Source organism: Quercus robur, chromosome 5, assembly GCF_932294415.1.
Source record: "Quercus robur chromosome 5, dhQueRobu3.1, whole genome shotgun sequence".
Lineage (NCBI taxonomy): Eukaryota > Viridiplantae > Streptophyta > Magnoliopsida > Fagales > Fagaceae > Quercus > Quercus robur.
Window position 1 is genome coordinate 14,699,895 of NC_065538.1, and position 144,179 is coordinate 14,844,073.

At 34.8% G+C, this 144,179-nt stretch overlaps 11 protein-coding genes and 1 long non-coding RNA gene across 16 annotated transcripts; 2 read left to right on the forward strand and 10 right to left on the reverse strand.

Annotated features, from left to right (window-relative positions):
• The first annotated feature begins 605 nt into the window (after positions 1–605).
• On the forward strand, positions 606–1,656 carry LOC126725235 (uncharacterized). Of its 2 annotated transcripts, XR_007655369.1 has the most exons (3): positions 615–944; positions 1,010–1,331; positions 1,492–1,656. It is a non-coding gene; the product is annotated as an uncharacterized LOC126725235 (long non-coding RNA). The 2 variants fall into 2 exon arrangements; XR_007655368.1 differs by having other exon boundaries at positions 606–1,331.
• A 2,449-nt stretch (positions 1,657–4,105) lies between these two features.
• On the forward strand, positions 4,106–6,471 carry LOC126725231 (putative UDP-rhamnose:rhamnosyltransferase 1). The gene has a single exon (XM_050429799.1). It carries the CDS (start codon positions 4,541–4,543, stop codon positions 5,957–5,959), a length of 1,419 nt encoding a protein of 472 aa, XP_050285756.1. The 5' UTR covers positions 4,106–4,540; the 3' UTR covers positions 5,960–6,471.
• A 13,547-nt stretch (positions 6,472–20,018) lies between these two features.
• LOC126727858 (uncharacterized) lies at positions 20,019–22,904 on the reverse strand. Its single transcript, XM_050433765.1, has 4 exons — positions 20,940–22,904; positions 20,651–20,779; positions 20,355–20,546; positions 20,019–20,156 (listed from the first exon to the last, which is right to left on the reverse strand). The coding sequence occupies exons 1-4, from the start codon at positions 22,902–22,904 to the stop codon at positions 20,019–20,021; spliced, it is 2,424 nt and encodes an 807-aa protein (XP_050289722.1).
• A 6,059-nt stretch (positions 22,905–28,963) lies between these two features.
• On the reverse strand, positions 28,964–32,460 carry LOC126729019 (uncharacterized). Its single transcript, XM_050434781.1, has 4 exons — positions 32,361–32,460; positions 29,877–29,918; positions 29,534–29,577; positions 28,964–29,388 (listed from the first exon to the last, which is right to left on the reverse strand). The coding sequence occupies exons 2-4, from the start codon at positions 29,901–29,903 to the stop codon at positions 29,091–29,093; spliced, it is 369 nt and encodes a 122-aa protein (XP_050290738.1). The 5' UTR covers positions 29,904–29,918; positions 32,361–32,460; the 3' UTR covers positions 28,964–29,090.
• Positions 32,461–33,053: 593 nt separating this feature from the next.
• On the reverse strand, positions 33,054–36,714 carry LOC126727859 (uncharacterized). Its single transcript, XM_050433766.1, has 5 exons — positions 34,678–36,714; positions 34,393–34,521; positions 34,097–34,291; positions 33,510–33,553; positions 33,054–33,369 (listed from the first exon to the last, which is right to left on the reverse strand). Exons 1-5 carry the CDS (start codon positions 36,712–36,714, stop codon positions 33,054–33,056), a joined length of 2,721 nt encoding a protein of 906 aa, XP_050289723.1.
• A 5,178-nt stretch (positions 36,715–41,892) lies between these two features.
• Positions 41,893–70,052, reverse strand: LOC126727860 (uncharacterized). The gene is made up of 5 exons (XM_050433767.1): positions 68,010–70,052; positions 67,767–67,895; positions 67,545–67,662; positions 56,269–56,447; positions 41,893–42,057 (listed from the first exon to the last, which is right to left on the reverse strand). The coding sequence occupies exons 1-5, from the start codon at positions 70,050–70,052 to the stop codon at positions 41,893–41,895; spliced, it is 2,634 nt and encodes an 877-aa protein (XP_050289724.1).
• Positions 70,053–85,751: 15,699 nt separating this feature from the next.
• Positions 85,752–87,101, reverse strand: LOC126727861 (uncharacterized). Its single transcript, XM_050433768.1, has one exon. It carries the CDS (start codon positions 87,099–87,101, stop codon positions 85,752–85,754), a length of 1,350 nt encoding a protein of 449 aa, XP_050289725.1.
• Positions 87,102–89,503: 2,402 nt separating this feature from the next.
• On the reverse strand, positions 89,504–93,654 carry LOC126727862 (uncharacterized). Its single transcript, XM_050433769.1, has 5 exons — positions 91,630–93,654; positions 91,444–91,515; positions 90,389–90,506; positions 89,732–89,741; positions 89,504–89,642 (listed from the first exon to the last, which is right to left on the reverse strand). The coding sequence occupies exons 1-5, from the start codon at positions 93,652–93,654 to the stop codon at positions 89,504–89,506; spliced, it is 2,364 nt and encodes a 787-aa protein (XP_050289726.1).
• Positions 93,655–108,260: 14,606 nt separating this feature from the next.
• On the reverse strand, positions 108,261–109,871 carry LOC126727863 (uncharacterized). The gene has a single exon (XM_050433770.1). It carries the CDS (start codon positions 109,869–109,871, stop codon positions 108,261–108,263), a length of 1,611 nt encoding a protein of 536 aa, XP_050289727.1.
• An 8,730-nt stretch (positions 109,872–118,601) lies between these two features.
• Positions 118,602–120,212, reverse strand: LOC126727864 (uncharacterized). The gene has a single exon (XM_050433771.1). It carries the CDS (start codon positions 120,210–120,212, stop codon positions 118,602–118,604), a length of 1,611 nt encoding a protein of 536 aa, XP_050289728.1.
• Positions 120,213–122,645: 2,433 nt separating this feature from the next.
• On the reverse strand, positions 122,646–126,823 carry LOC126727865 (uncharacterized). The gene is made up of 5 exons (XM_050433772.1): positions 124,775–126,823; positions 124,589–124,660; positions 123,531–123,648; positions 122,874–122,883; positions 122,646–122,784 (listed from the first exon to the last, which is right to left on the reverse strand). The coding sequence occupies exons 1-5, from the start codon at positions 126,821–126,823 to the stop codon at positions 122,646–122,648; spliced, it is 2,388 nt and encodes a 795-aa protein (XP_050289729.1).
• Positions 126,824–133,710: 6,887 nt separating this feature from the next.
• Positions 133,711–140,149, reverse strand: LOC126725239 (uncharacterized). Of its 4 annotated transcripts, XM_050429807.1 has the most exons (7): positions 139,862–140,091; positions 139,205–139,256; positions 135,657–137,759; positions 135,401–135,529; positions 135,096–135,287; positions 134,400–134,443; positions 133,711–134,278 (listed from the first exon to the last, which is right to left on the reverse strand). In XM_050429807.1, exons 3-7 carry the CDS (start codon positions 137,217–137,219, stop codon positions 133,963–133,965), a joined length of 2,244 nt encoding a protein of 747 aa, XP_050285764.1. In that variant the 5' UTR covers positions 137,220–137,759; positions 139,205–139,256; positions 139,862–140,091; the 3' UTR covers positions 133,711–133,962. The 4 variants fall into 4 exon arrangements, 2 of the variants coding, with proteins under 2 accessions (XP_050285764.1, XP_050285765.1); XM_050429808.1 differs by lacking the exon at positions 139,205–139,256 and having other exon boundaries at positions 139,862–140,092; XR_007655373.1 differs by lacking the exons at positions 133,711–134,278; positions 134,400–134,443; positions 135,096–135,287; positions 135,401–135,529; positions 135,657–137,759 and adding an exon at positions 138,275–138,760 and having other exon boundaries at positions 139,862–140,069.
• Between the last annotated feature and the right edge of the window lie 4,030 nt (positions 140,150–144,179).

Sequence of the window (144,179 nt, forward strand, 5' to 3'; positions counted from 1 at the left end):
GTAGCCAGAACAGTGTACTACAGCTAAAAGATATATATAAATAAATATGTTCATAGGACCACCTAAAAGATGAAGTGCGCACTACAGCTATAAAAAAAATATAGTTATGCATTGTGAAAATCCACCTACATATCCTTTAACCAATAGTGATAAGCAATTTCAATGGCTCTTGGTACTGTTCTTTTGTTTAATAAACATAAAGCATAGATACCAATATGCTCCTTTGTGCCATGGTAATCTTTGTGGGGGCACAACATATCATTTACAATAATATTGTTGCCCAGAACTTTGTGAAGCTCAATCACACATTGGATGATTGAGATCATTAGAGGGAGAGAAAAATTAGTATGTTTTTCTCTATTGTAAGCTACTTTGTTAAGCACACTTTGCATTAATGTTTCTTTCTCCTTCTAAAAAGATAGCCACAATTGAAACTATATTCCTAATTCCCATGGCCTATGATTCAAAGAGGGCAAGTCCAATAATGTTACACACGTATTGAAACTCTTATTGGCTCAGTTAGATTGACCAACTTATTTATATGCATCAGCACTAGCATATGCAATCATCTATTCTGATTCTCATTATGGGGAGTGATGAACTATAATAATAATCCACTAACATGCGCTTTACATAATAAGGTTATGTTATTCTCATGTTAAGAGGAAAGGTAATAATGTTCTGCCACAAAGCTTTTTTGTCATCCTTGCTGATTTAGCTGGATTTTCATAATATAAATTCATGGCCTTCCTTGATGAGGGAGCAAGGTAGATAAAGGCAATTGTATTTTATGCATTGTGATTGTTTGATTAATTAAAAGTTAAACTTTCTTTTATCTCCAACTCTCTTTCTCTTTGGTGGCTAAAGAAATTGTGAGGAACAAGATGAAGATCACAAGTTAACTTTGGATTTTTTCTGAAAATTGTAAACTTAGCTTAAGCAAAGTAAGTATATTTTAGTTAAAAACTTATAAGCATTATAGTTGTGATGTTGAAAATTTGTTTTGTAGTGGGTTGTTGTGTTACAATACCGGACTTGGTGTTTAAGAAGAAGTTCGGTATTGTAAAAGGACTTGGCATGAGACCTTCCTCTTCTCTAATAACCACCGCCTCCTCTAATTCATCGGTGGAATATATCCAACGGTTAGAAAATGAGATAATTGAGCTCAAAGGGGCAAGAGTTAGAGATCAAGAGGAGCGAGCTAAGGACCAAGATGCACGAACTAAGCAAGATGAGGTCCAAAAGAATATTCTTAACTTTTTGAGGAGCAAGGGTTATGATGATGCTCTTACTTATGGGGTTGGTTCAACTTCAAGTTAAAACACTTTTTGGTTAGTACTTTATTTGCTTTCAACAATTTATACATTAGAAGTTGTGATTTTAATTTATTGGTGTGGTTACTCTTAATGCATTATTAGAAATATTTTTTATAACATAGTTAATGTTTTTACTTTACGGTTTTAACGAATTATTGTTTTTATATTTGTACAGATTTCTTATTGGTGGCTTTTAGGGGATTTACTTTTGGCATTACTTGAAGACATATGAGAACATCTTCCGTTAGTTCTAAAATAGGGTTTAGGTAGAGTTATTGTATGTATTGCAAACAATTATTGTATGGAAGGAGTTTGAATTAGATACTTGTTTTATTTTTTACTTGTGGAATATATGGATCTTCTTTTATAAATGTGTTATTGAAATAAATATGTTATTCAAATGTGAGGTTTTAATAATGTAATGACAGGTTACAGGTTAATATCAAAACCATGAAAAAAATAAAAACAGAAAATAAGCTTTAGTGTCGAATTTTTTCGTCACAAATATAGCAACAAAAAAATTTTTTAGTGACGAAAATTTCGTCACTAAATATAGCAAAATTTTGTAAGAAATGGTTTTAGTGATGAAAATTTTCGTCACTATATGTGCCTGGATTTTCTTAAAAATAGTTTTAGTGACGAATTTTTTCGTCACTATATGTACCTGAACATAGTTTTAGTGACAAAATTATTTGTCACTAAATATGATTTAGTAAACTAAAGTGTTTTTAGTGACGAAATATTTTCGTCACTGAATAGTATTTTTAGTGAGGAAAACATTTAGTGACGAAATGTTTTCGTCACTAAAAGTTTTTTTTTTTTTTTTTTTTTAAATCAAATCAAACTTTTAGTGACGAAATTTTTTGTCACCAGGACTTTTAGTGACGGGGCTACAGTGACGAAATGAGTTTCGTCACTAAAGGTCCTTAGTGACGAAAAACTGGACTTTTAGTGACGAATTTTTTCGTCATTGAAAATACATTTTGTTGTAGTGTGTTTTGGACTTGCTCAAAGCATGTATTTTATGTAAAGTTGGAATCGAGCTGCTGCAGAATTTATTGTGCAATTCGGTCTAGCTCGATCGATCGAGAATTAGACTCGACCGATCGAAAGTCGAGCAGAATGATTTTTCTGCAGAATTTCCAACTTAGCCCTAAGCCCATATGATGTGTAGGGTTTTATGTTTTGCCCTAGGTATAAAAAGAAAAACCCTAGCCACATTTTTGAGGTTGCTCTATTTTGCTTTGTTTGTGAATCTCTTGTGAGATCTGAGAGGTAGTTGTCTTCACACATACGTAGGATTATGACAAATAGTATGAGAAAACTTCTTATCTTAGACACTCTTATTGATTTTCCCTCCCTTCAATTTTCTTTTGAATTTTAGAAAGTTTAACCTGTAGACAGTGATTTGTTTTGGCTTAGATACACTATTAGTTCCTAAAGTTTAGCTCGTGAGTGATTTTAGTCCCTAAAATTTAAAGTAATTGCTATTAGTCCTGAGATAACGTGGCCAAACTATAAACTGACATGTCATCACTCTAAAAGGACTAAAATTGATTATTTCAAGATTCTTTTAAGAACTAAAAGAGATCACTTTAAGTTTGTTAAGTACTAAAAGTGATTGCCTTAAACTCTAGGGACTAAAATCACTCATAGGCTATTGTTAGGGACCACCAGAGTATTTTGGGTCAAAAAAATCAAATTTCTGGGATAAATAAACTTGTCACAAATCTTCAAGTCAAATTTAAATTAATAAACAAAATTAAAACTTGAGCAACACCGACGAATTTATTTTAGTAATGAATGATAAACATTCCAAGACTCCAAAATATTATATCACTCTTATTTCCCTCTCTTCTAGTCAAATATTAGATAAAGCCTTAAAATTAGAACGCCATTGGTGCAAAAAAAATACTGTGTAATCAGGAAAAAAAGAAAGATAAAACAAATTAATAGATAGTGATGCCCCTGTAGATGAAGACGGTAAAGCAAATAAACCAACAAGACAAGCTGTGCAAAAAGTAAAGCTTTAACAAAACAAAAAAAGTTGTCATATCACTATATCAGAATCCATGAAATGAAAGCACAACAATAACAAGGTTGGAATTAAAAGATCAATCATATATACCACACATCCATCGAGGTAAAATTTTGGCAATCCCAGACGCAAAAAGAAAAAAAAAAAAGAGTAACTTTAAGACAAACCCAGATGCAGAAACACATAAATTAGAAAACTTTTTAACTATGTAAACAAAAAACTTTTTAAACTAGGATGTTTTCTTCACCAAAAATATCCTAGTTTAAGTACCATCCATGCTGTGCCTTACTTGACCACCGTCAGATCATGTCCACCTTCAACATCAAATCTCAGCCGTTGATTCTATTATCTCATATCTCCAAGAAAAAAAAAATGATACCCATTTTTTCTTCTTCTTTTAAGATAAGCCACAGCCGTTGATGCCAACTTTCTTTGAATATGTATTTGGACGGTCGTGATGTGGGTAGGTCTTTCTATAGAGTGCCACTATCCTAATCCAACGGCTGTGGTTTCCTCAACGCAATAACTCTCTCTTCGTAGTTTCTTTCTGTGTAATTCAATTTGGGACTGTGTGAGCCAACATTCGGGGTTGTTGTCCTTGTAAATTTCAAAGCTATAGTAGAACCAAACTAAAACCAACCAATATATATTAATATAGTTAAATTATGTTCCATAAAAGTAAGTTGCCTCAGTGGTTACTTTTTTAAGTTACTGTTATCAAAACTAAACATAAACATAAAAAAGCCCTGCACGTCTCTTTTTCATTCAGCCGCCCTCCCCATTCCCCATTTCCCCTCAATCCTTTTCCTTTTCCTTCTCTCATCCTCTCTTTTCAGTCGCCCCATCCCCTCTTTCCCTCTTCACTCATTCCTTATCTATTTCTTTAGCCACCATCTACATCTCTTAGATGAGAAGCCATTGGATTTTTGCTTGAATTTAGTTTGTTGGGTTTGTATTTCTAGTTTGTTCTTTGTTTCTTTTCTCTGGATCAATTTCCTTTTTTCTTTTTCTTTTTTCTTTGTTTGCCTTCTTAGAAAATAGATGTGATAAGGAAACCCTCTTTTTGCTTGGATTTAGTTTGCTGGGTTTTTATTTCTAGTAACCTTTTCCCGTGGCCTCGATATATGTTTGTGTGCGAATTCCTCCACACCATAGGCCCTAACTGAAAAAAAAAAAAAAAAAAAAAATGGCCAGAGATCATCTCCACGTAGTTATGCTGCCTTGGTCAGCCTTTGGCCATCTTATACCGTTTTTTCAGCTCTCCATTGCCTTAGCTAAATCCGGAATTCACGTTTCCTTTGTATCAACCCCAAGAAACATCCAAAGACTCCCCAAAGTTCCTCCAAGTTTGGCAACTCTCATAACTCTGGTGGAGTTTCCATTGCCCAAACTAGACAATGATCTCTTGCCCGAAGGTTCTGAGGCCACTGTAGACGTTCCAGTTGACAAAGTTGAGTACTTAAAGCTTGCATATGATCGCCTCCAATGCCCTGTTAACCAGTTCGTCGCTGAGCAATTACCGGACTGGATTATAGCTGATTTTTCTGCTCATTGGGCTGTTGAAATTTCCCAAAATCATAATGTCGGGTTGGTGTACTTCTCTGTCTTCTCTGCTGCTACCATTGTTTTCTTTGGGAAGCCACCAAATTATTTTTACGTAGGTGACCAAAAGCAAGCTTGGCCATCACCAGAGAGTCTTACAACTCCGCCAGAGTGGCTTAGTTTTCCGTCCTCTGTTGCATTCCGAGGGTATGAAGCGGTTGGGTTTCATGTGGGTCTATATACAGAAAATGTTTCGGGGATAAGTGATGCTGCGAGGGTGACGAAAGTTCTCCGTGCATGTAAAGCAGTGGCTATTCGTAGTTGCAGGGAGTTTGAAGGTGAGTTCTTGAGTTTACACGAAAAATTGATGGGAAAGCCTGTGATTCCCATAGGTTTACTTCCTCCAGAAAGACATGTAAAGACCGAAGCGAATGATAGCTCATGGAAAATGATATTTGAATGGCTTGATAAACAAGAACCCAAGTCAGTTTTGTTTGTAGGGTTTGGCAGTGAGTGTCAGCTGAGCAAAGAACAGGTTTATGAGATTGCTTATGGACTACAGCTTTCTCAAGTGCCATTTTTGTGGGCGTTGAGGAAACCTATTTGGGCTATTGACGATGAAGACTCTTTGCCATCGGGTTTTATTGACAACACGTCTGGCAGAGGAATGGTATGTATGGGATGGGTGCCTCAGAAGGAAATTCTAGCGCACCCATCAATTGGGGGATCATTGTTCCACTCTGGGTGGGGATCTGCAATTGAGATGTTACAATTTGGTCATTGCCTTGTTGTGTTGCCATTTATCTATGACCAGCCTGTGAATGCAAGGGTTTTGGTAGAAAAGGATCTAGCTGTAGAAGTTGAACGAGAAGAGGACGGATCGTTTAGCAGGGATGGGATAGCCAAGGCTGTGAGACTGGCCATGGTGTTAGAAGAAGGAGATAAATTAAGAGTTCGTGCAAGAGATGCCGCTGCGATATTTGGAGATGAGAATTTGCATCAAGTATACTACATTGGTCACTTTGTTGAGTATTTAAATCTTGGGGACAGTGACAAAATATGAGTGATTATGGATTACCACATTCATGGAAAGGAGGAGGTTTTTTTTTTTTTTTTTTTTTTTGGGAATAAAAAATGAGGTCTTCAATGAGGACTTATCAGTCTCATGCCACATGACAGTATTAGAAATACCACGTGTATAGCCAAAGTCTTGATGAAGTTATCGTTATGTATGCAACACATTCATTAAAACGCAACCATTCGAACCACACAACTCTTGTCAAAGTAGCATGTGAAGTCTTATCACCAAGTCACATCTATGGTGGAGTGTTATTCTTGTTTATTTGGAGGGTGGAGTGTTTTACCAAATTGATGTTCTAGATTTGGTAAAATATTATCCGTCTAGATCGAAACGAAACCTTGGCAGTTTCCATTGTCAATCATGTCCAGTTCTGCAATTTGAGATTTATGTATTGATTTCAAATTTTTCATGTTTTTTTTAAATGTTGTTGTACTACTCTTCCAATAGTCATGACTGCTTACAATTGTAATAGTGCTAAGAGGGATTTGGTGTTTTGAGATGCACACAAGGTTAGAATCACCCCCACCCCCCCCCCCCCCCCCCCCCCCCCCGCCCCCTTCTCTTTTCCCTCAAACATAGGTATGGGATTTTTAAAGCACCTGATTAGGGCTTGTGCAATGAAAAATCTTGTAAGTTGTAACCCATTGGTGTTGTTAAAATTAAATTGACAAGATAGTTTATTTCAAGATTAAGACTTTATTTTTGTAATTAATAGCATATAGAATGTCATGTCATTTAATATATTATATAACGTAACACTAAATACACTTTTAATTTCTTATTTTTAATTAGTCATTCTTTTTAATTAAATAAAAAATAATTTTGAATAAATAGTAATAATTAATACTAACTAATAGATAAGAAAGAGAAATATTCTTTTGTTTTGTGTCAAAAGGTCATGTGAGTGTTTGAGTAAAACCAGATATAAGAAAAGAGAAGTCTTTCCAGAGAGAGAGACAGACAAAGAAATATGTTAAATCATAAATGTTCTTCTAGAAGGTCGACTGCTGAACTGTTGTGGATTTTTTTTATTGTAATAATCAATTATAAACTAACTGTACTGTATTAGTATTTTGAATTGCTGTTAAGAGGGGTCTGACTTTGACCGAGATTATGTAATGAAATGAAGATCTTTTTGAACAAATTGAATTGAAATTCTCAAAATCTTTCTGAGCAGTAGAAGTGCTTCCCATGCTCTTTTCTTTCTTTTTTTTCTTTTTCTTTTTCTTTTTTTCATTATGATTTTTCTTGCTTTAATTCAATAACACACCTACGGTCTAGCACGCCTGCTTTGATGGCTTCTAGTCGTTGGACTAATTTGACATTTTTTTTTTTTTTAAGTGATAGGACCATTTTATAATGAGTCCTAAGGCCTAGTTCTTTAGCCGGCCTGTGTGTCTATCAATATGATCAGAAGCAGTATTATTAGTAGCCCGTTTGGTTCCACTTTTTCAGCCCAAAACGGGCGTTTTCAAAAAAGCCAGGCCTGTCTCTGCGTTTGGTAAGTTCAAAACGCAACTTTTTTATAAAAGTTGCGTTTTGAACTTTTAGAAAAGCTGAAGACAAAACGCGCATAGAAAATGGACCTTCAGCGGTCCATAATCCAAAACGCGCTATGCGCGTTTTGTATATTACCGTTGCAATAACCAAAAAGACCGAAATACCCATCAGTTCTCTCACGCCCTCATCTCTCATCTGTGTCTTTTTTCTTCGTCTTCTTCCTCTTCGTCTTCCTCTGCTTCTTCACCGGTCTACCCCCACAATCAACAAAACCCATTTCAACCTTTGATATTCCGAACACAGAATGAACAAAACCAAACCAAAAATAACTCAAAATCAACACAAAAACAACTGAAAATCAACTCAAATCCGGAAAACCCATCCCAAACCCAACTCAAAATCAACCCAAAATCCATAGAAAAAAAAAACCCAAAATCCCAAAATCCTTAAATCCTTATGTTTCAATCATCTTCATCTTCATCTTCATCTTCATCATCATCATCATCATCATCTTCTTCTCTGGAGTGTGAAAAAAAAAGAATAAAGGATGAGTTCTGGCGATGGTTCCGATGTGTTCCAATTTGAAGTGCTAAGAGGAAAAAAAAAAAAAGAAAAAAAGAAGAAGAAGCAAAGCTGTGTTCTGGACCGAACTGCTAAGAGGAAAAAAAAAAAAAAAAAAGAAGAAGAAGAAGAAGCAGAGCTGTGTTCTGGACCGAACTGCTAAGAGGAAAAAAAAAAGAAGAAGAAGAAGAAGAAGAAGAAGTAGAGCTGTGTTATGGACCGAACTGCTAAGAGGGAAAAAAAAAAATGAAAAAAAGAAGAAGAAGCAGAGCAGCTCTGGGCCGAAGTGCTAAGAGGCAAAAGAAAAAAAAGAAAAGAAAGAGAGATGGGAATGTTCTGGACTGATAGAGAAAAGAAGGAAAAAGGAAAAGAAAAGAGTGTGAAAAGAGTGTGGTTACGTGGGTGGATGAGAAAAAAAGAGGAGAAAAAAAAAAAAAAAAAGGAAGTAGAGCCACGTGTGTGGAGAGAAAAAAAAGAGAGAAAAAAGAAATTATATCATAATATTTTCACAATATTTTTACAATAAATTTTAAGGTAGGCTATTATTAGCTAATATTGGTGAGAAAAAAATAATTTTTTTAGAAAGAGAAAAAAATAATTTTAATAGTATGTTAAAATTAAAATTACTATCAATTTTTATTACAATATTTTTACAATACTTTCACAATAAATCTTAAGTGGTAGGTTATTATTAGCTAATATTGGTAAGAAAAAAATAATTTTTTTAGAAAGAGAAAAATTGATTTAAGTATGATGAAGTAATTGATTTAAGTATGAAACAAACTCACATAAAAAAAAAAAAAGTATGAAATAAATTCCCTTATATATACATTGTCATTTTTGGTCATTTACTCCTCAAAAAGCCATTTTTATAAGTGCTAGCCAAACACTCAGCTTTTTCATTATGCACTTTTTAACAGCTTTTACCAAACACTCAGCTTTTTGAAACTCCACTTTTTCATTATGCACTTTTACAAAACTCCACTTTTTCATTATGCACTTTTTCAAAAAGCTGAACCAAACTCACCCTAGCTCTTGTATATAGGATTTAATAGAACACTCGACAAGGATATGAGCACTACATAATTAGCCCAAAAAACAAAATCCATCAAACAGAAAGAGAGATATTCTTTCTTTTTATGGTAAGATCCGTCTTTTTATTAATAGCCAATAAAAAAACAATACACACACCCGAAAGAAATTTACAGAGAAAAACTTGAGGCTGTTAAGTAGTGATCTGTGGTGGATTTTTATTTTTTATTTTTTATTTATTTTTAATATAAAAATAATTTTGGTCTACATTGATCAATTTTGGTCATGTTCGGGCTATTTCGGTCTTAGAGTAATGTTTTAGAATTCTTATGAATGTTTAAAGACTCTATAACAATCTCATGTATAATTGCAAATCACATAAAGGAATATGATGCTTGAGGGTATCTAGATTCATATTCAACCCCAATTTTGTAGTAATATGAATTCCTTTCAAAACAGGTGGGCATCTACATTCCTATCTTTGGAAAAAGTTGCATTTTTTTATTTATTATAAATTAATAATTTTACCTATTCCTCCTAACATTTACAAAGTAGAAATTTAAAAAAAAAAAAAATTGTCCTTATCTCTTTTTAGAAATATGATTAAGAATTATTTGTGTGTGTATGTGTGTGGTGTTTCTCTTTTTTAGAATCTCCTTTTTGGGATTAAGTTAGATGCTAAAAGAAAATAAATTATTTTTATTAACAAAGATGATGTTTTGATTGCCATGAAGAACAAGAGTTTAAAAAATTATTTATGTATTATACATGTCATTGAAGAATGTTAGAATTTAATTTTAGTGAATTTTCTGTGATTTATGGTTATATATATATATATATATATATATATATATCTATATATATATATATATTATTTATGAGAAGATTAAAATACAGACTTGATATTGTGTTTATAAGAATGTCATATTTTTTAGATTCTTAGTAGATTCCGAATTAAACCAAACATTGGAATATTTATATTCTCAAGCATCTAGATTACTAGGCATTATATTTTGAGGAATTTGGATGCAGAGTAATGTAGATTCCGCCAAACCAAAGGTCCCTTTGATTTTTTTCCTCTTTTTATTAATTTCATTTACTCTCTTTCATGTTAATGAGAGTTTATATTTGTAGGTTAAAAAAAAGAGAGAAAGTTTGAGAACACAATAAGCCTTGACTCGTGTAGTCAACGTGTCTACAACATTGGACGCATATTTTTTGTACTTTCTTTTATCATCTCTTCTGCTCATTTTTGGAGGGAAATTGAGAGAATAGATGAAAAAAAAAGCGTTTTGAATTGAAGAATATTATGGAGTAGTGAAAACAACAACTTATGAGTTTGTCCAAAAAAAAAAAAAAAAGGTGAATAAAAGAAAATGCAAATGAAGAGATCCTAACTACTTACGAGTTATGAGCTTGCCTCTAGACAAAAAATAAAATTAAAAATTAAACTATGAAAAAAAGAATTAATCCAGATTCTTATGTGAGGGAGCTAATTGACCCAAATTCACAATGTTGGAGAGTGGATTTAATTGATCAAATTTTCATTCCTTTGAAGCTAGTCAAATTAAAAGCATCCCTTTGAGTTCAAATTGAAGGAAAAATAGCCTTTTATGAGAAGATTGTTGAGGACTCTTTTTTCGGCCCACATGGCATTACTTCATTGGCAACCCATGCCACATCAACATATTATGATGTTTTGGGGTAAATCTCTTTAAAGTCCAAAATAAGCTCATATCTCATTCAACTACATGGATTGGGCTCACATGGCCCTTGAGATCCTTACTTCAAGAGGCGGATTTATGGTCCAATTTCCTTTTCTTCAATTGGGATCATAACCCATGATACCATTGACATCAATATATAGATGGGGCTTAAGCAATGAATCAAAGCTCATGGCCCATATTACCTCTCTTACACTCATGGCAAGTGGCTTTTTCAACAAGAGCCCATATTTACACAAAATGACAACAAAACCCGAGGTACGTCATCTCATCTTCGGCTTATGATCCAAACTCATAAGTCTCTTTGGGGAAACTTTGGGAGTCGTGATTTGGAGGGCTAAGAGGTGTGTTCAGTAAAGCTCCAGCAGTTTAAAGTTGATAAAAAGAGACATGTTGCTTGGCGTGTCTTCTCCAACTCCCTAAACTCTGATGAGTCCGTGTGTAACGGGTAACATATGGTAAGCATCTCTTATCACATAGCACTTTAGATGATAAAATTCTCTATTGCTCTTTTCCTAAAACTTAATATTCATCATGTGATAAATACTCAATATCTTCAGCCATCTAACTGCTGAGAAAATAACTGTTCATTCAATCCCTAGCTGTTGCTATCCAAATTTAGAAACTTCATCATATTATTCTACATAATCCCATTACTACTTTCAACTAAAATCCAACTCAAACACATGGCCCAATCTGATTGGCTATCTTTAATCTCCAACTATATACAAAATATTCATGATACCTCTAATACTCAGTTGCTGTCTGCCACAATTAGACTATATATTTCTCTGTCAGCTGCTAGAGCAAAGCATTAAATACTCTTCTTGCTCACCAAGATTAAGTCATAACACAATGAGACCTTAACTAGATCTCTAAAACTTTATTAACTTTCAACCAATCCTTCTATTACTTACTAAAAACATGTTGTAATGGAACCTTGGACCAAAAACACGAACACTCGAAAAAGGAAACATTTCCACCAAAGCCCCAGCAGTGTATTCAGCACTTGACACCTGGCTAGAAGTGATATCATCAGCATTTTAATGCTCAAATCCCATCAACCTAACATCTGACCCCATCTGCTTCTGCCCCAAACAACAGCTGTCTTATGACAATTGTGACAACTGTCTCATGAATACCTTAAAGCTAAACATACCATTTCTGCTACATTTTTGTCTGATATTATTTACTAAAATAACCCCTTAAACTTAGCTCCAAAGAGGACCCTTCATCAACACCTCAAGGTGGGGGGACACCAATGGAGAAGAACAACTCTCTCATAAAAATTCTCTATTCTCTCTCCCTCTAATAATCTTCTAAAACTCTTAATGAAGTTTTAATCTTCTGAGTTTTTTAGTTTCCAAATTAGGAACTAAACTCTTTAGCCCTTAGCTCATAAATTCCCTTCGTAAGCCCTCATACATCCTCCAGCAGAAAATCCCAGCAGCTTTGCCAAACACACTACAACACTATTACCCCTCTTATACTCATTCTCTCACTCTCCATATTCAGAAAATACACCTATCTTACTACTTCTATCTCCAAATACCTAAACACATCTCCATACTCTTCTCTTACAAGATCTTTCCTCTTGGAAAGCCATCTTTACAACTTCTCCAGTGGTTATAATCTCACATTTTTACTATCTTTAACCTCTATATCTCTCATACTTCCATATATCATACATATCACAAATACTATATCCCACAAAACATCTATATCTTTTACCATCTCCACACTTCTCAAGAGATATCAAACACTCATACTAAAAGCCCTTCTCATGGAAGGCATGAACTTCTATTATTAAAACCCTTCTCCTAGAAGGCACCAAGATCTTTTATCAAAGCCCTTCTCTCAGAAAGCACAACTACTTCTTACAAAAGCCCTTCCCTCAGAAGGCATAAATTACATCTTACAAAAGCCCTTCCCAGTGAAGGCAACACTATTCATTACTTCACAACAATCAAAAGAGTATTGTCAAAGGGGAAACACATTTAAGTGCATGATATGAGGGTCAAGTTTAAGCAGCCCCTACACACAACTAGACATACTCTCTCTCCCTCTAGTTGCACCCATTTTTCCCTTTCAATAACGAAATTATCATGGCAAACTTTCTCTCTACCGCTGGAGTCATTTTGCTGGAATCCTATCAGCTCACTGTTGTTGCACGACTGGGGCTATAAACCATCAGAGATAAGTGACTCTGCTTCCATATTTTTAAATTTACATCTTTGAGTACATGATTACTTTACCTCTAAATAAATACTACTTTATTTCAATTGTTATTACAACTACTAATTAAATTTATCATATCAAATGCATATTGTATATTTATTCAACCATTATCGTGATTCTTAGACTTTGGCTTTAACGGTTTTGTAGGCTTAAAAATATGCCGGTAGCCATTGGACCTTGTGGCCCAATGTTGAGTTCCGGAGGCTACTCCCCAAAAAATCCCAGGCCTACTAAGGTCATCCCTCCAATGAACCACACATGGCTGGGCAACTAAAAAAAGCCCCGAACAAAGATTAACCTTTTCATTTATAACCAATAAAAATAAACATTACAACAATCCAACTTTAAAGAGAAAATCCCGTAGCCATTTGTGGCAGATGTGTTTAGAAAAAAAAAAAAAAATTGAGCCTTTTATGTCCATTTCGGTCTATTTCCGTCTACAACAATCTATTCGGTCCATTTCAATATATTTTGGTCTATTCAGTGTACTTTGGTCTATTTCGATCCAATTTGGTCCATTCAGTCTATTTTAGTCGACTTCAATCCATTTGGTCTACTTTGGTCTATTTAGTTCACCTCCGTCCAATTCTGTCCACTTTCGTACATTCAATCTACTTCAGTCCATTTTGGTCTATTGCGGTCCATTTAGTCCACTTTAGTATATTAAAAAAAAAAATACTAAAAAAGTATTTGCAAATGACCAAACATAGCTGTCAAAAAAGTATTTAAATTTAAAATTAATCGTGTTACATTGGCAAATTATAACTAGACTATGATTTTCTAAAGATTTTTTAAGAAAATATCTTTTCTACAAAATTATTGTTTAATTGATTAACATACGACATATCAATCAGTATTTGGTTTAGTTCGGTCACTTGTTTTGGCTATTAAGAAATCAAATTTAGTTGTTTCCATCATTTGAGAAGGCTATTTATTCACTACAAGAAACTTGGCTATTTTCAACGGTTAAAACCGTCGAAAAAAGTATTAAAAACTGTTGAAAAAAATATTTTCAATGGTTGGAATGACTGTAGAGAACCATTATTAAAAACCATGTTGAGAACATTTTTCTACGGCCTATGCAACCGTTGAAAAAAGTATTACACATTTATTATCAGTTAATAACCGTCGAAATATATACACATAAATGTAGATTAAAGTATGCTTATTACTTTTATCTACAGGCACCCAACCATTGAAATAAGTATTTTCTTGTTAAAAAAAAAAAAAATTGGATGCACTCTTTAACATTAATCAAAATTTAATAACTTGAAACAAACTGTAAAAATCAATACAACTCAACTACTCTGCCGACTACCCTTTACTCTCTTAAATTTACATTGTTCGTCTACCTTTCAAAATAGAAGATTCTTATAACCTTTAACCTTCAAGACCAATTCATTGAAAATTTTAAAAACATAGTGACTCACATCTGCCATCCAAACATCTATAGCCGGGTCCTCTTCAATGCGCATGAGATCCCATTAATCACTAAGTTCTTTTGATGCCTGCAAAAAGTGTCGTCCATTAGTCATTGTTATAAGTGCCAAACCTAAATAAAAAGCCAAATAAGGGTAGTTCATTTTAGGAAGAAAATGCACCTACCTAAAAAATTAAATAAATAAAACCAGCACAAAAAAAAGTCACATATTAGCAATTTACAAATGTATAGATGCAAACTTGGTAAGTGAAAGTGAATCATTGGACTGAACTATCAACATTTTAAAGGAGGTAATTTATTCTATTAACATTTCCAAAATTCAAATTCAAATTCAAATAAGAAAACACTTAAAATTGAATAAACTCATTTCTTAAAATTAAAACTGACCATATCAGAACTAGCTAAAACTAAAAGAAATGCAATAAACAAAAACAAATAACTGTGCACATGCTATAAATAGAAACTGAACGTAACTAATTTGGAACAAAGTGATGTAAGCCATGGGAACATAAATCTGAAACCAATTTCCTGTTTGGATAAAAGAGGTTATTTATGTCGTATGCTGTTTTAAGAGGCATGAAGTAGAATCATCCTGCATTTCATCTGAAAATTGCAAGATAGTAATTGCTTACAAGAATTTGCCTTCTCTTGGTTAAGTCTGTAGGTGGCCATCGCTGAAAAGTGAGGGAATTAATAAGTATGCCGTGATTGTTTTGTCTCACATTTAGCAATTAGTTAGAAATTGCATATTCTATAAGATGAAGTAGATACAAAAACATGTGTTAGCAAAATTCATCGCCAACCTAATTGCTTCCAAGAAGAGAGTATCATGCAACTTTATTAGATTGAAATAATATGAAATAGGACCAACAAGGACTCTTCCTGCATACATTGCAAAATTCCCTGAACACAGGAAAAATTATGTCATCACCCATGACAATTTCTGCATGTCTTCTGACCAAAGCAATCCACTGAGATCAACATAAAGAAAGTTCATAATAGGAAATTATAGGAATCAATAACTAGAAAAATAAATTGTTTGTCCAATTGAAAATTAAAAACAATTATGATGATATATGGTCTGCCTTGTCTTGTTCTAGAAAACAAGCATTGCTTGGAAGTAATATTAGGACTCAATTTCTAGTTTTTGGCTGTTGATAGTGCAAGACTATAAGGGAGGGAAAAGAAAAGTGCCTTTGTCTTACTTTGGTGAGGGCAATTTTTTGAGTAGCATCCAGACAACACCTAAGCTAGTGTATTGGACAAGGTCAGGCCATTCATTTTAAAAGAGGACGTCCATAACTGAATCAGAAATTTAGTAAATGATTGAGAAAGTATTTGAATCAACAATGTGACCTAAATGGGGTAGCATTTCTGAGGCACAACTTTGATACAAAATGTACACTTTCATCTAACAAATTTGCATCTAGAAATTAAGTTATGGGGGTGGGGGTGGGGGTGGGGAGAAGAGGGATGAATAACATTCCATGCAATTTTCCTATGTCTTTATTGTCACAAGTGGTAAGAACTATGAACTATTTTTTTTTTGGATGGGAAGAACTATAAACTAAATTGAAAGCAAAGATATAAATAACTAAATTTTAGGGGAAGATATAAAACCTGGGATCCTTTTTGCCATTTCTCCTCTGGTATTGCAGGTGACATCTTTGGATCCTAGCGATCTTCATTGATGTTAATAAAGCTAACACAGTCACACAGAGTACATAAAACTCACTAACTCAGCTTAATTTTATTCTTTCTTCCATATTTGCAAAAGACATCAAAGTATTGGTTTACGAATTGATATAAGAAAGGCAACTATTTATTCTAGTTTTCATGGACCCAAAACTGCTCTTATGACTACCTGTCCACAAAACTTTTTTGGAGAAGACATCACAGCGTTGTAGATGTAACTGAAGCCGTACAATGGTATACAATTGTAACACGAGATTAATAAAAATAAAAAATCACTAATGAAAAATGTCAATTAATTTTTGTTGTGAAAATTGGTTGTTAACACAAGGTTAAATAAGAGAGAGAAGAAAATATGACATAAGGAATTTACGTGGTTCAGCAATATGCATACGTTTATCGGAGGTGATAGAATAAAATTTCACTATAACTGTGGAGATTACAACAATGACTTGAACACATTCTCACACAAACCCAAACCCCAAATTTACCCTTGGTTCTCTCACATAAATAGAGAACACCCCATTGTATTTAAACAAAAGTTGCAAGACACTAACTTCCTACACTCTGGTGCACACACACAGAAGAAGTTCTAATTGCTATCTCCGTAGCTCACATGCATTGCTCTCATTTGCTCCACCTCTATTTATAGCCAAACCTTTAGCCGAAGTATCACCTACATGAAACATATCAAGTCAACAAAAATGGCCAGCATTTATTGCCAATGAAGTCATACATTTCGGCTAGCATGTATTTGGCAACTTCAGGTGTAGTTCCTTGCCCTTTCTTAACAATTCAGGAATGCCAATGGAGTCATACATTTTGGACAAAAGGTGAAGTATGTATGCATGTCAATAATGCAAGACTTCTATCAACAAAGAAGTCAATAAATTTGGCCATGAGTCCATGCAACATTTAATGTAACTTCTTGCATTTCTTCAGGTAAGAAATCATAGAAATCATGCAACTTCCTGATGGTTTGTTGACTAATGTCAAGCCATCAATTTTGACAATTCAAGCCATTCCAACAATTTTGCATCAAGTAAATGCAATAATAGTCAACAAGGAAAACTTATAAGCTGGTCAATCATTTCAAAAGAAAAAATCAATAAATTATTGGATAGAAACTACATGAAGAGCATAGCACAAACAGAATCATTAGCAATGTAGCATCCAACACGCAGCAGTTCATAAAATTGGAATTAATCTATCAGAGAGAAGAATAAATCTCTGATTGGCTGGATCTTCAAGTGCTTTTTCAAGTAATAACCACTCTGCCATTATCATACTTGATTCTCCTCGGACTACCTGCCATATCCATATCAATTAAAGTATGAGCATATTAATTTTGGAACCAAATCATTGCATGCAACTAATCTGTTTGGATGACAAGAAAATACAGGGGAAAAAAAGAAAGAATTTATGTTCAACTTAGGCTGATAAAGATAAAATTTTTCAAGTTAGAGTCATAAGATTCAAACCTTGTTTTCTAAAATTTTCCATCATTTTCTTGGCAGACAAATTGAGGGTAAGCGAAAATCAAATATAAATATGAACTAGTTCTAGTCGTTTATCAAAGTAAATTAGCTAGAGGCATATATACCTGAATGCTATTGATTAACTGTCGGCATATATAGTCCTTTATATGGTACATGATAACGATTTGTATAAGGTTTAAATGGTTTAGGTTCACCCTGCAACAAAATCACCATTATTTCATAAACCAAATTATTACAACTCTTTGCAAAAGCATCTGTCACCACACTAAGGATATTATAACCAAGTACTGTATGCTTTTGAACAAAAAAATTAGTTAGTTATATTAAAGAGAAATAGCAAGCACCAAGCTTTGCACACAAAATACAAGCAGTCAAGAATGATCAAACCAGAGATATACAAGTCTGTCAAGAAGAATCCAAAGCTGGCATAGATGCATACCAATTCAGGAACAAAATCGATCTCATGATTCCCCGCAGTCCATATCCAAGGTTGATAAGCAGCATCTCTCTCTATGAACCTTCCCCATGTATCCCACCTGTTGTTTTCATGTAATGGATAATCATCTGCATAAGAGAGGTCTCCAACAAACAATACTGTTTGCCCTTTTGTTGGGTTTAATTATTACAACATGATTATCATCGCATACATTTGGTGCAATGGTCACTCCACAAGTAAAGGTTGAAGTTCAAGTTTCCAAGGAGTTTTATACGCATATAAATAACTACTACTACCCACTGTTATCTAAACTCCCTTTAGCCACTATAAGAGCATCTCTAGTAGATTAGACAAATTTTTGTACTGTTTGAAGAATGAACAGTGATTTTTACATTTTAGCTACCCACTTTTTCAAATACACTTTCCAACAAATTCTCTATCCCATTCTTTATCTTATTTAAATATTATTTCTTCATTCATTATTTATTCTTTTTTTAACAACTACATATCTTCCAACATTTTTTTCTTCAATACTTGATTATTATAATAGAAAAAAAAAAAAAAAAAAACATTTGAAGAATGAACAATAGCTGATCAGACTTGATGAGCTACTGTTCATGAGCCAAAAAAAATTTCCGGGTATAAAGAGTCCATTGGATACATATTTTGTGGATTTACTCTTTACTATAGAGAGGATTTTATGTTTAACTCTCCTATTGAAGATGCTCTAAAGCATATGAAGTGCAAAAAAAAAAAAAAAAAAAAAAAACTTACAACCTATGAAAGATTTCCAACCTCCATTACTAGGTTCTTTTTAATGTCAGATGCCAGTCGCATGGGAGTTAGAGAACCGAACACAGTGCAAACTAAGATTGAAAGGAGAAAATTCCAAGACTAAGATTAATCACATGCATCAAGATCCTTTGTACAAATATTGATGGTGTTTCATTCAAGACAATTTATTACTTCTAATTGGGTCTAGTCAGATTTCAAGTTCTGCTCTGGGGTACTACTCTTCAAATTTCCTTCATTTCTCATCCAATTTGACACCCTGAGCTTGATAAAAATACTTCCATTTAAAGTCATCAAAGTTGATGCGTCTAAGGGACATTTTTTCCATATTTCCCGCACTGCTTCCAGCTTTATTTAGCTCAGCAAGGCGCTTTTGTTTGGCCTCATTCTCAATCTGCCTCTGATACTCCAAATGCTCTTCAAGCATTCTTTGCTCTTTCTCCTCCTCAGGTGTAAGTTTCCGTTCCTCTTGCTCCAATTCATCAGTGGTTACAGGACCAACAATCTCAGGATAAATAGGATCATTTCCATCATGCGCAGCTGGAGAAGAACTGAGGCACAGCACATGTGAAAACACATTGAAATTTATTTAAGCCTAAGGGAGTGGGAGCACATACGGCCACAAATTTACATGTGTTTTAATCATGCAAAAGTTGAAGTATGAACCAAAAAAAAAAAAAAAAACAAAAACAAAAACTTACATTTGCTCCACATTTTCCTGTTGCTCCTCGCTACCTCCAGTTGCCTACAATAAGCGAATTGTATAGTTTTAGGACATTAGTTTGCATAATCGATTCTCTTTGTTTTGTGGGAACTGGCAACTCTCTGCAGATCTTATATTTTTATTTCTTTCTTTCTGTTTCAAAAAGGTTTGTGTTTTATCAATTTTAATTAAACTCGATCTTAGCTGCTTTCTTGTATTTGGATTCTTAATGTATTGGTCATATCCAATTATTGCATTCCTTACTAAAAAAAATATGTATTAAATTTAGTTCCATTGCTGTGCAAATGTAAAGTTTATATCCAATTAATAGCTGCTGTGTTAATCTATTTCAGTATGAGAGTGTGCTCAATGTGCGCTGTATGTCATATGTATTAGATTGCTCAATTTATTGTCATTCATAGTTCAGATCCTTACATACTTCTGTTCTACTAAACTTGATCTACTTTTTCCTAACTTGGCTACCTCAGAAATACCCACTTCATTTACACTATCTTTTGGTTTTGTTTCACCTTTTAACTCTATCTCCTCCATATCCAAAGTCTGTTAGCATCCAATTCAACTACATTTGTCCAATTTTTTCCATCTTATTTTAATATTTAACATGTTTAGATGCTCTTATTTTCCCACTTTTAGTTCCTGCCCCTTCTGCATTTTTTTCTGGAGAATTTATACATGTGTAGCTTTAGACAACTGAAACTACCATAAAAAAGAAACAAAACAATAACCATCATACAAGACCTTTAATTCCTTGGGCCTTCTTTTATCCTTTTTCTTCTTTTTATCCTTTGATTTTCTCTGTCCTTGTCTTGCATTACCACCTCCTTTGTCAGTCTTTTTCTTGTCATCAAGTTCAAATTCTGATAAGAATGCTTCTTCAACAGCCTCATACTTCTTTTTTGCATCTTTGTTGGCCGGATCTTCCAGTCGTACCTACAAAAGGGGAATAGTACACCGAAAACATCAAATCATAGACGGGTAGGAAGGTAACTACATGAATACCTTCAACAAAACAGCACAGAGAATTCAACACAAACCCGCATGAATGACTTCAGCAGGGGCACCAAAATTGATCGGTAATCACAAGCAGTTACCGTATCAATTTTCTTAGCTGTCTGCTGCATAGCAATAGTAGTTGTCCTGATTATAGCATCACATTTGCAAATCTGCAACAACAAACATACTGAGATTCAATCAACCTGTGGAATATAGCAGTTCATCAAGCAACATCTTTAATATTTCTCACCCCACTACACTGAGAGACATTCGATTTCACATCAAACAATTTGAAAATTTGACATGTTTATAAATTTGGCTATACCATACCTTTGCTGCCGTCTCACCAATCAGCCTTTTAATCTCCAATTTTATTTCATTGTCCACATGATGTCCTACCAAAATTTTCCATATGATGTCTGACTCAAAATTCTCATCATTTGTGTTCTTAATCTGTCTCTCCCGCTTTGACAAGAGAGGCTCATAACTCAATGGTTCATTCCCAAACTCTTCCCTTCTCTTATCTTCTTCAGCACATATACTATCCAAATTCTGACATTCCTTAAAGTCTCTAAAGCACTCTATTTTTTTCTCACAAATATTCTGCATCTGGTGAAATTCAGCCTCGTAGATCTTGAAAAACTCTTTCCCTTGACTTCTACAAGTTTCTATCAAATTTTTCCACTGCTTCAATTGCTCCCCAATATTAGTACCTCCCTTCAATAACCAATCCACAATAGCATCTTTATGTTCATCATCATTTAGTTCGATTTCATCAACAGCACTAGAAGTAACAGCAGCTCCATCATTTGGCACAACAAGCTGTCCACTCAACATTCTCTTGTCAAATTCAACAAAAGAGAAGTCCTCATTAAAAACAAGCTTCTCACATGGCTCACCTCTAACCTCATCATTCACAAGACTCTTGCAGAGCCCGTGTAACCCACAAATATTGCCAAGATTATCCAAGAACTCAAACACACGATTAAGCTCTGAGATGTCAAGAAAGCACGCCGAGAGCAGAGTGCGGTTCATACAATGTTCCTTAAGCAACTGTTCTGGGATTCGCTTCTTCAGCATATCCATTATCACGAACATTAACCCTTGAAGATGGCTCCGAACGAAACATCTAATGCTCAAGAACTGGTCTAATAGTGCTCGGATTTTATTAATGATCGCTTCACGTTCTATATCGATGCAATAAGGCCATTTTTGTTTCAAGAAAACTTCATCTCCACCCTCTTTTCTTGACAAATCTTCCATCATTTTCACAGCGGCGACCACATCCACGGGTCTCCATTTTATTGATTTAACGGAGTCATGGATTGAATCAGATACAATTTTCGGCTCTACAGACCGTAACTCATCAGATAAAGTCCCTAAATGCACACTCTTCAGATGCTCTGCATTCAATTTTACGTCAAAAAACCTCTCGCCACAACAACAACACGTCCAAAACTTCCAATTCTTCGCCGCCTTCACGTGCTCCACCGCCTGCATCACCACCGCCACAGCCTGCGGTGATTTTTTCTTATCAAAATGCAGTTTAAGGCTTTTGATTCGAATCCTCAACAAATCCTTCTTTAGCTCCATACTCATCGTGTCATTCCAGTAATCCTTGACACGGGTCACCACAGTTTCATCGTTCAACACTTTCTTGAGGTTCTTCCTCAACGCAATAGCTTTCTCTTCGATCTCTTCCTTTCTTCCTTGTAGTTCTTGAATCTCATTCTTTATGATTTCCAAAAATTTAGTGTCAATGAAATACTTGCTTTTCAATCTGAGGAGCCTGAGTTTCATTCTGTGTAATTCACTTTGGGACTGTGTGAGCCAACTTTCGGGGTTGTTGTCCTTGTATTGGATGGCTAAACCGGTATCAGATGCTTCAATCACGGCTTCTAAGCCGGCATTGGCGTCGTTTCTGGCTAATGCCATTAGTGCGGAAGCGTGGAAGAACCAGAAAGAGAGGGAGTCTTGACATAACTGCACCGCTCGCTTAGATGAGTTGACGGATCTCTTGATATGTTCGAGCATCTCGGGGCGGTAATTGTCGATGATGGTGGCTAAATGCGAGATTTTTAAGTGGATGAAGCTGAGGGTGCCGTGTGCAAGAGCGGAGTTTGGGTGGCGGGATAGGGTGGACTTGACAAGTTTGAGGGCTTCGGTTGGGTGCCCATTGTAAAGTTCATCAATGGCGCCATTGACTTCTTTGGTGATGGTGAGTGATCGATCATCAACATCAGACGGTGGAGGGTGAGAAGGAGAGGCAGTTGCATTGCGTTTCTTGCTTCTCATTTTGGAGGGAAAAAGAGAATAGTGAGAATGGTTTGAATGTAAATGGAAAATAAGGAATTAATAACTAATAAGCAATCACAAAATGGGCCTCATGCACTCACATTTGTTTCCACAATGTCAAGGAAAATAGGTGCCCGTTGGTTACATGTGTTTAAACATTTGTTTTTAGTTTTTAAATAACATTACACATATTTTCATATATTTTTTCACTCACACATACTTTCATAAAATATAAACAACGTTATTAGAACAATGTTATTGAACGGTTAGTAGATGTCTTTAGCCATTAAGGAATATTAATCGTCATTGATTCAATAGATTTATAACATTTTTTTTTTCAAACATTTTAATGTTCTAATTGGATTGAGTTCTTATCGATCATTTGATTGAATATCTTGGAAGGCTTTTTAAAATTGATAAAAATAATACATAGTTTTTTCTATTTTTAAACATTAATTATTATAAAATTTTGGGTTATTATTATTATTATTATTTTTATAATAGGGATGGAGTCTTTTTATAAATGTGGTAGGACCATTTTGTAATGAGTTCTAAGAGAATTAGTACCTGACATGCTATATGCCATATGTTGCCTTATTTTAGCATCCAAGCACAAAAAATGTCATTACCCAGTCTTCTACTCCTAAAATAATTTGCAATTATGCTATAGTACCATTGTAAATTTACAATGGTACTGTAGCAATGTTCTAAAACCGAATAATATTTTTTTATTCTCACCTACAAATATCTGCCTCTTTCTTTCTCTTTATTGTCTCATCTTCTCTTTCTCTTGACAAAACATAGCTTCTTGGTCTCACATCTCTCTTACGGTGGTTCATTATTTTCTGGTGTGGTCGTGGGTCCAGTGTTATCTGGTGGTTTGGCGGCATGGTCTTGGTGGTGTGGGTTGCTTTTTGATTTGCTTTTAGTGGGTTTTTGTTTTGGATTATTCTGGTTTGTTGATGGGTTGATAGGTGGTTGATTGGGTGGGTAGAGATCGGCGTGGTCGAGATTGGCGTGGGTTTTGATCGAGTGGTTCGTGCAACGGTGGAGATCGGCGTGGGTCATGGCGAGGTTGTGCACAAGGTTGTCAGACCCAAACCAGACCGGGTGGTCCGACTGGTTAACTAAAAATTGGACTGAAATCTAGCTTTTTAAACATAGAGAACCGTATTTTTTTAAAAATTCTATGAACCCTTTAACACCGCAGTGCACCGGTTCTGCATGAACTGGGTGGTCCAACTGCGATTCAAGCATGTTTGTTAATTAAGAAAAATCAGAGAAGTGTGCTTACCATGTTTAGAACCTAGGCATGGTTAGAGTTGGAGCTAGAGTCTAACCACTCAGCTAAGCTTGCAAGTTGATGCTCAACAATTTTATTGTTTTTTAAAAAAAATACTTGAAATAAACTTAACACAATTTTTTTTTTTTTTTTTAAATAAAGACAACTTAACACAATTCTATTCTATTCAATTAAATTATCCATCTCTTAAAAGGAATATAAAAAAAAAATTATAATTAAAATCCTTCAAAGATATTCAACTTTGCTTTAAAAATTAATCATAAATTTTAATGTTTTCATGGTTATTATTTTATTTTATTAACTTTCTTATTTAATTTGTGAATATATGCTTGAAAATCATTAAATTTCCCTCACATATATAGATATATTAGTCAATTTTGCTAGTTTTATAAATTTAATATCTATATTTGGGTTTTAATTAATTATTAAAGTAATTATGACGTCATCGCGGTTCAACCTTAGTCAAACCTTGGTCCGACCTTGAAAACCTTGAACTTCTCCTTCTACCAGTTCTTTGAACGGTCCAGGTCTAAAAATTATGGTCGTGCGTGGTTGAGATGAGCATGGTCACGGCGTGGCGAGATCGGGTGGGTCATGGCAAAGGTGAATGGGTTTTGATTGTGCATGGGTTCCAATGGGGGTTTGAGGTGGATTCTGATTCTAATGGGGTTTTGATTTTAATTTTTTGCTATAAATTTTGGGTGGGTTTTGATTTTTTGCTATGGATTTCTGATGTATTGGATTCCAATTTTGGATTCCGCTTTGTTGGACTTTGGTTAGATTTTGGACTCCGCTTGGTTAGACTTTGGATTTTGGATTCACATTTGTTGGTTTGGGTTGGTGTGGTGGTGATTGTGGTGGATGGTGTTTGGTCACTATGGGTTTGTTATTGTTATGTTCATCTTTGCTTACTGTGTTGGTTTGATTTGAAATGATTCTTGGTAGTGGGTGGTGTGACTATGTTGCTTAACAAAGTTGGGTGGTGTGACTGGGAAGCTGAACGGTAGTGGTGGTGGTGGGTGGTTGAGAGAGAGAGAGAGAGAAACAGAGATTAGAGAGAGAAGTGAGAATATTTGTTATATTATTTTACATTATTTTAATGTGTAGTATGCTAAAATAAAAGTTAGGATGTTAAATGTGTTGGAAAAGGGTATGGTATATATGATAAAGTAGCTTTTGAGATGGTAAAATGGATTTTTTTGTAGAAATCAGATGTGAATGCTCTAAAGCCTAGTTCTTTAGCCAGCCTATGTGTCTATCAAAATAATAAGAAGCAATGTATTATTAGGATTTAATAGGACACTTGAAAAGGATATGAGCACTACATAATTAGCCCAAAAAACAAAATCCATCAAATAGAAAGAGAGATTCTTTCTTTTTATGGGAAGAACCATCTTTTCGTTAATAGCCAATAAAAAACAATACAACACCAGAAATTTAAAGAGAAAAACTTGTGGCTATTAAGTAGTGATCTGTGGCAGTTTTTTTAAATTTTTATTTTTTATAAGTAATTTTGGTCCATTTTGGTTTACATTGATCAATTTTGGTCAAGTTCGGGCTATATCTGGTCTTGGGTAATGTTTTAGAATTCCTAAGAATGTTTAAAGACTCCATAAGAATCTCATGTATGATTGCAAATTGCATAAAGGAATATGATGCTTGAGGGTATCTAGATTCATATTCAACCTCAATTTTGTAGTAACATGAATTACTTTCGAAACAGGTGGGTATTTATATTTCTATGCTCAGAAAAAGTTGCATTTTATTTTTAAACCATTTACAAAGTCGAAATAAATAATTAAAAAAAAAATTTGTCCTTATCTCTTTTTAGCAATATGATTAAGAAATAGTTTATATGTGTGTGTGTATGTAGTGTTTCTCTTTTTTAGAATCTCCTATTTGGTATTAAGTTAGATGCTAAAAGAAAAGAAATTATTTTTATTAACAAAGATGATGTTGTGCTTGCCATGAAGAGCAAGAATTTTAAAAAATTATTTATGTATTATACATGTCATTAAAGAATGTTAGAATTTAATTTTAGTGAATTTTCCATGATTTATAGTTATATATATATATTATTTATGAGAAGATTGAAAAAAAGACTAGATATTGTGTTTACAAATCTAATTTGATATTGTGTTTATAAGAATGTCATATTTTTTAGATTCTTAGTAGATTCCGAACTAACCCAAACTTTGGAATGTTTATATTCTCAAGCATCTAGATTACTAGGCATCATATTTTGAGGAATTTGGATGCAAATTTATGTAGATTCCGCCAAACCAAAAGTCCCTTTGATTTTTTCCTCTTTTTATTACTCTCATTTACTCTCTTTCATGTTAATGAGAGTTTATATTTGTAGGTTAAAAATAAGAGAAAGTCTAAAAACACAATAAGCCTTGTCTTGTGTAGTTAACGTGTGTACAACATTGGACGCGTATTTCTTGAACTTTCTTTTATCATCTCTTCTGCTCATTTTTGGAGGGAAATTGAGAGAATAGAGGGAAAAAAATGTTTTGAATTGAATAATATTATGGAGTAGTGAAAACATCTACTTATAAGTTTGCCTCAAAAAAAAAAAAAGGTGAATAAATGAAAATGGAAATGAAGAGATCCTAACTACTTACGAGTTATGAGTTTGCCTCTAGACAAAAAATAAAATTAAAAATTAAAAATTAAACTGTAAAAAAAAGAATTAATCCAGATTCTTATGTGAGGGAGCTAATTGACCCAAATTCACAATGTTGGAGAGCGGATTTAATTGATCAAATTTTCATTCCTTTGAAGCTAGTCAGATTAAAAGCATCCCTTTGAGTTCAAATTGAAGGAAACATAGCCTTTTATGAGAAGATCAACCTTCTCATTTATAACCAATTAAAAAAAAAACATTACTACAACCCAACTTTAAAGAGAAAACCCCGTAGCCATTTGTGGCAGATTTGTTTCTAAAAAAAAAAAAGGCGAAACTACATTATTGGTCCCTGAAGTTTACCCTGTGTACGCAATTGGTCCCTCAAGTTTGAAGCGAGCACAATTAGTCCCTTAAGTTTTAAAACTGAGTTGTATTGGTTCTTTTACTAACTGCTGCTAATGGTGTTACTTACGTGGCTAATGAAACAATAACTTGACTTTTTTTTAATGACATAGCATGTTTTTAATTAAAAATTAAAAAAAAAAAAGTTTCCACGTTAGATGAAATTTAAAATCATATTAACTGGCTCACATTTCTCATAAATTAATTAAATTTTTAAAATTACACTTTAATATTTAGGTAACACTAGTTTACACTAAGCCATTACCATTCCATCACTCTTTCTCACTCTCTCATTCAATTCTGGCTCACATTTCTGAAGAACAATATAGTGCGCATTATGCACCCCCCCTCCCTTTTCTCTTGTCTTCATTCCAATTCTCTCTAGCTATTTCCTCAGAGAATCCCAAACCTTAGATCTCAACCTCAACCTCAAAACCTTCTTTATTTCTGTGAGCTCGAGTGGTTATGGCAGCTCAGTTGGCTCGGCTTCTGGTTTATTTCTTGATCGCGACGTGGCTTGCAGTCGAGAACGAGTATATTGCTTTGGCTTTGACGATGCTGTTGTTGAGGCTAATTCACCGCTTCTCAGACGAAGCAGCGAAGGCGCTCAAGTTTTTGCCGTCGGAGACAAACGACAGTGCCGGAGTGTCACCACTTCTCCTTTCTCTCTCGTTGTGGGTTTTTACAATAGGTAGAAAATAAAATTTTTAATTCAGTACTGGTGAATATTTTTTCTCTAAATTTAGTTTCTAATTTTTTAATTAAAAACATTCCACATCATTAAAAAAAATGTCAAGTCATTGTTCCGTTAGCCACGTAAGTAACACCTTTAACAATAGTTAGTAAAAGGACTAATACAACTCAGTTTTAAAACTTAAGGGACTAATTGTACTCGCTTCAAACTTGAGAGATCAATTATGCACACAAGGTAAATTTCAAGGATCAATAGTGTAGTTTCGCCAAAAAAAAAACCCTTTTAGGTCCATTTCGGTCTACAATGGTCCATTTGGTCCATTTTAGTCAATTCAGTTCACTTTAGTCTATTTTGATTCCATTTGGTCCATTCAGTCTATTCCAGCCCATGCCAGTTCAGTCGACCTCGGTTTATTTGGTCTATTTAGTTCACTTCGGTCCACTTTAGTCCATTTTGATCTATTGCAGTCCATTCAGTCCACTTTAGTACATTTAAAAAAATAGTAGGAACTAATTGTCATACAAAAATTTGCAGATGACCAAACATAGTTGTCAAAAAATTATTTAAATTTAAAACTAACCTTGTTACATTGGAAAATTATAACTAGACTATGATTTTCTAAAGATTTTTTTTAAAAAATATATTTTTCTACAACATTATTGATTAATCAATTATCATATGACATATCAATCAGTATTTGGTTTAGTTCGGTCACTTGTTTTGGCTATTAGGAAATAAAATTTAGTTGTTTCCATCGTTTGAGAAGGCTATTTATTGCAAGAATGTAAGCCTGAGGATTTTTCATGCCAAGATTACTATGATATGTTTTATAGCACACAAGCTGGTAGATTAAGGTGTACCAGTAGTAATACCAAGTCATTCATTGATTGAGCTAGGATAAACTGTGTTCTTAATTTTGGGATGGCTATTGGTAGAGTGGCAGATGAAGTAGGGATATTGAAGGGGTTGTGTACGTGGTGGCAGCTACGAACTCATTGTTTGGAAAGTCTATTTTTTCATTTCCAGCTAAGATTAATCACATGCATTAAAATCCTTTCTACAAACATTGATGGTGTTTCATTCAAGACAATTTATTACTTCTAATTGGGTCTAGTCAGATTCAAGTTCTCTGGGGTGCTACTCTTCAAATTTGCTTCATTTCTCTTCCGATTTGGCACCCTGAGCTTGATGAAAATATTTCCAGTTAAAGTTATTAAAGCTGATGTGACGAAGGGACGTTTGTTCCATATTTCCTTCACTGCTTCCAGCTTTATTTAGCTCAGCAAGGCGCTTTTGTTCGGCCTTATTTTCAATCTGCCTCTGATACTCCAAAGGCTCTTTCTCCTCCTCAGGCCTAAGTTTCTGTTTTTCTTGTCCCAGTTCATCAGTGATTACAGGGCCAACAATCTCTGGATTAGGAGGATTATCTCCGCCATGTTCAGCTGGAAGGGAACTGAAGCACAAAACAGGTGAAAAATCATTGTAGCTTTATTTAAGTCTAGGTATTGGGGGCACATATGGCCAAAAAATTGACAGATTTTCGCATATTTTAGTCAATGGAAATGTTTAAGTAGGAACAAAAACAATTAATGACTTACATTTGCTCCGCATTTTCCTGTCGCTCTTTGCTACTTCCGGTTGCCTACAATAAGCAATAATTGAAATACCTTAATAGAAAAATAGAATGTAATTAAAAAAAAAAAAAGAAAAAAAAAAAGATAGTTCTTCTCACATAAATCTCTTAATTTAATTAATGGTAATTGAATTTCTTGTATATAAAACCAAAAAAAAAAAAAAAAATCCATAAATTAAAAGTATATAGACCTGCTAGGCTACCACAATCAAGGTAATATAAAAAATAATTAAATAAATGTACATCAAGATAAAGAGGAAGCGAAAATTATATTGCAATGTAAATGTAAAAATTTACATATTAATTACCTGATGTACGCATTTTAATGTTGCCATAAATGAGAAAATAATCTGCACAATCAATTAAGAACACTTCAATAAATTATATAAAAAATTAAGATGAATTGAATTATCTAAAAAAAATTAAAAACCATAGAATTCAGGTAATAATTCAACTACATTAATAGTAAAATGGAAACACAATAAAATAAAATAAAAACCTACTTCTTCTCACCGAAAAGCTGAAATTTTCCTTATGTAGTACTTCACCTAATTTTAGTATTTTTATTGATTGAAATAGAGTTGTAGTTGAGTTTTATTTCAACTCAATTTCTATTAGATTCAAACTTAGATGCTTATTTAATTCTAATCTATGTTTTCTTATGTGGATTATCATAACAAAAAGGTTGTTTTTGTTTGTGATACAAAGATGTTTAAAAAAACTTCAATCTTATTTTATTTGCACTCCTAAAAAGTTGTTAAGGATAAAAAGAGTGATGGTATCAAAAAATTATTTATAAAATGAATAGATGAAGAATTTGAATTGCAATCAAATTAATATTTTTATTTCCTTAAAAATAATAAGAGAAGAAGATAAGAACAAAAATAATATTTATTTATTTAAAATCTGTCTCTATATAGATAGAGAGAGGGATGTATATATATATATATATATATATAGCCTTTGAATGACTATTAAATTATCGTTAAAGATGTCCTTCTTATGCTCAAGTTTAAAGTAATTGATGTCAGATCTACGCATATTGTACATAGTTTATTCACAGACCAGTAAGGCAATAACATATTATATATAGCAAGCTCATTGTACCTCTCTTGATGAAAAATAAAAAGTTAAATGAAATAAAAGAAAGAAGAAGAAGAACTTCAATGCCTAGGAGTAGAGCCAGAAATTTTTGTTTGGAAGGTCAAGTTGTGATACTAATATATTTATCAAGACAACTTCACACACGTATGTACACACATTTTTGTTTTGTTTTGTTGTTTTTTATTATATACACACATATACATACTTTTTTTTTTCCGATAATTTATATATATGCACACTCCAAAAAAAAAAAAAGCTTAGTATTTTCTTTGAAAATTATGTTTGATGGTGATCTTTCATAAAATAAAATTTATTTTTACCTTTTTTTATAGTGAAATTATTAAAAAGTTTCATTTTCAATACAAGTTATCAAATTTTACACTAAAGTAAGAAAAAAAATTATAATTGAACTAATGAAATTTCTAAAAACATGAATGATTCAAAATTGGAGAAATAAGTTATGCTCCAAACATATTTGAATTTTGCTCTAACCTATTATGTGGCATTTAAAGAGACATTTTATGTGTAGTTTTGACAAGATTTTTTTTATGAGTTAATGACTTGACACCGCAACATAACAAGTTAAAAAAGATATATCCAAATATGTTTGGTACCAAACTAGTAGGAGTCTCGTGCTTGCACGGTTTTGGTCATAAATTTTTCTATATAGTAATTTTTTGAGAAACAATAACTAAATGAATCATTATTCCTTAATTTTAGTATTCTCATATATATACACACACATATAACCAAATGAATGATTATTGTTATAATAACTTGTAATGAACTGCTTCTAAAATGCTTAATTCTATATATTATTCATTTTATTTTATATCTCTAATTAAAATGATTAGTAAAAGGTTCCTATTTTTATATATATTTATAATACCATATAATTACAATTGAAAACAGTAAGCAAAGAGAGACTCACATTAAAATCGAACAGGAATTGAAAATAAAGCTAATAGTAAAATCCAAAAGTTAAAAATAATATTATTATAAAAAAAAGTACATGTGTTATATAAACAAACCAAAACATCAAAATAATATTAACATATAACAAAAGAAGAGATCAAAAGTAGATTAATATCTAAGCAGTAAATTAGTATCAACATAAAATTACCAAAGCAATCACCATAGCATATAAAGAGCACCAAATTTACAAATTATAAGCTATCCAAATTTCTAAGCATTTAAAAATAAATATTGTTGTCAATTTTTCTTGTTTATTAATAATTATATATACTTTTGGATCTTTATCAAATATTCTAAATTTTTAGCATTGAAATTTGCGGGGAAAAAAAACCCTCCAAACCACTCATTGGTGCACCCGTACCCACCAATATGCCAATATGAATCAACAGAAAAATCAAAGCTGACACATTCTAAATTTGCAAGACATTGAAGTTTAAGATTCTAACTTAATGAGGAATTCAAATCCATGTGAGTTTGAATGCTTATTAAAAAAAATTGGTGCACTCTTAATAAACTATATATATAGTAGAACATATAATTTTTTTAATCAAACGTGAATCATTCAGGATATTCATTGTTAGGAATGCTCAATTAAATTGATCAGATTCCATTGAAGATAACAGTACTGTGAATTTGACATACATTAAATTTCTTTTCTGACCAATAAGCAAATCAAAGAAAAAAAAAAAATGAAGGGAAGGAGAAATATATACCTTACTTTGGGGATTAAGGGAGCAACAATATCAATGAGAAGTATTTTTAGTGCCTAACCGAAAGTCTATAATTCAATTTTATAAATGTTAGAGGAAAGCGCCTCACAAATAAAAAAAATTTAGAGAAAACCTTTATATAACCTGCTATGAATACTAGTCCGAAAGCAATTAGGAGATAGTGTTGCAATTGAAATAGGAAATAGATTTCCAGGACTTGCACGCCACACCAAAACAAAATCATGGCTTAGGATAAGTTAAAGCCACGACTTTCACAATATAAATTACTATTAAATAAAATTGTTTCAAACACAGATTGCTTTTGTTACACGGTGTTTATCTAAAAACTTATATTGATAAGTTTTTAGATAAACACGGTTCAAAGGACTTATCATTATCCATTGAATTGCAAGAGTTTATCATTATCTTGTATCTGTCCCATTCTGTCAAAGATTCCCAACCTCCATTACAAGGTTCTCTTTAATGTCAGATGCCAGTCGCATGGGTGTTAGAAAACCGAACACAGTGCAAACTGAGATTGAAAGGAGAAAATTCCAACTAAGACTAAGATTAATCACATGCATCAAGATCTTTTGTACAAATATTGATGGTGTTTCATTCAAGACAATTTATTACTTCTAATTGGGTCTAGTCAGATTCAAGTTCTACTCTGGGGTACTACTCTTCAAATTTGCTTCATTTCTCATCCAATTTGACACCCTGAGCTTGATAAAAATACTTCCAGTTAAAGTCATCAAAGTTAATGCGCCTAAGGCACTTTTTTTCCATATTTCCTGCACTGCTTCCAGCTTTATTTAGCTCCGCAAGGCGCTTTTGTTTGGCCTCATTCTCAACGTGCCTCTGGTCCTCCAAATGCTCTTCAAGCATTCTTTGCTCTTTCTCCTCCTCAGGCATAAGTTTCGGTTTGTCTTGCCCCAGTTCATCAATGATTACAGGACCAAAAATCTCTGGATTAGGAGGGTTATCTCCGCCATGCTCAGCAGGAAAGGATCTGAAGCACAAAACAGGTGAAAAATCATTGTAGCTTTATTTAAGTCTAGGTAATGGGAGCACATATGGCAAAAAAATTTACAGATTTTCACATATTTAGTCAATGGAAATGTTAAAGGAGTAACAAAAACAAAGACTTACATTTGCTCCACATTTTCCTGATGCTCTTTGCTACCTCCAGTTGCCTAAAATAAACAAATTGTATATTTTTGGGACATTAGATTGCATAATAGATTCTCCAAATTTTTTGTGAACTAGGATCTCTATGCAGACTTTATATCTTTCTTTCTTTCTGAGAAATTGCAAAGTTTATATCCAATTAGCTAGCTTCTGTGATAATCTGTTTCAGTAAGTGCGAGTGTTTAATATCTTTTATATGTCATATGTATTAGATTGCTCATATATTTTTTGTTTCTTTCAGAGTTCAGATCCTTAAATACTACTATTCTAGTAAACTTGAGCCACATTTTCCTAAATTGGATACCTCTGAAATACCTCATTTACACTAACTTGGCACCTCTATATCTTAAGCCTTTGGCATCCAATTCAAGTATATTTGTCCAAAATTCGGCTATCTTATGTTAATATTTAACTTGTTAGATGCTCTTATTGTCACACATTTAGTTCCTCCCCCTTCTCCATTTTTTCTGGTGAATTTATACATGTGTAGCTTTAGACAACTGTAACAACCATACAAAATAAACAAAACAATAACTAGTATACAAGACCTGTAATTCCTTTGGCTTTCTTTTATTCTTTTTCTTCATTTTTTCCTTTGATTTTCCCTTCCCTTGTCTTGCATCACCACATCCTTTGTCAGTGGTGATCTTCTTGTCATCAAGATCAGGTTCTGATAACAATGCTTTTGCTGCAGCCTTAGACTTCTCTTCCGCATCTTTTTTAGCCAGTTCATCCAGGCGTTCCTATAAAAGGGGAATAGTTTACCATAAACATCAGATCATAGACGGGCAAGATAACTATATGAGAACCTTCAATAAAACAGCACGGAGAATCCAACACAAACCAGAATGAATGACTTCAGCAGGGGCACCATAATTGATCGGTAGTCATAAGCAGTTACCGCTTCAATTTTCTTTCCCGTCTGCTGCATAGCAATAGTAGTTGTCCTGATTATACCATCAAATTTGTAAAGCTGCAACAATAAACATACTGAAATTCAATCATCCTATGGAACGAAACAGTTCATCAAGCAACATATCTAATATCAAACACAACACTACACCTATGGACATTGGATTTCACTTCAAGCATGAAATTTATCATGTTCATAAATTTGACTATATCATACCTTTTCATTTATCTCACTAATATGCTTCTTGATCTCTAATTTTATTTCATTGTCCTCGTGATTTTCTTCCAAAATATACCATATGATATCCGACTCAAAATTCTCATCGTTTGTGTTCTTAGTCTGCCTCTCCCGTTCTGACAAGAGAGACTCGCAACTCAATGGTTTGTGCCTAAACTCTTCCCTTCTTTTATCTTCTTCAACGCATATACTATCCAAATTCTGAAATACCTTAATGTATCTCAAATACAGTATTTTTTTCTCAAGAATGTTCTGCATCCGGTGAAATTCAGCCTCATAGATCTTGAAAAAATCTTTCCCTTGACTTCTACTTGTTTCTCTCAAATTTGCCCACTGCTTCAATTGCTCCCCAATATTAATATTAGTACTTCCCTTCAATAACCAATCCACAATAGCATCTTTACACTCATCATCATTTAATACGATTTCAGCATTAGCACTAGAAGTAACAGCGGCTCCATCATTCGGCACAAGAAGCTCTCCATGCAACATTCTCTTGTCAAAAACTACACAAGAGAAGTCCTCATTGAATACAATCTTCTCATGACAAGCAACACAAGACTCACCTCTAATCTTATCCTTTGCAAGACTCGAGCAGAGCCCGTATAACCCACAAATATGAGCGAGATCATCCAAGAACTTGAACACACGATTAAGCTCTGAGATGTCAAGAAAGCATGCTGAGAGCAGAGTGCGGTTCATCCAATGTTCCTTAAGCAGCTTTTCCGGGATTCGCTTCTTAAGCATTTCCATTATCAAGTCCATGAACACTAAAAGATGACTTGAAACAAAAAATCTAACCCTCAAGAACAGGCGTAACCTTGCTCGAATTTCATTAATGACCTTGTCACGCCTGCTATCTTTGCAATAAGGCCATTCTTTCTGGTTCATGAAAACTGTAGACTCATTTAGGCCTTCATCTCCACGCCTGTTTCTTGACAAATCTTCCATCATTTTCTTAGCGGCGATCACGTCCACAGGTCCCCACTTTCTTGATTCAACGGTGTCATGGACTGAATCAAATTCAATTTCCGGCATGAATGATTGTGATTCATCGGAGAAAGTCCCTAAATGCACACTCTTGATATGCTCCCTATTCAATTCGACGTCAAAAGACCTCTCATTGCAACAACAACACTTCCAAAACTTCCAATTCTTCACCACCTTCACATACTCCACTGCCTGCATCAACACTGCCATTGCCGCCGGTGAGTTATTCTTAGCAAAATGCAGTTTAAGGTCTTCGATTCGAATCCTCAACAAATCCTTCTTTTGCTCCATACTCATCCCGTGGTTCCAATAGTCCTTGACTCGTGTCGCCACCACCGTGTCAACATCAGCCGCAACTTTCTTTACGTTCTTGAGCTTTCTTTTGTTATCTGACGAGGCCAATTCTTGCGTTTTGAAGTTCTTCCTCGCCGAAACAGCTCTCAGTTCGATCTCTTCCTTTCTGTCTTGTAGTTCTTGAATCTCATTCGTTATGCTTCCCAAATATTTAGTGTCTATGAGATACACGCTTCTCAATTTGAAGAGTCTGAGGTTCTTTCTGATTAAATCAATTTCGTCCTCCCCGTGAACAGTGGGGTTTTCGATGGATAAACTGGTATCACACGCTTGGATCACAGCTTCGAAGCCAGCATTGGCGTCGTTGTAGGCTAATTTGACGAGTGCAATGACGTATGAGTACCAGAAGGAGAGAGAGATGGGGCATAACTCGACTGCTCGCTTGGAAGAGTTGACGGAACTCTTGGCAATTTTGAGCTTTTTGTGGTCGGGAGTGGCAGTAGAGTTGAGGCTTTTGTCGAGAAGGTAGCTGAGTGTGTTATGAGCAAGCGCAGAGTTTGGGTGGCGAGATAGGATGTCCTTGACAAGACTCAAGGCTTCGGTGGGGTTCCCATTGTAGAATTCGTTCATGGCGTGATCAACTTCTTCGGTGATGTTGGGTGATTGATCATCAACATCGGACGGTGGAGGTTGAGAGGGAGATGGGGTTGCGTTGCGTTTCATGCTGCTCATTTTGGAGGGAAATGGAGAACAGAGAAAAGGGTGGCTTGAATTTAATTGCTTTTATGAAGAAAACTTGAAATGGGTGAGAAACCAAAAAAGGGAAAAAGGGAGTTAAGCAAATACAGAAATATTATTAGCCAATATTTATGCCTGCCTCAATTTAAGCGTGTTGTATAACTAAGCATTTTTTTTTTTTGAGAATCTATAACTAAGCATTTTGTTCGATTAAGCATACGGAATTATTGAGTAATACCTCAATAAGATAATGGTTCTTGTACTAATATAAAGTATAAACTCTAAATTTTGGACAATGGATAACCTCTTACTTCAACTATTGGTTTTTTATCTACAACAATCAAGTTTTAGTCCCAAATTTTTGAAGTTAACTATGGGTCCCCAACAAACTAATCAAGGTCAATCACGTGTATGTATTCATTTCCATTTTAGTCTATTTGGAGTCATATTCTCCGTTATTTTCTTAATTGACCCATTCAGTTTTACTACTACTACGAACAAAACTATCTTGTCCTTCATTCTTGTAGAGCATTTCAAGATCTTGTTTCATAATGAACATAGGTTCTGTGGTGCCCAAACCCAGTGGTGTTTCTTTCAAGGACGAAGAATTTGAGCTCCTAATTTATTTGTTGGTGGGTTTCCTTGTGTTCCTACTGGTTATTGCCTCAAACGTTGCCTTGACAGCATAAACCCCTCGCCTTTGTGGTCATTAGCCCAATTCTCACCTACCCTCTCATTTTCCCTCTACTCCAAGTATTGCAATCTCTTTCAACTCTCTCCCTTTCTATGTGTTTGCCAACCCCCTCTCCATTCGTCCCATCTTCTCTCCCTTAGTGGGGATCCAAATTATTACTTTTGCACCAGTTCCCACGTAATTCCATTTCTGCCTAAAATCCCAAGAAAAATTATTTATTCTAAGGATTCTCTTGAAATTTATTCCTGATGCCAAATAGCATTCTGTAGTGAACTTCCCAAAAGCACTAATTGTGCTTGAGGAACTGACCTTAATTTGACCATCCCCTCATCGGCCTCCCCTGTAGGTGTGCTAGTTGAAATTGGACCTACCCGACCTAGATATAGTAAGTTTCACCCGAGCACCAACCTTGCACTCTTGCACTTATGTCATTGGGCTTGGCCTATCCCTATAGTGTTGGGCTAGTTTCAATTTCCTGGGACAACCTTGGGCTTTGGTTACCTAGGCCAATCTTGGTTATTTGGGCCCAAGTCCCTACAGGTTCTATGCTTGTTTTATCCAAAATCGGCAAATATTTGGGCGTCCTATTGTTAAGATGGTATGGGTTCTGGAGTTAATTAGCTCTAGACTAAATAGCACTTTCTTCTCTTACAAGAGCATGGTGAGTTCATGGGTTTCTATTCATAAATAAAGTAAGTAAAAAATATGCCACCATAGCCAGATTTGTCTTGTTTTATGAACAAAAGGGAGCTAAAGGACTTTGGGAGGCTTTGAACACTGTGGTGGTGGTCAGTTTTAACAAGAAGATGTAAAAATGTCTTGTGCTTAAGCTAAATTAAAATTTAAAAAAAAAAAATATATATATATATATATATATGTTATGCTGAAAATGGGCTATAGGATTCTGAAGGCTACATTCCGATTTTCTTTATAGAATGGAAGAATTGCATGGTTATTGTTCTCTAGATTAACTTATGGGGCTCTATTGTGGTTTTCTTTTTAAATTTTTACTAACATAGCTAATTTATTTTTTATTTTTAACTGGTTGTATCAACTGTTAGTTGAATTATTTGTCAACGAGATGTATAGGGCTATGGAATTATGTAACATTGTAAACATTGATGAATAAAAGAGAGGGTTTATGAGCCCTAACCCTGTAAGTCCACACGTGTAGAGTAAATTGTTTAACACTTATAGCACAAACCCATTTTTGACATATTGGTCCTAGTATCTAGGGATGGCCTTGGGTAGGGTATGGATCGGGTATACCCATATCCGACCCGAAAAGTTTACCCATGGATGATACCCGATTATCAATACCCGTTAATATCCATACCCGAATCTTATCTGAATATATTATCCATGGATATCCATACCCTACCCGGAACCCATTTAATTTTTTTTTTTTTTTAATTCAAAACATTTTAACATAAAAACTAACCAATCTTGAAAAAGAAAAAACTAATCAATAAAAAAATTTTATTGATTAGTTTGTATCTGCTTCTTTCTTCTTCTTCTTCTTTTTTTTTTTTTTTTTGGAGATAAAGATAGAAATTTTATTAGATAAAAAATAAAATAAAGAAGCAACATTTTCCTCTGCCTCTTCAGTTGTTTGTCAAGCAAATGGCAACTCCTAAAATAAATTTTACAAAATCAAGGTCAATGTAACAGTAACGAAAGTCACTTTCAGGCTTTTTAATGTAAAATATTTCCATTGGATGAAGCCTCCTTGGAACTTTCATAAGTGGTGCATCAAAATAACTTTGAAAATTTCCAGCCTCAAGAGTAGCACTCATTACAACTAGCTTCAGATCAGGTCTATTTGTCAAAATAACTCTGAAAATCTTCAGTTGTTTGTCAAGCAAATGCCAACTCCTAAAATAAATCACAAAATACTACTATTTCCATGGTAGTGAAGATCAGTATGTAACATTGTATTCCCATCATGAACTCTAACAATGCAGGACCTGTTAAAACAAACATAAATAATATTAAAACATGTTATTTATGAAGCAGCACGGAGGCAAAAATAAGCACAGTAAGAATCTTTGTTGGCATCCTTTAAGACCACAGAGAGGCATAGGAGCTTAATGCTTGTCGTACAACATGTTAAATAAGATTGATCCACTTGGGGGACAATGCAGAGCTATGTTTAAAATATAATTTTATATGTAACTTTAGTTCTTCAACACAATTGATTACAATAAATTACATTTGTTAAAATTGATAGAGTCAAGCTTTAACAGAGAAAAGAAAATCAGCACAATTACGCTTGAGTTACAATAATTGCCCCAGATTCTTCTTCTAGTGACTAGGCAGAATTATTTTAGGTGAGATTTTATGCTTAGCTAGACAAGCATCTGGTCTGGTCTTTTTAAAGCCTTTAAAGGTGTAGCCTATTTTTAAATCCTAATCAAATTAAAGAAAAAAGCACTTCATAGTGTCCAATTTAAAGAAGTTTATTGAAAAAAGAAATAGAAAAGTTTACGAAATTTTCCAGTGGCAATTGTAGCTCATCGTAATAATATGAGGCAAACCTAACACTTCCTATCATTGCTTGTCTTATTTTGTACATAATCAGGTATTTGATTTTTTAATCAAATGCCTAAACCATCAAAAACTTCAGCTTTTGAATGAACTCTAACATACATCTCCAATATTCATCTATTGCCCCAATTCATAAGTTTGGCCTGAATATTTAATGGCAATATCAACAATATAAAGTAGTTAAACATGGGGTAAAATTGAATCCTAATACAACTATATCAATAGGACAACATAATGGAATTCTTACTATTTAGATGAGCTAAAAAAAAAATTGAATCCTAACATCGATCTATCTATATTCAAGTGGTAGTTCAAAGCTCCATACCAAAACTCATCACAAATAAACTGCCATTCACGTGCTACACTGCCCTCGCAATCAGTTACCTCTAGCTAAACACTATCTAGCTACTTTTTCATGATGGGAACACGGATCAAGTTTTGCCTAGAAGCAGCTTACAAGGATGAAAGAAGAACCTGGCCTAGAACTGAACTCATCAGGTGTGCAGAAGCAAGAGCTTGGATTATACTTAATCTCTTAGACAAGGACGAACTATTCAAGCTGTCAAAGGAGGAAATTGAGACCATTTGCAGTTTGACTGAAGGTATCTACTGTACATGCTGTACAGGCTAAGTTTATTAGCATCTCTACAGTACTACTATAACTTTGAAGTTCTATTTGGATTCTGTATGTAAATTTCCTTTCTTGATAATTTTCTTTTACAGGGTATTCAGGATCAGACATGAAAAACCTAGTGAAGGATTCTTCTATGGGTCCACTTAGAGAGGCTCTTAGACAAGGCATAGTGAAGGATGCTTCTATGAAAAACCTAGTGAAGGATGCTTCTATGGGTCCACTCAGGATGCTTCTATAATATTCAACCCCAAAAAGTTTACCATTATGGCATTCCACTCAGACTTTCATTACTAGAAAGAACTCTTAAAAAAAAAAGCAGCAAAGAATACACAAACACACACAGTGATACAACACAATCAACATATAAACAGAAAATTCACAATACCCAAATATTGTTTCATATTCACACACACAAACACAAATCATTTCATGAAAATCTTACAATTACACCTCTCTCTACTTAGCATATCATTCTAACTCTACCTAAACTAAAGTACCAGTTTCCAAACATAGACCAAAATCAAGGATAATCAAGGATAATAATACCTATCCATTAGTCTGAAAGCTCCATGGCATGACTTTCCTCCAGTTCATCTTCTTCATAATCATCAAGAACGTTTTGAATGGTAGCATCTTTTAGTACACTTTTAAGTTCGCTCCATAACCAATTCTGCCCACACATCAATGCTTCTAAGGTATCATGATGAAGACGGCTACGATGTGGACTCAACAATCTCCCACTAGTGCTAAAAGCCGACTCCGAGGCAATTGTTGTCATAGAAATAGCCAAAATATCCCTTCCAATGCGCTGCAAGGTAGGATACTTACTAGCATTACGCTTCCACCAACCCAAAACATCAAATTGTTCAGTTCTAGGTGCCACTTTCTCACTAGTATAAAGTTCAAAATCTGATATAATATCCCTACTCCTTTGGCCTATGTTAGTAGTCGCATTACTAACAAACAAATCATAGTCCCTCATTGTATCATCATGTTCATGTGCAGCACTTGATGTAGATGTAGAAGATGAAGTTTGAGAATAAATGACTCCTCTATCATTGTTTTCTAAGTCATACTCCACAAACAACTCAAAAAGAAGGTTCTTAATCTTGTCAATTTCTTCATTAGCCTTACTACCGTACATTTTATTAAAATAAAAGGTCAATAACATCAATTTATATCTTGGATCTAAAACAATAGCCAAACTCATGATATCATGAACGTCACTCCAATATTTATCAAACTTAGCTAACATCTTTGCTGCCATTTTCTTAACCAACTTATCTTCACTTGAAAGCTACTGATTTAATTCCAACTTCAACCGGAAGACTGAAGGAAAATAATGATTAGCTGTAGGGTAGGCAGTACCAGAAAGCAACTCAGTAACTTTATGAAAGTAACCCAACTTCTCGCAAACAATTTGTGCTACCTCCCAATCCCTATTAGTTGGAGCAAACTGATACTGAGGCTCACAACACAGTAAATGTGGAAAAACATCTTTATAAATCAAGGCAGTTGAAAGCATCAAATATGTAGAGTTCCAACGAGTCCTACAATCAAGTACTAATTCCTTAGTACTTGCACTATGTGATTGGCGAGATATTTTTTCAAAAATTTCTGTTCTTTTTGGTGATTGTGTCCAAAAATATATACTACTTCGAACCTTTTCAATACCATCACCAATTACATTCAAGCCCTCTTGAACAACCAAATTCAGAATATGTGATGCACAATGCACATGCAACAATTTTCCACCTAAAATAATTGTGATAGTTTTTAGACCCCTTAAACAATTGATTTAACCTAGGTAATTAGCCAAGTTGTTACTTAGTCCAATTAAACAAGTCTACGTTATCACAATAATAAAGATCAAATCATGCAAAGCAGCAAAAAAAAAATAACACACGATATGATCACCTAGGAAAACAAACCGGTAAAAACCTGGGAAGAATTTGACCTAGCTATCCTCAAGGTAAACTTGAATCCACTATCTTGAAAGAATCGAAGTTCATACAATAAGACTTACAAGCCCCCACGCTTGACTTCTTATTGCTACCAACCAGTAGAACTTACTGACACGACCACGTGCAAGCTCCGAATCCACGGACTCCTTCTTTCTTGGATTCACCACCAGATACAAGCACACCCGCTTGTGTTTTCTTTAAACTTCAATGGCAGCAACTGAATTGATCATCAAGGTGTAGATAAATCTTCTCCTTGAAAACCCTAAGTTTGTGTAAAGGAAAACTCGTCTAGATCTCACAAGAGATTTACACAAACCGCAATTATGAGCAACACTAAAATGTGGTTAGGGTTTGCCTTTTATACTTATGACAAATAAGAAACCCTAAAAACGTTTTAAAACACTTAGGGCTGAGTTGGACGAATCTGCAGAAAATCATTCTGCCCGAGTTTCGATCAATCGAGCCTGTCTTTCGATCGATCGAGCCAGGCCGAAAGGCACAATGCTTCCTGCTTTAACTCGATTCCAACTTTACATAAAATCACAACTTTGAGCTAGACTAAAACACTTCTAAACAAATTTTTTTTATCATGGTTTGCCAACAATACAAATTAGAGTTCTAAATACATAAAATCCTAAAACTTTAAAACTTGACAAACTCCCCCTTTGGCAATCTGTGACAAAACACAACTAGAAGCTCAAAGTTTACAAAATAAAAAGCCCTTTTCAAACTAATGCTCATAAAACAAATTCAATCCTAACTACTATCCATCAGTTGCAAGTGTAGACAGCAGAACAATTGAATCAACCTGTATTTTTCCTGAAACATTAAACAAAATGCATAACCGCATGTGTGGAAACAATACAAGTAAACAAAATAACTTCTTAATTTCAAACAACACACAATAGAGACACATATCAATGAATAACTCATAAATATAAATCAATAAGCAGTTTGAAACAAGAAACATATAAAGTACCAACAAAACATAAAACTCCCCCTAACATGAATATCACATCAAAAACATGGCAAGAGCTAAAAATGTAAAGTACAAAGTAAAGCACCTAGATATAATCTAAACTCCACAAGCTCCAACCAAAAACATATACTCCCCCTAAAAGCAAAAATTCTACAAAGTACTCCCCCTTTTTGTGACGGAATGCCAAAGGGCAAACAGAATCCATCATCAAAAGGGAGGTGGTCTAAACTGCGCCAACTCCGCACGCAAGGCACGAATCTGATCAAGCATGTCCACCAAAATCTGTCCATGAGCCGCCTGAACGGTCAAGACATGATCCAACGTGCGACGAATGTCTGAATCATCCGAAGCAGTCGGTGGAGGAACATCATCATCTGTAGCAGCACCTGATGTCTCAGCAGCATCAACACCTGTAGAAGAGGGAGGAGGGGGAACACCACTAGATGACGCACCTCTAGGATAAGAAGGAGCAACTGTCAAGTAAGCAGCCCTCTGACGAAGAAAGGTGGCACCAATGGGAGCAACAACATGAACAGGCTCACCAGATGGAAAACCATCTAAACCTAAAAAGAGCAAAATCCTATGAATTAAAATAGGATGAATTAGCGCACGCCCTACAGCAGAACTCCTATGAACCTCGTTCAAAGAATGAAGGAACAAGTGAGGAAAACTGATAGACGCTCTAGAAACAAAGGCATACAAAAACACACATCGCTCTGAAGGAATGGTGTGGAAGTGAGAAATAGGCCATAACGAATAACACGCTATCCTAAAGAAGAGATAGGCAGTCTCGGTAAGCTCAGCGGACGTGATCCGAGGATCAGAACCCCACTGGATCGATGACCCAGTGATGTATGACATGACAACATCTAATGAGGGTAACTCATCATAGGGATAGTCAGGCTCCCGAACAACCGGAACCCCAAGAGCCTCAGCCACTACCCGAGGGGTAATGGTGAACTCAACACCTCGTATCCAACTCCTAACAAGAGTGTTGGAATCATAGACGTGGCAAGAGAGGTTCGAGAAGAACTCTCTAATCAGGACGGTCGGGGGTGAATGATCTATCTCTAAGAGAGGCAGCCAACCTCTAGACTTAAAATTGGCCCTAATGGCCGGATCAAGCTCATCTAAGACCACAGCTCGCTCAGCCCAAATCTTACGCTTATGGTTCAAATTCTCAAAGGCCTCTCGACACTTATCATTCCTAAACTCCTCAACGCTAGAGGGAGACACAGAAGAAGTGGAAGGGGTCCTATTGGCTCTAGTTTTCCTAGGCATGGTGCTAAGATAAAGACCAAAATACAAAGCAAAAGAACAAAACACAAAACTAAGGGCAGACTGCAAGTTAGCACAAAAAAAATAGAATAAAAATCTATATGATGCATGAACAAATTAAATGGTATGATGCATGTTCTAATGCACTGAATTAAGTCCAAAAAGTTCAAATTCACAAAATTGGCTTGAACATAGAGGTATTAACACAAGAACCCCAAAAATTTGGAAAACCACTTGATCAATTTGACAAATATTGACGAATTGATCATTACACATGATAGAATTAAAAAATTAATGACCAAATACATCAATTTGACAAGCCAATTTCATCAATTTAACCCAATTAGACAAAAATCCCCAATTCGGATCAAATTCAAACCCTAGAATTTCCAATTTTTCAAAAACCACAAAATTGATCAAATTAAACTACAAGAATCATCATTATAGCATCCTTGAACAAAAACCCATTGATCAATTTCACCAAAACCGGTTTGAATCATCAAAAACCCCAATATAATGAAAGTGCCAAAAATACCCATAATAATGCATGAAAAATGCATGAAAACATGAAATAAAATGCAAAAGGAAGGGCAAAAGAGACTTACCGGCCTTCAAGGACAAAAACCTTGCAAAAATCTTGGAGGAAAACGACAAAAAATTGATGGTGGAGCCTTAGCCAAGTCGGAGAGGGAGAAAAGTTGAAAAACTTTTTGAAAAAGTCCGTTTGAAAAAGACAATCTGATCTTTTAAAAAAACATGTTTCACGAGTTTCGATCGATCAAAAAACAGCCTCGATTGATCGAAACAGACAGAGACTCTATAAAAACAATTTGAAACAAGTTCGATCGATCAAAAATCAGTTTCGATCGATCGAAACAGACAGAGACTCTCTCTAACAAATTTCAAAATTTTCGATCGATCGAAAAACAGAATGGATCGATCGAAATGGGCAGAGGCTCACCAAATTTGAGGAAAAACACAGATTTTTGGAAAAAGTTAGAATCAACTCAAAGCATTGAAATTGAAGAACAAAATGCATAAGTATGAGATGATATGATTTTCAAAACAAGAATTTTAAGCCCAAATTCCCCAAAACAAAATTTCTTGCATTCTCCACAAATTTTCAAGCAAGAAATTAATTTTGCACAAAATTCAAAGTATTTGCAAAACTTGGTTGGTCAGACCATAAACACACACAATAACATGTACAAAGTTTAGCAAAGAGTAACTTGTGTAATGTGTGCAACTAGCAAAAACTTGAGATACATGTGAGGTGATATGTGAATAACAATCAATCATAAAGTCTACAAAATTCATCACAAAGAATTTAAAAGAGACTATCACCTAAAGAGTTACATCATATAACTCCCACATCTCCTAGATCATAAGCTTGCAATCATGTAAGTTTCTTGTATTTATGCCTCATAATATACATACCAATTTTAAGTCATGTGAGTTTGGCATCAAGCCTAATAGTACACACCAATTTTAAGTATAAAGCAATTTAAACCGAGGCTTCACCTTATGTTCTTTTTGTGCATGTGCTACACTTTCTCGAGCACAAAATCTTATGATATGCACTAAGGTGTTCATGATTGGCTAGTGAACAGTGGTGAGATGGTTATTTATGCCTTTCTCCAAAAGTTCGAGTCCAACATTTAAAAACAAGTGACTTCAAGATTAAGACATAATAATCAAAAACCATAAACATCTTTCCCACACAACATGCACTACAAAGCTTCAACTAGTAAAGTGTAATAAAGAAGCTCATCAAAGCTAAATAAGGTACAAAAGACATGTTATGTGAAAATAAATTGACCAACCTTGTTCTTAAAAACAAAGAAGAATAGTACAAAACAAAATTTGCTTCCTTTTTCTTATATTAAAAAAAACACCTAGAATGAAATGCATGAATGTTATGCAATGCAAATCCTAGAAAAATAAGAAAAACAAAAACACAACCAAAGAACAATGGTCACCAAGGGTAGAGCAATGAAGCACAAGGACCATGTCAGAAAGACTCAGTTAGTTCGAGTCTTTTGCATCCAAAACCTTTTAGATGCACCATGAGCATTGGAGTTCTTATTCACATGAGAATGATTACCAACTCTAGAATTGGAATAAAGGTTTAAAGCCTTTACCAAATCACCAATAAGTACCATAGGATCAAGTGCTTGAGGCACAGGTACTTTTGGTTTATTTGCTCTCTTAGCAGCTTGCAGCTTGTAACAGTTTGGACGGATGTGTCCAGACTTTCCACAAAAGTGACAAACCCATGCAGGCTTATCATGTGTCTTGTCCTTAGATAGGGTAGGCTTCTTAGACTTAGACTCTTTCAGATCAACCCTAATTTTCCTAGATGATGAACCTTCTAAGGGTTTAACAACCTCACTCACAGGGGGTTTGACAGTTTCACTCACTATCTCACTCATGGAAGGTTCAGAAGAAGAAGATAAAGGAACAAACTTTGTGGAATGGGGAGCAAACACAGAGATGCTTTCAACATAACCTAAACCAGTTTTGTTAGAATAAGACTTTTGAACACTCAGCATTTGATCAAGTTTAGAACTAGCAGATCTAGCAACAGATAAATCAAGTTCCAAAGATTTAACTTTATCAAGCAAAAGCATATTTTCAGTTTTCACATTGTTCAAAAGTTCATTAGCATCAAACAGATTAACAAACAAATTCTTCTTTTCAAGCTCAAGAGATTCAATTTTCTTCAGGCCAAGTTCAACATTCATAGCATCCTTTGCAGCAACTTTGCAAAGTTTATTATAGGCCTCTTGAAGATCTGCATCTTCAGAGAGTTCCCCATCAGAAGGGTTCTCTTCAACAGATATGCTCTCATCGACTACAGCAGTAGCGGTAAAAGCAATGAAGTTTCCATCCTCATCACAATCAGAATCATTATCAGAAACTTCACCATCACTAAGGGTTACAGCCATAGCCTTACCCTTAGACTTCAAATAGGTTGGACATTCAAATTTCATGTATCCACACCCTTGGCATCCAAAACACTGAGAGCCCAAAGAATTATTGGAAGATTGACCTACTTTTTCTCTAGGTTTATCATTATTGTTAACCTTAGTGGAATCATGCTTCCTAAAATTTATAGGTTCAACAGTGTTTGTGCCTCTTGCCTTTCTGTTACTATTCCTCAGAAAGTTTCTAAAGTTCTTGGCAAGATATGCAATCTCTGTAGCAGAGAGCTCATCATCAAATCGACCACCTTCAACATCATCAACTGACTTAAGAGCGATTGATTTGAATTTGGTAGTTTTGGGTAGATCCAACTCATAAGATTGAAGAGATCCTACAAGTCCATCAACAGGGATGGAGTCCACATCCTTGCTTTCAGTAATGGCAGTCACCTTGGGTCTAAAGTCTTCAGTCAAAGATCTAAAAATCTTCCTAACAATTTTAGGTTGATCATAGATTTCACCCAAGTTAAAAGCAGAATTAACAATATCATTCAATTTAGCATAGAATTCATCAAAAGATTCATCATCAGACATCCTAATGCTTCCAAATTTAGAAGTTAATTGCTGCAATTTGTTGATTTTGACAATCTTTGTGCCTTCATGCACAGTCTGGAGGATATTCCAAGCAGTATGAGCAACCTCAACATTAGAGATTCTCTTAAATTCCTCCATAGAAACAGCGTTAAAGATCGCATTCATAGCCTTGCTATTAAACGCAGCTGCTTCTTTTTGAGAAGTTTCCCACTCACTAACAGGAGTAGTAGGTTTCTCCCATCCGTATTCAACAGAGTTCCACACCCTCTCATCAATGGATTTCAGGAATACTTTCATCCTTACTTTCCAATAAGCATAATTATTCCCATCAAAGTGAGGAGGAATAACTATAGAGTGTCCGTGTTCCATGACAACAGGGGTCAAGGACCAGTTCAGTGATCAAAGGATCAACAACAAAAGAGCTACCCGCTCTGATACCACTGATAGTTTTTAGACCCCTTAAACAATTAATTTAACCTAGGTAATTAGCCAAGTTGTTACTTAGTCCAACTAAACAAGTCTAGGTTATGACAATAATAAAGATCAAATTATGCAAAGTAGTGGAAAATAAATAACACAAGATATGATTACCCAGGAAACCAAACCGGTAAAAACCTGGGGAGGATTTGACCTAGCTATCCTCAAGGTAAACTCGAATCCACTATCTTGAAAGAATCGAAATTCATACAATAAGACTTACAAGACCCCACGCTCGACTTCTTATTGCTACCAACCAGTAGAACTTACTGACACGACCACGTGCAAGCTCCGAATCTACGGACTCCTTTTTTCTTGGATTCACCACCAGATACAAGCACACCTACTTGTGTTTTCTTTAAGGTTCAATGGCAGCAACTAAATTGATCATCAAGGCGTAGATAAATCTTCTCCTTAAAAACCTTAAGTTTGTGTAAAGGAAAACTCCTCTAGATCTCACAAGAGATTTACACAAACTGCAATTATGAGCAACACTAAAACGTGGCTAGGGTTTGCCTTTTATACTTAGGACAAATAAGAAACCCTAAAAACGTTCTAAAACACTTAGGGCTGAGTTGGACGAATCTGCAGAAAATCATTCTGCCCGAGCTTCGATTGATCGAGCCTGTCTTTCGATCGATCGAGCCAGGCCGAAAGGCACAATGCTTCCTGCTTTAACTCGATTCTAACTTTACATAAAATCACAACTTTGAGCTAGACTAAAACACTTCTAAACACATTGTTTTGATCATGGTTTGCCAACAATACAAATTAGAGTTCTAAATACATAAAATCCTAAAACTTTAGAACCTAAAAAATTGAACTAGCTTGAAGCTTATCCGAAACAAGTTTCATCATGCCATCATTGTTGCTAGCATTATCTACAGTTATGGCAGATAACTTCAAATCAATGTTCCAATCAGAAAGACACTCCAAAAGGATTTTAGAAAGAGAATACTTATCATGTGGAGATGGCATACGAATAAACCTAAAAAAAATAAACACAAATATGATTAACTAAAGAAAGAAAAAAGTTAATAAGCTTGCCTAAGAATCTAAAAACTAGTACAACAAAATGACTCAAATAAAAAAAATACTTTATAACTTGGCTTTCCAAAGTCCAAGAGTCACTTATATAATGCGCTATGATTACCATGAATGACCTCTTACTGTTGTTTGTAGTCCACAAGTCCGTTGTGATTGCAACTTTACTTGCATTCTTGTCAATTTATACCATAGTCTTCTGCTTCTTTTCATTATAAATTTTTTTGACATCTCGCTTCAATGTGTTTCTTCCTACTATCTTAAAATTTGACCGAAGAACACCAACAAAATCCCGAAACCCAACATGATCAACAATTGCAAGAGGGTACTCATGCAAAATTACCATTCACACAAGGTCCCTCCTCAAAGCCTTTTGATCCTCTTCATTAAAAACACTAGGACTTGAGATCCCTTTACTTCTTGCCTTATTGTGTTGTTTGACAAGAACTTGCTTCCTAATATCTGTTCCTTCCCTCGGAGGACTTGATTCCTTCGGAGCACTTGGAAAACTTTTTGCTATGTGCAATTTTAGATGAGTCGTCCCTGATGTACTTGCTCCAGCCATAAGTCTTCCACAGTAGTTGCATTAGGCCTTAACTTTCCCATCAATATTCTTCTTCTTAAAATGATTCCATACACCTGAAGTTTTTCTTCTTTTAGTGCCTTGTTGTTGTGGATTCTCAACCGGAATGGACTCAACTTCCTCTCCAAACAACGATTGTGATTCTGATGTCGTGCTAGTTGGGGGCCTTGGGGTTGGGGTTGAGGCAGAGGATGTGGTAGACATGTAGGCAACTGCAAAGAGAGAGAGAAAGATTAGTTAAATATACATGGGTCCTTCAATCATTTCATTATTAAATATACTATGAATGTAAGGTTAATTTGTGGTTTATCGAAAATTGCACAATAGCATTAAAGTGGTCCAATTTGATTTCTTTTCAAATGTGTACAGAGTACAGACTATTAGTGTTTAAAGAAAGGTTCAGCCATGAAACAAGAAATTGAGAACACCTTAATGCAGTCAAAAACCAAGTCTTACATGCTCCGTTTGTGCAAAAACTTGGACAGATTCACTCCTCTCTATAAATAGACATATACCATATAGAATCAAACACCTTAATGCAATCAAAAACCAAATCTAGCACATACCCAGTTGATAAAATTCAATCAAAAACCAAATTTGAAACATACCCAGCTGAATTCAAACACACACCCAGACGATAAATTCAACAAGACAACACAAGTAAACAACATGCAAAGAACAAAAAACTCACCAGTTGACAAATTTAGTCTAGAAAAGGAAACAAAAGCTAATTATCAACTGAATCCTCCCAAAACGTCAAACCCAGATACCCACAGAAAAGAATTTTCTTTTGAAGCCAAACTAGCAAAAGAGGGAAAAAGAATGAGTCATTTACCTGAGAAAAGAAAGTGGTAGGAAGACCCAGTTGATTCGCATAGAACAAGGAATGAGAATCAAGCAAAAAATCGATGCCAAAACCAATAACTGTGGGTATATGCAAGAGACAGAACCTTCCCAAAACGTCAAACCCAGAAACCAATAGAGCAGAAGTGGTGAGGAGAGACAAAGAGAGAGAGTGACGGTGAGGACTGAGGAGAGGCAAAGAGAGTGTGAGACTGAGTGACGATGAGAAAGGTTTAGGGTTTTTTTTTTTTTTTTACGGGTCGGGTTTGGATAATATCCATACCCTGCCCGAAAAATTCGGGTAATATCCATACCCTACCCGATTAAGCTCTACCCATTAAGAACCGAGTATTACTCGAAACATTTGGATCGGGTAGGGTTGGAATCCATTACTCAATGGGTGTGGCCATCCCTACTAGTATCATAGGCGACCAAAGGGCAGCCTCCTAGTTACTAGATCAACATGCTACAATAATTCCATAAACACTTAGCAAAGATATGGCAAACAAATAAAGTAGCCCTATATTCGGATTTGATAATACCATTACTTTGACTACTAATGTTTCTACAAAACAATCTAATAAGAGTGGGGGAAGGGACCGCTTTTAAGACTACTAAGGTCTTTCTTTCCTCCTTTTATTAGAGTTTAGGTCTTTCCCTCTTCTCTTCCACGTGTGTATCAAATGATGGAATTTATGTGTAAACTATGAAAGGAACAAATGCATAAGGTCATCTAAAATTTAAAGTGTGTTTGACATCAGTTTTTAACTTTTATATACAATTTTTTTAAGAGGGATGCTACGTCCATAATATTTTTATAACATTTTCACAACAAATCATAGGTGGTTAGTATTATTGGTTCAAATTTGAATCTAACACTAAGATTACTTTTTTGCCCTAACAATAGTAACCAGTAACAATCTACCACTTAAGATTTGTTGTAAAAATGTTGTGAAAATGTTGTGGACATATCATTTATCTTTTTTAAAACTTTGCTTTTTCCCATTTTTTTCTCACTTTTTTCAAGATATAAGTATATTTTAGCATATTTCCAGCAAAAAAAATTTCAAGAAAAAGTTAGATAAACTGTTCACAAAATGACATTTAATGTAGCATACATAGTTAAGAAATAGGAATTCATTTACACAATTTATTATTTTTATTATTTTTTTTAAGAAAGAATTCATATACACAATTTAAATTTGATGTCCGGTGATTGTCACATGATACACTTCGTAGATTCCAAACTTCTACTTTTTGTGTGGGATTGGAATTCAATGCCAACGTACTCCAAACTTACGAGACAACTAAACAATGAATTATTGATCAAGAATAAGGTTGGTAGTGTTTTCCAAGATTTCTTTTCAAGCTACGTGCATGATTTATTCTTGCAAATTTTGATGCAAAATATAATTTTTTTTTATAGTACATGCTGACAAATAAAATTTGACCTTATCAAAAGTTTGTAAATGGTGACCTAATCAAAAGTTCACTGATTTTTTTTCTTGATTGCTGATATGCTAAGATCTAAGGCATTTTGAACTCATAACTTTCTTTTGAATCCCATATCATTTGGCCAGTAAGCTTTATTATTATTTTTTTTAATGTTAAATTTCAGCCAATAAGCATTTGATTCTTATTTTCGTCTGATAAGTAATAACATGGGCGGAGCCAGGGAATCGAGAGGAGGCAACTGCCCCCCTGACTAATCCTAAAATGTCCTTTGCCACTTAAGAATGACCGGTAGTTTTAAAACTTGCTCCTTCTGAAAAAAAATAAAAAAAACGCTTTGGTACTTGAAAAATAAGCACCAATCTCACTTTAAGAGGGGGTTTGGATCCACGTTCATGTCTCACGTCCGCATTTTAGTTTCTTTTTTTTTTTTTGGTTGGCACGCGTTTCAGGAGGTTTGTGGTTACTGTTTATGAACTGTAGCCACAAATGTTGACTTTTCAATCATGAATGGTGCATCCGTGCACTGTTTACAGACCCACAAATATCACTTTTTAATAATTTTTTCATTAAAAATGGGTCCCATGGTACTATTCACACATTTAAAAATTATTTTGCTACAGTATTTTCAGTTTTCAGTTTCAGCAAAATAAGTTCTATCCCAACATACCCTAAATAGACTTTAGCCACTGTCACGCGTTTTACCACGCCACTGGTACTACTCTCACGGTAGTTTTTCACCATTGAGAACATAGAAAGAAATGCTTTCTCCTACAGATTTGTTAAAAGCTTTCAAGCTAGGCACTGAGATATATATAGTTATACTCTAAAATCTGAATACTTTTAGTTTGATTTATTTCTCAAATTTATTTGAAGGAATCAAATTATATGAAAAGTATATTTTTAGTTAATTAAGATTATTGAGTAGATTTTATAATTCTTTAAAAAGTATCTAATTAGTATATGTGTGTGAAGTTCATTTCTAGAAACTTGAACCTTGATTCTTATCTTCTATACCCCACAAGCACTTATACTGTGGAGTGGTCATCACAATAATGGTGTATGGTGATGATAGAAATTAAGTTTGAAGATGGAGTTGTTTACCATTGTTTATTTATTATTACATTAATATCAATATATATAGAGGCTTTTTCTTAAATATTTTCTTTTAATCTTGCCTCTGAATATATATATATATATATATATATTTTTTTTTTTTATAATGTTCACAATGGCTACTGTGAATCTCCAAGACTATCTGACTCTATATCCTTTATATTCAGGAAAGAAAATAGCTTGACGTGATTTTAACAGGTTCTATAGGCTATACTCTTCTGTCTAGGAGTTTCATAACGTGACAAGAAAAATTGCCCATTTTTCTGTGTGTTTATATAATGTCTTCTTATTATTATATCACTTTTTTATTTTGTGTTAGGGTACAAATTAAATGATTCTTTAATATTGAGCCATGGGATATTTTGTATACTGGGCATTTTGCTTTTATATATGAGTAAAGATTGTTGCTTTTATATTGATAGGAGGTTATTAACAATACTTTTAGAAGTTTGAAGAATAGACAAGGGGGAGGGGTGCAAGTTGCAGAGTTAGCAATATATTAATATATATATTTTTAACTATTTCAAAACAAAATGAGACAATAGTTAGACCTTCAATACAATGCAGTTGTTTGTATTGTCAAGATAGTCACATGATTGGATCAATAACCTTAATTTCTTCCTCTTTTTATTGCTCCATCCTCTTTCCTTTGTGTTAATGTGAGCTTATGTTAGTAGGTTAAAAACTAGAGAAAGTCTAAGAACACAATTTTTTATCACAACTATGAGGTAGTCGATTAGCCCATTACTTGCCCCACACACATAGAGGAAGAGTTGATTAGTACTACCAGGGGAGAATCAAACACCTTAGGATGGACTATGAGAAAGCTCAATGGCTTTGGAAAATTTTTGGGCACTTCTTATAATGATAGGTAATGGGCTTACTTAAGGCCATAGAAACTAAAAGGCATAGAGGGCAACTGAAGAGAGTGATCATAAGAAAATGATGAAGTCAAGGATGAAGGGTAGCAAGAAATGATGAGCATTACAATCTCCAAATGGAAATTGATAGTTTTTAGACCCCTTAAAAACACAATTGGATTAACCTAGGTAATTAGCCAAGTTGTTACTTAGTCTAAATTCCAAATCTAGGTTATCACAATCAAACAATCATATCAAGCAAAGCAGCGGAAAGATAAATAACACAATGATATGATCACCCAGGAAACCAAACCGATAAAAACTTGGGGAGGATTTAACTTAGCTATCCTCAAAGTAAACCTGAATCCACTATGAAAGAATCGAAGTTGTTCAACAGGACTTAGACCACTAACATCCTATTGCTACCCACCAGTAGAAACTTACTGACATGACCACGTGCAAACTCCGAAACCACGGACTCCTTCTTTCTTGGATTCTCCAGCAAGTACAAGCACACCCGCTTGTGCTTCTTTAAGTTCTTATGGCAGCAACTGAATGATCATCAAGTTCTTGAATGAATCTCCTTCTTGATAATCCTAAGCTTTTATAAAGGAAAGCTCCTCTCAGATCTCACAAGAGATTTACACAAACAGCAATATGAGTCACACTAAAACATGGCCAAGGTTTGCCTTATATACCTAGGGCAAAAATAGAAAACCCTAAACGTTTTAAATAAACTAAGGCTGAGTTGGAATTCTATAGAAAACACATTCTGCCCGAATTTCGATTGATCGAGCCTAAGCTTCAATCGATCGAACCAGGCCGAAATGCTTTAATAAATTTGCATCAACTTAAATCCAACTTTACATAAATGAACCAACTTTGAGCAAGTCTAAACATGACTAAACATCTTGTTTTGATCATGGTTTGCCAATGATACACATTAGAGTTCTAAATACATAAGATCCTAAGTCTTTAGAACCTAACAAACTCCTCCTTTGGCAATCTGTGACAAAACACAGCTAAAAGCTCAAAGTTTACAAAGAAAAGCCCTTTACAGAAAAATATGCTCATAAAACAAATCCAATCCTAATTACTATCCATTAGTTACAAGTGTAGACAACAACTCAATTGAATCAACCTGTATATTTCCTAAAACACTAAATAAAATGCATAACCGCATGTGTGGAAAATACAGGTAAACAAAATAAATTCTTGATTTCAACCAACATACAATAAAGACATATATCAACGAATAACTCATAAATATAAATCAATAAGAAGTTGAAACAAGAAACATATAAAACAATAAAAGTATCTCCCCCTAACATGAATTGCCCAAACAAAACAAAAAAGGAGCTAAAAAGGTAAATACAAAATGAAGCACCTAGATACAATCTAAACTCCACACGCTCCAACCAACAAAAATGCTCCCCCCCTGAAAACAAAAACTCTACAAGTGCTCAAATATGTACTCCCCTTTTTTGTGGCGGAATTCCAAAGGGCAATCAAAATCCATCATCAAAAGGAGGTGGCGGTGAGGATTGTCAAAACTGTACCAACTCTGTGCATAAAGCACGGATCTCGTCAAGCACGTCCACCAAAATCTGTCCATGAGTCGCCTGAACAGTCAAGACATGATCCAACGTACATCGAATGTCGGAATCATCCGAAGTAGTCGGTGGAGGAACATCAACATCAGCAGAAGCAGCACCAGATGCCTCAGCCGTATCAGCACCTATAGAAGAGGGAGGAGGGGGAACAACACCAGATTACGCACCTCTAGGACGCGTAGGACCAACTCTCAAGTGAGCAGCCCTCTGCCTAAGGAAGGTGGCACCTATGGGATCTATGACATGAACGGGCTCACCTGGCAGGAATATCAGCTAGACCAAGAAACAACAAAATCCGATGAATGAAAATAGGATGGATAAGAGCATGAGTAATGGCAAAACTCCTATGAACTTCGTTCAAAGAACGAAGAAATAAATGAGGAAAGCTGATAGACCCACCAGAAACAAAAGCGTACAAAAACACATATCACTCAAGAGGGATGGTGTGGAGATGAGAAATAGGCCACAAAGAATGACACACTTTCCTAAAGAAAAGATAGGCAGTCTCAGTAAGCTCAGCAAACGTGATCCGAGGATCAGAACCCCACTGGATAGAAGACCCAGTGATGTATGACATAACGTCATCTAAGGGTGGAGACTCCTCATAGGGATAGATAGGCTCCCTAACGACCGAAACCCCAAGAGCATTAGCCATTATCCGAGGAGTAATGGTGAACTCAACACCTCATATCCAACTCCGAACAAGGGTGTTAGAATCATAGACGTGGCAAGAGAGGTTCGAGAAGAACTCTCTAATCAGGGCGGTCGGGTGTTGATGATCTACCTCTAGCAAGGACAGCCAAACTCTACTCTCAAGGTTTGCCCTAGTGGTAGGATCTACCTCATCTAACACAACAGAACACTCAGCCCAAATCTTACGCTTACAGTTCAATTTCTCATAGACCTCTCTGCTTTTGTCATTCCTAAACAACTCACTCCTAGAGGGAGACTTAGAGGAAGTGGAGGGAGTCTTATGGGCTCTAGTCTTCCTAGGCATGGTGCTAGGATAAGGACCAAGACAAAAAAAAAAAAAAAAAAAAAAAAAAAAAAAAAAAAAAAAAAAAAAAAAAACCAAGGGCAGACTGCAAGTTAGCACAAAAAAATATAGACCAAAAATCTATATGATGCATTAACAGTTTAAATGTCATGATGCATGCTCTAATGCAGTGCAATTAAGTTTAAATTTAAATCAAGTTCACAAAATTGGCTTGAGCATAGAGTTTCTAACAAAAACCCCAAAAATTGAAAAACCACTTGTTCATTTTGTAAAAAATTTGACCAATTGATCATTACACAAATTAGATTACATAAAATAATGATCAATTACATCAATTCAACAAGCCAATTGAAATCAATTTGAACAAAATCCCCAAATTCGGATAAAAAACAAGCCCTAGAATTTTCAATTTCTCACAAAACACCAAATTGATCAAATTAATCATTATAGATCATGATTATAACATTATAGGAACAAAACCCAATGATCAATTTCAGAAAAAGAAGCTTGAATCAACAAAAATCCCAATTTGAAAAGTTCCGAAAATACCCATGAAATTCATGTAAAAATGCATGAAAACTTGAACTAAAATGCAAAAGGAAGGGCAAAATAGACTTACCGGCTTAGAGAGAGGAAAACCTTGCAAAATATCTGGAGGAAAACGACAAAAAATTGGTAGGTGAGCTTTGTCCAATTCGGAGAGAGAGAAAAGTTTGAAAAGAACTTTTGAAAAGTAAGTCTGAATAAGTCAAATCTGTTTTTTTTTTAAAAACGTGATTCACGACTTTCGATCGATCGAAAATCAGTTTCAATTGATTGAAACAAACAGAGGCTTCTTTAAAATTTTTAAAACAATTTCGTTTGATCGAAAAACAGATTGGATCAATCGAAGCAGACAAAGGCTTCCTTAAGACTTTTAAAACAATTTCGATTAATCAAAAAACAGATTGGATCAATCAAATTAGACATAGCCTCACAAAAGTTTTGAGAAAAAAACACAGTTTTTGAAAATAACAAAGACACATTTTAGAAGCACCTCAAAGCATTGAAATTGATGAACAAAATGCATGAGTATGTGATGTAATGTTTTTCAAAAACAAAGTTTTAAGCCCAGTTTTCCCAAAATTAAGATTTTCAAGCATTAAAATTGTTTTGCATAAAAACTCAAAGTATTTGCAAACTTGGTTGGTCAGACCAAAGACACACACAATAACATGTACAATGTTTAGCAAAGAGTAACTTGTGTAGTGTATGCAACTAGCAAAAACTTGAGATACGTGTGAGGTGATATGTGCATAGCAATTAAACACAAAGTCTACAAAATTCATCACTTAGAATTTGAAAGAGATTATTACCAAAAGAGTTACATCATATAACTCTCACATCTCCTAGATCATAAGCTTGCAATCATGTAAGTTTCTTGATTTTGCCCCATATAGTACACACAAATTTTAATTATTTAGAAACTTATTAAAATAGCCGGGATAATGTACATACCAATTTTAGCAATTATTTGATTTAACTTTAAGTCCAATAATGTACACACCAATTTTAGTATTTAAACCGAGGCTACACCTTATGATCTTTTTGTGCATGTGCTACACTTTCTCGATCACAAAATCTTACGATATGCACTAAGGTGTTCATGATTGGCTAGTGAACAATGGTGAGATGGTTATTTATACCTTTCTCAAAAGGTTTAAGTCCGACAGTCAAAGACAACTGGCTTCAAGATCAAGACAAAGTAATCAAAGCCATAAACATCTTTCCCACACAACATGTACTACAAAGCTTTAACTAGTAAAGTGCAATAAGTAAGTTAATCAAAGCTAAACAAGGTACAAAAGACATGTTTTGTGAAAATAAATTGACCAACCTTGTTTTCAAAAACCAAGAAAATAGTGCAAAACACAATTTGCTTCATTTTTCTTTCTTTCTTTCTTTCTTTTTTTTCTTTCTTTTTTTTTTTTTTTTTTTTGGTTGAAAAAGATAAACAAAAACAACTTAGAATGAAATACATGAATGTTATGCAATGCAAATCCTAGAAATAAAGAAAACAAAAACCAAAGAACGATGATCACAAAGAATAGCAATGAAGCACAAGGGCCATGTCAAAAGGACTCAATTAGATTGAGCCTTTTGCATTCAAAACTTTTTAGATGCACCACGAGCATTGGAGTTCTTATTCACATGGGAATGATTTCTAACTCCAGGATTGGAATAAAGGTTTAGAGCATTTACCAATTCACCAATGAGTACCATAGGATCTTGTGCTTGAGGCACAGGTACTTTTGGTTTGTTTGCTCTCTTAGCAGCTTGCAGCTTGTAATAGTTTGGACGAATGTGTCCAGACTTTCCACAAAAATGACAAACTCATGCAGGCTTATCATGTGACTTGTCCTTAGAAAGGGTAGGCTGCTTAAGTTTAGACTCTTTCAATTTAACCCTAATCTTCCTAAGAGATGTAACTTCTAAGGGTTTGACAACCTCACTCACAAGGGGTTCAGAAGAAGATGAAGGAACAAAGATAGTGGAATTGGGTGCAGACACATTAATGCTTTCTACAAAACCTAACCTAGTTTTGTTCGAAGGAGACTTTTGAACACTAAGCATATGATCAAGTTTAGAACTAGCAAACCTATTAGATTGTTCTCTAGCAACAGAAAGCTCATGTTCCAAATTCTTAACTTTATCAAGTAAAATCATATTCTCAGTCTTCACATTATTCAAAAGTTCAGTAGCATCAAACAGTTTAATAAGAAAATTTTTCTTATCAAGCTCAAGAGAAGCAATTTTCTTCAAACCTAATTCAACATTCATAGTATCCTTTGCAGCAACTTTGCAAAGTTTATTGTAGGCTTCTTGAAGATCTGCGTCCTCAGAGAGTTTCCCATCAAAAGGGTTCTCTTCAGCAGATACACTTTCATTGACTACAGTAGTAGCAGTGAAAGCAATGAAGTTTCCATCCTCGTCACAACCAGACTCATCATTAAAAACTTCACCATCACTAAGGGTTACAGCCATAGCCTTACCCTTAGATTTCAAGTAAGTAGGACATTCAGATTTTATGTGACCATACCCTTGACATCCAAAACACTGAGGACCCATAGAATTATTAGAAGATTGACCTACTTTTTCTCTAGGTTTATCAGTGTTGTTAACCTTAGTGGGATCATTCTTCCTAAAGTTTCTAGGTTTAGCAGTGTTCTTATCTCTTGCCCTTCTGTTGTTGTTTCTAAGCAAATTCCTAAAGTTCTTGGCAAGGTAAGCAATCTCTATAGCAAAGAGCTCATCATCAAATCCACCAACATCAACATCATCAACTGACTTAAGAGCCATTGATTTGGATTTGCTAATCTTAGATAGGTCCAACTCATAGGATTGAAGAGATCCTACAAGTTCATCAATAGGGATGGAGTCCATATCCTTGCTCTCAGTGATGGCAGTCACCTTGGGTCTAAAATCTTCAGTCAAAGATCTAAGAATCTTCCTAACAATTTTAGGTTGATCATAGATTTCATCCAAGTTATATGTAGAATTAACAATATCATTAAGTTTATCATAGAATTCATCAAGTTTATCATAGAATTCATCAAAAGATTCATCATCAGACATCTTAATGCTTTCAAATTTAGAAGTTAACTGCTGCAATTTGTTGATTTTGACAGCCTTTGTGCCTTCATGCACAGTCTGGAGGATATTTCAAGCAGTATGAGCAACCTCAACATTAGAGATTCTCTTAAATTCCTTCATAGAAACAGCGTTAAAGATGACATTCATAACTTTGCTATTGAACACGGTTGCTTCTTTTTGAGAAATTTGCCACTCACTAACAGGAGTAATGGGCTTCTCCCATCCGTATTCAACAGAGTTCCAGACTCTCTCATCAATTGATTTTGGGAATGTTTTCATTCTTACTTTCCAATAAGCATAGTTATTCCCATCAAAGTGAGGAGGAATAACAAGAGAATGTCCGTGTTCCATGACAACAGGGGTCAAGGATCAGCTCAGTGATCAAAAGATCAACAATAAGAGAGCAACCTGCTTTGATACCACTTGATAGTTTTTAGACCCCTTAAAACACAATTGGATTAACCTAGGTAATTAGCCAAGTTGTTACTTAGTCCAAATTCAAAATCTAGGTTATCACAATTAAACAATCATATCATGCAGAGCAGTAGAAAGATAAATAATACAATGATATGATCATCCAATAAACCAAACTGGTAAAAACTTGGGGAGGATTTAACCTAGTTATCCTTAAAGTAAACCTGAATCCACTATGAAAGAATCGAAGTTGTTCAATAGGACTTAGATCACTAACATCCTATTGCTACCTACCAGTAGAAACTTACTGACATGACCACATGCAAGCTCTGAAACCACGGACTCCTTCTTTCTTGGATTCTCCAGCAAGTACAAGCACACCCGCTTGTGTTTCTTTAAGTTCTTATGGTAGCAACTGAATGATCATCAAGTTCTTGAACGAATCTCCTTCTTAAATGAATCTCCTTCTTGATAATCCTAAGCCTGTGTAAAGGAAAGCTCCTCTCAGATCTCACAAGAGATTTACACAAATAGCAATATGAACTACACTAAAACGTGGTGAGGGTTTGCCTTATATACCTAGGGCAAAAATACAAAACCCTAAATATTTTAAATAAACTAGGGCTGAGTTGGAATTCTGCAGAAAACGTATTTTGCTCGAATTTCGATTGATCGAGCCTAAGCTTCGATCGATCGAACTAGGCCGAAATGCTTTAATAAATCTACATCAACTTAAATCCAACTTTACATAAATGAACTAACTTTGAGCAAGTCTAAACACGACTAAACATTTTGTTTTGATCATGGTTTGCCAACAATACACATTTGAGTTCTAAATACATAAGATCCTAAGTCTTTAGGACCTAACAGAAATTGTAATAAGTATAAGTATATAACTTATGAATTGGGTTTTTTAATTGCTCCAACCCAATTTGAAAATAGCTCATTAGGAATCTGTAGAAGCGCATTCCTATAAAGCATCATACAAGGTCCATAAAGCAGGCTCATTTCGTTGACCCACCAAGTACAAGTAGCAATCAGCTCATAAACTTAAGTATCAAAAAGGGTGTGTGTGTGTTTATGGTTAATTGCAAAAGAGTTCTGCAATCAGTACAAGTAGCAATCAGCTCATAAACTTAAGTATCAAAAAGGGTGTGTGTGTGTGTTTATGGTTAATTGCAAAAGAGTTCTGCAATCATTTGCACCAGTATAAAATGGCATTTTACAGTTCACCATCAAATCTAGAATGCAGTACTATTTCCTGGGAAGGAGCAATTAATAATAAACGGCAGTATGATCTGGTGCAATTCATTCTCATTTTAAGGATGAGCAGATCACTTGCAAGATAGGAAGTAAAGTAAGCATGGAATACGAATGGGGAACATCTCATCATTAAGTATGCCATTGAAGTGTCAATAAAAGATATCTTGGGACCTTAAAAGTGGCTTCCGTTAATTGTTAGATTGATAAAAAAGATAAGAAAATTGTAGAAAATGATCCAACCTGCCTAATGTTCCAACTTATGCTTATATCAAACAAAGATTCATAAAAAATTTATCCACACATGCACATGTAAGCACAAACAACCCCAAAAACTAAAACTCACAAAATTGCATACAAAAAAGAGATTCTTATGCAAAATTGCAATCTATTTTTGTAAGAACTTATTCTCTGCTGTATTTAGAGTGCACTTATATATTTCACTTTGTTTACTTCTATAGTTCCCACTATAATGCTTGATGATGTTGAAAAATCAACAGTGAGCTATACGGTCCTCATGTGCTCAAAACAACGCTTGCACAACACAAAAAGAGAAGACCTTACAGAGAGCACTGGTGTGGTGCCGGCCAAGTGCCCTCCGAAGGTCAAGTTAGAATTTCTCACAACTCTAGAGTGTTAGAGCAGGTAAATTATCAATTTATTAATTTAGCAGTTTTGCACTCAGCCAAAAGAGGTGGTGAAGTGAATTTTTGTGTTTACTTCTAATCAAATATATCTTAATTTGAATTAGCAAGGTTTAAAATCTTTGTAAAGAATCAAATTAATAGCAAACCAAGTATACAACTATATAAAATCAATATTTCAAGGATTCCAGTCTTTAAGTACTTACAAGTGAGCAACTTTTGTAGTCTTCTTCTTACCAAACACAGCTTGCCAGAACATCCTCCATTCCTACATCACAGCATTCACATTACAAATATTCAAAACTGTATGGGCCACCACAATTTGGCTCCCTATGACTGCTCTAAAAATGGGTCTGCAAGGTGCAATATTAATTGCCATAAAAGACCTAGGAGTGTTTTTCTCATCACTAATTGGTTTTGAGATAGAGTGGCATAGCTCACGGTCCAACTAGAGATATCAAAGCCAACGTCATGGATTTGAGTTGTGGGACCATCATCATGGGGGATTGTTGAAAGAACCACAATTCCGCTCTCAATGACCACTCTAAAAACAGGCCACAAGACACAATGTCAAATACCAAATTAAGATTAAATAAATTAACCTTCAAGTTTAAAGCAATTAAGCTTCATTTTACAAAAAGTTATCAAATTTACAACAAAAACCCAAATTTTTCTATGTTTAGTTTTCATGAAGCAAAAAATTAAATTTTTAGCATAAAACCCAAATGGCCAACCACTACTGATACTTTGTTTTGTTAGGTAGGACAAAGAAAATGAAAATAGAGTAATTTTTATCATATGGGACACTTCAAAAATTAACGATTCCAATTAATTAGACTCCAAAAACTTCATTGCCTATTTGAAATTCTTCTTCACTACCATTAAATTATCTTATACATAATGATTCTCCAAAAAAAAAAAATCTTATGCATAACAAACACGCACGCAAATGTATAGGAAGTGAAAGAGGGAAAAGGGGTACCAGAAAGAGGAGAATCTCATGGGATATGATTTTCAGAAGTAGTGAAGTCCATTCGGTTCATTGGGCTTCACGAAATTACAAACAAATGTGAACAAAAAAAAAAAAAAAAAATCTAAGCGATAACCTATTCGAGAAAATAGAGGGAAAAAAGGCATTGTAAATCCATAACACTTGAAATAAATAACACCACAATCCTCAATATCCCACGTCGATAAAATACAGGTAAATTATTTTATTTATAAAGTGTTGCGATAACATAACTTAGTGCCGAGCTTAGTAATGTAAGCTTGTAACCAAATTGGGGCATTAAAATGGTTGAATGTATATTGGGATTGGCTATGTGGGATGTGGCTAATATGTAGATTTGTCCACCATGGAGTCAATATTCAACATGCTCCTTGCCTTTGGGTTAAAGGGCACCCCCACCCACAACAGATGGGTAGCCAACTTCTCAAATTGATAAGGATTTGGGGTATCCCCACAAATCAACACACAACAGACCCTTCCCAGCATGCTATCTAGTTCTTCTACATACAAACTACCTCTTTTTTTTTTTTTTTTTTTTCTTCTTCTTTTCTTTTTTTTTTTTAATTAAAAAAAAAAAAAAAAAACACACACACACACACACATTGTCAATCTTGGTAATTTTTTTTTTTCAATTACCTTTATCAATCTTATACCTTTCCTCACATGGGCCATTGGATAAAAAAATTTAAAGAACTCATAAGGTAGGGCATCTAAAAAATTTAACTAATTAAATTTTATTTCTGTATTGATAACAAAACCATACAAACTACATGTTTACTTGGAAGTTCAATCTCCAAATGGACCTCTGTCTCATATTCTAAATCACAACAATAGTAGCTAGTATCCACTAATCAATACTTTAAAGTATAACCACCCCCCCCCCCTCCCCCCCATGAAGTACAGGTACAGATTCAGATTCAGGTACGGGTGCAGATATGGGACTCGGGAGTGCGACGATTAAAAAATTATTTTTATTTATATTTTCTATATATTGCTAATTTACTAAGCATTTTTTTTATATATATAATGGTAAACATATACCAATTTAAGATTAATGGTAAACATATATTAATAAATTTAAAAGCATATATATATATATATATTATAATGTTTACACAACTTCAATTTTAGCCCAATAACATATTTATAATATTAAATTATTTTCCTTAAAAGAAAAAGAGTAATGAGGTGATAAAATCAAAGTATTAAAGAATAATAAAAACTGATGGATAAAGGTGATAAAATCAAAAAATCAAAACTTGTATTTTTACTGTTTTCACAAGTTCCAACATTTTTTATCTTTTTGACTTTTCAAGTTCTTATCTCTTATACCAATACACCTATTCAAAAAACTATCCACAATCCACAACTTTCTACCATGCTCTCTTTGTCACAATTTCAAGTAAGCGCACATGAAGCAATCGTCCTTATCTCTTCTTTCTTCTCTCTCTCTCTCTCTCTCTCTCTCTCTCTCTCTCTCTCTCTCTCTCTCTCTCTCTCTCTCTCTCTCTCTCTCTCTCTCTCTCAAGACCACATGAAGCAGAAGAATGGAGGCTGGCAACATGGTGGCAGCCCGTTTTGGCTAGAATCAAGCCGTATCAGCCATTTCCGCCAGAATCGGCATGAAACGGCGTGAATCGACATGAATCCAAAAAAAGAAAAAAAAAAAAAAAAAGACGTGGCATGGATGTGCGGTCAACGGCGTTGCACACTGCACACTGCGTCAGTGTGCATTGGGTGCTGATGTGGCAGTCCTGGAGCTGCACCCGTGCTTTCTAGTAGCCCCCACAACAATTCTCCATAATAAGCCCTTCAACCTTTTATGAATTTTGCTTTTCCATGGCATTTCCCACAACACAGTACTCTGATAGGAAATCTTTGAGCTTCATCAAGCGAGGATTACGACAGTGAGCATGTTGAGAAAAAAGAGAAGATGGCATCAGTGCCTACTGCCTACTAAAAGTTTCAGATATAAATTTTGATCACTTAAAATCTTTAAGTGAAAAATCATTATAAACAACAGAAAATTAAATATTACACCACCTATAACTTATTTACAAAATATAATCATGGCCGGTGCAAACAATGTGCTTGAAAAAAAAAAAAAAAAAAAAAAAAACACTGCCACCTAGATTTTGGTTAAATGCAATTATCAGCGTACATAGTAATAACATCAAATTTTCAAACCAAAATTAAAACTGATCTTCTCTGGGAATGCAAATTGAGAGCTCTGACACGGAAGTATATACCATTAGCTTTTGTAATATGAGGATCATTTTCCAGTTTTGATTACTGCATTTGCATTGAATGTTTGAAAGTATACAAATGCCGAAGGTTTGTTTGTTCTCATTCTCAATCTGCCTCTGGTACTCCAAATACTCATCAAGCATTCTTTGATCTTTCTCCTCCACACTCCACTGGCAAAAGTTTCCATTTGTCTTGCCCCAATTCATCAATGGCTACAGGACCAACAATCTCAAGATTAGGAGGAACATCTCCACCATGTGCTTCAGGGAGGGAACTGAAGCACAGCACAGGTGAAAACACATTGAGCTTTATTTAACCCTGAGACTTATTTTTGCTAAACATTTTCCTGCTGCTCCTAGTTACCTCCAGTTGCCTACAATAAGCAAATTGTGTATTTTTGGGACATTATTTTGCATGATAGATTTTCTATATATTGTGGAAACTAGGACCACTCTACAGATCTTATATCTTTCTTTCTTTCTGAGAAAATGCAAAGTTTATATCCAATTAACTAGCTGCTGTGATAATCTGTTTCAGTAAGTGCGAGTGTTCAATATCTGTTGTACATCATATGTATTAGATTGCCCAATTTATTATTCTTTCAGAGTCCGGATCCTTAAAAACTATTATTCTAGTAAATTTGATCCACATTTTCCTAACTTGGCTACCTTTAAAATACCCATTTCATTTATCTATCTTCCAGTTTTGTTTCACCTTTAATGATCTCTAGCTCCTCAATATCTTAAGTCTTTAGCATCTAATTCAAGTAAATTTGTCCAAATTCTTCATCTTATGCTAATATTTAACATGTTAGATGCTCTTATTTTCCCACTTTTAGTTCATGCCCGTCTTCATTTTTTCTGGTGAATTTATAAATGTGTAGCTTTAGACAACAGTAACTACCATAAATAGAAAACAGAACAATGATCAGAATACAAGGCCTTTTATTTCTTTGACTTTCTTTTATCCCTTTTCTTATTTTTTTCCTTGGAATTTCCCTGTCCTTGTCTTGCATTACCACCTCCTTTGTCAGTCTTTTTTTTTTTATCAAGATCATCAAATTCTGATATCAATGCTTCTTCTACAGCCTCATACTTCTTTTCTGCATCTTTGTTGGCCTGTTCTTCCAGTTGTGCCTATAAAAGGAGAATAGTACACCGAAAACATCAAATCATAGATGGGTAAGAAGGTAAGTATATGAAATACTTCAACCAAACAGGAAGGAGAATCCAACACAAACCCGCATGAATGACTTCAGCAGGGGCACCAAAATTGATCGGTAGTCATAATTAGTTACTGCTTTAATTTTCTTCCCTGTCTGCTGCATATTTATAGTAGTTGTCCTGATTATAGCATCCAATTTGTAAAGCTGCAACAACAAACATACTAAGATTCAATCCTATAGAAGTTCATCAAGCATCATCTTTAATATCACACACAACAATGAAAATTTGACAGGTTCATAAATTTGGCTATATCATACCTTTGCATCCATCTCATCAATCTGCTTCTCAATCAACAATCTTATTTCATTGTCCACATGATCTTCTCTCAAAATATTCCATAAGATATCCAACTCGAAAATATTACCATTTGTGCTTGCAATCTGTCTCTGATTTGACAAGAGATACTTGTAGCTCACTGGTTCGTACCCAAACTCTTCTCTTCTCTTATCTTCTTTAACACATATACTCTCCAAATTCTGCCATACCTTAATGTCTCTCAAATATTGTACTTTTTTCTTACAAATGCTCAGCAACCGGTTAAATTCAACCCCATAGATCTTGTAAAGCTCTTTCCCTTGACTTCTACTAGCTTCTCTCAAATTTGTCCACTGCTTTAATTGCTCCCCAATATTAGTACCTCCCTTCAATAACCAATCCAAAATATCATCTTTATATTCATCATCATTTAATTCGATTTCATCATCAGTACTAGAAGTAACAGCAGCTCCATCATTCGGCACCATAAGCTCTCCACGCAGCATTCTCATGTCAAAAACTACACAAGAGAAGTCCTCATTGAAAACAATCTTCTCATAATTAGCAACACTATGCTCACCTATAGCCGTCTCCATTCCAAGACTCAAGACGAGCCTCCGTAACCCACAAACATTGGCAAGATCATCCAAGAACTCGAACACAAGATTAAGCTCAGAGATGCCAAGAAAGCACACTGAAAGCAGGGTCCGGTTTATCCCATATTCCATAAGCAGCTGTTCCGGGACTTGCTTCTTCAGCATTTCCAATATCAAGTTCATCAACGCCGAAAGATGACTAGAACAAAAACATTTTATACCCACGAACTGGCGTAACACTGCTCGAATTTTGTTAATGATCTCTTCGCGCCGTCTATCGTCGCAATAAGGCCACTTTTGTTTCATGAAATCTTTATCTCCACCCTCGTTTCTTGACAAATCTTCCAATATTTTATTAGCTTCGACCACGTTCACGGGTTTCCATTTTCCTGATTCAACAGTGTCCCAGAGTGAATCAAATAAAAATTCTGGAAGGACTGAATCTAACTCAACGGAAAAAGTCCCTAAATGCACCCTCTTCATATGCTCCCCAGTCAATTTGGCATCGAAAAACCTCTCTCCGCACCAACGACACTCTGTGTTACTTGAAAACTTCCAATTCTTCGCCCCCGTCGCGTACTCCACCGCCTGTTTCATCACCTCCATGGCCAATTTGTTCTTAGCAAAATGCAGTTTAAGGTCTTCGATTTGAATCCTCAACAAATCCTTCTTTTGCTCCATAGTCATCGTGTCATTCCAGTAAGTCTTGACTCGTCTCTCCACCGTGTCGACATCCAACACGACTACTTTCTTGAGGTTCTTGATCTTTCTTTTGTTTTCTGGCAAAGGCATCAATTCCGGCGTTTCGAAGTTCTTACTCGCTGTTATAGCTCTCTCTTCGATCTCTTCCTTTCGTTCTTGTAGTTCTTGAATCTCATTCTTTAAATTTTCCAAGTATTTAGTGTCTATGAGATACTTGCTTTGTAGTTTGATGAGTCTGAGACACGTTCTGAATTCTTCAATTCGGGGCTCTGTGGCCAAATCTTCTGGGGCAAATTCGATGGCTAAACCAGCATCGCAAGCTTCTATCACAGGTTCATGGCCGGCATTGGCGTCATATTCAGTTAACTTGAAGAGTGCGTTGACATGGAAGAACCAGCAGGCGAGGGAGTTGGGGCACAAGCGCACGGCTCGCTTGGATAAGTCCACGGCTTCTTTGACGTGATTGAAAGTTTCGGCGAGTTGGAGGAGACCGTCGTCAGATGAAACGGGAGTGGTGGAGTGTTCGGCAGAAAACACGAATTTTAAGTGACAGAAGCCGAGGACAGCGAGAGCAAGAGCGGAGCTTGGGTGTTGGGACAGAGTGGCCTCGACAAGAATCAAGGCTTTGGTGTAGTTCCCATTTTGGTGTTCTTTCATGGCGTCTTCCACTTCTTTGGTGATGGTGGGGGATTGATCATCGGAGAGTGATGGGGGTGCACGTGCATTGCATTTCTTCTTGATCTTCATTTTGGAGGGAAATCGAGAATAGGGGAGGAGTGGTTTGAATCTAGCTAATTGGTTTTACGAAGGAAGTTAAAGTGGGTGAGCCGAATCTATATATATGACACGAAGAGCAAAGGCCCAAATGCGGAAAAAAGGATTTTAACCAATCTCAATGAGGGTGTTTTTTTTTTTTTTTTTTTTTTTTTTTTTTTGATAAGAAATAGTTTCAATCTAGATGATTACTTTTTATCATCAGACTAATCGAACTTTAGATCTTTATTTAATGAGAGACTTTATCAAATAAGTTAATTGAAACCACGAAAGCCAAATAGAGGAATAAACTAATGCAATATGTTTAGTTTAACTTTTATATTTTGTGTTTTAAGGATATTCATATAAATAGTAAATTAAACTATATAGTTTCAAAAATACTAACTAAATCCTAACTTAATCTAATGGTACATTTCAAAAAAATAAAAAAAAAACTCTGAGAAAGAGTGATGTAGAATGGACAGCACATGCATTCCTGGAGCAGCAGGGGCGTAGGAAGTCACAACGCAAGATCAAAAGGGGGTGCCAGTAGGGGCCATCGGGGTAACAGTGTCGGAATTGCATGAAATTTGGCAGGTTGAAGGGAAACGGCATTCTGATCCAGAATCATGTCATGAACGTCGCTGAAATTTAGGCGAATTCCTTCATTAAGGCCCCGAAAACAATGTTTTTGCTATTTATAGTAATATTTGTTTTTCCTTAATAACTTTTAATTTAAAAGTCAGAATAAGGTCCCGTCTATTTTGGGATGACCCTTAAGGTCAGTAGTTTATGATTTTGCATTTAACTCAATTTTGCCCTTTTTGGCAAAATTCGGTATTTTTGTGACCTAATCGCGTAATTAGGGCGAATTAGGGTTTTTAGGCGTTTTTCTCAATATTTATATGTTTTGTAGCCGTCAGTGGCAAATTAGACTATTATCAATAAACACAGACGTTTTGTCAAATTTTCTTCTAGTAGATTCCAATTTATTTCTCCTTGTGGATTCAGGGAAATCCCTCGTGGATTCGAGGTTTACTATCAGGAACTAACAGTTTAGTTTCTGTTCCATCAAGAGAGCATCGTGTGTGCTTTCTCTAGGCTTCCGCGACATCAATTGGTATCAGAGCCTTGACTTACCCTGGTCTGATGGCTGACCGACGAGACGGTAACCACCACAACAATGACAGCGGTGACGACGTCAACAACCCAGTCCTCACTAGGGCTGAGTTCCTTGATTTTCGTGATGAAAATCAACAATTTCGTGATTCAACCCAGCAGACTCTGGACCAAATTCAAGAAGCGCTTGCCACCTTGCTTAATCGAAACCATAATCGCGATGACGAAGAGCGACGTGATAACCAAGCGCGTGGCCCAAACCGGAACAGGCGGCAAGACTACCATGAAGAAGACAGTGAAGACGAGGAGTATACAGAGAAAGTCCTTGGAAATCATCATGTTCCCGCGAGGGATAATGGTCGAGATTATCAGGAGCAGAGGGACTATCGGATGAAAGTAGAGTTACCATCCTTTAATGGTAATGTCTCCATTGAAGAGTATCTAGATTGGGTCAGTAAAGTGGAAAAGTTTTTCGATTATATGGGTACAGCAGATGACAAACAGGTGTGTTTGGTGGCCTACAAATTGAAGGAAGGAGCATCTGTCTGGTGGATCGTGTTCAATTAAACCATACCCACGAACGAAAGCTTCCAATACGATCATGGAGGAGAATGAAAAGATTAATGGTAGATCAGTTCTTACCACCAGATTACCAGCAAGAGTTGTTCAGACAATACCAGGATTGCAGGCAGGGAACCCGGACAGCTAATGAGTACATGGAGGAGTTTGACAGGTTGGCGAATCGTAATGATTTGGAGGAAACTGAAAATCAACGAATATCCAGATTTGTACACGGGTTGCGAGTTTCCATCCGAGATCAGGTATCCCTACAAACTTTATATACTTTGAATGAGGCTGTAACCTTATCCAAGAAAATAGAATATCAGCATCTTAGGGCAGGTTCAAAGTTTTCCAACCGCAATTCAGAGTCCTCTGGTTCAACTACCAATAAAGGTAAACAGCCTATGTTTACACCACGATCACAACCCATGGTTAGGGAGAATAATGGTGTCAACCAATCCATAGTGGCATCAACAGGTTCCGCAGTCCAACCGATAGCAAATGCCAACCCTTATGCTAGGCCAACTGGGAATAAGTGTTATAGGTGCGGAGAACCTGGACATCAATCTAGTACTTGCCCTAAGCGAACCGTAGTGAATCTGGTGGTGGCAGAAGAGGGCGAGGTAGAAGGTGAACATGAGGGTGAAGAGGTGTATAATGATGCTGATCCGTATGCTTATGATCCCAATGAGGTCCAAGAGGACGAGGAAGGCGTGCCATTAGGGCAGTCTTTGGTGATTCAGAGGTTGTTGCTCACACCAAGGGTGTAATATGGTGATCAGCGGAATGAGATCTTCCGAGCACGATGCACCATCAGTAAGAGGGTCTGTGATTTGATCATTGACAGTGGCAGTGTAGAGAACATTGCGTCGAAGAGTTTGGTTACCAAGCTGGAACTGAAAACAGAAAAGCATCCCTCTCTGTACAAAATAGGTTGGATCAAGAAAGGTACGGAAACTCTTGTTACTCAACGATGTCGTATTACTTTTTCTATAGGTAAATTTTATGTAGATTAAGTAGTTTGTGATGTTGTTGAAATGGATGCATGTCATTTAATACTGGGTAGACCTTGGTAGTATGATGTAGATGCTACTCAAAGGTGTAAGGATAGAGTGTATGTGTTTTTTAAGAATGGTAGAAAAATTGTCCTTGGTCCTATTATGGAAGGCAGTATACCCAAAACTTCTAAAGTGGAGAGGAAGCCAGCACTCCTCATAGTGAACAATGAAGATGAGTTTGATAGGAAGTGTAAGGAGTTGAAATAGGTATATGCTGTAGTGGTGACGGATGGCGAGCCAAAGAAGGTTGCTGTAATACCAGAGACAATCCAACCATTAATCAAGGAGTTTGAAGTGTTTTTTCCAAAAGAGTTGCCTGCAGGTTTACCACCAATGCGCGACATCTAGCATTGCATTGATTTAGCTCCTAGGGCTAGTCTACCAAATCTGCCACATTACAAAATGAACCCTCAAGAAGGTCAGATTCTACAAGGGTAGGTGGATGAGCTTCTGAGCAAGGGGCAGATCAGGGAGAGTATGAGTCCATGTGTAGTACCGGCCTTGTTAACACCGAAGAAGGATGGGAGCTGGCGTATGTGTGTGGATAGTTGAGCCATCAACAAGATCACAGTCAGGTATCGATTTCCCATTCCTCGAATAGATGACATGTTTGATATGCTGAGTGGGTCCAAGTGTTACACCAAGTTGGATCTCAAGAGTGGGTATCATCAGATTCGAATCCGACCTGGAGATGAGAGGAAGATAGCTTTTAAGACAAAGGAGGGGTTGTATGAGTGGATGGTAATGCCTTTCAAGTTGTCCAATGCTCCCAGCACTTTCATGAGACTTATGAATCAAGTATTGAAACCATTTATTGGAAAGTTTGTGGTAGTTTATTTTGACGATATCCTAATTTACAGTAAGACAGAAGCAGCCCACTATAATCATGTGCAGAAGTATTAGCGGTGTTGCAGGCCAATGAGTTGTATATCAACTTGAAGAAGTGCAGCTTCTTGACTGATAAGTTGCTGTTCTTAAGGTATGTGGTTAGTGCAGATGGGATTCATGTTGATGAGGACAAGGTCTGTGCAATCAGAGAATGGCCAACCCTAAAGACAGTGAGTGATGTGTGAAGCTTCCATGGGCTAGCAACCTTCTATCGGAGGTTTGTTCGAGATTTCAGTAGCATAGTAGCCCCTATCACTGAGTGTTTGAAGAAGGGGAAGTTCTTATGGTGAAAGGAGGCAGAACAAAGCTTTGCCTTGATCAAGGAAAAGTTGAGCACAGCCCCGGTTTTGGCATTACCCAACTTCGATAAGGTGTTTCAGGTGGAGTGTGATGCATCTGTGATCGGGATAGGCGCTGTCCTTTTACAAGACAACAGACCAGTAGCATTCTTTAGTGAGAAAGTTTGTGAAGCTCGAAGTAAATGGTCGGCCTATGAGCTGGAGTTCTTTGCTGTAGTACAGACTCTTAAGCATTGTGAGCACTACCTGATTCAGAGGGAGTTTGTATTATACACGAATCATCAGGCATTGAAGCACATCAATAGTCAAGTTAATATTAACAGGATGCATGCTCGGTGGTTAGCTTATATACAATGCTTCCATTTCACATTGAAGCACAAGTCTGGTGTCACTAATAAGGTGGCTGACGCACTCAGTAGGCGAGCATCTTTGTTGATCACCCTATGTACTGAAGTTGTCGGGTTTGATTGCCTCAAGGAGCTGTACGAGAATGATGAGGATTTTGGTGATATTTGGGGTAAGTATCAACAAACTCATACTACTGTTAATAGTATGTACATCCAGGATGGTTTCCTCTTTCGGGGTAACCAATTATGCATCCCTAAAAGTTCATTGAGTGAGCAAACTATTAGGGAGCTGCATGGTGGAGGTTTAGGTGGACATATGGGCAGAGATAAGACTATAGCACTGGTGGAAGAGAGGTATTAATGGCCGCAACTCAAGAGGGATGTTGGCAATCATGTGAGGAAGTGTCCAATTTGCCAAACTGCTAAGGGTCAATCTCAGAATACTGGTTTATACATGCCTTTGCCAATTCCACAAGCACCATGGGAGGATCTGTCTATGGACTTTATACTGGGTCTTCCTCGAACCCAGCAAGGTATGGATTCTGTTTTTATTGTGGTTGACAGGTACTCGAAGATGTCCCATTTCATAGCATGCAAGAAGACTTTAGATGCTACTCGAGTGGCCAATCTGTTTTTTAAGGAAGTTGTGCGTTTGCATGGACTGCCAAAGTCCATCACCTCTGATCGGGATACCAAGTTCGTTAGTCACTTCTGGTGGACTTTGTGGAAGCATTTTGACACTTCCTTGAATTACAGCAGCACTAGTCATCCTCAGACTGATGCCCAGACAGAAGTGGTTAATCGCACTTTGGGGAATCTAATCCGATGTATCTCAGGCGAGAAGCCCAAGCAGTGGGATCTTGCATTGTCCTAAGCAGAGTTTGCGTACAATAGCTCAGTCAATAGAAGTACTGGTAAGTCTCCATTTGCCATTGTCTACTGCGTGCCCCCAAAACACGCTTTGGACTTGGTACCTTTACCTGAACTTCCAGGAGTGAGTCAAGCAGTAGAAAATATGGCTGAACGTATTCAGGCCATGCAAGAGGAGGTGAGGCAAAAACTTGAAGCTACAAATGCCAAGTACAAGGAGTTGCTGATAAGGAGGCGTGAGAAGATATTCAATGTTGGAGATTTAGTGCTGGTCTATCTTAGAAATGAGAGATTTCCTGTTGGTACCTACAACAAATTGAAAGACAAGAAGTATGGGCCGTTTCAGATTACTAAGAAGATCAACAACAATGCTTATGTGGTTGCTCTTCTTCTAGACATGAGCATTTCTTCTATCTTCAATGTTGCTGACTTGTATGATTATCATCCTCCTGATGAACCAAATGGTGGGAACTCAGGGTCGAGTTCTTTTCAAATGGGGGGGACTGATGTAGAACAGACAGCACATGCATTCCTGGAACAGGGGCGTAGGAAGTCACAACACAAGATCAAAGGGGGGTGCTAGTAGGGGCCATCGGGGTAACAGTGTCGGAATTACATGAAATTTGGCAGGTTGAAGGGAAACAACATTCTGATCCAGACTCGTGTAATGAACGTCGCCGAAATTTAGGCGAATTCCTTCATTAAGGCCCCGAAAACAATGTTTTTGCTATTTATAGTAATATTTGTTTTTCCTTAATAACTTTTAATTTAAAAGTCAGAATAAGGTCCCGTCTGTTTTGGGACGACCCTTTAGGTCAGTAGTTTATGATTTTGCATTTAACTCAATTTTGCCATTTTTGGTAAAATTTGGTATTTTTGTGACCTAATCGCGTAATTAGGGTGAATTAGGGTTTTTAGGTGTTTTTCTCAGTATTTATATGTTTTGTAGCCATCAGTGGCAAATTAGACTATTATCAATAAACATAGACGTTTTGTCAAATTTTCTTCTAGTGGATTTCAGTTTATTTCTCCTTGTGGATTTAGGGAAACCCCTCGTGGATTCGAGGTTTACTATCAGGAACTAACACTTTAGTTTCTGTTCCATCAAGAGAGCATTGTGTGTGCTTTCTCTAGGCTTCCGCGACATCAAAGAGGGATGAGAAGAAAAATATGTGATGTCAAACCAACATTCTTGATATGGGTTTTATTTTTTAGTAATGCTAATACCACAACTTTTGACACAACTTTACCACAACTTGTTCACATAGCATATAGTCATGTCATGTTGTGCAATTGCATTTTTTTTCTTAGTTGCACCTTAACTGAATTGATCAAAGTAGCAAGATCACTTTATTTCTATTAGATTTGTGGTATTTTCATTTTGAGGATTCTGAAAGGGCAATTTCTGATCTTAAACTCTGTCTTCAAAACCTTATTGGATTGGTTGTCTGTAATAGGCAGTCATTCTATTTTTTCGGATTTTTCTTTGATGGATGCTTGTAGTTTGTGTGTTTGATTGTTTCTCGTTCCTACTATATACTTCCTGCATACTTGGGCAAAACCTTTTTTGATATTCTAATAAAGTTTTCTCATTACTTATATATATATATATATATATATATATATATATAAATTGATTTGATTTCAATTGGATCCTGCTAGTTCTGAATAAATTTGGTAATTTTACATATCGGCATTTGATTCATTGAATCATATATCTATACTCAGATGAAATAAAATAAATAAATAAAAAATATGAGTCAGTGACCAATTTGTTCTCACTTGCTCTCATTTTTGTTGCAACAACAATACTTACGTTTGTTTTTTCATAGTGGCAGAGGATCCAAATAGAGGCAACAATACTGTATAAAATCTTTTCTGCCTTTATTCTATACATCATTGCATGTACACATCATTGTTAGATGTATTGGATCTATCTATTATGTGCGGATTTTTTTGAAGTTCATAGTTGTCATGCGTATTAGTAGTGCCATTGGATCAATCTTTTATGTACTGTCCATTCGGGGCCTGGAATAATAATCTTCACCTTTGAAGAGCCAAATCTTGTTATATATTCTCAGATTTCCCCCCTTTTTTTATTCTTTTTTTCTTCTTTGAGGATTAGCATGATATTGATTTTGGGATTGGAGAAGGAGATATAGTCTTTCCCTTTTGTTTCATGTTTTTATACTTTAAATATATATATAGCTTTGAAGTACTTGAATCTAATCCAGATATTATAAAGATTCGTGATTCTTGTGTTCTATATTGGCATTGCAGGAGAAACTAATTGAAAAGCTTAACTGTTAGCTTCTTCAATCAAGTAAGTGTTTACTAAGGTTTGTCCCCCCCCCTAAAAAAAAAAAAAAAAAAAAAAAAAATTGGATCTTAAACGTAATAGTATGATTACAAATACTTTGTGATATATATGGTATGATGAACATGGGTGGTTGTCTGAATTGGAGCAAGCAAGTGGTTTGCATGGAGATGGGAGTATAAGGGTGGTTTATTATAATATTGGGGGTGTTTCTTGGTTTTTTGTATTTTTTGATCATTTGTTGCTTGATGTGTATGTTGTACTATATCATAATAATGAATCCTTTTGTTTGATTTGAGATATAGTTGGGGGGTTGTTTGAATTGGAGCAAGGTGGCTTAGATGGAGTATAATGTTTGTCCACTATGACATGATGTAATATATCATTACACTTAATAGGAAAGGGTCATCTTCCTATGAACTAAAAGAAAGTGAGAATGAAAATTGCAATGACAGTTATGTTTTATTTTTACAATGGCATGTTGTAGATTTAATTTAATTTACTGTACATTCAGATGGACAAGAGCTGGATGAATAAAAAAAAGGTTCTCAAGAGAGTACGTACAAGGGGTTAAGGATTTTATCCAGTTTGTTACAAAAAGTAAATCTAGTGATAGGAAAATTCCATGTACATGTAAAAGGTGTTCGAATTTATATTTACTAGCCGCGAACCTGCGCGTTGCGCATGATAACTGTATTTATGGTAGTTTTATTAAAAAATTTTATACAATTTAAACTAATTTAATAAAGAGTAATGTATTTTGTAATTATATATTTATTTATTATAAGAATAATCATAAATGTAATATAAGAAAAATCATAAATCATAAATTTAATCATTTTTGTCATACTAAAATGAAAAAAAAAAAAAACACAATTTTTCTCAGAAATTCAAAAGGCAAGTTAATGAAAATATTTATTTTTTAATAAAAGTTATTTATAACATTTTGTGAATCATTAAAAAGAGTATAAAATTTGGAAATTATTCTTTTAGTTTTAAACAAACTTTCTCAAACTTATTTTTTCTACCTACAATCCAAAACACTGAAAAAAGTAACTAAAAAAATTAATAAAACTTAACTATGATTAATTGGACTAATTAGGAAAACAATTTGTTGTTTATAATCTACTAAGGTTATTTTCTTTGCAGAAATTGTAATTTCGTCCACCCAAAACATATTATCAAATAAACAATTATTAGAAAAATCTAAGAATTAGCTTTCTATATATGCATTGTTATAAAATAATAATAATAATAATAATAATAATATTAAAATTAAAATTGTGAAAGATAAAATTTGTCTCTCATCCAATAATTTTTGGTTAGCCAACCTTTGCTTTTCTCTAAATAAATGGCATTATAAAGTACTTCTAATACTATTAAGAGTACTTTGTCCACCACAAAGGATTAAAAAATAAACAAAATTTATTAAAGTTTTATAGTTTAACATCAAAATTGAGCACTATAAAAATCATGTTATCAAATTATAATAACTACCAAATTAAATTATCCAAATCATATATAGTAGAATAATATTATATTTTTATATTTGATCCTTCATAACGCAATAGGATAACATTTAACAATAAAAAAAAAAAAAAACAAAACAAAAATTGAATCACATTAACCTAAAGTAGATTAAAGAATATAAAAAATTATCAACCTAAAGCGAAGATGCAAGAAAAATAAAAAATAAAAATCCACTCAAAATTTTTTTTTTTTTGTGTGTGAGAGAGAGAGAGAGGGAGAGAGAACCCTTTTTTTTTTTTTTTTTTTTTTTTTTTTTTTTGTAAGGGAAAACTATGCACAAAATGAAATAGATAGTGGCAAATTTATAGTAAGAGAGTGTGAATAAGAAAAGACAAAAATAGAGGAAGATGAAAGGAAAGATGAAGAATGATATTAATGTAGAGGGTAGTGGGGAGATGAGAAGGTGAGGGAAGGAGAAAAGTTAGAGAAGTAGTGGAAAGATGAAAAGGTAAGGGAGGGAGAAAGGTTGGAGAAATGCAAATATGAAATAAAAAAATATATATATCAAAAAAAATTATAAGAAAATGGAAAGAAAAAAGATTATGACATGGACGCTGACGTAGCTTAACGTGAGCGCAGCAGTATTAAACACTACGCTTCAGCTTTTAGTAATATATAGATTATTTGTCGCCGAGATGTATAGGGCTATGGAATTATGTAACATTTTAAACATTGATGAATGAGAGAGAGGGTTTATAAGCCCTAACCCTGTAAGTCCACACATGTGTAGAGTAAATCGTTCAACATTTATGGCACAAACCCATTTTTGACATATTGGTCCTAGTATCATAGGCGACCAAAGGGCCGCCTCCTAGTTACTAGATCAACATGCTACAATAATTCCATAAACACTTAGCAAAAATATGACAAACAAATAAAGTAGCCATTTGTTCAGATTTGATAATACCATTACCTTGACTACTAATGTTTCTACAAAACAAGCTAATAAGAGTGGGGGAAGGGACCGCTTTTAAGACTACTAAGGTCTTTCTTTCCTCCTTTTATTAGAGTATAGGTCTTTCCCTCTTCTCTTCCACGTGTGTATTGAATGATGGAATTTATGTGTAAACCATGAAAGGAACAAATGCATAAGGTCATCTAAAATTTAAAGTGTGTTTGACATTAGTTTTTAACTTTCATAGACAATTTTTTTAAACTTTACTTTTTCTACTTTTTCTCACTTATTTCAAGATACAAGTATACTTTAGTATATTTTCAAAAAAAAAAATTTTAAGAAAAATTTAGGTAAACTGTTTCCAAAACGACATTTAGTGTAGCATACATAGTTAAGAAATTGGAATTCATATACACAATTTATTTATTATTATTATTATTATTTTTTTTTTTTTTTGAGAAAGAATTCATATACACAATTTAAACTTGATGTCCGGTGATTGTCACATGATACACTGTCGTAGATTCCAAACTTTTACTTTTTGTGTGGGATTGGAATTCAATGCCGACTCCAAACTTACTAGACAATTAAACAATGAATTATTGATCAAGAATAAGGTTGGTAGTGTTTTCCAAGCTTTCTTTTCAAGCTACGTGCATGATTTATTCTTGCAAATTTTGATGCAAAATATAATTTTTTTCATAGTACACGCTGGCAAATAAAATTTGACCTTATCAAATGTGTGTAAATGGTGACCTAATTAAAAGTTTGACCTTATCAAAAGTGTGTAAATGGTGACCTAATCAAAAGTTCACTGATTTTTTTTCCTGATTGCTGATATGCTAAGATCTAAGGCATTTTGAACTCCTAACTTTCTTTTGAATCCCATATCATTTGGCCAGTAAGCTTTATATATTTATATATATATATATATATATATATATTTTAATGTTAAATTTCAACCAATAAGCACTTGATTCCTATTTTGGTCCGATAAGTAATGACATGGGCGGAGCCAGGGAATCGAGAGGGGGCAACTAACTAATCCTAAAATGTCTTTTGCTACTTAAGAATGACCAGTAGTTTTAAAACTTGCCCCTTCTGGCACAAGAAAAAAATAAAAATAAAAACCATTGTCACTATAACTACTCCTGACTTCAGTTACGTTGGAAACAAAGTTTATCCCATTTAAAACCAGTGTGGCAATTCTTCTATAAAAAAAATTATTGAAAGAAAAAAGCTTTGGTAACTGAAAAATAAGCACCAAACTCACTTTATTAGACTTTAGCCACTGTCACAGGTTTTTTCCACGCCACTGTCACAGGTTTTTTCCACACCACTGGTACTACTCTCACTGTAGTTTTTCACCATTGAGAAGAACATAGAAAGAAATGCTGACTCCCACAGATTTGTTAAAAGCTTTCAAGGCACTGAGATTATACAACTTTACATGTATATTGTTATACTCTGAAATCTGAATACTTTTAGTTTGATTTATTTCTCAAATTTATTTGAAGGAATCAAATTAGATATATAAATTTTATGCATTTAGATTAAAATTTTACTTTGATTGTTAGTAGCTATAAATTGGTTAATTTAGAATTTTTTTTTTTTTTAACTAAATGAAAAGTATATTTTTAGTTAATTGAGATTATTGAGTAGATTTTATAATTCTTTAAAAAGTATCTAATTATTATATGTGTGTGAAGTTTCCTCCTAGAGACTTGAACCTCGGCCCTTATTCTCTATACCCCACAAGCACTTATACTTATGGAGTGACCATCGTACTAATGGTGTGCGGTGATGATAGAAATTAAGTTTGAAGATGGAGTTGTTTACAATGGTTCATTTATTATAACATTAATATCAATATATATATATATATATATATATTTATTTTATAATGTTCACAATGGCTACTGTGAATCTCCAAGACTATCTGACTCTATATCCTTTATATTCAGGTAAGAAAATAGCTTAACTTGATTTTAACGGGTTCTATAGGCTATGCTCTTCTGTCTAGTTGTTTCATAACGTGACAAGAAAAATTGCCGATTTTTCTGTGTGTTTATATAATGTCTTCTTATTATTATATCACTTTTTTTTTTCTTTTTTTCTTTTTTTCTTTTTTTGTGTTAAGGTACAAATTAAATGATTCTTTAATATTGAGCCATGGGATATTTTGTATACTGGGCATTCTGCTTTTATATATGAGTAAAGATTGTTGCTTTTATATTGATAGGAGGTTATTAACAATACTTTTAGAAGCTTGAAGAATAGACAAGGGGGAAGGGTGCAAGTTGTAGGGTTAGCAACATATTAATATATATATTTTTAACTATTTGAAAACAAAATGAGACAATAGTTAGATCTTCAATACAATACAGTTGTTTGCAGTGGCGGAGCCAGGATTTTAGGTTAGGGGGGGCAAGATCAAAAGAGAGTAAAATTAATTCGAAAAAATTTTAATTGATATTAATAAAAAAAATAAATAAACAACTATATGCAAATGTAATTGTCATATACAATTAAAATTTGGGTTTGTAAAAAATATTTGGGTCTGAGACTGAAAAATGCTAGTGAGGAAAGAAAAAATTGCTATATGTAACAAAGGTGCTATGAGTAGTTCTAGACCATAAATTATTTCACAATATTTTTGCCAAAACTTTGATATGGCAAACTGTGAGTGATTAACAAATACTAACACATAAACTCACAATTTTTTTTTTTAACAATCATACTCTGCCATGCAACAGTTATGATAAAAAGTTGTGAAAAATTTTGTGGTCCTCAATTTTTTTGAGGTGCTATAATGACTAGTGAGTGAGAGTAGTTTTTTTTTTCATAATTCTGTTCAACAAAATAGTGGTGGAGAAGTAGGAAATTGTTTTCCTACAGTGAACTAATACATAGTACAAGTACAATATGTATTTAAAAAAGTTGATTGTCCTTGTGTATGCAAATAAGACCTTATACTATATATTACTTGAGAATTTTTGGGGCATCAGGGGGGGCATTTGACCCCCCTCGCCCCCCCTTCCCTCCGCCCCTGGTTGTTTGTATTGTCAAGATAGTCACATGATTGGATCAATAACCTTAATTTCTTCCTCTTTTTATTTCTCCATCCTCTTTCCCTTGTGTTAATGTGAGCTTATGTTAGTAGGTTAAAAATTAGAGAAAGTCTAAGAACACAATTTTTTATCATAACTATGAGGTAGTCGATTAGCCCATTACTCGCCCAACACACGTAGAGGAAGAGTTGATTAGTACTACCATGGGAGAATCAAACACCTTAGGATGGACTGAGAAAACTCAATGGCTTTGGGAAATTTTTGGGCACTTCTTATAAAGATAGGTAATGGGCTTACTTAAGGCCATAGAAACTAAAAGGCATAGAGGTCAACTGAAGAGAGTGATCATAAGAAAATGATGAAGTCAGGGATGAAGGGTAGTAAGAAATGATGAGCATTACAATCAATCTAGACTTGAAAAACAAAGAGGTAGCATTTCAATCTCCAAATGGACCTCTGTCTCATATTCCAAATCACAACAACAGTAGCTAGTATCGACTAATCAATACTTGAAAGTATAAACACCCCCCCCCCCCCCAATGAAGCACAGGTGCAAATTCGAATTTAGATACGGGTGTGAGTGTGGGACTCGGGGTGCAGCGATTAAAAAATTATTAAAAATATTTTTATTCTTATTTTCTATATATTGCTAAGCATATTTTTTTTATATAATGGTAAACATATACCAATTTAAGAGTAATGGTAAACATATATTAATAAATTTAAAAGCATATATATATATATATATATATATTATAATGTTTACACAACCCCAATTTTAGCCCAATAACATATTTATAATATTAAATTATTTTCCTTAAAAAAAAAAAAAGTAATGAGGTGATAAAATCAAAGTATTAAAGAATAATAAAAACTAAAGGGTAAAGATGATAAAATCAAAGAATCAAAACCTATATTTTTACTGTTTTCACAAGTTCTCCCTTATACCAATACACCTATTCAAAAATCTATCCACAGTCTACAACTTTCTACCTTGCTCTCCCTATCACAGATTCAAGTAAGTGCACATGAAGCAGGTGTCCTTATCTCTTCTTCCTTCTCTCTCTCTCTCTCTCTCTCTCTCTCTCTCTCTTTTCCTCACAAGGCCACATGAAGCAGAAGAATGAAGGCTGGCCGTTTTCGCTAGAATCGGTGCGAACCAGCTTGGTTCAGCACAAATTGGCGGGAATCAGTGCAAATACAAATACAAAAAAAAAAAAAAAAAGAAAAAGAAAAAAAAGAGAGAGACAAGACACTGCATGGACGTGCGGTCAGCTGCGTCGCACACTACATGCCGCGTTAGTGCACATCGGGTGCTGGTGCAGCGGCCCTGGAGCTACACCCGTGCTCTCTAGCAGCCCCCACAACAATTCTCCATAATAAGACCTTCAGCCTTTCATGAATTTTGCTTTTCCATGGCGTTTCCCACAAACATTACTCTGATAGGAAATCTTTGAGCTTGATCAAGCGAGGATTACGACAGTAAGCATGTTGAGAAAAAAGAGAAGATGGCATCAGTGCCTACTAAAAGTTTCAGATATAAATTTTGATCACTTAAAATCTCAAACTTTCTTAAGTGAAAAATTTAAATATTAGACTACCTGTAACTTATTTACAAAATATAATCATGGCCAGGGGCGTAGCCAGGAATACATACTTGGGGGGGCCGGGTTGTAACAGAGATATACCAAATATAATTTTTAAGTCTATTGGATACAAAATTATCAACTTTAATATATTATTATATACTTGAACATGTTGGGAATTCAACCGAAATTTCAAACTTGTGAGAAACAAAAAAATAGAGAAAACAAAACGCCAAAAGTAAAACAATCACACGCACAAGACAGTATTTACGTGTTTCGGCAATTTGCACGTCCACAGAGTTGCAGGAATTTCACTATCATCAAAAAAAAAATTACAATGTGCGGCTACAATGTTTTTCTTTCTCAAAAACAACAACAAGACAAAACCCCAATCACCAAAAAAAAACAGCTTTTATATCCTGCGCACAGGATTCACAATGGGTTACAAAACGGGCCAAAAAATTTTTGTCAGCCCAAGCCTTCGCTCCATGGACTAAGCCTCAGTAAATCTCCCATTATTCGGGTCAGATCGGGTCATCAACCGAATCAAATCATGCCTGACGACGATTTTTCATGGAATAAAATTCATCAATTATCATCTCTATAGTGAAATTCCCTACAATTTCCTTCTCTATATAAACTATCATATTATCTGCCAAAAACTCATCCTCCATTCTATTGCGAAGTCTTGTTTTTAACAACTTCATAGCTGAGAAAGCTCGTTCTGTAGTTGCTGTAGAAACTGGAAGGGTCAACACAAGACGAATAAGTCTATCAATCAAAAAATATATTTTAGACTTTCCTGAAATTTTTAATCCCCTACATAGCTCGGAAATTGTACTCATTCTAAAAATCTGGATGTTTTATCACATCAAGCTCATAATGTCGCAATTAAGACTCCAAAAGTTCTTGTTCATGTTCAGTGAAATCTTGAGGATAATATTTCTTAACCAAATTGCATATATCAACAATCTTGAATAATCTAAAAGCATCCTTGGGATTTAAAGCTGAACTAAGAATGACAAGTTCCGTTGTTAGCTCACAAAATCTACTTTTCAATTCTTGCAATTGAAAGTCTATTGCAACTGTAAATATGCCAATTCTAAAATGATGTTCCATTGTTAAATCGTCATCTTGACGATGATATCTACATCAACCTTTAGTGTAACGAGCATTCATATCAGGAATATCAATTTCATGTTGCTCACAAAATGATATAACACTAGCAAGTAAAGGCTCCCATCCATCATATCTCAACTTTTGAATAAGTGATTTTGTAGTTGAAACTAAATGCATGGCATGTAAAAGGTCTTGAGATTGTTGTTGCAAAGCTTGACAAAGAACATTAGTAATTCCCATTATCTCTTTCATCAAATGCAAGATTAAAATAAATTCAAATGATGTTAATACCTGATAAGCTCCCTCGGCATCACCGCGTTGTTTATAATTAGCCCCTTCCTCAGAAATAGTGTTGATAACTTTGCAAGTAGCATCAAACATTTTAATCAAACTACAAATAGATTGAAAATGAGATCCCCACCTAGTATCTCCAGCTCGTTGCAAAGTACCAATCTGGTTTGCACCTCTTCCAGTCTCAATTTCATTAGAAGCAATCATATTCTCAACTTGTTCTGCTTGAGCATGTTGCAATTCATCATTACGCTTACTAGAACCAACAACAATATTGATAATATTGACCAAATGATCAAAGAATTGATGAACATCTTTTACTTCTCTAGATGTTGTAACTAGAGCTAATTGCAACCTATGAGCCATACAATGTACATAATAAGCATATGAGCAATCTTTAAGAAAAAGAGCTTGTAATCCATTCCATTCACCACGCATGTTACTAGCCTCATCATATCCTTGACCTCGAATATTTTCAATGTGGAGGTTATAACGAGAAAGGACAGCACATATCTCATTCTTTAAAGTCAATGCAGTAGTGTCTCTAACATGCACAACATGAAAAAAATGCTCTTTAATAAAACCTTCTTTATCAACAAATCTCAAAATGATGGCCATTTGCTCTCTCTTCGACTCATCCCGAGCTTCATCAACAAGAATGCAGAATTTTGCATCTCCAATTTCTTCACGAATAGCATTTCGCACATTATTAGCAAGAATATGCAAAATCTCCTTTTGAATTGTGGGTGATGTATATTTGGCATTTCCAGGAGCATTTTCCAAGACAACACTAGCTACTTTGTCATTGAAAGTTGATGTCAATTTTATCAATTCAATAAAATTGCCTCTATTTTTTGAATCAAGGCTTTCATCATGACCTCTAAAAGCACAAGCTTGGAATGCTAGCCATCGAGCACACTCTATTGAGGTTTTGAGCCGCAACCGATTATTCTCTAATTCTTTTGACGTTTGTTTCTCAATTAGCTTGTCAATATGTCGTGAATAATTCTGTAAATCCTCGCAACATTTCACAGCATTTTTATGTGGAGAGTTTGGTTCTTTCCCTTCATGACGAATTAAAGGACAATTCATTCCATCTTTCACCTTTTTCCAATTATTAAAACCTGTTGAAATGAATACATCTGATCCGGGACGACCTATTGGTTTCTTACTAAAAAGGTAGCAAGGTAGACAATATCATGCATCCGTTGTAGGTGAGTATTCCAACCAATCCTTATGTGAAACAAACCATGAAGGTTGAAATCGACGACGATGAGTATCATCATTGTATGGACAGACTATATTTTCAGGTTGGTATGGACCATTTATGAGATAAGCTCGTCGGATTTCATCTTGTTTGTTGATAGGAAATTCACATATTTGTTTACGTGTACCTGGATCACGATCTATCTCTTCAGATTGAAATTTTGGACATTTGGAGGTGTGTTCATCAGGCATCGAAGTATTAACATTTGTTTCTACAGCCACAGGTGTCCTAATTTCTGAATTGCTAACATCTTTTTTCTTAAAGAATGCATCAATTGTTTTTCGTTTGCTCATAATTCTTTTAGCTTTAAGAATATGACTCAATTAACCTGAAAAGAATTTTAAAAAATAAAATTTTAATTAGAAATTTTTGCTTAGTTATATGAATATTATTCATACTCAAGGAAAAAACAAAATTTTCACTATAATTTAAACAGTCAACCCATTTTTAATACAACTTTAATTAATAATAACCCCTCAAATAATTTAATTAATTTATCTTTTATAATGTATTGGTTAATTTAATTATATAACTTTAATTATTGTTGTTTAGCATAACAATAAACTATATTGCTTTAATTTATTTGTCATTAATTATAATGCTTTAATCCTAGTTGGTAATTACACAATATAGTTTTAATTTATTTGTCATTAATTTTACCATAACATATCCTTTGTTACAATTCCTAAAATATAGCAATAAACAATTCTTAAAAAATTACAATAAATAATAGCTAATAATTTAATTATTAACTTTTGAATAAATATTAATTATTATTTAATAATGTTGGTTTACACTAAAAACCAACACTCTGACCATTGACCAACAAAGAGGAATAACCGGATAAGATAAAGACAAACAGAAAAAAAAAAAAAAAAAAAAAAAAAAAAAAAAATCAACCAATGAATGAGTGAGATGTACACAGCCAAAAAAAAAAAAAAAAAAAAGAATGAGTGAGATGTTATTAAAGTTAAAAGAATAAAAAGGCTCAGGCAGAATTCATTTCCACTAAACAGTCTAAACCATTCAGTCATTTGAGAGAGAGAGAGAGAGAGAGAGAGAGAGAGAGAGAGAGAGAGAGAGAGAGAAACCTTGAGGGAGGGCCGGACTGCCGGAGCCGGAGCCGGAGCGGAGGAAGCAACGAGTCAACGGCAGATCTCCGATGAGTGATGACCGATCTACCGTCTGGCGTCGACGATCTACAAAGATTTCGTTTCATTTTTTATTTTAGTGACAGTGAGAGAGAAAAAGAGAGAAATACCTTTGAGGGAGGGCCGGAGGGAGCACCGGAGTAGAGGCCGATCTCCGATCTGCGATGAGGGGCGAGCGACGACGGCGACAACGAGCGAGCTGTGGCGTCGTGGCGATGTGACCGTGGGTTTGCTGGGGTTTGGTTTTTATTTGTGTATTGGGGATTTTTTTTTTCTTTTAGATAAAAACCTCTGTCTCTCTGTGTTCTCTGTGTTTCTCTCTGTGTTCTCTATGTTTGGTTTGCTGTTGAGTGTTAAGTTTGGTTTGCTGTTGAGCTTGATTTGCTCTGTATAGGCAGTATCGGGCATTGTGGTATGTTTTCTCTGCCACCGATTTGATTTCTCTGCCAGCGACATGATGGTTGGATTTTCTGATTCTCTGTAATTTTTTTTTATTTTTTTTTTCGGTTGAGAATGCATGGGCTTGCTGTGAGCGAGCTACTGGGCTCACCGTGGGCTTAGCTTGCCGTGGGCTTCTTTGTGATTTTTTTTTTTTTTTTTTTTTTAATCTGAGGATGTTACTAATTTTTGATTGAGGCCTCGGAGAATGGGTGAGAAATTGGTAGGGGGGGCCGACTGCCTAAGGTTGGGGGGCCTAATTATTTTTTCTTCATAGTCTAATGGGAAAATTTTTTTTTTTGCAGGGGCCACGGCCCCCCCAAGCCACTATGTGGCTCCGCCCCTCATGGCCTGTGCAAACAATGTGCTTGATGAAAAAAAAAAAAACACTGCCACCTAGATTTTGGTTAAATGCAATTATCAGCGTACATAGTACAAAGAATAACATCAAATTTCCAAACCAAAATTGAAAATGATCTTCTCTGGGAATGCAAATTGAGAGCTCTGACACGGAAGTATATACCATTAGCTTTTCTAATATCTAATCTAAAACATGAAATGAATCTATTAAAATGAGGATCATTTTCCAGTTTTGTTTGTTCTCATTCTCAATCTGCCTCTGGTACTCCAAATACTCATCAAGCATTCTTTGATCTTTCTCCTCCACACTCCACAGGCAAAAGTTTCCATTTGTCTTGCCCCAATTCATCAACGGCTACAGGACCAACAATCTCAAGATTAGGAGGAATATCTCCGCCATGTGCTTCATGGAGGGAACTGAAGCACAGCACAGGTGAAAACACATTGAGCCTTATTTAACCCTGAGACTTATTTTTGCTAAACATTTTCCTGCTGCTCCTTGTTACCTCCAGTTGCCTACAATAAGCAAATTGTGTATTTTTGGGACATTATTTTCCATGATAGATTTTCTATATATTGTGGAAACTGGGACCACTCTGCAGATCTTATATCTTTCTTTCTTTCTGAGAAAATGCAAAGTTTATATCCAATTAACTAGCTGCTGTGATAATCTGTTTCAGTAAGTGCGAGTGTTCAATATCTGTTGTACATCATACGTATTAGATTGACCAATTTATTATTCTTTCAGAGTCCGGAACCTTAAAAACTATTATTCTAGTAAATTTGATCCACATTTTCCTAACTTGGCTACCTTTGAAATACCCATTTCATTTAATCTATCTTCCAGTTTTGTTTCACCTTTAATGATCTCTAGCTCCTCCATATCTTAAGTCTTTAGCATCTAATTCAAATAAATTTGTCCAAATTCTGCCATCTTATGCTAATATTTAACATGTTAGATGCTCTTATTTTCCCACTTTTAGTTCATGCCCGTCTTCATTTTTTCTGGTGAATTTATAAATGTGTAGCTTTAGACAACAGTAACTACCATAAAAAGAAAACAGAACAATGATCAGAATTCAAGACCTTTTATTTCTTTGACTTTATTTTATCCCTTTTCTTATTTTTTTCCTTGGAATTTCCCTGTCCTTGTCTTGCATTACCACCTCCTCTGTCAGTCTTTTTCTTTTTATCAAGATCTTCAAATTCTGATAACAGTGCTTCTTCTACAGCCTCATACTTCTTTTCTGCATCTTTGTTGGCCAGTTCTTCCAGTTGTGCCTATAAAAGGGAATAGTACACTGAAAACATCAAATCATAGACAGTGCCGGCTCAAGGCCTAGGCAACTTAGGCCTAGGCCTAAGGCCCACAACAAATAAAAAATTTCTCTAATAAAAAAAGGCCCCATCTTCCTTAGTAAAAGGTCCAAAATTTTATAAAAATATAACATTTTTTAAATAATTGGTACTTTTTTTTTAAGAGTGATTTAAAAGATACCACAAATTTTACTATAGATTTAATTGACATATTACCAATCACATAAAAAAGTAATTCAAAGACAAATAAATTAAGTTGTTGAAATTCATCAATTACAATCATAATCACATTTATTGTAAACATTTTGTAATATTTTTAGTATTTTTCTTTTCATTTCTAACAAGGCTTTTAAAATAGGAGACCAATAAAAATTTAACTCAATTGAAACCCTAAGATGTTTCAAATAAAATACTGCAAATGTGATAAATCATCAATGATGACTAATCTCCTACTAAACCACACACCAAATAATATCTATCTATCTCTTTCTCTTAAAAAGAATATATAGAATTAAAATTTAGATTACAACTGTACTTAACTATACATAATCATATATCCAAGTTAAAGTAAGTTCATTTTGATTCAACTATAATATTCAATATTCTATATGAAATTAACCTTAGTTTAAGTAGTATTATTCATCAATTTCTGTATTTACATCAAATTAGTCTTAATTTAATTAGTATTATATAATTTTATTTAATTAATGTTTACATACAAAAAGGTCCCATATAAAATTTTTGCCGGCCCCAAATTTTGTTAGGCCGGCCCTGATCATAGACGGGTAAGAAGGTAACTATATGAAAACCTTCAACAAAACATCAAGGAGAATCCAACACAAACCCGCATGAAAGACTTCAGCAGGGGCACCAAAATTGATCGGTAGTCATAATTAGTTACCGCATTAATTTTCCTCCCTGTCTGATCCATAATAATAGTAGCTGTCCTGATTATAGCATCCAATTTGTAAAGCTGCAACAACAAACATGCTAAGATTCAATCCTATAGAAGTTCATCAAGCATCATCTTTAATATCACACACAGCTAGGAAAATTTGACAGGTTCATAAATTTGGCTATATCATACCTTTGCAGCCATCTCATCAATCTGCTTCTCAATCCACAATTTTATTTCATTGTCCACATGATCTTCTCTCAAAATATTCCATAAGATATCCAACTCGAAAATATTACCATTTGTGCTTGCAATCTGTCTCTGATTTGACAAGAGATACTTGTAGCTCAATGGTTCGTACCCAAACTCTTCTCTTCTCTTATCTTCTTTAACACATATACTCTCCAAATTCTGCCATACCTTAATGTCTCTCAAATATTGTACTTTTTTCTCACAAATGTTCAGCAACCGGTGAAATTCAGCCTCATAGATCTTGAAAAGCTCTTTCCCTTGACTTCTACTAGCTTCTCTCAAATTTGTCCACTGCTTTAATTGCTCCCCAATATTAGTACCTCCCTTCAATAACCAATCCAAAATATCATCTTTATATTCATCATCATTTAATTCGATTTCATCATCAGCGCTAGAAGTAACAGCAGCTCCATCATTTGGCACCATAAGCTCTCCACGCAACATTCTCTTGTCGAAAACTACACAAGAGAAGTCCTCATTGAAAACAATCTTCTCATTATTAGCAACACTATGCTCACCTATAGCCTTCTCCATCTCAAGACTCAAGATGAGCCTCCGTAACCCGCAAATATTAGCAAGATCATCCAAGAACTCTAACACAAGATTAAGCTCAGAGATGTCAAGAAAGCACACTGAGAGCAGGGTGTGGTCTATCCCGTATTTCATAAGCAGCTGTTCCGGGACTCGCTTCTTCAGCATTTCCAATATCAAGTTCATCAACGCTGAAAGATGACTAGAACAAAAACATTTATAAACAAGTAACAGGCGTAACTTTATTCGAACTTCGATAATGATCTCTCCACGCCGGATATCTTCACAATAAGGCCACTTTTTTTTCATGAAATCTTTATCTCCACCCTCGTTTCTTGACAGATCTTCCAACATTTTCTTAGCTTCGACCACGTTCACGGGTTTCCATTTTCCTGATTGAACAGTGTCCCAGAGTGAATCCAATAAAAATTCTGGACGGACTGAATCTAACTCATCGGAAAAAGTCCCTAAATGCACACTATTCATATGCTCCCCAGTCAATTTGGCATCGAAAAACCTCTCTCCGCACCAACAACACTCTGCGTTACATGAAAACTTCCAATTCTTCGCCCCCGTCGCGTACTCCACCGCCTGTTTCATCACCTCCATGGCCATTTTGTTCTTAGCAAAATGCAGTTTAAGGTCTTCGATTTGAATCCTCAACAAATCCTTCTTTTGCTCCATAGTCATCGTGTCATTCCAGTAAGTCTTGACTCGTCTCTCCACCGTGTCGACATCCAACACGACTACTTTCTTGAGGTTCTTGATCTTTCTTTTGTTTTCTGGCAAAGGCATCAATTCCGGCGTTTCGAAGTTCTTACTCGCTGTTATAGCTCTCTCTTCGATCTCTTCCTTTCGTTCTTGTAGTTCTTGAATCTCATTCTTTAAATTTTCCAAGTATTTAGTGTCTATGAGATACTTGCTTTGTAGTTTGATGAGTCTGAGACACGTTCTGAATTCTTCAATTCGGGGCTCTGTGGCCAAATCTTCTGGGGCAAATTCGATGGCTAAACCAGCATCGCAAGCTTCTATCACAGGTTCATGGCCGGCATTGGCGTCATATTCAGTTAACTTGAAGAGTGCGTTGACATGGAAGAACCAGCAGGCGAGGGAGTTGGGGCACAAGCGCACGGCTCGCTTGGATAAGTCCACGGCTTCTTTGACGTGTTGGAGGAGACCGTCGTCAGATGAAACGGGAGTGGTGGAGTGTTCGGCAGAAAACACGAATTTTAAGTGACAGAAGCCGAGGACAGCGAGAGCAAGAGCGGAGCTTGGGTGTTGGGACAGAGTGGCCTCGACAAGAATCAAGGCTTTGGTGTAGTTCCCATTTTGCTGTTCTTTCAGGGCGTCTTCCACTTCTTTGGTGATGGTGGGGGATTGATCATCGGAGAGTGATGGGGGTGCACGTGCATTGCATTTCTTCTTGATCTTCATTTTGGAGGGAAATCGAGAATAGGGGAAGAGTGGTTTGAATCTAGCTAATTGGTTTTACGAAGGAAGTTAAAGTGGGTGAGCCGAATCTATATATATGACACGAAGAGCAAAGGCCCAAATGCGGAAAAAAGGATTTTAACCAATCTCAATGAGGGTGTTTTTTTTTTTTTTTTTGATAAGAAATAGTTTCAATCTAGATGATTACTTTTTATCATCAGACTAATCGAACTTTAGATCTTTATTTAATGAGAGACTTTATCAAATAAGTTAATTGAAACCACGAAAGCCAAATAGAGGAATAAACTAATGCAATATGTTTAGTTTAACTTTTATATTTTGTGTTTTAAGGATATTCATATAAATAGTAAATTAAACTATATAGTTTCAAAAATACTAACTAAATCCTAACTTAATCTAATGGTACATTTCAAAAAAATAAAAAAACTTTGAGAAAGAGTGATGTAGAACGGACAGCACATGCATTCCTGGAGCAGCAGGGGCGTAGGAAGTCACAATGCAAGATCAAAAGGGGGTGCCAGTAGGGGCCATCGGGGTAACAGTGTCGGAATTGCATGAAATTTGGCAGGTTGAAGGGAAACGGCATTCTGATCCAGAATCATGTCATGAACGTCGCTGAAATTTAGGCGAATTCCTTCATTAAGGCCCCGAAAACAATGTTTTTGCTATTTATAGTAATATTTGTTTTTCCTTAATAACTTTTAATTTAAAAGTCAGAATAAGGTCTCGTCTGTTTTGGGATGACCCTTAAGGTCAGTAGTTTATGATTTTGCATTTAACTCAATTTTGCCCTCTTTGGCAAAATTCGGTATTTTTGTGACCTAATCGCGTAATTAGGGCGAATTAGGGTTTTTAGGCGTTTTTCTCAATATTTAAATGTTTTGTAGCCGTCAGTGGCAAATTAGACTATTATCAATAAACACAGACGTTTTGTCAAATTTTCTTCTAGTAGATTCCAATTTATTTCTCCTTGTGGATTCAGGGAAATCCCTCGTGGATTCGAGGTTTACTATCAGGAACTAACAGTTTAGTTTCTGTTCCATCAAGAGAGCATCGTGTGTGCTTTCTCTAAGCTTCCGCGACATCAGTTGGTATCAGAGCCTTGACTTACTCTGGTCTGATGGCTGACCGACGAGACGGTGACCACCACAACAATGACAGCGGTGACGACGTCAACAACCCAGTCCTCACTAGGGCTGAGTTCCTTGATTTTCGTGATGAAAATCAACAATTTCGTGATTCAACCCAGTAGACTCTGGACCAGATTCAAGAAGCGCTTGCCACCTTGCTTAACCGAAACCATAATCGCGATGACGAAGAGCGACGTGATAACCGAGCGCGTGGCCCTCCCCATCATGGCCCAAACCGGAACAGGCGGCAAGACTACCATGAAGAAGACAGTGAAGACGAGGAGTATACAGAGAGAGTCCTTGGAAATAATCATGTTCCCGCGAGGGATAATGGTCGAGATTATCAGGAGCAGAGGGACTATCGGATGAAAGTAGAGTTACCATCCTTTAATGGTAATGTCTCCATTGAAGAGTATCTAGATTGGGTCAGTGAGGTGGAAAAGTTTTTCGATTATATGGGTACAGCAGATGACAAACAGGTGTGTTTGGTGGCCTACAAATTGAAGGAAGGAGCATCTGCCTGGTGGATCGTGTTCAATTAAACCGTACCCATGAACGAAAGCTTCCAATACGATCATGGAGGAGAATGAAAAGATTAATGGTAGATCGGTTCTTACCACCAGATTACCAGCAGGAGTTGTTCAGACAATACCAGGATTGCAGGCAGGGAACCCGGACAGCTAATGAGTACATGGAGGAGTTTGACAGGTTGGCGAATCGTAATGATTTGGAGGAAACTGAAAATCAACGAATATCTAGATTTGTACACGGGTTGCGAGTTTCCATCCGAGATCAGGTATCCCTACAAACTTTATATACTTTAAATGAGGCTGTAACCTTATCCAAGAAAATAGAATATCAGCATCTTAGGGCAGGTTCAAAGTTTTCCAACCGCAATTCAGAGTCCTCTGGTTCAACTGCCAATAAAGGTAAACTGCTTATGTTTACACCACGATCACAACCCATGGTTAGGGAGAATAATGGTGTCAACCAATCCATAGTGGCAGCAGCAGGATCCGCAGTCCAACCGATAGCAAATGCCAACCCTTATGCTAGGCCAACTGGGAATAAGTGTTATAGGTGCGGAGAACCTGGACATCAATCTAGTACTTGCCCTAAGCGAACAGTAGTGAATCTGGTGGTGGCAGAAGAGGGCGAGGTAGAAGGTGAACATGAGGGTGAAGAGGTGTATAATGATGCTGATCCGTATGCCTATGATCCCAATGAGGTCCAAGAGGACGAGGAAGGCGTGCCATTAGGGCAGTCTTTGGTGATTCAGAGGTTGTTGCTCACACCAAGGGTGGAATATGGTGATCAGCGGAATGAGATCTTCCGAGCACGATGCACCATCAGTAAGAGGGTCTGTGATTTGATCATTGACAGTGGCAGTGTAGAGAACATTGCGTCGAAGAGTTTGGTTACCAAGCTGGAACTGAAAACAGAAAAGCATCCCTCTCTGTACAAAATAGGTTGGATCAAGAAAGGTACGGAAACTCTTGTTACTCAACGATGCCGTATTACTTTTTCTATGGGTAAATTTTATGTAGATTAAGTAGTTTGTGATGTTGTTGAAATGGATGCATGTCATTTAATACTGGGTAGACCTTGGTAGTATGATGTAGATGCTACTCATAGGTGTAAGGATAGAGTGTATGTGCTTTTAAAGAATGGTAGAAAAATTGTCCTTGGTCCTATTAAGGAAGGCAGTATACCCAAAACTTCTAAAGTGGAGAGGAAGCCAGCACTCCTCATAGTGAAAAATGAAGATGAGTTTGATAGGAAGTGTAAGGAGTTGAAACAGGTATATGCTGTAGTGGTGACGGATGGCGAGCCAAAGAAGGTTGCTGTAATACCAGAGGCAATCCAACCATTAATCAAGGAGTTTGAAGTGCTTTTTCCAAAAGAGTTGCCTACAGGTTTACCACCAATGCGCGACATCTAGCATTGCATTGATTTAGCTCCTAGGGCTAGTCTACCAAATCTGCCACATTACAAAATGAACCCTCAAGAAGGTCAGATTCTACAAGGGTAGGTGGATGAGCTTTTGAGCAAGGGGCAGATCAAGGAGAGTATGAGTCCATGTGTAGTACCGGCCTTGTTAACACCGAAGAAGGATGGGAGCTGGCGTATGTGTGTGGATAGTTGAGCCATCAACAAGATCACAGTCAGGTATCGATTTCCCATTCCTCGACTAGATGACATGTTTGATATGCTGAGTGGGTCCAAGTGTTACACCAAGCTGGATCTCAAGAGTGGGTATCATCAGATTCGAATCCGACCTGGAGATGAGAGGAAGATAGCTTTTAAGACAAAGGAGGGGTTGTATGAGTGGATGGTAATGCCTTTCAAGTTGTCCAATGCTCCCAGCACTTTCATGAGACTTATGAATCAAGTATTGAAACCATTTATTGGAAAGTTTGTGGTAGTTTATTTTGACGATATCCTAATTTACAGTAAGACAGAAGCAGCCCACTATAATCATGTGCGAGAAGTATTAGCGGTGTTAGGCCAATGAGTTGTATATCAAATTGAAGAAGTGCAGCTTCTTGACTGATAAGTTGCTATTCTTAGGGTATGTGGTCAGTGCAGATGGGATTCATGTTGATGAGGACAAGGTTTGTGCAATCAGAGAATGGCCAACCCTAAAGACAGTGAGTGATGTGTGAAGTTTCCATGGGCTAGCAACCTTCTATCGGAGGTTTGTTCGAGATTTCAGTAGCATAGTAGCCCCTATCACTGAGTGTTTGAAGAAGGGTAAGTTCTTATGGTGAAAGGAGGCAGAACAAAGCTTTGCCTTGATCAAGGAAAAGTTGAGCACAGCCCCGGTTTTGGCATTACCCAACTTCGATAAGGTGTTTCAGGTGGAGTGTGATGCATCTGTGATCGGGATAGGCGCTGTCCTTTTACAAGACAACAGACCAGTAGTATTCTTTAGTGAGAAAGTTTGTGAAGCTCGAAGTAAATGGTCGGCCTATGAGCTGGAGTTCTTTGCTGTAGTACAGACTCTTAAGCATTGTGAGCACTACCTGATTCAGAGGGAGTTTGTATTATACACGAATCATCAGGCATTGAAGCACATCAATAGTCAAGTTAATATTAACAGGATGCATGCTCGGTGGGTAGCTTATATACAATGCTTCCATTTCACATTGAAGCACAAGTCTGGTGTCACTAATAAGGTGGCTGACGCACTCAGCAGGCGAGCATCTTTGTTGATCACCCTATGTACTGAAGTTGTCGGGTTTGATTGCCTCAAGGAGCTGTACGAGAATGATGAGGATTTTGGTGATATTTGGGGTAAGTATCAACAAACTCATACTACTGTTAATAGTATGTACATCCAGGATGGTTTCCTCTTTCGGGGTAACCAATTATGCATCCCTAAAAGTTCATTGAGTGAGCAAACTATTAGGGAGCTGCATGGTGGAGGTTTAGGTGGACATATGGGCAGAGATAAGACTATAGCACTGGTGGAAGAGAGGTATTAATGGCCGCAACTCAAGAGGGATGTTGGCAATCATGTGAGGAAGTGTCCAATTTGCCAAACTGCTAAGGGTCAATCTCAGAATACTGGTTTATACATGCCTTTACCAGTTCCACAAGCACCATGGGAGGATCTGTCTATGGACTTTATACTGGGTCTTCCTCGAACCCAGCAAGGTATGGATTCTGTTTTTATTGTGGTTGACAGGTACTCGAAGATGTCCCATTTCATAGCATGCAAGAAGACTTCAGATGCTACTCGAGTGGCCAATCTGTTCTTTAAGGAAGTTGTGCGTTTGAATGGACTGCCAAAGTCCATCACCTCTGATCGGGATACCAGTTCCTTAGTCACTTCTGGTGGACTTTGTGGAAGCGTTTTGACACTTCCTTGAATTACAGCAGCACTAGTCATCCTCAGACTGATGCCCAGACAGAAGTGGTTAATCGCACTTTGGGGAATCTAATTCGATGTATCTCAGGCGAGAAGCCCAAGCAGTGGGATCTTGCATTGTCCTAAGCAGAGTTTGCGTACAATAGCTCAGTCAATAGAAGCACTGGTAAGTCTCCATTTGCCATTGTCTACTGCGTGCCCCCAAAACACGCTTTGGACTTGGTACCTTTACCTAAACTTCCAGGAGTGAGTCAAGCAGTAGAAAATATGGTTGAACGTATTCAGGCCATGCAAGAGGAGGTGAGGCAAAAACTTGAAGCTACAAATGCCAAGTACAAGGAAGTTGCTGATAAGGAGGCGTGAGAAGATATTCAATGTTGGGGATTTAGTGCTGGTCTATCTTAGAAATGAGAGATTTCCTGTTGGTACCTACAACAAATTGAAAGACAAGAAGTATGGGCCATTTCAGATTACTAAGAAGATCAACAACAATGCTTATGTGGTTGCTCTTCTTCTAGACATGAGCATTTCTTCTACCTTCAATGTTGCTGACTTGTATGATTATCATCCTCCTGATGAACCAAATGGTGGGAACTCAGGGTCGAGTTCTTTTCAAATGGGGGGGACTGATGTAGAACAGACAGCACATGCATTCCTGGAACAGGGGCGTAGGAAGTCACAACACAAGATCAAAGGGGGGTGCTAGTAGGGGCCATCGGGGTAACAGTGTCGGAATTACATGAAATTTGGCAGGTTGAAGGGAAACAACATTTTGATCCAGACTCGTGTAATGAACGTCGCCGAAATTTAGGCGAATTCCTTCATTAAGGCCCCGAAAACAATGTTTTTGCTATTTATAGTAATATTTGTTTTTCCTTAATAACTTTTAATTTAAAAGTCAGAATAAGGTCCCGTCTGTTTTGGGACGACCCTTTAGGTCAGTAGTTTATGATTTTGCATTTAACTCAATTTTGCCATTTTTGGTAAAATTCGGTATTTTTGTGACCTAATCGCGTAATTAGGGTGAATTAGGGTTTTTAGGCGTTTTTCTCAGTATTTATATGTTTTGTAGCCGTCAGTGGCAAATTAGACTATTATCAATAAACATAGACGTTTTGTCAAATTTTCTTCTAGTGGATTCCAGTTTATTTCTCCTTTGTGGATTTAGGGAAACCCCTCGTGGATTCGAGGTTTACTATCAGGAACTAACACTTTAGTTTCTGTTCCATCAAGAGAGCATTGTGTGTGCTTTCTCTAGGCTTCCGCGACATCAAAGAGGGATGAGAAGAAAAATATGTGATGTCAAACCAACATTCTTGATATGGGTTTTATTTTTTAGTAATGCTAATACCACAACTTTTGACACAACTTTACCACAACTTGTTCACATAGCATATAGTCATGTCATGTTGTGCAATTGCATTTTTTTTCTTAGTTGCACCTTAACTGAATTGATCAAAGTAGCAAGATCACTTTATTTCTATTAGATTTGTGGTATTTTCATTTTGAGGATTCTGAAAGGGCAATTTCTGATCTTAAACTCTGTCTTCAAAACCTTATTGGATTGGTTGTCTGTAATAGGCAGTCATTCTATTTTTTCGGATTTTTCTTTGATGGATGCTTGTAGTTTGTGTGTTTGATTGTTTCTCGTTCCTACTATATACTTCCTGCATACTTGGGCAAAACTTTTTTTGATATTCTAATAAAGTTTTCTCATTACTTATATATATATATATATATATATATATATATATATATAAATTGATTTGATTTCAATTGGATCCTGCTAGTTCTGAATAAATTTGGTAATTTTACATATCGGCATTTGATTTATTGAATCATATATCTATACTCAGATGAAATAAAATAAATAAATAAAAACTATGAGTCAGTGACCAATTTGTTCTCACTTGCTCTCATTTTTGTTGCAACAACAATACTTACGTTTGTTTTTTCATAGTGGCAGAGGATCCAAATAGAGGCAACAATACTGTATAAAATCTTTTCTGCCTTTATTCTATACATCATTGCATGTACACATCATTGTTAGATGTATTGGATCTATCTATTATGTGCGGATTTTTTTGAAGTTCATAGTTGTCATACGTATTAGTAGTGCCATTGGATCAATCTTTTATGTACTGTCCATTCGGGGCCTGGAATAATAATCTTCACCTTTGAAGAGCCAAATCTTGTTATATATTCTCAGATTTCCCCCCTTATTTTATTCTTTTTTTCTTCTTTGAGGATTAGCATGATATTGATTTTGGGATTGGAGAAGGAGATATAGTCTTTCCCTTTTGTTTCATGTTTTTATACTTTAAATATATATATAGCTTTGAAGTACTTGAATCTAATCCAGATATTATAAAGATTCGTGATTCTTGTGTTCTATATTGGCATTGCAGGAGAAACTAATTGAAAAGCTTAACTGTTAGCTTCTTCAATCAAGTGTTTACTAAGGTTTGTCCCCCCCAAAAAAAAAAAAAAAAATTGGATCTTAAACGTAATAGTATGATTACAAATACTTTGTGATATATATGGTATGATGAACATGGGTGGTTGTCTGAATTGGAGCAAGCAAGTGGTTTGCATGGAGATGGGAGTATAAGGGTGGTTTATTATAATATTGGGGGTGTTTCTTGGTTTTTTGTATTTTTTGATCATTTGTTGCTTGATGTGTATGTTGTACTATATCATAATAATGAATCCTTTTGTTTGATTTGAGATATAGTTGGGGGGTTGTTTGAATTGGAGCAAGGTGGCTTAGATGGAGTATAATGTTTGTCCACTATGACATGATGTAATATATCATTACACTTAATAGGAAAGGGTCATCTTCCTATGAACTAAAAGAAAGTGAGAATGAAAATTGCAATGACAGTTATGTTTTATTTTTACAATGGCATGTTGTAGATTTAATTTAATTTACTGTACATTCAGATGGACAAGAGCTGGATGAATAAAAAAAAGGTTCTCAAGAGAGTACGTACAAGGGGTTAAGGATTTTATCCAGTTTGTTACAAAAAGTAAATCTAGTGATAGGAAAATTCCATGTACATGTAAAAGGTGTTCGAATTTATATTTACTGGCCGCGAACCTACGCGTTGCGCATGATAACTGTATTTATGGTGGTTTTATTAAAATTTTTTATACAATTTAAACTAATTTAATAAAGAGTAATGTATTTTGTAATTATATATTTATTTATTATAAGAATAATCATAAATGCAATATTAGAACAATCATAAATCATAAATTTAATCATTTTTGTCATACTAAAATGAAAAAAAAAAAACACAATTTTTCTCAGAAATTCAAAAGGCAAGTTAATGAAAATATTTATTTTTTAATAAAAGTTATTTATAACATTTTGTGAATCGTTAAAAAGAGTATAAAATTTGGAAATTATTCTTTTAGTTTTAAACAAACTTTCTCAAACTTATTTTTTCTACCTACAATCCAAAACACTGAAAAAAGTAACTAAAAAAATTAATAAAACTTAACTATGATTAATTGGACTAATTAGGAAAACAATTTGTTGTTTATAATCTACTAAGGTTATTTTCTTTGCAGAAATTGTAATTTCGTCCACCCAAAACATATTATCAAATAAACAATTATTAGAAAAATGTAAGAATTAGCTTTCTATATATGCATTGTTATAAAATAATAATAATAATAATAATAATAAAATTAAAATTGTGAAAGATAAAATTTGTCTCTCATCCAATAATTTTTGTTTAGCCAACCTTTGCTTTTCTCTAAATAAATGGCATTATAAAGTACTTCTAATACTATTAAGAGTACTTTGTCCACCACAAAGGATTAAAAAATAAACAAAATTTATTAAAGTTTTATAGTTTAACATCAAAATTGAGCACTATAAAAATCATGCTATCAAATTATAATAACTACCAAATTAAATTATCCAAATCATATATAGTAGAATAATATTATATTTTTATATTTGATCCTTTATAATGCAATAGGATAACATTTAACAATCAAAAAAAAAAAAAAAAAAAACAAAAATTGAATCACATTAACCTAAAGTAGATTAAAGAATATAAAAAATTATCAACCTAAAGCGAAGATGCAAGAAAAATAAAAAATAAAAATCCACTCAAATTTTTTTTTTTTTTTTTGTGTGTGAGAGAGAGAGAGAGGGAGAGAGAACCCTTTTTTTTTTTTTTTTTTGTAAGGGAAAACTATGCATAAAATGAAATAGATAGTGGAAAATTTATAGTAAGAGATTGTGAATAAGAAAAGACAAAAGTAGAGGAAGATGAAAGGAAAGATGAAGAATAATATTAATGTAGAGGGTAGTGGGGAGATGAGAAGGTGAGGGAAGGAGAAAAGTTAGAGAAGTAGTGGAAAGATGAAAAGGTAAGGGAGGGAGAAAGGTTGGAGAAATGTAAATATGAAATAAAAAAAAACATATCAAAAAAAATTATAAGAAAATGGAAAGAAAAAAGATTATGACATGGACGCTGACGTGGCTTAACGTGAGCGCAGCAGTATTAAACACTACGCTTCAGCTTTTAGTAATATATAGATTATTTGTTGCCGAGATGTATAGGGCTATGGAATTATGTAACATTTTAAACATTGATGAATGAGAGAGAGGGTTTATAAGCCCTAACCCTGTAAGTCCACACATGTGTAGAGTAAATCGTTCAACATTTATGGCACAAACCCATTTTTGACATATTGGTCCTAGTATCATAGGCGACCAAAGGGCCGCCTCCTAGTTACTAGATCAACATGCTACAATAATTCCATAAACACTTTTCTTTCCTCCTTTTATTAGAGTATAGGTCTTTCCCTCTTCTCTTCCACGTGTGTATTGAATGATGGAATTTATGTGTAAACCATGAAAGGAACAAATGCATAAGGTCATCTAAAATTTAAAGTGTGTTTGAAATTAGTTTTTAACTTTCATAGACAATTTTTTAAAACTTTACTTTTTCTACTTTTTCTCACTTATTTCAAGATACAAGTATACTTTAGTATATTTTCAAAAAAAAAAATTTTAAGAAAAATTTAGGTAAACTGTTTCCAAAGCGACATTTAGTGTAGCATACATAGTTAAGAAATTGGAATTCATATACACAATTTATTTATTATTATTATTATTTTTTTTTTTTTTGAGAAAGAATTCATATACACAATTTAAACTTGATGTCCGGTGATTGTCACATGATACACTGTCGTAGATTCCAAACTTTTACTTTTTGTGTGGGATTGGAATTCAATGCCGACTCCAAACTTACTAGACAATTAAACAATGAATTATTGATCAAGAATAAGGTTGGTAGTGTTTTCCAAGCTTTCTTTTCAAGCTACGTGCATGATTTATTCTTGCAAATTTTGATGCAAAATATAATTTTTTCATAGTACACGCTGGCAAATAAAATTTGACCTTATCAAATGTGTGTAAATGGTGACCTAATCAAAAGTTTGACCTTATCAAAAGTGTGTAAATGGTGACCTAATCAAAAGTTCACTGATTTTTTTTCCTGATTGCTGATATGCTAAGATCTAAGGCATTTTGAACTCCTAACTTTCTTTTGAATCCCATATCATTTGGCCAGTAAGCTTTATATATTTATATATATATATATATATATATATATATATATATATATTTTTTTTTTAATGTTAAATTTCAACCAATAAGCACTTGATTCCTATTTTGGTCCGATAAGTAATGACATGGGCGGAGCCAGGGAATCGAGAGGGGGCAACTAACTAATCCTAAAATGTCTTTTGCTACTTAAGAATGACCAGTAGTTTTAAAACTTGCCCCTTCTGGCACAAGAAAAAAATAAAAATAAAAACCATTGTCACTATAACTACTCCTGACTTCAGTTACGTTGGAAACAAAGTTTATCCCATTTAAAACCAGTGTGGCAATTCTTCTATAAAAAAAATTATTGAAAGAAAAAAGCTTGGGTAACTGAAAAATAAGCACCAAACTCACTTTATTAGACTTTAGCCACTGTCACAGGTTTTTTCCACGCCACTGTCACAGGTTTTTTCCACACCACTGGTACTACTCTCACTGTAGTTTTTCACCATTGAGAAGAACATAGAAAGAAATGCTGACTCCCACAGATTTGTTAAAAGCTTTCAAGGCACTGAGATTATACAACTTTACATGTATATTGTTATACTCTGAAATCTGAATACTTTTAGTTTGATTTATTTCTCAAATTTATTTGAAGGAATCAAATTAGATATATAAATTTTATGCATTTAGATTAAAATTTTACTTTGATTGTTAGTAGCTATAAATTGGTTAATTTAGAATTTTTTTTTTTTAACTAAATGAAAAGTATATTTTTAGTTAATTGAGATTATTGAGTAGATTTTATAATTCTTTAAAAAGTATCTAATTATTATATGTGTGTGAAGTTTCCTCCTAGAGACTTGAACCTCGGCCCTTATTCTCTATACCCCACAAGTACTTATACTTATGGAGTAACCATCGTACTAATGGTGTGCGGTGATGATAGAAATTAAGTTTGAAGATGGAGTTGATTACAATGGTTCATTTATTATAACATTAATATCAATATATATATATATATATATATTTTATAATGTTCACAATGGCTACTGTGAATCTCCAAGACTATCTGACTCTATACCCTTTATATTCAGGTAAGAAAATAGCTTAACTTGATTTTAACGGGTTCTATAGGCTATGCTCTTCTGTCTAGTTGTTTCATAACGTGACAAGAAAAATTGCCCATTTTTCTGTGTGTTTATATAATGTCTTCTTATTAATATATCACTTTTTTTTTCTTTTTTTCTTTTTTTGTGTTCAGGTACAAATTAAATGATTCTTTAATATTGAGCCATGGGATATTTTGTATACTGGGCATTCTGCTTTTATATATGAGTAAAGATTGTTGCTTTTATATTGATAGGAGGTTATTAACAATACTTTTAGAAGCTTGAAGAATAGACAAGGGGGAAGGGTGCAAGTTGCAGGGTTAGCAACATATTAATATATATATTTTTAACTATTTGAAAACAAAATGAGACAATAGTTCGATCTTCAATACAATACAGTTGTTTGTATTGTCAAGATAGTCACATGATTGGATCAATAACCTTAATTTCTTCCTCTTTTTATTTCTCCATCCTCTTTTAGTAGGTTAAAAATTAGAGAAAGTCTAAGAACACAATTTTTTATCATAACTATGTGGTAGTCGATTAGCCCATTACTCGCCCAACACACGTAGAGGAAGAGTTGATTAGTACTACCATGGGAGAATCAAACACCTTAGGATGGACTGAGAAAACTCAATGGCTTTGGGAAATTTTTGGGCACTTCTTATAAAGATAGGTAATGGGCTTACTTAAGGCCATAGAAACTAATTAAAAGGCATAGAGGTCAACTGAAGAGAGTGATCATAAGAAAATGATGAAGTCAGGGATGAAGGGCAGTAAGAAATGATGAGCATTACAATCAATCTAGACTTGAAAAACAAAGAGGTAGCATTTCAATCTCCAAATGGACCTCTGTCTCATATTCCAAATCACAACAACAGTAGCAAGTATCGACTAATCAATACTTGAAAGTATAAACACCCCCCCCCCCCCCACCCCCCCCAATGAAGCACAGGTGCAAATTCGAATTTAGATACGGGTGTGAGTGTGGGACTCGGGGTGCAGAGATTAAAAAATTATTAAAAATATTTTTATTCTTATTTTCTATATATTGCTAAGCATATTTTTTTTATATAATGGTAAACATATACCAATTTAAGAGTAATGGTAAACATATATTAATAAATTTAAAAGCATATATAAATATATATATATATATATATATATATATTATAATGTTTACACAACCCCAATTTTAGCCCAATAACATATTTATAATATTAAATTATTTTCCTTAAAAAAAAAAAGTAATGAGGTGATAAAATCAAAGTATTAAAGAATAATAAAAACTAAAGGGTAAAGATGATAAAATCAAAGAATCAAAACCTATATTTTTACTGTTTTCACAAGTTCTCCCTTATACCAATACACCTATTCAAAAATCTATCCACAGTCTACAACTTTCTACCTTGCTCTCCCTATCACAGATTCAAGTAAGTGCACATGAAGCAGGTGTCCTTATCTCTTCTTCCTTCTCTCTCTCTCTCTCTCTCTCTCTCTCTCTCTCTCTTTTCCTCACAAGGCCACATGAAGCAGAAGAATGAAGGCTGGCCGTTTTCGCTAGAATCGGTGCGAACCAGCTTGGTTCAGCACAAATTGGCGGGAATCAGTGCAAATACAAATACAAATACAAAAAAAAAAAAAAGAGAGAGAGAGAGAGAGAGAGAGAGACAAGACACTGCATGGACGTGCGGTCAGCTGCGCCGCACACTACATGCCGCGTTAGTGCACATCGGGTGCTGGTGCAGCGGCCCTGGAGCTGCACCCGTGCTCACTAGCAGCCCCCACAACAATTCTCCATAATAAGACCTTCAGCCTTTCATGAATTTTGCTTTTCCATGGCGTTTCCCACAAACATTACTCTGATAGGAAATCTTTGAGCTTGATCAAGCGAGGATTACGACAGTAAGCATGTTGAGAAAAAAGAGAAGATGGCATCAGTGCATACTAAAAGTTTCAGATATAAATTTTGATCACTTAAAATCTCAAACTTTCTTAAGTGAAAAATTTAAATATTAGACTACCTGTAACTTATTTACAAAATATAATCATGGCCAGGGGCGTAGCCAGGAATACATACTTGGGGGGGCCGGGTTGTAACAGAGATATACCAAATATAATTTTTAAGTCTATTGGATACAAAATTATCAACTTTAATATATTATTATATACTTGAACATGTTGGGAATTCAACCGAAATTTCAAACTTGTGAGAAACAAAAAAATAGAGAAAACAAAACGCCAAAAGTAAAACAATCACACGCACAAGACAGTATTTACGTGTTTCGGCAATTTGCCTACGTCCACAGAGTTGCAGGAATTTCACTATCATCAAAGAAAATTACAATGTGCGGCTACAATGATTTTCTTTCTCAAAAACAACAACAAGACAAAACCCAAATCACCAAAAAAAACAGCTTTTATATCCTACGCACAGGATTCACAATGGGTTACAAAACGGGCCAAAAAATTTTTGTCAGCCCAAGCCTCCGCTCCATGGACTAAGCCTCAGTAAATCTCCCATTATTCGGGTCAGGTCGGGTCATCAACCGAATCAAATCATGCCTGACGACGATTTTTCATGGATAAAATTCATCAATTATCATCTCTATAGTGAAATTCCCTACAATTTCCTTCTCTATATAAACTATCATATTATCTGCCAAAAACTCATCCTCCATTCTATTGCGAAGTCTTGTTTTTAACAACTTCATAGCTGAGAAAGCTCGTTCTGTAGTTGCTGTAGAAACTGGAAGGGTCAACACAAGACGAATAAGTCTATCAATCAAAAAATATATTTTTGACTTTCCTGAAATTTTTAATCCCCTACATAGCTCGGAAATTGTACTTATATTCTGAAAATCTGGATGTTTTATCACATCAAGCTCATAATGTCGCAATTAAGACTCCAAAAGTTCTTGTTCAAGTTCAGTGAAATCTTGAGGATAATATTTCTTAACCAAATTGCATATATCAACAATCTTGAATAATCTAAAAGCATCCTTGGGATTTAAAGCTGAACTAAGAATGACAAGTTCCGTTGTTAGCTCACAAAATCTACTTTTCAATTCTTGCAATTGAAAGTCTATTGCAACTGTAAATATGCCAATTCTAAAATGATGTTCCATTGTTAAATCGTCATCTTGGCGACGATATCTACATCGACCTTTAGTGTAACGAGCATTCATATCAGGAATATCAATTTCATGTTGCTCACAAAATGATATAACACTAGCAAGTAAAGGCTCCCATCCATTATCTCTCAACTTTTGAATAAGTGATTTTGTAGTTGAAACTAAATGCATGGCATTTAAAAGGTCTTGAGATTGTGGTTGCAAAGCTTGACAAAGAACATTAGTAATTCCCATTATCTCTTTCATCAAATGCAAGATTAAAATAAATTCAAATGATGTTAATACCTGATAAGCTCCCTCGGCATCACTGCGTTGTTTATAATTAGCCCCTTCCTCAGAAATAGTGTTGATAACTTTGCAAGTAGCATCAAACATTTTAATCAAACTACAAATAGATTGAAAATGAGATCCCCACCTAGTATCTCCAGCTCGTTGCAAAGTACCAATCTGGTTTGCACCTCTTCCAGTCTCAATTTCATTAGAAGCAATCATATTCTCAACTTGTTCTGCTTGCGCATGTTGCAATTCATCATTACTCTTACTAGAACCAACAACAATATTGATAATATTGACCAAATGATCAAAGAATTGATGAACATCTTTTACTTCTCTAGATGCTGTAACTAGAGCTAATTGCAACCTATGAGCCATACAATGTACATAATAAGCATATGGGCAATCTTTAAGAAAAAGAGCTTGTAATCCATACCATTCACCACGCATGTTACTAGCCCCATCATATCCTTGACCTCGAATATTTTCAATGTGGAGGTTATAACGAGAAAGGACAGCACATATCTCATTCTTTAAAGTCAATGTAGTAGTGTCTCTAACATGCACAACATGAAAAAAACGCTCTTTAATAAAACCTTCTTTATCAACAAATCTCAAAATGATGGCCATTTGCTCTCTCTTCGACTCATCCCGAGCTTCATCAACAAGAATGCAGAATTTTGCATCTCCAATTTCTTCACGAATAGCATTTCGCACATTATTAGCAAGAATATGCAAAATCTCCTTTTGAAATGTGGGTGATGTATATTTGGCATTTCCAGGAGCATTTTCCAAGACAACACTAGCTATTTTGTCATTGAAAGTTGATGTCAATTTTATCAATTCAATAAAATTGCCTCTATTTTTTGAATCAAGGCTTTCATCATGACCTCTAAAAGCACAAGCTTGGAATGCTAGCCATCGAGCACACTCTATTGAGGTTTTGAGCCGCAACCAATTATTCTCTAATTCTTTTGACGTTTGTTTCTCAATTAGCTTGTCAATATGTCGTGAATAATTCTGTAAATCCTTGCAACATTTCACAGCATTTTTATGTGGAGAGTTTGGTTCTTTCCCTTCATGACGAATTAAAGGACAATTCATTCCATCTTTCACCTTTTTCCAATTATTAAAACCTGTTGAAATGAATACATCTGATCCGGGACGACCTATTGGTTTCTTACTAAAAAGGTAGCAAGGTAGACAATATCATGCATCCGTTGTAGGTGAGTATTCCAACCAATCCTTATGTGAAACAAACCATGAAGGTTGAAATCGACGACGATGAGTATCATCATTGTATGGACAGACTATATTTTCAGGTTGGTATGGACCATTTATGAGATAAGCTCGTCGGATTTCATCTTGTTTGTTGATAGGAAATTCACATATTTGTTTACGTGTACCTGGATCACGATCTATCTCTTCAGATTGAAATTTTGGACATTTGGAGGTGTGTTCATCAGGCATCGAAGTATTAACATTTGTTTCTACAGCCACTGGTGTCCTAATTTCTGAATTGCTAACATCTTTTTTCTTAAAGAATGCATCAATTGTTTTTCGTTTGCTCATAATTCTTTTAGCTTTAAGAATATGACTCAATTAACCTGAAAAGAATTTTAAAAAATAAAATTTTAATTAGAAATTTTTGCTTAGTTATATGAATATTATTCATACTCAAGGAAAAAACAAAATTTTCACTATAATTTAAACAGTCAACCCATTTTTAATACAACTTTAATTAATAATAACCCCTCAAATAATTTAATTAATTTATCTTTTATAATGTATTGGTTAATTTAATTATATAACTTTAATTATTGTTGTTTAGCATAACAATAAACTATATTGCTTTAATTTATTTGTCATTAATTATAATGCTTTAATCCTAGTTGGTAATTACGCAATATAGTTTTAATTTATTTGTCATTAATTTTACCATAACATATCCTTTGTTACAATTCCTAAAATATAGCAATAAACAATTAAACAATTCTTAAAAAATTACAATAAATAATAGCTAATAATTTAATTATTAACTTTTGAATAAATATTAATTATTATTTAATAATGTTGGTTTACACTAAAAACCAACACACTAACCATTGACCAACAAAGAGGAATAACCGGATAAGATAAAGACAAACAGAAAAAAAAAAAAAAAAAAAAAAAAAAAAAAAAAAATCAACCAATGAATGAGTGAGATGTACACAGCCAAAAAAAAAAAAAAAAAAAAAAAAGAATGAGTGAGATGTTATTAAAGTTAAAAGAATAAAAAGGCTCAGGCAGAATTCATTTCCACTAAACAGTCTAAACCATTCGGTCATTTGAGTGTGAGAGAGAGAGAGAGAGAGAAACCTTGAGGGAGGGCCGGACTGCCGGAGCCGGAGCCGGAGTGGAGGAAGCAACGAGTCAACGGCAGATCTCCGATGAGTGATGACCGATCTACCGTCTGGCGTCGACGATCTACAAAGATTTCGTTTCATTTTTTATTTTAGTGACAGTGAGAGAGAAAAAGAGAGAAATACCTTTGAGGGAGGGCCGGAGGGAGCACCAGAGCAGAGGCCGATCTCCGATCTGCAATGAGGGGCGAGCGAGCTGTGGCGTCGTGGCGACGTGACCGTGGGTTTGCTGGGGTTTGCTGGGGTTTGGTTTTTATTTGTGTATTGGGGATTTTTTTTTTCCTTTAGATAAAAACCTCTGTCTCTTTGTGTTCTCTGTGTTTCTCTCTGTGTTCTCTATGTTTGGTTTGCTGTTGAGTGTTAAGTTTGGTTTGCTGTTGAGCTTGATTTGCTTTGTATAGGCAGTATCGGGCATTGTGGTATGCTTTCTCTGCCACCGATTTGATTTCTCTGCCAGCGACGTGATGGTTGGATTTTCTGATTCTCTGTAATTTTTTTTTTATTTTTTTTTTTCGGTTGAGAATGCATGGGCTTGCCGTGAGCGAGCTACTGGGCTCACCGTGGGCTTAGCTTGCCGTGGGCTTCTCTGTGAATTTTTTTTTTTTTTTTTTTTTTTTTAAATCTGAGGATGTTACTAATTTTTGATTGAGGCCTGGGAGAATGGGTGAGAAATTGGTAGGGGGGGCCGGCTGCCTAAGGTTGGGGGGGCCTAATTATTTTTTCTTCATAGTCTAATGGGAAAATTTTTTTTTTTTTGCAGGGGCCACGGCCCCCCCAAGCCACTATGTGGCTCCGCCCCACATGGCCTGTGCAAACAATGTGCTTGATGAAAAAAAAAAAAACACTGCCACCTAGATTTTCGTTAAATGCAATTATCAGCATACATAGTACAAAGAATAACATCAAATTTCCAAACCAAAATTGAAAATGATCTTCTCTGGGAATGCAAATTGAGAGCTCTGACACGGAAGTATATACCATTAGCTTTTCTAATATCTAACCTAAAACATGAAATGAATCTATTAAAATGAAAATCATTTTCCAGTTTTGATTACTGCATTTGCATTGAATGTTTGAAAGTATACAAATGCCGAGGGGTTTGTTTGTTCTCATTCTCAATCTGCCTCTGGTACTCCAAATACTCATCAAGCATTCTTTGATCTTTCTCCTCCACACTCCACAGGCAAAAGTTTCCATTTGTCTTGCCCCAATTCATCAACGGCTACAGGACCAACAATCTCAAGATTAGGAGAAATATCTCCGCCATGTGCTTCATGGAGGGAACTGAAGCACAGCACAGGTGAAAACACATTGAGCCTTATTTAACCCTGAGACTTATTTTTGCTAAACATTTTCCTGCTGCTCCTTGTTACCTCCAGTTGCCTACAATAAGCAAATTGTGTATTTTTGGGACATTATTTTCCATGATAGATTTTCTACATATTGTGGAAACTGGGACCACTCTGCAGATCTTATATCTTTCTTTCTTTCTGAGAAAATGCAGAGTTTATATCCAATTAACTAGCTGCTGTGATAATCTGTTTCAGTAAGTGCGAGTGTTCAATATCTGTTGTACATCATACGTATTAGATTGACCAATTTATTATTCTTTCAGAGTCCGGAACCTTAAAAACTATTATTCTAGTAAATTTGATCCACATTTTCCTAACTTGGCTACCTTTGAAATACCCATTTCATTTAATCTATCTTCCAGTTTTGTTTCACCTTTAATGATCTCTAGCTCCTCCATATCTTAAGTCTTTAGCATCTAATTCAAGTAAATTTGTCCAAATTCTGCCATCTTATGCTAATATTTAACATGTTAGATGCTCTTATTTTCCCACTTTTAGTTCATGCCCGTCTTCATTTTTTCTGGTGAATTTATAAATGTGTAGCTTTAGACAACAGTAACTACCATAAAAAGAAAACAGAACAATGATCAGAATACAAGACCTTTTATTTCTTTGACTTTATTTTATCCCTTTTCTTTTTTTTTTCCTTGGAATTTCCCTGTCCTTGTCCTGCATTACCACCTCCTCTGTCAGTCTTTTTCTTTTTATCAAGATCTTCAAATTCTGATAACAGTGCTTCTTCTACAGCCTCATACTTCTTTTCTGCATCTTTGTTGGCCAGTTCTTCCAGTTGTGCCTATAAAAGGAGAATAGTACACCGAATTTTTTATTTATTTATTTTTTTTTGTGTGTGAGAGAGAGAGAGAGGGAGAGAGAACCCTTTTTTTTTTTTTTTTTTTTTTTTTTTTTTTTGTAAGGGAAAACTATGCATAAAATGAAATAGATAGTGGCAAATTTATAGTAAGAGAGTGTGAATAAGAAAAGACAAAAATAGAGGAAGATGAAAGGAAAGATGAAGAATGATATTAATGTAAAGGGTAGTGGGGAGATGAGAAGGTGAGGGAAGGAGAAAAGTTAGAGAAGTAGTGGAAAGATGAAAAGGTAAGGGAGGGAGAAAGGTTGGAGAAATGTAAATATGAAATAAAAAAAAATATCAAAAAAAAATTATAAGAAAATGGAAAGAAAAAAGATTATGACATAAACGCTGACGTGGCTTAACGTGAGCGTAGCAGTATTAAACACTACGCTTCAGCTTTTAGTAATATATAAATTATTTGTCGCCGAGATGTATAGGGCTACGGAATTATGTAACATTTTAAACATTGATGAATGAGAGAGAGGGTTTATAAGCCCTAACCCTGTAAGTCCACACATGTGTAGAGTAAATCGTTCAACATTTATGGCACAAACCCATTTTTGACATATTGGTCCTAGTATCATAGGCGACCAAAGGGCCGCCTCCTAGTTACTAGATCAACATGCTACAATAATTCCATAAACACTTAGCAAAAATATGACAAACAAATAAAGTAGCCATTTGTTCAGATTTGATAATACCATTACCTTGACTACTAATGTTTCTACAAAACAAGCTAATAAGAGTGGGGGAAGAGACCGCTTTTAAGACTACTAAGGTCTTTCTTTCCTCCTTTTATTAGAGTATAGGTCTTTCCCTCTTCTCTTCCACGTGTGTATTGAATGATGGAATTTATGTGTAAACCATGAAAGGAACAAATGCATAAGGTCATCTAAAATTTAAAGTGTGTTTGACATTAGTTTTTAACTTTCATAGACAATTTTTTAAAACTTTACTTTTTCTACTTTTTCTCACTTATTTCAAGATACAAGTATACTTTAGTATATTTTCAAAAAAAGAAATTTTAAGAAAAATTTAGGTAAACTGTTTCCAAAGCGACATTTAGTGTAGCATACATAGTTAAGAAATTGGAATTCATATACACAATTTATTTATTATTATTATTATTTTTTTTTTTTTTTGAGAAAGAATTCATATATATACACAATTTAAACTTGATGTCCGGTGATTGTCACATGATACACTGTCGTAGATTCCAAACTTTTACTTTTTGTGTGGGATTGGAATTCAATGCCGACTCCAAACTTACTAGACAATTAAACAATGAATTATTGATCAAGAATAAGGTTGGTAGTGTTTTCCAAGCTTTCTTTTCAAGCTACGTGCATGATTTATTCTTGCAAATTTTGATGCAAAATATAATTTTTTCATAGTACACGCTGGCAAATAAAATTTGACCTTATCAAATGTGTGTAAATGGTGACCTAATCAAAAGTTTGACCTTATCAAAAGTGTGTAAATGGTGACCTAATCAAAAGTTCACTGATTTTTTTTCCTGATTGCTGATATGCTAAGATCTAAGGCATTTTGAACTCCTAACTTTCTTTTGAATCCCATATCATTTGGACAGTAAGCTTTATATATTTATATATATATATATATATATATATATATTTTTAATGTTAAATTTCAACCAATAAGCACTTGATTCCTATTTTGGTCCGATAAGTAATGACATGGGCGGAGCCAGGGAATCGAGAGGGGGCAACTAACTAATCCTAAAATGTCTTTTGCTACTTAAGAATGACCAGTAGTTTTAAAACTTGCCCCTTCTGGCACAAGAAAAAAATAAAAATAAAAACCATTGTCACTATAACTACTCCTGACTTCAGTTACGTTGGAAACAAAGTTTATCCCATTTAAAACCAGTGTGGCAATTCTTCTATAAAAAAAATTATTGAAAGAAAAAAGCTTTGGTAACTGAAAAATAAGCACCAAACTCACTTTATTAGACTTTAGCCACTGTCACAGGTTTTTTCCACGCCACTGTCACAGGTTTTTTCCACGCCACTGGTACTACTCTCACTGTAGTTTTTCACCATTGAGAAGAACATAGAAAGAAATGCTGACTCCCACAGATTTGTTAAAAGCTTTCAAGGCACTGAGATTATACAACTTTACATGTATATTGTTATACTCTGAAATCTGAATACTTTTAGTTTGATTTATTTCTCAAATTTATTTGAAGGAATCAAATTAGATATATAAATTTTATGCATTTAGATTAAAATTTTACTTTGATTGTTAGTAGCTATAAATTGGTTAATTTAGAATTTTTTTTTTTAACTAAATGAAAAGTATATTTTTAGTTAATTGAGATTATTGAGTAGATTTTATAATTCTTTAAAAAGTATCTAATTATTATATGTGTGTGAAGTTTCCTCCTAAAGACTTGAACCTCGGCCCTTATTCTCTATACCCCACAAGCACTTATACTTATGGAGTGACCATCGTACTAATGGTGTGCGGTGATGATAGAAATTAAGTTTGAAGATGGAGTTGTTTACAATGGTTCATTTATTATAACATTAATATCAATAAATATATATATATATATATATATATATTTTTTATAATGTTCACAATGGCTACTGTGAATCCCCAAGACTATCTGACTCTATATCCTTTATATTCAGGTAAGAAAATAGCTTAACTTGATTTTAACGGGTTCTATAGGCTATGCTCTTCTGTCTAGTTGTTTCATAACGTGACAAGAAAAATTGCCGATTTTTCTGTGTGTTTATATAATGTCTTCTTATTATTATATCACTTTTTTTTTTCTTTTTTTTCTTTTTTTGTGTTAAGGTACAAATTAAATGATTCTTTAATATTGAGCCATGGGATATTTTGTATACTGGGCATTCTGCTTTTATATATGAGTAAAGATTGTTGCTTTTATATTGATAGGAGGTTATTAACAATACTTTTAGAAGCTTGAAGAATAGACAAGGGGGAAGGGTGCAAGTTGCAGGGTTAGCAACATATTAATATATATATTTTTAACTATTTGAAAACAAAATGAGACAATAGTTAGATCTTCAATACAATACAGTTGTTTGTATTGTCAAGATAGTCACATGATTCGATCAATAACCTTAATTTCTTCTTCTTTTTATTTCTCCATCCTCTTTCCCTTGTGTTAATGTGAGCTTATGTTAGTAGGTTAAAAATTAGAGAAAGTCTAAGAACACAATTTTTTATCGTAACTATGAGGTAGTCGATTAGCCCATTACTCACCCAACACACGTAGAGGAAGAGTTGATTAGTACTACCATGGGAGAATCAAACACCTTAGGATGGACTGAGAAAACTCAATGGCTTTGGGAAATTTTTGGGCACTTCTTATAAAGATAGGTAATGGGCTTACTTAAGGCCATAGAAACTAAAAGGCATAGAGGTCAACTGAAGAGAGTGATCATAAGAAAATGATGAGGTCAGGGATGAAGGGTAGTAAGAAATGATGAGCATTACAATCAATCTAGACTTGAAAAACAAAGAGGTAGCATTTCAATCTCCAAATGGACCTCTGTCTCATATTCCAAATCACAACAACAGTAGCTAGTATCGACTAATCAATACTTGAAAGTATAAACACCCCCCCCCCCCAATGAAGCACAGGTGCAAATTCGAATTTAGATACGGGTGTGAGTGTGGGACTCGGGGTGCAGCGATTAAAAAATTATTAAAAATATTTTTATTCTTATTTTCTATATATTGCTAAGCATATTTTTTTTATATAATGGTAAACATATACCAATTTAAGAGTAATGGTAAACATATATTAATAAATTTAAAAGCATATATATATATATATTATAATGTTTACACAACCCCAATTTTAGCCCAATAACATATTTATAATATTAAATTATTTTCCTTAAAAAAAAAAGTAATGAGGTGATAAAATCAAAGTATTAAAGAATAATAAAAACTCTAAGGGTAAAGATGATAAAATCAAAGAATCAAAACCTATATTTTTACTGTTTTCACAAGTTCTCCCTTATACCAATACACCTATTCAAAAATCTATCCACAATCTACAACTTTCTACCTTGCTCTCCCTATCACAGATTCAAGTAAGTGCACATGAAGCAGGTGTCCTTATCTCTTCTTCCTTCTCTCTCTCTCTCTCTCACAAGGCCACATGAAGCAGAAGAATGAAGGCTGGCCGTTTCCGCTAGAATCGGTGCGAACCAGCTTGGTTCAGCACAAATTGGCGGGAATCAGTGCAAATACAAATACAAAAAAAAAAGAAAAAAAAAAAAAAAAAAAAAAAAAGAAGAAGAGAGAGACAAGACACTGCATGGACGTGCGGTCAGCTGCGTCGCACACTACATGTTGCGTTAGTGCACATCGGGTGCTGGTGCGGCGGCCCTGGAGCTGCACTCGTGCTCTCTAGCAGCCCCCACAACAATTCTCCATAATAAGACCTTCAGCCTTTCATGAATTTTGCTTTTCCATGGCGTTTCCCACAAACATTACTCTGATAGGAAATCTTTGAGTTTGATCAAGCGAGGATTACGACAGTAAGCATGTTGAGAAAAAAGAGAAGATGGCATCAGTGCCTACTAAAAGTTTCAGATATAAATTTTGATCACTTAAAATCTCAAACTTTCTTAAGTGAAAAATTTAAATATTAGACTACCTGTAACTTATTTACAATGTTTTTCTTTCTCAAAAACAACAACAAGACAAAACCCCAATCACCAAAAAAAACAGCTTTTATATCCTGCGCACAGGATTCACAATAGGTTACAAAACGGGCCAAAAAATTTTTGTCAGCCCAAGCCTCCGCTCCATGGACTAAGCCTCAGTAAATCTCCCATTATTCGGGTCAGGTCGGGTCATCAACCGAATCAAATCATGCCTGACGACGATTTTTCATGGAATAAAATTCATCAATTATCATCTCTATAGTGAAATTCCCTACAATTTCCTTCTCTATATAAACTATCATATTATCTGCCAAAAACTCATCCTCCATTCTTTTGCGAAGTCTTGTTTTTAACAACTTCATAGCTGAGAAAGCTCATTCTGTAGTTGCTGTAGAAACTGGAAGGGTCAACACAAGACAAATAAGTCTATCAATCAAAAAATATATTTTAGACTTTCCTGAAATTTTTAATCCCCTACATAGCTCGGAAATTGTACTCATATTCTGAAAATCTTGATGTTTTATCACATCAAGCTCATAATGTCGCAATTAAGACTCCAAAAGTTCTTGTTCATGTTCAGTGAAATCTTGAGGATAATATTTCTTAACCAAATTGCATATATCAACAATCTTGAATAATCTAAAAGCATCCTTGGGATTTAAAGCTAAACTAAGAATGACAAGTTCCGTTGTTAGCTCACAAAATCTACTTTTCAATTCTTGCAATTGAAAGTCTATTGCAACTGTAAATATGCCAATTCTAAAATGATGTTCCATTGTTAAATCGTCATCTTGACGACGATATCTACATCGACCTTTAGTATAACGAGCATTCATATCAGGAATATCAATTTCATGTTGCTCACAAAATGATATAACACTAGCAAGTAAAGGCTCCCATCCATCATCTCTCAACTTTTGAATAAGTGATTTTGTAGTTGAAACTAAATGCATGGCATTTAAAAGGTCTTGAGATTGTTGTTGCAAAGCTTGACAAAGAACATTAGTAATTCCCATTATCTCTTTCATCAAATGCAAGATTAAAATAAATTCAAATGATGTTAATACCTGATAAGCTCCCTCGGCATCACCGCGTTGTTTATAATTAGCCCCTTCCTCAGAAATAGTGTTGATAACTTTGCAAGTAGCATCAAACATTTTAATCAAACTACAAATAGATTGAAAATGAGATCCCCACCTAGTATCTCCAGCTCGTTGCAAAGTACCAATCTGGTTTGCACCTCTTCCAATCTCAATTTCATTAGAAGCAATCATATTCTCAACTTGTTCTGCTTGAGCATGTTGCAATTCATCATTACGCTTACTAGAACCAACAACAATATTGATAATATTGACCAAATGATCAAAGAATTGATGAACATCTTTTACTTCTCTAGATGCTGTAACTAGAGCTAATTGCAACCTATGAGCCATACAATGTACATAATAAGCATATGGGCAATCTTTAAGAAAAAGAGCTTGTAATCCATTCCATTCACCACGCATGTTACTAGCCCCATCATATCCTTGACCTCGAATATTTTCAATGTGGAGGTTATAACGAGAAAGGACAGCACATATCTCATTCTTTAAAGTCAATGCAGTAGTGTCTCTAACATGCACAACATGAAAAAAACGCTCTTTAATAAAACCTTCTTTATCAACAAATCTCAAAATGATGGCCATTTGCTCTCTCTTTGACTCATCCCGAGCTTCATCAACAAGAATGCAGAATTTTGCATCTCCAATTTCTTCACGAATAGCATTTCTTACATTATTAGCAAGAATATGCAAAATCTCCTTTTGAATTGTGGGTGATGTATATTTGGCATTTCCAGGAGCATTTTCCAAGACAACACTAGCTACTTTGTCATTGAAAGTTGATGTCAATTTTATCAATTCAATAAAATTGCCTCTATTTTTTGAATCAAGGCTTTCATCATGACCTCTAAAAGCACAAGCTTGGAATGCTAGCCATCGAGCACACTCTATTGAGGTTTTGAGCCGCAACCGATTATTCTCTAATTCTTTTGACGTTTGTTTGTCAATTAGCTTGTCAATATGTCGTGAATAATTCTGTAAATCCTCGCAACATTTCACAGCATTTTTATGTGGAGAGTTTGGTTCTTTCCCTTCATGACGAATTAAAGGACAATTCATTCCATTTTTCACCTTTTTCCAATTATTAAAACCTGTTGAAATGAATACATCTGATCCTGGACGACCTATTGGTTTCTTACTAAAAAGGTATCAAGGTAGACAATATCATGCATCCGTTGTAGGTGAGTATTCCAACCAATGCTTATGTGAAACAAACCATGAAGGTTGAAATCGACGACGATGAGTATCATCATTGTATGGACAGACTATATTTTCAGGTTGGTATGGACCATTTATGAGATAAGCTCGTCGGATTTCATCTTGTTTGTTGATAGGAAATTCACATATTTGTTTACGTGTACCTGGATCACGATCTATCTCTTCAGATTGAAATTTTGGACATTTGGAGGTGTGTTCATCAGGCATCGAAGTATTAACATTTGTTTCTACAGCCACAGGTGTCCTAATTTCTGAATTGCTAACATCTTTTTTCTTAAAGAATGCATCAATTTTTTTTCGTTTGCTCATAATTCTTTTAGCTTTAAGAATATGACTCAATTAACCTGAAAAGAATTTTAAAAAATAAAATTTTAATTAGAAATTTTTGCTTAGTTATATGAATATTATTCATACTCGAGGAAAAAACAAAATTTTCACTATAATTTAAACAGTCAACCCATTTTTAATACAACTTTAATTAATAATAACCCCTCAAATAATTTAATTAATTTATCTTTTATAATGTATTGGTTAATTTAATTATATAACTTTAATTATTGTTGTTTAGCATAACAATAAACTATATTGCTTTAATTTATTTGTCATTAATTATAATGCTTTAATCCTAGTTGGTAATTACGCAATATAGTTTTAATATATTTGTCATTAATTTTACCATAACATATCCTTTGTTACAATTCCTAAAATATAGCAATAAACAATTAAACAATTCTTAAAAAATTACAATAAATAATAGGTAATAATTTAATTATTAACTTTTGAATAAATATTAATTATTATTTAATAATGTTGGTTTACACTAAAAACCAACACACTGGCCATTGACCAACAATGAGGAATAATCGGATAAGATAAAGACAAACAGGAAAAAAAAAAAAAATATATATATATATATATATATCAACCAATGAATGAGTGAGATGTACACAGCCAAAAAAAAAAAAAAAAAAAGAATGAGTGAGATGTTATTAAAGTTAAAAGAATAAAAAGGCTCAGGCAGAATTCATTTCCACTAAATAGTCTAAACCATTCGGTCATTTGAGAGAGAGAGAGAGAGAGAGAGAGAGAGAGAGAGAGAAAAACCTTGAGGGAGGACCGGACTGCCGGAGCCGGAGTCGGAGCGGAGGAAGTAACGAGTCAACGGCAGATCTCCGATGAGTGATGACCGATCTACCGTCTGGCGTCGACGATCTACAAAGATTTCGTTTCATTTTTTATTTTAGTGACAGTGAGAGAGAAAAAAGAGAGAAATACCTTTGAGGGAGGGCCGGAGGGAGCATCGGAGCAGAGGCCGATCTCTGATCTGCGATGAGGGGCGAGCGACGACGGCGACAACGAGCGAGCTGTGGCGTCGCGGCGACGTGACCGTGGGTTTGCTGGGGTTTGGTTTTTATTTGTGTATTGGGGATTTTTTTTTTCTTTTAGATAAAAACCTCTGTCTCTCTGTGTTCTCTGTGTTTCTCTCTGTGTTCTCTATGTTTGGTTTGCTGTTGAGTGTTAAGTTTCGTTTGCTGTTGAGCTTGATTTGCTCTGTATAGGCAGTATCAGGCATTGTGGTATGCTTTCTCTGCCAGCGACGTGATGGTTGGATTTTCTGATTCTCTATAATTTTTTTTTATTTTTTTTTTTTTCGGTTGAGAATGCATGGGCTTGCCGTGAGCGAGCTATTGGGCTCACCGTGGGCTTAGCTTGCCGTGGGCTTCTCTGTGAATTTTTTTTTTTTTTTTTTTTTTTTTTTTTTTTTTTTTTTAAATCTGAGGATGTTACTAATTTTTGATTGAGGCCTGGGAGAATGGGTGAGAAATTGGTAGGGGGGGCCTAATTATTTTTTCTTCATAGTCTAATGGGAAATTTTTTTTTTTTTGCAGGGGCCACGGCCCCCCCAAGCCACTATGTGGCTCCGCCCCTCATGGCCTGTGCAAACAATGTGCTTGATGAAAAAAAGAAAAACACTGCCACCTAGATTTTGGTTAAATGCAATTATCAGCATACATAGTACAAAGAATAACATCAAATTTCCAAACCAAAATTGAAAATGATCTTCTCTGGGAATGCAAATTGAGAGCTCTGACACGGAAGTATATATCATTAGCTTTTCTAATATCTAATCTAAAACATGAAATGAATCTATTAAAATGAGGATCATTTTCCAGTTTTGATTACTGCATTTGCATTGAATGTTTGAAAGTATACAAATGCCGAGGGGTTTGTTTGTTCTCATTCTCAATCTGCCTCTGGTACTCCAAATACTCATCAAGCATTCTTTGATCTTTCTCCTCCACACTCCACAGGCAAAAGTTTCCATTTGTCTTGCCCCAATTCATCAACGGCTACAGGACCAACAATCTCAAGATTAGGAGGAATATCTCCGCCATGTGCTTCATGGAGGGAACTGAAGCACAGCACAGGTGAAAACACATTGAGCCTTATTTAACCCCGAGACTTATTTTTGCTAAACATTTTCCTGCTGCTCCTTGTTACCTCCAGTTGCCTACAATAAGCAAATTGTGTATTTTTGGGACATTATTTTCCATGATTGATTTTCTATATATTGTGGAAACTGGGACCACTCTGCAGATCTTATATCTTTCTTTCTTTCTGAGAAAATGCAGAGTTTATATCCAATTAACTAGCTGCTGTGATAATCTGTTTCAGTAAGTGCGAGTGTTCAATATCTGTTGTACATCATACGTATTAGATTGACCAATTTATTATTCTTTCAGAGTCCGGAATCTTAAAAACTATTATTCTAGTAAATTTGATCCACATTTTCCTAACTTGGCTACCTTTGAAATACCCATTTCATTTAATCTATCTTCCAGTTTTGTTTCACCTTTAATGATCTTTAGCTCCTCCATATCTTAAGTCTTTAGCATCTAATTCAAGTAAATTTGTCCAAATTCTGCCATCTTATGCTAATATTTAACATGTTAGATGCTCTTATTTTCCCACTTTTAGTTCATGCCCGTCTTCATTTTTTCTGGTGAATTTATAAATGTGTAGCTTTAGACAACAGTAACTACCATAAAAAGAAAACAGAACAATGATCAGAATACAAGACCTTTTATTTCTTTGACTTTATTTTATCCCTTTTCTTATTTTTTTCCTTGGAATTTCCCTGTCCTTGTCCTGCATTACCACCTCCTCTGTCAGTCTTTTTCTTTTTATCAAGATCTTCAAATTCTGATAACAGTGCTTCTTCTACAGCCTCATACTTCTTTTCTGCATCTTTGTTGGCCAGTTCTTCCAGTTGTGCCTATAAAAGGGGAATAGTACACCGAAAACATCAAATCATAGATAGTGCCGGCTCAAGGCCTAAGCAACTTAGGCGTAGGCCTAAGGCCCACAACAAATAAAAAATTTCTCTAATAAAAAAAGGCCACAACTTCCTTAGTAAAAGGTCCAAGATTTTATAAAAATATAACATTTTTTAAATAATTGGTATTTTTTTTTTAAGAGTGATGTTAAAGATACCACAAATTTTACTATAGATTTAATTGACATATCACCAATCACATAAAAAAAATAATTCAAAGACAAATAAATTAAGTTGTTGAAATTCATCAATTACAATCATAATCACATTTATTGTGAACATTTTGTAGTATTTTTAGTATTTTTCTTTTTCATTTCTAACAAGGCTTTTAAAATAGGAGACCAATAAAAATTTAACTCAATTGAAACCCTAAGATGTTTCAAATAAAATACTGCAAATGTGATAAATCATCAATGATGACTAATCTCCTACTAAACCACACACCAAATAATATCTATCTATCTCTTTCTCTTAAAAAGAATATATAAAATTAAAATTTAGATTACAACTGTACTTAACTATGCATAATCATATATCCAAGTTAAAGTAAGTTCCTTTTGATTCAACTATAATATTCAATATTCTATATGAAATTAACCTTAGTTTAAGTAGTATTATTCATCAATTTCTGTATTTACATCAAATTAGTCTTAATTTAATTAGTATTATATAATTTTATTTAATTAATGTTTACATATAAAAAGGTCCCATATAAAATTTTTGCCGGCCCCAAATTTTGTTGGGCCGGCCCTGATCATAGACGGGTAAGAAGGTAACCATATGAAAACCTTCAACAAAACATCAAGGAGAATCCAACACAAACCCGCATGAAAGACTTCAGCAGGGGCACCAAAATTGATCGGTAGTCATAATTAGTTACCGCATTAATTTTCCTCCCTGTCTGATCCATAATAATAGTAGCTGTCCTGATTATAGCATCCAATTTGTAAAGCTGCAACAACAAACATGCTAAGATTCAATCCTATAGAAGTTCATCAAGCATCATCTTTAATATCACACACAGCTAGGAAAATTTGACAGGTTCATAAATTTGGCTATATCATACCTTTGCAGCCATCTCATCAATCTGCTTCTCAATCCACAATTTTATTTCATTGTCCACATGATCTTCTCTCAAAATATTCCATAAGATATCCAACTCGAAAATATTACCATTTGTGCTTGCAATCTGTCTCTGATTTGACAAGAGATACTTGTAGCTCAATGGTTCGTACCCAAACTCTTCTCTTCTCTTATCTTCTTTAACACATATACTCTCCAAATTCTGCCATACCTTAATGTCTCTCAAATATTGTACTTTTTTCTCACAAATGTTCAGCAACCGGTGAAATTCAGCCTCATAGATCTTGAAAAGCTCTTTCCCTTGACTTCTACTAGCTTCTCTCAAATTTGTCCACTGCTTTAATTGCTCCCCAATATTAGTACCTCCCTTCAATAACCAATCCAAAATATCATCTTTATATTCATCATCATTTAATTCGATTTCATCATCAGCGCTAGAAGTAACAGCAGCTCCATCATTTGGCACCATAAGCTCTCCACGCAACATTCTCTTGTCGAAAACTACACAAGAGAAGTCCTCATTGAAAACAATCTTCTCATTATTAGCAACACTATGCTCACCTATAGCCTTCTCCATCTCAAGACTCAAGATGAGCCTCTGTAACCCGCAAATATTAGCAAGATCATCCAAGAACTCTAACACAAGATTAAGCTCAGAGATGTCAAGAAAGCACACTGAGAGCAGGGTGTGGTCTATCCCGTATTTCATAAGCAGCTGTTCCGGGACTCGCTTCTTCAGCATTTCCAATATCAAGTTCATCAACGCTGAAAGATGACTAGAACAAAAACATTTATAAACAAGTAACAGGCGTAACTTTATTCGAACTTCGGTAATGATCTCTCCACGCCGGATATCTTCACAATAAGGCCACCTTTCTTTCATGAAATCTTTATCTCCACCTTCGTTTCTTGACAGATCTTCCAACATTTTCTTAGCTTCGACCACGTTCACGGGTTTCCATTTTCCTGATTGAACAGTGTCCCAGAGTGAATCCAATAAAAATTCTGGACGGACTGAATCTAACTCATCGGAAAAAGTCCCTAAATGCACACTATTCATATGCTCCCCAGTCAATTTGGCATCGAAAAACCTCTCTCCGCACCAACAACACTCTGCGTTACATGAAAACTTCCAATTCTTCGCCCCCGTCGCGTACTCCACCGCCTGTTTCATCACCTCCATGGCCATTTTGTTCTTAGCAAAATGCAGTTTAAGGTCTTCGATTTGAATCCTCAACAAATCTTTCTTTTGCTCCATAGTCATCGTGTCATTCCAGAAAGTCTTGACTCGTCTCTCCACCGTATCGACATCCAACACGACTACTTTCTTGAGGTTCTTGATCTTCCTTTTGTTTTCTGGCAAAGGCATCAATTCCGGCGTTTCGAAGTTCTTACTCGCTGTTATAGCTCTCTCTTCGATCTCTTCCTTTCGTTCTTGTAGTTCTTGAATCTCATTCTTTAAATTTTCCAAGTATTTAGTGTCAATGAGATACTTGCTTTGTAGTTTGATGAGTCTGAGACACGTTCTGAATTCTTCAATTCGGGGCTCTGTGGCCAAATCTTCTGGGGCAAATTCGATGGCTAAACCAGCATCGCAAGCTTCTATCACAGGTTCATGGCCGGCATTGGCGTCATATTCAGTTAACTTGAAGAGTGCGTTGACATGGAAGAACCAGCAGGCGAGGGAGTTGGGGCACAAGTGCACGGCTCGCTTGGATAAGTCCACGGCTTCTTTGACGTGATTGAAAGTTTCGGCGAGTTGGAGGAGACCGTCGTCAGATGAAACGGGAGTGGTGGAGTGTTTTGCAGAAAACACGAATTTTAAGTGACAGAAGCTGAGGGCAGCGAGAGCAATAGTGGAGCTTGGGTGTTGGGACAGAGTGGCCTCGACAAGAATCAAGGCTTTGGTGTAGTTCCCATTTTGGTGTTCTTTCATGGCGTCTTCCACTTTTTTGGTGATGGTGGGGGATTGATCATCAACATCAGAGAGTGATGGGGGTGCACGTGCATTGCATTTCTTCTTGATCTTCATTTTGGAGGGAAATCGAGAATAGGGGAAGAGTGGTTTGAATTAGCTAATTGGTTTTACGAAGGAAGTTAAAGTGGTGAGCCGAATCTATATATATGACATGAAGAGCAAAGGCCCAAATGCGGAAATAGGGATTTTAACCAATATCAATGAGGGTAATCAAATAAGTTAATCGGAACCCACAAAAGCCAAATAGAGGAATAAACTAATGCAATATGTTTAGTTTAACTTTTATATTTTGTGTTTTAAAGATGGTCATTTCAACGAAAATTTAAGGATGTTCATATAAATAGTAAATTAAACTATATATTTTCAAAAATACTAACTAAATCCTAACTTAATCTAATGGTACATTTCAAAAAAAAAAAAAAAACTTTGAGAAAGAGGGATAAGAAGAAAAATATGTGATGTCAAACCAACATTCTTGATATGGGTTTTATTTTTTAGTAATACTAATACCACAACTTTACCACAACTTGTTCACATAGCTAGTTTTAAGTAGTAAAGTTGTGGAACCACATAGACCTATTACTCTTACCCTACCACTCACAGCTTGCCACGTGGGCAAGTTGTGATCTTGCAATTTTTTTTTTTTTTTTTTTTTTTTTTTTTGCATTTAAGAAGCTCAATTTTTTTTAATTGATATGGTTATTTTGTTATTTGAGAGGTTGTTGCCTAAGAATTATGTATTTGTTTTTGGTTTTCGGTATGTAGATTTAATTAACTTAGGGTGTTTTAGCCTTTTAGGTTGATTTTGAGTATTTTGGGTATAGGTCTTATTATATTTTTGAATTTTTTAAATATAATTCAAGAGTTGGAAGAGGGGAAAGTTGAATCTTAGATGTCTTTGTTGTGAATATCATAAATCCCACAAAATACAAGGAAATAAATTAATGCAATTACAACACTTTTTGTTATGAAATAAAGCTAATATAAATGTTATGTGAAAAACCATAACTTAACAATCACCATTTTTCCTCTCAATCTCTCTCTGCCTCTTTAACAAGAGTGATTTGTATTTAGTGCTCATTAATAAAGTCTATTATCCCTTAAATCTAGGAGAGAGAAGTTGATAAAAATGTTACAACAAATTAACATATGTATGAAAATTATAGTTTAAATTATATTATATTTTGAATAAGAATTTAATATATAGTGATATTGCAATGATTTTAGAAAATGTTACTAAAATAAATTTATACTTTATTGTAGCAGTTATTATGATGAATGCTGTTGATTTATTTAAATTTTGAAGTGGTCTTATAAACGTGTCTTAAAAAACATTGCTATGAGCACTTGCATTAGTGGGCCTTTGAGGCTATGAGTGTATAATAGAAAATACGTAAAATTTACAAATTTTTACTTAAAAATGACTTACCTCAATGAGGGCTTAATTATGTAAATTTATAAATTTACTATAGTAATCATGTAAATTTAAAAGTTATTATTATATTTTTTTTGATAGAATGATTCATATTGTATTCGTTCTTTTTTTTTTTTTTCTTTTTTTGGTTGTATATCTCGACGATGAAGTAAGAGAATATATGGTAATTGTTATGTGTGAAAAAAAGAAATAATTAAAAAATTAATATATTAATGAAATATATTGTAAAATAAATAATTTAATATGAGGATTTCTAGGATGTTTTGAAATGTGAGAATGTGAAATTTAAAAAAAAAAAAAATCTTAATTAAAAATGAGTTAAAAAAAAAGGATTATCTAAGAAAAAAAATGATTTTTTAATCTTCTAAAAATAAATTAAAAAATTATATATTTTTGGCGGACTCCCGCCACAATTCCAAAACTCTCCCACTAAAATTTGCCTATCCTTGTGGGATTTGGATCAATCCATATAAAAACACTCCCCCGAAAATTCCTCTTCCCAAATTTGATCAATTTTGAACACCCACCTCCGACAACCACCGCAGTCGCCCACCTCTGTCAGTGGCTTGCCACATCAGCATTGCCTGGCTGAATTTTTGGTCAGCAAAGGCAAGTCTTCGATTTTTTTTACTCTGTTTTTATTTCTCAGAACTTTTTCGGGTTTGGCTGCAAAAGTGAATTCCCTACTGCTTTGCTCAGTAGTAGAAGTCTATCTTATTTTATATATATATATATATATATTTACTGTACATTCTTGGTTGTTTTTTTTTTTTTTGGTTAACAATAGTTATCTACTTATGTCCATAGGCATAACATCAATTGGCATTTACTGTCATTTGCTTTTTATGCAATTCTTTTTTGGTTGATTGGTTTTGTTTGTGAGACAACAAACACTTTCCTTAAACACAAAGATCATAAAAAAAAAAAATAATAATAAAAAATAAAAAAAATCAAAGGTAAATTGCAAATTTCACCCTAAACGGGTGATTGGACTTTATACTTTGAAATTTCAAAATTTGGATTTTATTTTTTAAAATTTGGGATTTTTGAATTTTACATCTTGACATTTCAGATTTTAAATTTTACCCTCTTAAAGTTTTGTGAGTTTTAGGTATGATTTTGTATTGAAGTGTATGCTTGTATTGTAGCATGGTCTGTTGTATTGTAGTATGGTCTGGTAGTGCATGATTGTATTGTATAGTACATGTATTGGTGTATCAGTGCTTATATCAGATTGAGGTGTCTTGAGTATACACTGGTAGTTTAGTGTAGAGGCAGGACAGCTGGAGTTAGTTAGGGTGTGTGTTAGTTGTTAATTGACAGCTGGAGGAGATGTATAAAGGGAAGAGGCTATTGTAAAGGGAAAATCAATCGAGAAAGTATAGTTCCAATTCAGTTCCCTTTTCTCTCTGTTTCTTTCTCTCCCTCAATTCTTGGAAGCCCAGCTGACCTCGAATACAGCTTGACACGAGAACCATTGAATTCAATCTTAACAGTGAGTGTTTGGATTTTACACCCTAAAATTTCATAATTTTGAGTGTAAAATCCAAATATCTCTAAAATATAGGAGCTAAAATCTAAATTCTAAAACGTGAGGGTATAAAATCCAAATACCCTTAAAATATAGGAGTTAAAATCCAAATTCTAAAACGTGAGGGAGTAAAATCCAAATACCCCTAAAATATAAGAGTTAAAATCTAAATTCTGAAATGTGAGGTTGTAAAATCGAAACACTCCCAAGCATCAGGAGTAAAATCCAAATTTTGAATTTTTAAGGTGTAAAATTGAAATACTCCCAAATGTCAGGGGTAAAATCTAAATCCTGAAATTTCAGGGTATAAAATCCAACCATCTCCAAACTTTAAGCTGTAATTTGCAATTTACCCAAAAATCAAACAACAATAATTTTGAAATAACATAACTAGTTAAAATCATTGGAGCTAGTGATGGAATCACGTGAAATTTGGCAACTTGAAGGGAATCATCATAAGGATAAAAAATCTCCGCTAATGGTCGTGATCTATATTGCTTTTTGAGCAAAATATTTCATTTCATTCCCTGTTTAATAAATTTTGCTATATATATTAATTTTCCATTTTCTCTTAGTTTTCAATTGCTTGTTAATGTAGATTGACTATTGGAACCAAATGAAATTACTTTCCACATCCAACTTTAAAATCAATAGAGATTAGATTTGGGCATAAAGCTACTCAACATTTAGGAGAGAGTCATTTCACCATATAGTCATGTCATGTTATGCAGTTGCATTTTTTTCCTCGGTTGCACCTTAACTGAATTGATCAAAGTAGCAAGATCACTTTATTTCTATTAGATTTGTGGTATTTTCATTTTGAGGATTCTGAAAGGTCAATTTTTGATCTTAAACTCTTCATCTTCAAAACCTTATTGGATTGGTTGTCTGTAATAGGCAGTCATTCTATTTTTTTGAATTTTTCTTTGATGGATGCTTGTAGTTTGTGTGTTTGATTGTTTCTTGTTCCTACTATATACTTCCTACATACTTGGGCAACACTTTTTTTGATATTCTAATAAAATTTTCTCATTACTTATATATATTAAAAAAAAAAATGATTTGATTTCAATTGGATCCTGCTAGTTCTGAATAAATTTGGTAATTTTACATATCGGCATTTGATTCATTGAATCATATATCTATACTCAGATGAAATAAAATAAATAAATAAAAACTGTGAGTCAGTGACCAATTTGTTCTCACTTGCACTCATTTTTGTTGCAACAACAATACTTACATTTATTTTTTCATAGTGGCAGAGGATCCAAATAGAGGCAACAATACTGTATAAAATCTTTTCTGCCTTTATTCTATACATCATTGCATGTACACATCATTGTTAGATGTATTGGATCTATCTATTATGTGCGGATTTTTTTGAAGTTCATAGTTGTCATGCGTATTAGTAGTGCCATTGGATCTATCTTTTATGTACTGTCCATTCGGGGTCTGGAATAATAATCTTCACCTTTGAAGGGCCAAAACTTGTTATATATTCTCAGATTTCCCCCCTTATTTTATTCTTTTTTTCTTCTTTGAGGATTAGCATGATATTGATTTTGGGATTGGAGAAGGTGATAAGAGTCTTTCCCTTTTGTTTCATGTTTTTATACTTTAACTATATATATATATATATATATATATATATCTTTGAAGTACTTGAATCTAATCCAGATATTATAAAGATTCGTGATTCTTGTGTTCTATATAGGCATTGCAGGAGGAAACTAATTGACAAGCTTAACTGTTAGCTTCTTCAATCAAGTAAGTGTTTACTAAGGTTTGTCCCAAAAAAAAAAGGATCTTAAACGTAATAGTATGATTACAAATACTTTGTGATATATATTGTATGATGAACATGGGTGGTTGTCTGAATTGGAGCAAGCAAGTGGTTTGCATGGAGATGAGAGTATAAGGTTAATTATAATATTGGGAGTGTTTCTTGGTTTTTTGTGTTTTTTGATCATTTGTTGCTTGATGTGTATGTTGTACTATATCATAATAATGAATCCTTTTGTTTGATTTGAGATATAGTTGTGGGGTTGTTTGAATTGGAGCAAGCGGGTGGTTTAGATGGAGTATAATGCTTGTCCACTATGACATGATGTAATATATCATTACACTTAATAGGAAAGGGTCATCTTCCTATGAAGTAAAAGAAAGTGAGAATGAAAATTGCAATGATAGTTATGTTTTATTTTTACAATGGCATGTTGTAGATTTAATTTAATTTACTGTACATTCAAATGAACAAGAGTTAGATGAATAAAAAAAGGTTCTCAAGAGAGTACGTACAAGGGGTTAAGGATTTTATCCAGTTTGCTACAAAAAGTAAATCTAGTGATGGGAAAATTCCATGTCCATGTAAAAGGTGTTCGAATGTATATTTATTTGAACCAAGAGTTGTGCATGATCACTTAGTGACCAATGGAATTTGTCTCGGTTATGATCCTTGGTATTGTCATGGGGAGTCTACATTTGTTGCCACATCTAGTAGAGCTACGAATATTGAAGTAGGTGTAGAAGATCTGAACGGTGAATGTGATGATATATGCATGAAGTGTTCCCCGCACATAGTTGATTAATGGATGAATTTGATGATGCGAATGATCTGGAATAAACAGTTGGGGAAGGTTCATATGTGCAACACAGTGAAGAAGAACCTAATGAAGATGCTAAAAAATGTTATGACTTACTCAAAGATGCTGAGCAACCTTTGTATGAAGGCAGCACGAATTTCAGAAAGTTGTCAGCTATTGTCAACTTATACCACTTGAAATGTCCTAATGGATGTAGCAGCAGTAAACTATAGTCAACTGGAGGTAGTGAGGAGCAGCAGGGAACTATGGAGCAAGCACAAGTCTTTGTTTTTCTTCATACTATTATACCTGCATTCTGGAACCCTTTTTCTTTTGTTTGGGAAAACGAATGAAAATTGTGTAAATTCGAGGCATTATGTGCTCCCAATTTCTACATACTTTGAATTCTATGTTTTTTCATCTGTGTTGTTCTTTAGTTCCCTTCCTGCTGCACATGGCAAAGATTGTTATGACCAAAAGCAATAGGAAACTTTATTTATTTATTTTAGAATCAAGAGGAAAAGGAACTTAAGGATAAGGCTGAGGAAGTGATATTTCTATATCATACTTTCAATAGATATAAATTTATTTAGATAGAAGTATTATTCAAAAACAAGAGACTTTTGCAACTTTATTTCTCCACGGCTAACGTCATCATTAATAAACTAGGATGTTTCATTTTTTTTTTTTTTTCTTCTTTGCTTTATTTTAAGTGTTAAGTGATAGATTTGTTGATGGAATAAGGATTGGGACTATTAAAAGAAAAGGGTTGATTAGGGGGAAAGGAACAATATAAACCATTGAGGTTATAAGGAGTACTAAATATTTCTCTGTTTTTTTTTTTTTTTTAAATTCAAAATTTTATATTTTTCGGAGCTATAATTTTTTTTTCCCCTTTTTGAATTTCAAGCTTATTTAAGGTTTAGTGAATCATTACTGGGATAGTGATATAATTGATGATCCATTTCTTGAAAATCACACTATTAGGTTTTGTTACTTGAATTTTTATTTAGTTATTTTCTATATTAATTAATATCAGTACCTATTGTTGTTCATTTCATACGTCTCATATCATTCATAAGGTTAAGTGCACAAATAGTCCTCAACCTTTGTCCCAAGTTTCAAAATGGTTTCTATCCTTTGAAATGTTTTATTTTGGTCCTTATAATATTTATATCAAAAAGGTCCCTACTAAATCAACATGAGGATGAATGCCATATTTCAAATCAATTTTTTTTTTTTCTTTTTTGATAGTAATTATTCTTATATAAATTTCTTTTGTATAATGATGCATTATTTATTGACCCACAAACAAGTAGGAATAGCATATTATAGCAAGCTCATTGTACCTCTCTGGAAAAAAAAATAAAAAAATTGAACTTCAATGCCTGTATTGTCCTATTCTGTCATAAATTTCCGACCTCCATTATAGGGTTCTCTTTAGTGTCTGCTGCCAGTTGCAAGGGTGTTAGAGCACTGAACAGGATGCAAACTAAGATTGAAAGGGGACAATTCCAACTAAGATTAATCACATGCATCAAGATCCTTTCTTCCAATATTGATGGTGTTTCATTAAAGACAATTTATTACTTCTAATTGGGTCTAGTCAGACAAGTTCTCTGGGGTGCTACTCTTCAAATTTGCTTCATTTCTCATCCGATTTGACACCCTGAGCTTGATAAAAATATTTCCAGTTAAAGTCATCAAAGTTGATGCGCCTAAGGCACATTTTTTCCATATTTCCTGCACTGCTTCCAGCTTTATTTAGCTCAGCAAGGTGCTTTTGTTTGGCACCATTCTCAATCTGCCTCTGGTACTGCAAATGCTCTTCAAGCATTCTTTGCTCCCTCTCCTGTTCAAGCGTAAGTTTCCATCCCTCTTGCTCCAACTCAACAATGGGTACAGGACCAACAATCTCAGGATTAGGAGGATCATCTCTGCCTTGTGCACCCGTAAAGAAACTGAAGCACAGCACAGGTGAACACACAATGACCTTTATTCACATATGACTACAAATTTACACAATTTACATGTGTTTTAGTCCATGCAAATGTGAAAGTATGAACAAAAACAAAGACTTACATTTGCACCACATTTTCCTGCTGCTCCTTGCCACATCCAATTGCCTACAATAAGCAAATTGCATGTTTTGGAGACATTAGTTTGCATGATAGATTCTCTATATTTTGTGGGAACTAGGAACTTTCTACAGATCTTATATCTGTCTTTCTTTTTATTTCAAAAAGGTATGATATTAGCTGCATTCTTGTCTCTGGTTTCTTAATTTTCTAGTCATATCCAATTATTCCATTCCTTATTAACGAAAAATGATATTAAATGTTGTTACACTTCTCTGCAAAGTTTATGTGCAATTGACTAGCTGTTCTGACAATCTCTTTCAGTAAGTGCCTGCAATCAATGTCTGTTGTATCTCAAATGTATTAGACTGCTCATTTTCTTACTCTTTCAGAGTTCAGATCCTTAAATACTACTATTCTAATAAACCTGATCCTCATTTTCCTAACTTGGATTCCTCTTAAATTCCCTTTTCTTTTACACTCTTCTGGTTTTGTTTGCCTTTTAACTCTAGTTCATACTTATCTTAAGCCTTAAGCATTGAATTCAAGTATATTTGTTTAATCTGTCATATTATGTTAATATTTAACATGTTTACCACTTTTAGTTCCTGCCCATTATGTATTTATTCCTGTGAATTTACACCTTGAGCTTTAGACAACTGTAACTACCATAAAAAAGAAAGAGAACAATAACTAAGACCTTTTGTTCCTTTGCCTTTCTGTGATCCTTTTTCTTCTTTTTATCCTTGGATTTTCCCTGTCTTTGTCTTGCCCTACCACCTCCTTTATCAGGGCCCTTCTTGTCACTAAGATCAAGTTCTGACAACAATGCTTCTGTTGCAGCCTTAGACTTCTCTTCAGCATCGTTGTAAGCCAGATCCTCCAGGCGTGCCTATGAAAGAAAAATATTATTTCAAAAGCATAAAATCATAGACAGGCAAGAAAGTAACTTTATAAAAACTTTCAATACTTTCAACAAAACAGCAAAGAGAACCCAACACAAACCCGCATGAATGACTTCAGCAGGGGCACCATATATGATCGGTAGTCATAAGCAGTTACTGACTCAATTTTCTTCCCAGTCTGCTGCATTGCAATGGTAGCCGTCCTGACAATAGCATCAAATTTGTAAAGCTGCAACAACAAACAACTGAGATTTTATCATTTCTATGGAATATAACAGTTCATCAAGCAACATATTTAATATTACAATAAACAACTTGAAAAATTTCACATGTTCATTAATTTGGCTATAGCATACCTTTTCAGCCATCTTATTAATCTGATTCATGATCACGAATCTTATTTCATTGTCCTCAACTTGTTCTTCTCCCAAAATATCGAATATCATATCTGACTCAAAATTATAACCATTTGTGCTCTTAATCTCCCTCTGTCTCTTTAACAAGAGAGACATGTAACTCAATGGTTTGTCCCCTGCAAACTCTTCTCTTCTCTTATCTTCTTTAACACATATACTCTCTAAATTCTGCCACAGCATAATGTCTCTCAAACACTCAAATTTTTTCTTACAAATGCTCTGTATCAGGTGAAATTCAGCTCGATAGATCTTGAAAAACTTCATCGCTTGACTTTTACTAATTTCTCTAAAATTTGCCCATTGCTTTAATTGCTCCCCAACATTAGTACCGTCCTTCAATAACCAATCCACAATAGCATCTTTTGATACGATTTCTTCATCATTTAATTTGATTTCTTCAACAAAACTAGAAGTAACAGCAGCTCCGTCATTCGGCACTACAAGCTCTCCCCTCAACATTCTCTTGTCGAAGACTACGCAAGAGAAGTCCTCATTGAAAACAATCTTTTCATAATTTGCAACACAAGGCTCGCCTACAGCCTCATCGTTTGAAACACTCTGTATCCCGTACAAATTGTTGAGATAATCCAAGAACTCAAACACTCTTCTTGACATATCTTCTTCCGTTATTTTCTTGGCGGGTCTCCTTTCGCCGAATTCAATGGCGTTGTGGTCCAAATCAAATACTTCTTGCGTGATGGATAGTAACTTCTTAGATAAAGACCCTAAATGGGCACGCTTTATATGCTCCACATTCAATTTGGCATCGAAAAACCTCAGGCCACAACAACAACACATTGAAAACTTCCACTTCTTTGCAACCTTCACATACTCCACCGTGTCCATCACCGTTTCTACGAGGTTCGATGATTTAATATTCTTATCTAAATGCAGTATAAGGTCTTCTATTCGTATCCTCAACAACTCTTTCTTTAGCTCCATACTCATGGAGTCTTTCCAATAAGCCTTGACTCGTGTAGTTACCGTGCCGGCAACGTTCAACTCGTGTTTCTTGAGCTTTCTTTTATCATAGTCTGGTGTTTCGAAGTTCTTCCTCGCTGTAATAGCTCTCTTTTCAATCTCTTTCTTTCTGCCTTGTAGTTCTTGAATCTTATTCTTTATGCATGCCAAATATTTATCAAAGATGAGATTCTCCCTTTGCGCTTTGAGGGTTCTGCGTCGCTTTCTGAGGATTTCAATTTGATACTCTTTGGGAAAGTCCGAGTCATCTCCTTCGACAGGGTCGGTGGTGTTTTCTTCGTCCACGAAGACTTTCTGGCGTGCATAGCTAATGGCTTCACGGACTGAATCAAGGTCGTATTCGGCTAATTTAGAGAGTACAGAGGCGCGGGCAGCCTCGGAGTTCGGGGGCTGGGAAAGGGTGGACTCGATGAGATACAAAGCTTCAGTGTTGTTCCGGATGGGTTGATTGAATTCTTGGGGGATGGTGGATGATTGATCCTTGTCATTGGAGGGAGAGGTGGGTGCATCTCTTCTGCTCATTTTGGAGGGAAATAGAGAGAGATAATAGAGAAAAAAGAGTTGTTTTGAATTGAAGAATATTGACTGAGTTGGGTTGGCAAGTGGAAAAAGGGTCGGTTACTAAATATAGGTGAATAATTGGAACATGCAAGTTAATATTCTAACTAAATAAATCCTTCTACGAGAGAAAGTTTGTAGACACACAAATATTTTATAAAATGTTTTGACACCCAGCTGAGAAGGCAAATTGTTAATGGTAGTTTAAAAAATAATGTTAGTAGTCAGTCCAAGTAAGAAGAACAAGTAAAATCTTGAAAATATTTTAAAATTTCTTATATTTGTAGTATTGCTCTTTTACAATAAAAAATAAGTCCACAGATTTCCAAATTCTAGGTGCTTAGTGGGTCCACATTTTTTAGAGTGAAGAGCTGATTTCAAGTGCCTGGGAAGTGCTGCAGTCGAGGACTCTCATGTATTAGTTGTGCCAATGTGGTAAGAAGTGTCGGGTGGAATTATTGGGTTTGAGTTGGAATTCCCTTTCGCATGATGTCACGCCCCAAACTTCGAAAGATCCAAAGCATGAAAAAGACGTCTTAAATATCAGTAAATTTTTTTCATTTTTGACAATTCAAATCACATAAATCCTATCAAGTGCCAACATCAAAAATTATCATAATAATCTTATAGAATATACTCACAAAGTAAGTCAGAGCTTTAAGTATTAATTATAAGGACCATTGGCCACAAAAGAATGGAGGTCTGAATAAACAATTACATATCAACAGCTTGTCCCATTAGTGGGAATACAGTCATAACCACTATAATACACAAAAGAATGAGTCAAGTCTAGTCTAAGATGTACACCATCTAATATATCCATTACAAAAGTTCAGCCTCCATCAGTAGTTAGTCCAACTACTATTAGCCACCCAAAAAGCTGTCTCAAAAGATTGTTGCCTACTCTGAAAAGTTTATAAAATAATGGAATGAGACAGAGCCTAGTAGATAGCATATTTAATGGAGGTGGGGAAAATGCAAGTTTCATCTTCAATAATAATAATATGACAAGAATGATCTAATAATGAAACACAAAGTTTCTCAAAGTAAATACCTTGAAACTATACATTATAATCTGTGAATATTAACAATATAATTTCCAAAGCCATAATGTCTAGCATAAGATAAATTATCACAAATCTACCATACTACCAGATAAACCAGTCAGGGGATCCACCCATTCACAACTAGCATAATATTGTCCTCTCTGGTATGCAGACTCTTGGCCCCATGGACAGCAGCCTCACCCATACCCTCAAGGTTTTTCTCTCCCCCCATGGGCAATAGAGAGAGCACGTCAAATAGGACCTCTCTTGCATGTGGTCTCTTGGCCCCATGGGCAGCAGCCTCACCCACACACAATCAAGGAACCTCTTTCCCCATGGACAGCAGGGAAGAAAGCGTCATCCAAAGTGAAAAGACATTGACCTGGATTTGATTCCGTTGTCACAAAGACTACTGAAACCAAATTGGGTGATCACCGGGAAATCACACATGGCATAGGGCTAAAATCACATAAACTCACAGATTACCTTACTTTGGAACACATAGTTCATATCCAAGTAGTTTTAGAAAACCTTAAATAATCTAATTTCTACAAAGTTTGTAAGGTTTTCAAACTTCATTCTTGTCAAAAGATTTTCTAACAATTTCTCAAATAATACAAAACAAGATAAGCATCTTTAAATTTTTCAATACACCATAAAATCAATGATTTTCCTATCAAAGATTAAACAAAAGATGCTCATTTTTCCATATCAACAATTCATGCATTTCCCCAAATGCAATACCAAATATGATGCATTTTTCATATATAGTAAGGGTCACAACACAATAATTTTAAAAAAGCATATATACATATAAATCATTTTCCAAAATGTGTTTGACTCAAAAACAATATTTATAAGACATGGTTATTTTCCAAAAATACCCATTAAAAAACTACTTACCTCGCAACCGCAAAATCCTAATTTTCCGAGCTTCAAGGAGATTAGTTAGAACCTAAACAATATCAAGTAAACCTATCACTATAAGCATAGAGCTTGAAATTGTATCTAGCCACAATTTAGGAATTGCCAAATAATCACTTAATTAGGCCAAACCTAGTATTTAACCTCATCAATAATAATATATTCTACTTCCAAAGTTTCTCAACCATTAGATTCACAAGACATAAACTCCAATTTACAAAGTTACACCATTTAATATCATCTCCAATATCATGACTAGCTTCCATAAAATTTACACTACATCATTAAGAGACCCATGAAAGCAAAATCAATATATCCTCCAAGATAAGAAACTTAAAACTTCAACTAACTCCAAATAAACCCAATGGCAATGGAAAAATTAAATTTACCAACCATCACATGTTATAACTTAAAACCCCTAAAATTTTTCACCATACATAAACATTAAGTAGTCATCAATAGCACAAAATATATACCCACTCATCAAATAATTCCACCAATACAAAACCCATACATAAAAACACATAAATATCACTTCCAATGCTCATAAATCACATGGGTAACATTATTAAAGCTTATATAAAAATAACTTCAAGCAAAAGTGCAAAACCCACCAAAAAGATGAGAAATTTTTACCTCAAAAAAATGATGTGAAGATGTTTATGGGTTCCCAAAAATTTTCCGGTTATCTTGCCGGAAAATGATGGTGGAAATGGTGGTGGTGGTGTGGAAGTGCCAGTGGAGAAGATGAGAGTAGAGAGGAGCGTATGAGAGAATGAAAAAAAGAAAGAAAAGAAGTGAAGTGAAAGAGCTGGCCAAGAGAGAAAATGGATAGTGTGAAAATGAGTGGTTGAGAATGATGGATAGTGGGGTTAGGTAGGGCACGTGGGAGCTAAAAAAATCTGACCTTAACCCTTTTCTTTTTTTTTTCGACTGGGTCATTACACATGATCCCTTGTTAAATTAAGGAGTGACTTCACTTGGATCTAGTGACTTGATCAATTGTGATTTTGCTAATTGTAATGTCCACTTTTGGCTATATGTAATGAGTTTTGATCACTTGAGACCCAAGACCCAAGACCCAAGCTTTGCTGATCAGGGAGTAGATTTCCATTTTTAAAGTTGTTAAGAGTTTAAGCAAAGATGTCAATCTCTAGACATTGATCCTTTGGCGGTGATGGCTAGAAACATTGGGGTTGTGGGTGGGTGTGGGGCAAAATTTATCTATGATACACATATTTACACACATCGTATGAATATATAATATTTGAGACCAATTTAAAAATTAAAAGCTATTTATTTAAATACTAATTAAAATTGTAATGTAATTATGTAAAAAACTTCACAAAAAGAAAGCATATTCATTATATTGTATTTTATTATTATGCAAATCATTTTATTATTTGCACAAACTTTTGTATCTTATTAAAGTTGATTTCTCAAAAACTATATATATATCATTTGGTAAACATCTCTGGGTGTTTGCAATGGAATTATCAAGGTTTAAATACTCTCACCCCAATATAATGAATTATAAAATAAATAATTAAAATACGTCATACCAATAAAAAATAATGCATATCTGGTTAGAAGGAAAATATAATTCAATGATCACTATATACCCTTTTCGAATCGCTGATTCATAAGCCTTCCCTATGATGTTCGCAAAGTAAATATGCTTTGACAACCATAATTGATGTCAGGATGCATGCCTCTTGATGAATAGTGTGCTCAAATCAATTAGGTCTTTTATTTATATCGTAAAGTGAAATGAGAGATTTTTCTCTGGGAATTTCATGTTCTTTTGAGTGCTTTGAGAGATGGTGACAGAGAAATTCTACTGAGCTTTTGAAGGAAACGAATGATTCATTTGTTCTGAATTGTTCCCTAATTTATAGGCAAAATTTTTTCCATGTTTTATAGACAAATATTTTTAAAGCTGTAGGAGTTTAAGGAGCTTAGCTTTGAGATGCTAAAGGGTTATCTTTAATCCCATAAAAACACAGATAAAATTCCACCAAAAAATCAAGGGAAAAAAATTTAGTATGGTAAAGCCTTTTCTTAAAAAAAAATTAAAAAATAAAAAATAATATAGAAAAGCTTTAGTGTGATACCTAGTTCACAAACCCCCAAAAAAAAATATATTATTTATTTATTTGTGGATGAAAATTACTTCATTTTATTGAGACAAGGATAAAAACAATACATCTTGAGACATTAATTGCTCAATGATACATGGGGTTTCCTCTATCCAACAGCTAGACTCTGACAAGTTCCTAACATATTAAGCTAGCTTGTGTGCCACTTTGTTACCATCCTAGGGAACAAAAGAAAACTTGCACTCATTAAGCCTTTTAGCTTGTAACAAAGACCCTAAAATCATATTGAAAATGCTTAAAGGTGGAGTAGCTGGACCAAGTAGGGAGTGAAAGACCACCTATGAATCCCCTTCAAAAATTGCAACTCTAATGCCCATATCCCAAGCAAACCTCATTCCCTCCTCCATCACCTTGGCTTTAGTCTTAAGGGGCTTGAATGGAGCTTTAATATTTCTGCTCAAAGCAACTTTTACCGACCCAAGATGGTCTCGAATTACAACTCCAATCCCTATTGCCTACAGACTTTCAAATATAGCATCATTAACATTAATTTTGTACCATGGAGGGTGAGGAAGTGACCAACCAACAACAAGTTCTAGTTGCTTTGGCTTTACTTTATGATTAGCGACTTGAAACTCCTCCAAGTATTCCTTAGTCCAGCTAGCAATGATGGAGGCTGACTTAAGCGGGTTCGAATCTCATTCGTATTTGACCAAATCCCCTATGTTGTCATTAACAATTGGGCTAGAGCTTGATTAGACATTTGCTTCACAATTTGAGCATACCAAACTAGGTCTAGGAATTTGTGTATCTCCACCAAGTTATTCTCTAACTCTATGTCTGAAGCTTTCCACACCGCTTTAGGTCGTTTACAATGCCAAAATAAATGACTTGAGGACTCCACTGCTGCACCACACTCTTCACATATATTAACCTTAGTCACTTGCCAATGAAAAAGATTTGCTTTAGTTGGCAAAATATTTTTGCAGGCTCGCCAAGCAAATGCCTTTACTTTATTTAGTATAGGCAACTTCCAGAAGCACCTCCAAAAAGAAGTTAGTTGCTGAGGTGTAGAGCACTCACCATGTTGCAGATCAAGCACGGATTGCGAAGTAACCTTATAGGCATTGTTCACAAAAAACTGACCCGTTGGAGTAGGGGCCTAGATTAGCTTATTAGCTACTAGCAACAGACTGAGAGGAATAGAAAGAATAGCCTCAGCATCAAATGGTAGGAATATTTCATGGACAAGGTTTGATTTCCATGAAGTTGTTTTCGAAATAATTAGAGCGGAGGCCATAGCATTATATTGGAAAAAATGAGGAAAAGTTACTGGTGTATAGGATGATGGGGAAGACAGCCACTTATCTTTCCACAACCTTGCAATTTCTCCATTACCAATTTACCAGTGACAACCTAGTTGAATAGTCTTTTGCATAGCCATTATACTACGCCATGAGTAAGATGGGTGTTTCCCTAATGAGGCATTCAGAAAATCACCTTTAGGGAAATATTTAGCTTTGTAAACTCGATGGAACAAAAAATTTGGATAGGTATGGAGTTGCCATCCCTTCTTTGGATCACACATCTTCTCCCTGCTTAACCAAGCCAATTTATTATGATTTTCTTACTACCCCCACCAAAAGCATCTCACCATACCAGCAAGTTCATCACATAGAGCACCAGGGATCTTAAAACAACTCATAGTATATGATGGGATTGCTTAGGCCACTGACTGTATAAGAATTTCCTTGCCAGCATTTGAGAGAAGCTTTTCCTTCCAACCTGAAAGTTTATTCCCCAACTTTTCCTTTAAATCATTGAATGTATTGCATTTAGACTGCACCACCAGAGAGCGTAATCCCAAATATTTTTCATGCTGCCGAATCACTGGCACCCCAAAATGCTATTGTATCTCCTCTTGAATGGATTGTGGTGTATTTTTGTTGAAAAATAAGGTAGTCTTATTTCTATTCAATTGTTGACTCGACATTGATTCATATACTGAGAAAATTCGTTGTAGCACTTCGCATTCCTCCAATGTAGCTTGGCAGTTAGGCTATCATATGCAAAAAATAAAGTGAGAAATGCGAGGTGCACCATGACAAACAGCCACTCCCTTGATGCTGCCTCTTTCCACCTATTGTCTAATTAAACCAGAAAAGCCCTTTGCACAAAGTAATAATAGGTAAGGAGAAAGAGGGTCCCCTTAACGTAAACCCTTGATAGGAATAATATGCCCTCTAGGTTTCCCATTAATACGAATTGAATAAGTAACAATGCAGACACATCTCATAACTATCTCCACCATGCTCCTATGAATACCAAGCTTTAGCATAATACCCTTCAAACAGTCCCATTCCATCCTATCATATACTTTACTCATATTTAGTTTCAACGCCATCTCCATAATTTTTCCGGTCATTTTTTGGCTAATATGGTGCATAGTCTCATAAGTTGCTACGATATTATCAATTATGAACTGACCCTTAGTAAATGCATTTTGATTTTCACTAACAATGCTAAATAGAATAATCTTCAATCTATTAGCCACAGTTTTAGATGCTAGTTTATAAATAACATTACAGAGGCTTATAGGTCTATACTCAGCAATCTTCTTGGGATTTTTAACCTTTGGTATAAGAACAATGTGGGTCTCATTAAAGTTTCGGGGGGCCACCCCATGGTTCAAAAAATCTAATACTACCTGTGTAATGCAAGCACTAGAAAGAGACCAAATTCTTTGATAGAATTTTTTTGGGGAGGGGGGGGGGGGGGCATACCATCTGGGCTTCGTGCCATAGTGGGATGCATCTATTTTAGCACTTGCTTTCCTTCTAGTGCTTGAAAGTTAT

Excerpts from the sequence above, each read along its gene's own strand:
- LOC126725239 (XM_050429808.1), bottom strand. The coding sequence starts at position 137,219 with ATGAGCAGAAGAGATGCACCCACCTCTCCCTCCAATGACAAGGATCAA. Across the intron at positions 135,530-135,656 it reads TTAATAAGATGGCTGAAAAG|CTTTACAAATTTGATGCTAT; the intron begins GTATGCTATAGC and ends TTGTTGTTGCAG. Across the intron at positions 134,444-135,095 it reads GAAAGGCAAAGGAACAAAAG|GCAATTGGATGTGGCAAGGA; the intron begins GTCTTAGTTATT and ends TGCTTATTGTAG.
- LOC126727861 (XM_050433768.1), bottom strand. The coding sequence starts at position 87,101 with ATGAATTGTCCTTTAATTCGTCATGAAGGGAAAGAACCAAACTCTCCA.
- LOC126727863 (XM_050433770.1), bottom strand. The coding sequence starts at position 109,871 with ATGAATTGTCCTTTAATTCGTCATGAAGGGAAAGAACCAAACTCTCCA.
- LOC126727860 (XM_050433767.1), bottom strand. The coding sequence starts at position 70,052 with ATGAAGATCAAGAAGAAATGCAATGCACGTGCACCCCCATCACTCTCC. Across the intron at positions 67,896-68,009 it reads TTGATGAGATGGATGCAAAG|CTTTACAAATTGGATGCTAT; the intron begins GTATGATATAGC and ends TTGTTGTTGCAG. Across the intron at positions 42,058-56,268 it reads GTGCTTTATGCACAGAGTTG|TATCAGTTTGCTCCAACTAA; the intron begins GTACAGTTTTGA and ends TGTGAGCCTCAG.
- LOC126729019 (XM_050434781.1), bottom strand. The coding sequence starts at position 29,903 with ATGGCAACATTAAAATGCGTACATCAG. Across the intron at positions 29,578-29,876 it reads CATTAAAATGCGTACATCAG|GCAACCGGAAGTAGCAAAGA; the intron begins GTAATTAATATG and ends TGCTTATTGTAG. Across the intron at positions 29,389-29,533 it reads CAGGAAAATGCGGAGCAAAT|TTCCCTTCCAGCTGAACATG; the intron begins GTAAGTCATTAA and ends TTTGTGCTTCAG.
- LOC126727859 (XM_050433766.1), bottom strand. The coding sequence starts at position 36,714 with ATGAGCAGCATGAAACGCAACGCAACCCCATCTCCCTCTCAACCTCCA. Across the intron at positions 34,292-34,392 it reads TGCTGAAGTCATTCATTCTG|GAACGCCTGGATGAACTGGC; the intron begins GTTTGTGTTGGA and ends CCCCTTTTATAG. Across the intron at positions 33,370-33,509 it reads CAGGAAAATGTGGAGCAAAT|ATCCTTTCCTGCTGAGCATG; the intron begins GTAAGTCTTTGT and ends TTTGTGCTTCAG.
- LOC126727865 (XM_050433772.1), bottom strand. The coding sequence starts at position 126,823 with ATGAAGATCAAGAAGAAATGCAATGCACGTGCACCCCCATCACTCTCT. Across the intron at positions 124,661-124,774 it reads TTGATGAGATGGCTGCAAAG|CTTTACAAATTGGATGCTAT; the intron begins GTATGATATAGC and ends TTGTTGTTGCAG. Across the intron at positions 123,649-124,588 it reads CAGGGAGGAAAATTAATGCG|GCACAACTGGAAGAACTGGC; the intron begins GTAACTAATTAT and ends CCCCTTTTATAG.
- LOC126727858 (XM_050433765.1), bottom strand. The coding sequence starts at position 22,904 with ATGAGAAGCAAGAAACGCAATGCAACTGCCTCTCCTTCTCACCCTCCA. Across the intron at positions 20,780-20,939 it reads TTGGTGAGACGGCAGCAAAG|ATTTGCAAATGTGATGCTAT; the intron begins GTATGGTATAGC and ends TTGTTGTTGCAG. Across the intron at positions 20,157-20,354 it reads GAAGGCCCAAGGAATTAAAG|ACTTTGGATATGGAGGAGAT; the intron begins GTCTTGTATGAT and ends GGATGCTAACAG.
- LOC126727862 (XM_050433769.1), bottom strand. The coding sequence starts at position 93,654 with ATGAAGATCAAGAAGAAATGCAATGCACGTGCACCCCCATCACTCTCC. Across the intron at positions 91,516-91,629 it reads TTGATGAGATGGCTGCAAAG|CTTTACAAATTGGATGCTAT; the intron begins GTATGATATAGC and ends TTGTTGTTGCAG. Across the intron at positions 90,507-91,443 it reads CAGGGAGGAAAATTAATGCG|GCACAACTGGAAGAACTGGC; the intron begins GTAACTAATTAT and ends TCCCTTTTATAG.
- LOC126727864 (XM_050433771.1), bottom strand. The coding sequence starts at position 120,212 with ATGAATTGTCCTTTAATTCGTCATGAAGGGAAAGAACCAAACTCTCCA.
- LOC126725231 (XM_050429799.1), top strand. The coding sequence starts at position 4,541 with ATGGCCAGAGATCATCTCCACGTAGTTATGCTGCCTTGGTCAGCCTTT.